The 144,179-nt window shown below is 39.4% G+C and overlaps 1 protein-coding gene and 1 long non-coding RNA gene across 4 annotated transcripts; both read left to right on the plus strand.

Annotated features, from left to right (window-relative positions):
• Positions 1–70,084: 70,084 nt before the first annotated feature.
• On the plus strand, positions 70,085–73,136 carry LOC124621994. The gene is made up of 3 exons (XR_006980592.1): positions 70,085–70,253; positions 70,336–70,614; positions 70,728–73,136. It is a non-coding gene; the product is annotated as an uncharacterized LOC124621994 (long non-coding RNA).
• Positions 73,137–74,427: 1,291 nt separating this feature from the next.
• LOC124621993 (protein C19orf12 homolog) lies at positions 74,428–108,316 on the plus strand. Of its 3 annotated transcripts, none has more exons than XM_047147536.1 (3): positions 74,428–74,545; positions 74,743–74,920; positions 107,867–108,316. In XM_047147536.1, exons 2-3 carry the CDS (start codon positions 74,761–74,763, stop codon positions 108,106–108,108), a joined length of 402 nt encoding a protein of 133 aa, XP_047003492.1. In that variant the 5' UTR covers positions 74,428–74,545; positions 74,743–74,760; the 3' UTR covers positions 108,109–108,316. The 3 variants fall into 3 exon arrangements, with proteins under 3 accessions (XP_047003492.1, XP_047003493.1, XP_047003494.1); XM_047147537.1 differs by lacking the exon at positions 74,428–74,545 and adding an exon at positions 74,575–74,643; XM_047147538.1 differs by lacking the exons at positions 74,428–74,545; positions 74,743–74,920 and adding an exon at positions 101,327–101,506.
• Positions 108,317–144,179: the final 35,863 nt, after the last annotated feature.

Raw genomic sequence — 144,179 nt, forward strand, 5'->3', positions numbered from 1 at the left:
CCGGGTGAAGGCCTCCAGCTGTGCTACCAAACTTTCAGTTTGCTGCATCTGCTGGAGCAGGACAAGCACTGGGTGCGTGAAGTCCACTTTTTCTGTTGAACTTGCCATGGAAAACAGAGCACCAAACCAATGCTTCCTGGAACAAGAATTGTGTATCACAGTCTTTTACCTCGTCGCCAGTGAAAAGTCTCCCAAGAATTAAGAACAGGAAGCACTGTCACTTAACACGTTTATTAACGCACAATTTGAAAGGACTTTGAATAAAATTGATGTGATGCTTGAATCGAAAAAGGAAACAAAATTCTTCTGAATGTTCAATAAAAGGTTAACTTTTTATTGATGTATCCAGATCCTAAGAACAAAATTTGTCGGTTCCTAGGAGGACACTCAAACAACATTTCTAACAAACACGAAACAGGCAACGTCATTATCCTGGCTTATAGTCCGGCTGGTTCCCTTGTTGGTGGATGCGTGACGTAATGCGATCGGCGCGCGCCGTTGGCTGATGCGCTCATCTACTGCTGGCTGGGTGTGGCCGTTAGTATCGCACCCTGACGGCCTGCCGCTCGACTTCTTGTTACGGTGCGAAGGTCGGCTGCTGGTAATGCGGAATCGCGAGAGTTTAAGGGGAGCCGGAGGTGCCTATGTTGCCCATGTTAAAATCACTAAGTTTGAGGAACATTTATGAATAAACTACCAAATAGAAAAATTTGAATTTTTTTTTTACATATAGAGTGGTTTAGTATTGCAGTTATGACAGAGGGATTTTGGCGTATCTTTTCTAGTTTCCTTCCAATTATTTTTTTTTATTAATGACCCAAATTTTTTTACAAATAATTGCTTTATAATTCAACTGAAATGAAACTACTGAACATATTGCCAAATGGCTGTGTCACAATGTAAGTTTGACCACTAGGAGTGCTGTATAAAAATTTCATCTCTCTAGCTTGAGTGGATTTTGAGAAAATGTTCCTTATATTCGAAAAATTCTAATTTACGGGAAATGGCTACCAAAGTTTCTCAATACATTCCTGCACTATAGGATGGATTATCAGGGTCATCTTCTTCATCCTCCAAAAGCTTCCTCTTCTGTCTTCTTTTCTGGCCTGTTGTTTCATCATACTTCATATGCCTTTCTCTTCTTTCTGCTCCTCTTATCCTTTCTCTGTCAATATTTCTTAGTGCTCATACAGTGTTCACCCCAGCTGTAAATCCTAATGCCTTCAGAACTTCACACTTCACACTGTTCCCTTGGTTGTAGGTTGCTATTGCATCATAAATGCCAAAGTGCAGTGTTTTTATGCTTACAAACACCCTTTTAGGAATCACTTTCCAAATCAAATTGTTTATGCTCTCATTAGGATTCTGCGTCTTTCCGTGTAGACATTTGTGTAACAATTCTGGCTGTGATAAGTCATGAAAAATTGGTTTTATTGCATTTATCACAGCTGCTGGCAAACCATGTTTGTGATCATAGTCCTTTTTTGCATTATATTTGCACCAGGAATCTTTTGGGCACAGGCTGTGTTGAGGGTATTCATTGGAAGAGGCAGTATGAAGGAACAGTGCCCACACTGCTTTTCGCATGTCACTAACATTACTAGTATTTTGCCTTATAGCATACACATAGTATCTCTGTAGACATTCAATCACCTCATCAGTAAGCCTGCCTCTCCCTCCTATTGTCTTTCTATCACTGAGCTTACTTGAAGCCAAAGTTTGTTTGAGCCTTCGAAGCCGTGCACCCATACGCTTTTGCACATGCCCAATGCATTCCAACTTTTCAACTACAAATTCATTTCCACATGGTTTCAGTTCCTCTATAGTCTTGAAACCTTTGGAGTCACCATCCCCAAGGTAGTATTTGTACCTAACGTTGTATCTGGGAACTGAACATTCAAAAATTTGTTTCCCTCCATACACTTCCATTGCTCCACTTGATCCACTAAAATTTGCCTCACAGGTTCCACTGTACTCTCCTTTGATTTTATTTTTGCACCTACAATGTTTTGATAATATTGCAACATCTATCACTTTTGCGCTATCACCACAAGTAGCAGTTACACCCCATTCAGGGATTTATGACCCCTCTTTTGCCAGGAACCATTTAATGCCACTACCAAATCCCTAGAACCACCGTTCATTTCTGCAGATTCCTCCACTGCTTCCTTCATGGTTTTCAAAGCCACATCTTCAACAGAGGATCCTACCAGTTCACAGGAGTACCCAAATTTGCTTGGAGGCGATGGCAAGTTCATAATACCACAAAACAGTTTACCAGCAGCAAACCCTTTTCCAATGGATCGGAGACCATACACAAGTCGAACATTCACATCAAACACTCTAGATCGTCCATTTTCACCAAAGAGACTGGCATGTGAATTGCAGAAAGTCACTTGATACTTGCAACATGCACAGATTATCTTCATCTCACAAGCTAAACCAAAGTGCTTTGTTATCTCTAGTCCCACTCCTACACTTGAACACATTTTGCACATAACACTTTCTTTCAGCACGGAAGATAATAATCCAATATTCAGTACTTCGTTAATATCATCACTGTCACTAACATTTTGACGAAATCTGTCACTTCCACCAGTCAGCTCCTTGCTAGAAGATGTCACAGGGCTATGGCCGGCCATGTGTTGCTTAGCAGAAGAACGCACTGTTTCAGTAATTGTAGTATCGTAACTTGGTATTAGTGTTAATTTTCTTTTCCCTACATTCTTCCTCTTCTTATATACACGGTTACTAAAACGTGGCATCGTAACCAGAACAACGCTTTACACAAGAAGTATAATACTACCAACAACAGACGCAACACTGAACTAATTCGAAACGGTAAACAGCAAAGAGACGATGTTCCGCGCTCTTAGCGCTTCATTTGTCACAGAAAACAATGTAGCCAACCCTTACACACTCGCTGTATGCGTAACATAAGGCGCTGTAAGCGTAATAGGCCGAGAAAATCCCAAGCAGTTCGCCAAGCAGTTCGCCAGAGGGTGTTAGATGCATTCAGTGGCCGCCCATTTCCTCTGCAGGCGTGGGGGAAAATGGTAATAACTCCACTTCTAGGGCGAGTAGAACAATAATTCAGAGTTTACATTAAAGAGGAAGATCCAATTAATTTTCGGTAGCAAAAAAAAAAAAAAAAAAAAAATCGTAATTTTTTGGATTTTACCACCTCCAGCTCCCCTTAAATGTTGACGTCCATTTACGGTAGACTGAAACCGCTTCAGGGAGGACGCGTCACAGAATTACTGACTCTCGACTGTTTCGAGTGACCGTTTTCGTTTAATCGTCAGCGCCGAAATTGAGTGAGTTGTGACAGCTGTCTGTTGTGCAACTTGGCACCTGAATGGTGCAAGTGAGATTGAAAGGGACTGTCCTTTCATCGAAAAAAATCGAATATAATAACAAAATCTACGAACAAGCGATAGTAATAGTTTATTAATGACCAAAGCAGGATTCATTGTGAAAGGGCCGGCCGAAGTGGCCGTGCGGTTAAAGGCGCTGCAGTCTGGAACCGCAAGACCGCTACGGTCACAGGTTCGAATCCTGCCTCGGGCATGGATGTTTGTGATGTCCTTAGGTTAGTTAGGTTCAACTAGTTCTAAGTTCTAGGGGACTAATGACCTCAGCAGTTGAGTCCCATAGTGCTCAGAGCCATTTGAACCATTGTGAAAGGACTTGTCAAAAGTGGTGTGCTAAATTCTTTACACTTCCGAGAACTGAAGAATAGGAAAAACATCAAAACATTTTGGAACATATACGCTCTACACTTATTAGCTCGAGAAAATATATACATTTAAACACATCAAATAATATCTAGAACACAGCAAAAGCGCCTTTTCGCTTTATCCTTCGTATTTTGTTTTCTTGTTAAACACCAAATAACATCGAAAATTATTTTTCTCGTCAAATAACTCTGAATTTTACACTCCTGAAATAATTTTCATTAGAACGGTTTATATATGTACGCTGTTATTAATAAACAGCATATGCTCTTTCTATGTAAAACGTAAGTACAGGGTGACAATTAGCAACCTATACGAAAAAAATTAGTTACAAACTATGGCGGGCAAAATTTTATTCAACATGTAAATGTCACTGCAGATATTCAGATTTAGGTTATTACATATTCGATATGCCTGCCGTCATTGGCGATGATGAGAATAGCGAAATTCTGCGTGACCCACTGTAGTGTCGGAACAAAAAATTTTTGTAAATTTGTGGTAAGATCTTAGGGGACCAAACTGCTTAGGGACCTAAGCTTACGCACTACTTAATCTAACTTACGCTACGGAGAACACACACACCCATACCTGAGGGAGGACTCGAACCTTCGACGGAGGGAGCCGCGCGGGCCGTGACAAGACGCGTGAGACAGCGCGGGTACCCAGCGCGGCTGTCGGAACACCAAAGCTTGAATGCCCGTTTTCAGCTCAGCAATAGGTTTGGGATTATTGCTACACACTTTGTCTTTAGTACAGCCCCACAAAAAGGAGTCGCATGTGTTCAGATCAGGAGAATATGTCTGCCAGTAAAGGCTCATGCGAGTGGCTTCTGGGTACCCCAGAGTTAGAATGCGGTCCACAAAGTGCTCCTCCAGTACATCAAACACTCTCCTGCTTCAGTGGGGCTCCATCTTACATGAACCGCATCTTGTCGAATTCAGGGTTACTTTAGATAATGAGGCTGACATCATCTTCCAAAACCTTCATATACCCTTCCGTAGTCACTGTGCCATCAAGAAATATTGCACTGAGTATTCCTTGATTGGACATTGCACACCACATAGTCACCCGTTGAGGGTGAAGGGACTTCTCGATAGCGAAATACGGATTCTCGGTCTCCCAAACGCGCCAGTTTTGTTTACTGGCACCGACGAATAGCGAAATTGGCCGACATCAACAAGGTGTGTGCTCATGCGCATACTAATTCCCATCATGTCCCGCTGACAGCTGTGCAGTTTGAACGTTCTAACGCCAACTGTTCAGAAGCTATGACAATTTTATCTCGTACAGTTCAATAATTGTCACCCTGTGCCTTTCTGCTCATAAATATATCGCCTGCATAGTAGGAGAACACTAGCAGGAAAAAATACCAGGAACTTGTGTAACTTTTAAGTGGAATCCAAAGACCAAGCAAACAACACAATAAAGATTAAGAGGACATTAAAGTGTAAAATCCATTTCTGTAATACGAGAGAGTTCAGTCAGAAAAGGCTAGTCGGGGGACAACCTTCGTGCAGCCCCAAAGTACCGTTATCCAAGATGGCGACCGTGACGTCAGCTGATGACGACATCCAAGATGGCGGCGGTGACATAAGCTGATGACGCAAGTATGTGACTTACTGAGACGTCAACTAATGACACGATTGACGTCGTTCAAGATGGCTGCTGCGATGTAAGCTGATGATGCAAATACCATTACTCAAGACGGCGGGAAAGTGCAACGCCCCCTGGCAGAAAGTTTGAATTTTAGAGGGAAGATAGGTCAATTGGGCTACCTCCACTAACCTAAGAAAATGGCAGGAAAGAAAGGACGGTTGGGCTATCTCTACTAACCTAAGAAAATGTCAGGAAAGGAAGGGCAGTTTGGCTGCCTCCACTAACCTAACCGCCCCTCCCCTCCTCCAGAAAATGGTGGGAAGTTCAAATTCCATCAGGACAATGCAACACACCATGGCCACCTCTACTAACCTAAGAAAATGGCGGGAAGATAGGTCACTTGGGCTACCTCCACTAACCTAAGTCATCCGACCGTCACCTCTTTCCAGGAACTGGAGGGGAATTGGACTCGGCCTGTGCTGCCATCTTGAATAATGGTAGTCATGTCATCAGATGACGTCATGGACGACAGCGCTCTCTGCTGGTGGTAGTGTGTACTAAGTCAGTTGGAGTCCAGACCTCCTGGGGAACACACTGGATGGTGGTGCTGTCTCTAATTGTTAAATAAAGACTGGTGCATGATTTCGACACCTGATGAATAGCAAGCATGTTTGCAGAGTCTTTTAGATGGATTATTATTTTGACAATTTACGAGTTGTTTGGCTCTCTGGATGTAAATGTATTGCATTATTTACGAGTGGTTTGCATGTCTGTAGGCTGTGCAATGCGTTATTTTGACAGTTTACAATTAGCAGGCGTGTGTGTAGAGCATTATACATGAGTTATTTAGGAGTAGTTTGCTGGTCTGTATGCTGTGTGGCATGTCAGAGCGTGTGTTCTGTATCACTGTGATGAATATACTCCATTCCCTAAATAAATTGTTCCCAAATGAATAAAGTACACTTTCATGCCTTGCACAAACTGGAAAATGCGTATGATGACTTGACAGTGATTCTCATCATAATTTTGTAAGTATTTGCTCGCTGCGTTTATTGCGAAATGCAGATCTGGTCAACTAATAGTCGCGAGAAATAAAAGAGAACCAATTGCTTCCCTGAATAGAAATGTCGCTGTGACATGCATTTTCATCCACTGAGTACCGTACAATCTTACATTGGGATCCGCCAGTACAGACACAGTATTCGAATTTTCCAAGTCAAATCGTTTCAACATTCGCGTCGCATACGTTGTTTGGTGCACAAACAACATTTTTTCTTCTCTCCTTCACTCAATGCAAGTTTTCGACTGGACAAGGCTTAGGACCCGGTGATCTCTCTAATTTCCTCTGAGAGAAGACATTTTATTCACAATGACGCCGGCCGGTGTGGCCGTGCGGTTCTAGTCGCTTCAATCTGGAACCACGTGACTGCTACGGTCGCAGGTTCGAATCCTGCCTCGGGCATGGATGTGTGTGATGTCCTTAGGTTAGTTAGGTTTACGTAGTTCTAAGTTCTAGGGGACTGATGACCTCAGAAGTTAAGTCCCATAGTGCTCAGAGCCATTTGAACCATTTTTTCACAATGACACGTCTGGCGACATCTGACGTCTGTTTTTAACGACACGGGCGCGCATTCCGACTGAGGGCGGACATGTTGTTTTCACCTTTACACATGCGCCTGCGCTCAACAGAGAGCACAATAGCTCCAGAGGGCGCGGATTTCGATAGAGGACGCTCCTGTGACGGAGGCCAATGCGTAAGCGTTTTCGCACCAGTTTTTTGTTATAAAGTTGACATCGGGAACTTGCAGTCTCCAGTAATGGACACTCACCTGAAGATGGCTGGACGATTGCCAGCCGAAATATCGTGGCAAGAAATCGATGTGATCCGGTTGCAATCCCGAAATCTCATCGAACCTTTACACTCCTCCTAGTAATGGTGACTTTATATGCGAATAATAAAAAAATGCTTACCTCACACTTAACAATGTTGAAGTTGTTAAGTTTCAGCAGGCTGAAAGCCTAAGGCTCAGTGTTCAGCAAATGACAGATCTCCTCTCACAACAAGCTGCACCGCTACCAGTTGCTGCACTCAAGTTTCGCCCGTTCAGCAGTACTGAAGGGCAATGATCGGAAAATCAGCCTTTTCGGAGACCACTTCACTGCGTACAACCATACAAGCATGGTGCGCAAAGAATATTTTGTTTCGACGGTCGGAGCCGACGTATACTGTCTGTGTTTTAAATTATGATCCAATTCTCATCCCGAGAGTAATAGTTACTACCGAACATTATAATAGTCAAGTGCACGTCGCAGCAGCAAAGGTTTAAATTTTTTCGACTCAAGAAGCAACCGGCACAAACTATCAAACACTGAACAGCCGAACTGAGAGGGCTAACAAGACATTGTAGATTCAAGACTTCTTATGGACCCAGTTGTAGTGATGTCATATTATACGATGCAACCGTGCAGAAAGTGACAGATGCGCGTATTCACTCTGCGATTCTCAAATACCTGGATCCTGATCTAAAACCAGTTGCGTCTGTTGTGGAATCTCAAACAGTTGTGGATGCAACTGGAGTAGATTTTGAGGATCCTTGTATTTCTGTTTTTCAAAGTGCACAAGACACTCAGTCAAAGGTTAATGCTAGTCTTAAAGTGAATGTAAATAGGACTCAGATAATCAGTAAACGTAGAGGTAAAAACATTCATTCTCGTGCTACACGACGTGTGCTAACGAATATTGTGAGGACGTCTTGTCCTCAGTGGTTTTCGAATCATGAGCGGAAAGTTTGTCCTTGTCGTGATGCAAAGTGTTTCCAGTGTGGAAAGCAAAGTCACATTCAAACACTGTGCTTACAAGGCAACACGGACTTGAGGAGCAGATGATGCCATGCCAGTGAACAATCGCAGCATATCTGTCAACAAGTGCGTTTTGTTATCAGTAATGCCATTAAAGCCAGTGCTGGCAAAGCCTTGCACTTCCTCACTGTGGAACTCTTCCGCTGCAGTCCATAGACAGGAAAACAAACTTTCTGTCCAATTAAGAATGGCTCAAAAGACCAATTAAATTGCAGTTAGTCACGAGTGCAAATGTTTCCCTTATTAATTAAGACACTTACGACAGGAATGGTAGCCAATAGATATGGCGGCCTACTTCTGTTTCATTTGCACACAGTAGATACGAAATTACAGTGCATGGCATGTGCAGTTTCCCAGCAATTTTTCGTCGAGTTACGAAATGTGTATGTTTTCATGTACTCATATTTAGAAACAGTGCAAACATATTTCATTTAGACTTGTCTGATTTGTTTAACCTGTGCATACAAAACAGTGTGCTATAAATCAGTGTTTCATTGCTTCTCACAAATGTTTCTGACTTGTATAGTAAGTACCAGGAACTTTTTGAACCAGGTTTAGAAAGGGCTAATTATTTTGAATCATACGTTACTGTTGAAGACAACGTGCAACGGCGACTTTTTCTCGTACATCCTGTCCCTCATGCAGTACAAGTGCAGGTTGCTCAGCAACTGCAAAGATGAAAAGATGATGGGATTATCAAAACAGTTTCTGCAAGTCAGTGGGTCTCAACCTTCGTAATTCTAAAAAAGCCATGTCTGTGTGCTGACTTTAAGGCAACAGTAAATCCACAGACCATCACGGATTATTTTCCACTCCCAGACCTGAAGAATTAACAGTTAGACTGAGACTCGGAAGATCTTTTCCAAGATTGACTTACGTGAGGCGTACTTACAGTTACTGCTGGACGAGCTGTCCAAGCAATACGAGGGTGGTTTGAAAAGTTCTCGGAACGGGACAGAAAAAAAGTACTTGCATCAATGGAACTTTTTTTATATGTCAATGTAGTCTCCTTGTAGATTAATGTACTTGGCCAACGATATTCCAGTGCCTTGATCCCATCTCGAAAATGAGTTTCCTCCAGGCCTAAAAAATAGTTGTCAACTCCAGCTATCAATTCTTCCTTCGATGTGAATCTTCGTCCACTAAGAAAAAATTTTCAGTTCTGGGGAGAGATGGAAGTCCGACGGAGCCATATCAGGTGAATAAGGCGGGTGTGGCAACAATTCATACCTTGGTTCGTGTAATTTTGCCATGGTGACGGCACGTGTGTGCGGGCGCACATTGTCTTGATGGATGACGACTTTCTTCCTTGTTAAACCTGGCCTTTTTTCGAGTATCTTTTGTTGCAGTTTGTCCAGGAAGTTAGCATTGTATTCTCCAGTAATTGTTTGCCCAGTGGGGAGGTAATCTACAAACAGAATCCCCTTTGCATCACAGAACTCTGATGCCATGACATTCCCCGCCAAAGGAATTGTCTTTGCTTTCTTTGGTGGCAGAGAATCACCGTGTTTCTATTGCTTTGACTGTTGTTTTGTCTCTGGGGTGTAGTACTGCACCCAAGTTTCATCTGTGGTCACAAACTGGCGCAAAAAATCTTCTTCGTTTCTCGTAAAATGGGCCAAACTTTGTTCTGATATGTCGATTCTTATGCGTTTTTGGTCCAGCGTCAATAGTCGTGGCACCGATCTTGCAGATAATTTTTTCATTTCTAATTGGTTAGTTAAAATGTGATATACCCTTACTGGTAATATCTAGCAAGCGTGAGCAATTTCATGCACTTTCGATCGGCGATCATCCATGGCCATTTTGTGCACTTTTGCAATGATTTCTGGAGTACTGACACATTGTGGCCGATCGTTGCGCAGATCATCATCTAAGCTCTCCTGACCAAATTGAAATGCATTTGTCCACCTGGAAACAGTTGAACATGAAGGAGCAGAGTCCCCCAGTGTATTCTAGAAATCAGTATTAATGTCCTTTGCTTTCATACCTTTCTTTACGAACTACCTTTCTCCATTTTTTCCATCTTCGCAAATCACTACGTGGGAACAACAACAGAGCCACGTCACTGCCACAGCTCTGTTCCAAGATCACTGACGTGGCACGTGTTTACAGGCAACAGTCCAATGGACATCACGTGAACAACTCGTTGCGCTAGCGCTGAACTCTCGTGGTGATTCCAAGAACTTTTCAAACCACCCTCGTAGATTATGATAAACACTCACCTAGGAGTATTCCAGTTTCAGAGACTACCTTTCGGAAGTCCTTCAGCTTTTGCTATTTTTCAATGGTTGCTGTAACAATTAACAGCAAAGGTCCCGATCTACCCATCTAATCTTCAGCATTCTTCTGTAGCGCCACATTTCGAAAGCTTCTATTCTCTTCTTGTCTAAACTATTTATCGTCCACTTTTCACTTCCATATATGGCTACACTCCATACAAATACTTTCAGAAACGGCTCCCTGACACTTAAATATATACTCTATGTTAACAACTTTCTCTTCTTCAAAAACGCTTTCCTTGCCATTGCCAGTCTACATTTTATATCCTCTCTACTTCGACCATCATCAGTTATTTTGCTCCCCAAATAACAAAACTCATTTACTACTTTAAGCGTCATATTTCCTAATCTAAATTCCCGCAGCATGACCCGATTTAATTCGACTACATTCCATTATCCTCTTCTTGCTTCTGTTGATGTTCATCTTATATCCTCCTTTCAAGACACTGTCCATTCCGTTCAGCTGCTTTTTCAGGTCATTTGCTGTCTCTGACAGAATTACAATGTCATAGGCGAACCTCAAAGTATATACTGGTGAATTTGATGAGTTACTGAACCTTGTTGGCTATTTACTTCTAATCTTAAATCGTAAGTGGTGAACAACTCACATATGGATATTGCATATAAGTGGCCTGTCAGTGTATTTATATAGGGGGTACTATAAATAATAGTGGAAACAGAGATGAGTGAAAGTATGTGAACAAAAACACTCCAGGCTTCATCGAAAATTTTACATTTCAAATATATTTGTACTAACTAGAGCAACATTTGACATTGAACTTAGTTGATGCTTTTTAACCACAGAGTTGGGTCTCCTCACAAATGACTTGTCTGTGAACCCATTTTACTGGAACGTTTTTGTTTACTTTCATCCATGTTAGTCTTCGATATTAATTATGATGTACCCTATGTTTAAGTCTCAACCATTCCCACATATGAGAAGTTTCCAAGATTGATTAAAAAGACTAGCAGTTCTTCTAAAAAACAATTTATCTGAATGGTGGTGATTAGTAAAGAGCTGTTATCAAACATTATTTCCCCAGATGTTAAATTTTCATTGCTGCTGTCTAATGTACTATTTACCACTACCAATTGATATTGCCTTTCATTTTGTTGCTAGCATATATTGTGATTCCCACAGCCTTATCTTCAGATCTGTAGAAATCGTGTCAGCCATGTATAATCCTATTGGTTGTAAACACTTATTTCATTTTATATTACGTCACATTTTGCCATAACCAAAATATGTGACACATGACTAAGTAGCTGTACTTCTATCTCTTACAATTTTTTAGCCATATATAGTATTTTAATGTAAAATAATTAATTTTAAAATGTTGGATGTTGTAATGTAAAATAATTATATGAAAAACGTTTACATTAACATTTAACAGTCGAAAATCAATGACGTAATGTACAATATTATGAAAAGGATAGTTGCTACTCGCCATATAGCGATGACGATGAGCTGCAGATAGGCACACAGTTAATATTTACATTTTTGTATTAAAGGTTTGCTACTTAGAGGTACCTAACACACTGTTCAGTCAGATTGTACCTCTTTCAAATGCTACTGTTAGCGCCTGTAGTGCTGCAGGTAAGGTTAATACTTTTAGTTCCTCCTTGAATACTGTTGCCAGTTTTAATAGCGTTTTAGACCCTGGTGTCAGTGATAGTTCTGTTGTTGGTGAATATTTTTCTGTGGGTAATTCAGTTACTCGTAATTTCACTCCTTCACGTCCCATATTACTTCAATCTGAGTTTCTGCAAGCAGTATAACTGCTCCATTTTTCTCTGTTTGCATATTAATTAGTTGCGATATTTATTCACACAAAACTGCGACCCCTAAATTATTTTTGTGTAGTCCATGCTGGTGAAATGATTTTTCACTGCCTCCTTGTTTTTATAATTGTGGCGCATTGGGGACTCCCGTAAATCTTTTCGAATGTTCTGTGCATGATATCCATGGTATCCTATAACTATAATATCAGTGAGTCACTTTTGGAACCGGCCAGCTCATACAAATATCTGGGTGTAACACTTTGTAGGGATATGAAATGGAATGATCACGTAGGTTCAGTCGTGGGTAAAGCCGGTGGTAGGCTTCGGTTTATTAGTAGAATACTGTGGGAAGTGCAATCAGTCTGCAGAAGAGATTGCGTAACAATCATTCATGCAACCCATCCTAGAATATTTCTCAAGTGTGTGGGACCCTTACCAGATAGGAGTAACAGCGAATATTGAACGTATACAGAGAAAATGGTTCAAATGGCTCTGAGCACTATGGAACTCAACTGCTGAGGTCATTAGTCCCCTAGAACTTAGAACTAGTTAAACCTAACTAACCTAAGGACATCACAAACATCCATGCCCGAGGCAGGATTCGAACCTACGACCGTAGCGGTCTTGCGGTTCCAGACTGCAGTGCCTTTAACCGCACGGCCACTTCGGCCGGCGTATACAGAGAAGGGGAGCACGAACGGTCACAGGTTTGTTTAATTCATGGGAGAGTGTTACAGAGACACTGCCAGTTCAGTTCCCTCTTGAAGATAGATGGAAACTATTTACATCTACGTCTACATAGGTACTCCGCAAGCCACCGTACGGTGCGTGACGGAGGGCACCCTGTACCAGTACTACTCATTACCTTCCTTGTTCCACTCGCAAATAGAGCGAGGGAGAAACGATTGTCTATATGCCTCCATACGAGCCCTAATTTCTCGTATCTTATCTTTGTGGTCCTTAAGCGCACTGTATGTTTGTGGCAGTATAATCGCTCGGCAGCCAGTTTCAAATGTCGGCTCTCCAAATTTTCTCAATAATGTTTCTTGAAAAGAGTGTCGCCTTCCCTCCAGGGATTCCCATTTGAGTTCCCAAAGCATCTACATAACACTTACACGTTGTTCAAATCTACCAGCAGCAAATCTAGCAGTCCGCCTCTGAATACCTACAACGTCTTCCTTCAATCCGACCTGGTACGAATCCCAATCACTCGAGCAGTACTCAAGAATTGGTCGCATCACCGTCGTACATGTGCTCTGCTTTACAGGCGAACCACTCTCTCCTGAAATTCTCCCAGAAAACCGAGGTCGACCATTCGCCTTCCTTATCAGAGCTTTCACAAGCTCGTTCCGTCTCATATCGCTTTGCAGTATTAGGCCCAGATATTTAAACGACTTGACTGTGTCCAGCAGGACACTAGTAATACTGTATCCGAACATTACAGGATTGTTCTTCATACTTTGCCGCATAAACTTAGATTTTTCCACATTTAGGGCTAGCTGCCATTCATCAAAACAACTGCAAATTTTGTCTCAGTCATCTTCTATCTTCATACAGTCACTCAACTTCGACACCTTACTGTAGACGACAGCATCATCAGCAAACAACCGCAGACTGCTGCCCAGCCCATCCACCAAATCTTTTATGCATATAAAGAACAACAACGCACTTCTGACGATACCCTTGTCTCTGAAGAACACTGCTCTGGTTGGTTGATTCAGGGGTGTGGCGGGAGAGGGGGGGGACCAAACTGTGGGGTTATCGGTCTCATCGGATTAGAGAATGTTGGGAAAGGAAGGTGACCGTGCTCTTTCAAAGGGACTGTCCCGGCACTTGCCTGAAGCGATTTAGGGAAATTACGGAAACCTAAATCAGGATGGCCGGACGTGAGTTTCAACTATTGCCCTCAACTTCGACACCTTACTGTAAACCACAGCATCATCAGCAAACAACCGCAGACTGCTGCCCAGCCCATCCATCAAATCTTTTATGCATATAGTTGTTTCGAGTCCAGTGTGCTAACCACTGCGCCATCTTGCTCAGTGATGAGCACTCGCCGTTGAGGACAACAGACTGTGTTCTGTTATTTAAGAAGTCTTCAAGCCACTCACAAATCTCTGTACTTATTCCACATGCTCATACTTCCGTTAACAGCATGCAATGGGGCACCGTATCAAATGCTTTCTGGAAATATATATGGAATCTGCCCGTTGCCCTTCATCCGTATTTCGCAGTATATCATGTGAGAAAAGGCAACGTGAGTTTCATATGGGCAATGCCTTCTAAAACCATGCTGATTCGTGGACATAAGCTTCTCAGTCTCGAGAAAGTTTATTATATTCGAACTGAGGATATATTCAAGGATTGTTTCGTCGTTATTACGAGACATAGCGAAAGAACAGAGCAAAGACAATTTGTGGAAAGAAATTAAATACCTTTGGCAAGATAGGAATAATGTTACCAATAGAAACAATTACACTGTACGCAACAACATTCTGTTTCGCAGCTCTCGCCCTGACAGCAACAACTGGTTACTCTGCATCCCTGAAGAACTGATTAACAAATTAATTTGGTATACTCATTTAAGCTACGCACATTATGGAGCCAGAAAATATTGTTATTTTGGCAACATGGAGAAAAGTATTCGACGAGTTTTAGCGTCATGTAAAATCTGCCAGAAAGCTAAATCAGACATGACTTCACATATTCCACCGTTATATTCTATTGTACCCATTAAATTAAGACGTGACTGCAGACATTTTTGGACCGATTCCCAGATCTAATAGAGGTTTTTGTTACATCTTTGTCGCTGTTGAATTCACTTAGGAATTTGTTACCTTCACTCCGCTACGCAAAGCTACAGCTAAATCTATTTCAAATGCATTTGTAAAATATTTTATACCTCATTTAGGTCATGTATTGAAAGTAATTTCCGACAATGGACCACAATTTCGATCTGTGACATGAACACATATGGTACAAGCTAGAAACATTTCTCCGATCTATATATCCAAGCAACACGCTTCTTCGAATCCTTCTGAACGACTGATGAAAGAAATTGGTAAACTATGCAGAATATACTGCCATAAAAGACATATTGATTGGGACACACACTTATTCTCATTCCAGGATGTAATTAAATCTATACCAAATGAATCTCCTATGTTCCCTCTTACTGTTATCTTGAAAAACGTTGAACCACCCAACAAAATTAAAGAATTGGTATCTGTTCCTACATTTCGTCGACTACGCCACTATGAAATAATGGACACTGCGCTCAACAATATCAAGCGTGCTGCACAGCGCCGCAGAAGACAGCAGAAACAAGTTTGTAAATGCCGTGAATTTCACATAGGACAGAAGATATTGGTATGCACACACTATTTATCCAACAGAGGAAAAAGAAGATGCAGTATATTTGAGCTACTATATGCTGGTCCATATAGAATTCGCAGCATGTCAGCATGGCTTCAGGCCTCAGTGCAGTACTGAAACAGCCACTTTTAGCCTCATAAATCGTATTTTAAATTCAGTGGATAATCACAAAAATGTTTCGGGGATTTTCCTGGATTTAATAAAAGCATTTGATCTAATAGACCATGAAATTCTCCTAAGAAAGTTAGAGTGGTATGGTGTAAGAGGCCTGCCACACGGGTGGCTGAAATCCTACCTAGAAAATCGCTCTCAGATAACAGAGGTAAAACACATGGGAAAAAACGAACTCCAAGCTTATCGATCGAAACCTTCCACATTAACCAACGGTGTACCACAAGGCTCAATTTTAGGTCCCTTTCTCTTCCTAATTTTCATAAACGACTTCCCCCTACACGTTCAACACTCCGAACCAGTGCTATTTGCAGATGACACAAGCATATTAATTGAAGGTGAAAATGAAATAGCTCTAAGTTTAAATGCTAAAGTCACAAGTGAAAATGTATCAGAGTGGTTTATGAGGAATAAATTACTGATAAACCCTCAAAAAACATTCGTCTTATACTTCCATACACAACAAAATAAAAACCCATTAAAACCAAACATGTCAATGGAAAACCAAAGAATTAACAGTGTCAGTGAACCAAAATTTCTTGGCATCTACTTACAAGACAATCTTAAATGGAATTCCCACATCACTTCATTAAATTCTAAACTATCCAAAATGACTTATGCGATGAGGATTATATGGAACAACACAAGTACTGAAACAGTTAGAGCAGTGTATTACACTTGCATACACTCCCTATTAAGATATGGCATCATATTCTGGGGAAATTCTCCTCATTGCATAACCACATTCCGGAAACAAAAAAAGATTGTGAGGGTAATGAAAAATGCCAACAGCCGAAAATCATGCAAACCATTCTTTATAGAACTGGGGATTCTACCCCTACCATGTATCTATATACTAGAAGTTGTAATGTTCCTAAAAAAAGCATGCTAAAAAATGGAAACGTATTTATTCAAAATAAATCTGTACATGAACACCATACAAGGGCAAATAGTGACATACACAGACATCATTGTTATACCACACTGTGCAAGAAAGGTGTATATCACTCAGGTTCACATTTGTTTAATAAGCTGCCAAGTAACCTAAAGGCCATAAACAAAATCCATAGCTTTAAAAAAATCTGTAACATCATATCTCTTGGAAAACTGTTTTTACTCAGTAACACAGTATCTTGAAAAATAAGTTGGTTGTAACAATATAAAAATGTTATGTAACAATATAGCAATATAAAAATGTAACAATTTATAAATGTAATGTATACACCAATGTAACAGTATATTAATGTAATATAATTTTGTCCAACATCTAAGGTATGGTATATGTACCACAAAGATTCAGGATGTAAATAAATAAATAAAATAAATAAAACGCATTCCTCACCCCAATGAAGTACATATTGAAGCTTTAAGAACCAGAAAATTCAAGGGCAACCACCACATTTCAAATATTAAACCCTTTATAGAATGAACATATTTTATGATTTATCACACTGTAATGCCATTTTCTCCAGATACACTTTTATTTATATTACCACTTACTGATGATGATCGTGTTTTTCTTGGCAAGTGTCCAGCAAGGTAAGGTTAGCAGGTCGCTTTTCTTGTTGTTATATGTCAGACCGTGCACATTTTCTAAATGACATAATTTTATTGGGAAAGTCCCAGTAAGTTGAACTTTGCAAGTCAGTCCACCTACTATAACCACAGACCTGAGACATTTTCCACTTTATAATGTATATATGACAGTTTTCCTACAGAAAGTAGAATATTCTCTTTACGCAATATGTAGTCTTTAAGATATAACAAACACCAGTTGACCTTGACATTTTGCCTTATGATATCCCACTATCTTGACTGTTCTACAGTTTTATGCTACTACATTATGATATTATGTATACGCTTTTGCAGTTGAAAATATTCTTGTATATATATTTGACCTAATACATTTTCTGGCATGCTATGCTGTATGCTTAGTTACATCATTAGAAACATGAGTTCCTTCAATGAATATATGATATAAACGCAAGATAATAATCCATATTCATCATTTTCAGTAAGCAATACCCTGTAAAAGAAATGAATTAAACACCTACAGTATTTACTGTAAAATGATGTGGATATTTTACTATCAGAGTGAAAGAAAGAAGATGCAATACTTTCTCACGAAAAATAAATAGTTCAGAGTTAACAAGCATTAACAGGAATATACTATACACGCTGTCTGATAGCAGTCTTGACTAATTATTTTTCTTTCAGAATATGACGTGATTGTGGCACGCTGTCAGACAAAACTACACATGTTAATTTTAGTAATGAATATGCTAGAAGTGAGAAACTCTAAATAAATGATGATGACTAGTTATATGAAAAATATGGTAATATTAATAATGAAGTTTTTCTTTGCAGATGATGATAATGATGAAGTTTGTGTATTTTTAATTAGTTAAGAGCTGCTATGTAGTTATTTAAGTATTTGTTGCAGTTCTTTTTGACATTATGTCATATGTCGCATAGTATAATGACTGAATGTTTTGAGAAAGACAGCTAGAGTACATACATATTAAGTACACATTTCATTGCCTATTAATTCGAAGTTTACTCTCTTTCAGACTAATATGAATACATTTCTTCTTTCAGCTCAGTAATCCACTTTGTATTTTTTCCAGGAGAAGCTTTTCATGATATTAAGATTATTTCTGAAATATGTCCTTATATTATATGCTACAGGCACTTAGTTATCAAACCTGTTCCAGTACTTGCATTTTACCCAGTTGTTTCTATGATTCATGAATGTGATCACATATACTCTTCCTTGTTTGCTAACCTTGCTGCAGCTGACTCATGATGAATGACAAACGACTTTCATTACTTTATTTCCAGCAGTACATAAAAGGCAAATATTTTCATTCTCTGGCAATTAAATATTAATCCCAATGCAATGCATTGCTAGTACACAAAAAATTATTACTAGTCCCAACTATTACCAGTACACAAATAAATAATGTTACCAGTCTAGTCCAGAATATAATGCAACATTCCATTCTGTCTGATGTATTGATTCCATTACCTGTATGTATTATTAGGCTAAGCATGTTGAGTACTAGGTCAAATGTCTTACATTTTAAATACATCTTATGTCACTGGCACAATATCATATGTACTCACTAGCAGCTTATTGCTACATGCAATAACTCCTGTTTTTGAAGAACGACTTCAATATCATTTGTAAAACATAATCAAACAACAGGCCACTGAGTGCCAACACTTATTTAATTAAGATGATATACCAATATGTACTTCTGAATGATGCTTTGTAATGGTCAATGAATGCTTTGTAATACATAATGAAACAGCAGGCCACTGAGTGCCAACGCTTATTTAATTAAGATGATATACCAATATGTACTTCTGCATAATGCTTTGTAATGCTCAATGAATGCTTTGTAATATGTAATGAAACAACAGGCCACTGAGTGCCAACAGTTATTCAACTAAGATGATATACTAATATGTACTTCTGAATGATGATTAGTATAAGATTCAATGTATCCTTCACCTACTGACCTAATTACCACCAATTACTAAGTCATCCCTTTATCCTGTCCATGCTCAAGGTCATGGAGCACTCTATTTGGTTTTTGCTCTAATTCTACGTTGATGTAAGAGTATGAATTCTGCAAGAATGTGGTGTTGACATATCAAGCTGTCCACCACCTTGAATGACAGAGATGTTATTATGGACCTACTGTTTGGTTTACCTAATGTACTACCTAAATGATAACATACAATATTAATACAACATTTCAGTGTCTTGGCTACACTGATAAATACTTCAGGGAAGAGAACTACAGATTGTCTCACTTGGTGTTGTACTTGTGTAAAAAGATATGGACTTTTAGTGCAGCTATGTGCAACCCACTGTGCTACAACCATGATGCTATCCTTCCCATTTCTTTCCTAGTTCTTGTAAAAATGCTAAAGACTTATACAGTGCGTGTGCACTTTATTTCATTTGTTACTGTGATTAGTTCTCCTAAACATGCTAAAGACTTATACGGTGTGTGTGCACTTAATTTCATTTGTTCATACGATCATTTCTCCTAAACATGCTAAAGCCTTTTACAGTGCATGTGAACTTTATTTCATTTCTCAATGTGTTCAGTTCTTGTAAAAATGCTAAAGATTGATACAGTGCGTATGCACTTTATTTCGTCTCTTAATGTGATCAGTTCATGTAAAGATGCTAAAGACTTTTACAGTGTGTGTGCACTTCATTTCACTTCTTAATATGTTTAATTCTTGTAAAAATGCTAAAGACTGTTACAGTGCAGGTTCACTTAATGACATTTCTTAATATGTTCTGTACTCATATTATTTATCAATAATGTCATATATACTCTGTGACAGTAGACTTAGTAAACTAAATATATTATATCTATTTGCAATAGAAAAATTTCTTGCTCATGGCAAGTCAAATTGACTCACCATCGCTGCCAAATTTTTACCCTCCTGTGGAGGGTTCTGTAAGGGCTTCATTACTATTCGCTAGTGCACATGAGCAGATGTAATTTCGATGGATAGCTCACACGCTGCCTGCAATATAGAATATCTATATTACAATAGAATCGCAGGTTAGAGCAGTGTTGGCAATAAGTTGACTTAAGTAGCTCGCAGAGAGCTGTCGAGTTTAGTAGGTTGGACAGAGCACTTGAGTTCTGGAGTTCGGAAAGGGTGGTGCAGCGGTTGACTTGTGTTGGGCTGATCGTGCAGAACAATGGCGGTACCTGAGCGATCTGGTATAAGTAAAAAAAATATTGTTCTTTGTTGTCATGCGCATATGTTAATTGCCACAACTGATTTAACCACAATTGTAATGTTAAAGTCCCATTTAATTCCTTGCAGAACTGTTTCAATAATAACTTTTGTTCTGAAGAAAACATTTGCCAGTCATGTATCTGAGTTTAGAGATTTTACGAATTCTTCCTGTGCATACTCATGTTGATTAAGCAAAAGAATATTAGTTGTTTCCCTACAAATGAAAATCTAGTGGCCAGCATTGCTCTGGGCCGTGCCAAAATTTTCTTATAGGAGCAGATACATAGATAGCATTATCCAGCGACATCATTATGAGGTAAGGATTTTTCAGTTTATTCAGAATGATTTCACAGGGCCATGACGCAGCGCTGCTGACGTTGGAACTTATTAACCTCTATATACAGGTAGCCTTTAATGGAATGTCACATAAAAACTTGAAAGTTTGTTATTGGAAAGAAATTTTCAATTGGGAACTTAAAGGAGATTTTTCTGTTGGTAGGTTACACTATATGTGAATAATACTATTATTTTTCTGTTGGGAGGTTACACTAAAATGTGAGTTTTATAATCATATTTTTCTGTTTGGAGGTTACACTGTGATGACAAGTGCATGGACAATCTGCTATACACTTTGATTTTTATTAGTATTCTTTGTATTGACTTAGATTTTTCATTTAATTCACCTTCGAACTTAAGGAACTAAAAAGTTATTGCCTGACTACTATGTTGTATCTCTTTAACAGACAGAGAATAGCTGTAGTTGGCGAAAATCTCTTCTTAAGAATGACTGTTCTACAAAATTAAGTGACTATTAATTTATCGTAATTGATATTTCTGTATACAGAGTTGCCAGCAGAACTCTGAATTGCACTGTTCATGCAACAGAAAGAAAATAATCAATATTTTTGTTAATTAGATTCTTTGTAATGACTATAATTTCGTAAAGTGTTGTCTTCCACAATAGTCATTAAAGAGAGGTTTAACAAAGGCATATTTTAGTCTCTCTGGAAGAAAGCCTTGAGTTACTGATGCATTACATATTTTGGACAATACTGGACTTTTTATATGGGAACAAATCTTTAGAAACATCATCAAAACCAGAAGAGCTTTTGTTCTTGAGAGAATGTATGACCCTCTTAATTTCAGAAGTAGAAGTTGGTGGTACATTCGTGTGATGTAATTTTATGAGAGTTACTTCTACAACATATTGCTGTGATTTTTCTCTTGAACTGTTGGTCCATATGCTTTCTATTATGTTTAAGAAATGATTATTAAATACATTTGCTACCTGTGACTTGTAATTTATAACACTTTGCTTCAATTCAATAGTAATGCTGTCCTCTTCTGTGGTTGGTTGTCCTGTTTCATGCTTCACTATATTCCATATTGCCTTAACTCTGTTACAAGAAGTACTGATTTCTGATATTATGTTCATGTTTCTTGATTTTTTAAATAAGCTTTCTTAGTAATTTTGTGTAGTGCACAACTGCTGCAGGGTCTCTACTTGTTCTTGCCAAAAGACACATCTCCCTTTTCCTTTCACAAGATACTTTAATCCCATTAGTGATCCGTGATTTTTTACATGGCTGTTTGATGTCCCTTCTGATTAGCTTATGCAAAAAGCTATTTTCAAATACTGATATGAATTTTTTCATGGAATAAATTAAATTTTATATTGGCATTTGGTTCTTTATAAGTTTCATCCCAGGTTGTTTCTTGTAAACTACGAGTACTCTTAAAAACATTTGCCATGTTGTCATGAATGATTCTAACTGACTTCCACTGTGGTGTATCCACACTGTAAGGCACTATGTCATTTATCCTGACTGACGGTGCATCATGATCAGAGAGAGCATTTGTTATTGGGTAAATAATTATTTTTTGGCTTTGTGCCTCCTCAAAAAAAACATTATCAATTAGGGACCTACTGTCTTTATCCACCCATGTTGGAAAGTCAACTACTGAGAGCAAATTATAGGGCCAAATAAAGTTTCCAGATCATTTTTCCTATCACAATCCTTTAGAGAATCTACATTGAAGTCACCTCTGACCATTAGTTGCTGATGCCTGACAGAGAGCACAGTAATGAATTCACGTTCCTCATAAATAATTCAAAATTACCCAGTGGGGATCTATATACTGTTGCAATTAATAGTGAAATGTTTTTCTGCATTAATTCACGAGCACACACTTTTATGTGCTGATCACTACAAAATCTACTTGTGTCAGTGCTTTTGAACTTGTGTCCTGTCTTAATATATGCAACAACTCCTCCTTTTCCCGTATTATTTCTGAATGAGTAAGCTGCTAAACTGTAATCTTTTATATGTAACTTATCTAACCCTGTGATTATTTGGTGCTCAGACAGGCACAGGATATCTATCTTTTCCTCTAAATTTTGCAAACAGACAAGAAGCTCTTCTACCTTATTACTCAATCTTCTAATATTTTGGTGGAATGAGCTAACCTACTTTTTCTGTGCATTCTTGTAGGACTCTTCTGTTATAGTGACTTCCTTCAAAACAGGGTGCCTGAAACTTCATTCTAACCCGAAAAAAAGGGGTCCCTATGACACCAATAACCACAGGGATCTTGCATTTTGCGATGGTGGTCCCCAATTCATTTCCTGCAAGAAGCTCAGCCAACATTTGTTTCCCTCTCCTATTCAGGTGCAGGTGTCTAGTATAACCCCATCCCCCAATTGTAACAGGCACTGCACTCAAGAGAATCCATCTCAGTCAGCAGTAACCTGCTCAACTCAGAATTAACATGGCTCACAGCAGCATTAACCCAGGGCTGGTCAAACTGAACTGCACGCAGTCAAATATTTGGCAAGCATAGTTAAGTTTGACAAAATGTTTGATCGTTTATGGGAGCATTAAGAAATTAATTTCCAGTAGATTCATGCCAAGCGTTCTCATTGGTTGATGGTAACTTCTTGACTGATGTTTGATTGCAGAATCGAGACTTGTCTTTGGAATGGAATGTACAATGTATTTTAGGTCGAGGAAATAACCACACGTGAAACCAGTAGAAAGAAACGGATTTCCAACCTCGGTTTTGGAGATTTACATGATCAACCAGAAGTGATATTGTGAAATCGATTTACGAAATTCGGTTTTGAGAGCCCCATGAAAACACCATTTATATGAGTTTCACCCCCATTCCTTCCTCTGACTATTGTAATGTAGCAGATGTCTTTCCTGGCACTACGTTTATATGCGAGACATCTTCAGAAAGACGAAAACGAAATTTCGGAAACCGTTTTTCGCTGTCGTGTTTGCATGTCAAGTTCTGAAAGTAGATTTGCTAGTCGAGTAAAATACAGTGCCTGAAAAACACAGTTTATTATTTAGTCAGCACAATCGCTGTTTCTCTTCAATTAGACAAGGTGTAAACAGCTTCAGTCTAATATTTCAGCTTATGCTTCACTGTACAAGAAGCTGCTCTGCCCATATTAGCCGAAATTTTTTAAAAAGAAGACGAAACCTGACAGCTCAAGCACATTGCAGAGTAGTTGCGTTTATGTGGGAGCGAAAACCGATTGCGGAATTGGAAAACCGGCAACTACAATCTGATTTTCAGAATCGTTTCTGAAGTCTTTACACCACCACCCAGAAGCGGTATTGGGAAATTGTTTTACGAAATGCGGGTTTGGGAGATCTGTTTAAATGGGGTGTAAAAAGATAAATATTCACCTTTCTTTTGAAGGTTGCCCAGGTTTTTATTCTCCTGTTCTTACTTACATTATATTTTAGTGTTGTTGGCTACCTCACGCTTTGTGTGATTGCGTATTTTTGGTTAAAAAATTGCATTATAAATGAACTGTTAATACACTCATTCTTATCAACAGAGGTCCCGTAACAACTCTTCAGCTGTGCTATGCACCTCACACTAAAGAGCATCAGACGTGGTTTTTAGTGTCACTAGATGTTTTGTTCAATGTGGTAGTCTAGAGCAACAGGGTTTTTAGTCATTTTGTACTGAAGTTGCTTATTCACTATCCACGGCTGCTTCATGTTCTTCAGAGTTTTGGCGTATTTTTCAACTGTATTTATAACATAATAAATCTCATTTATTACTATTTCTATGTCACTACATAATTACGTTATAACAGTACACACATAATGATCTGTCTGCACACATCATACTTGCACAGGCAGATCACAGCTTGTGGACAGGAGATTTGCACAGATATGAGATCTACATTTACAACTATTCTTGTAAACCAATGAAAAGTGCATTGCAGATGGTATCCTCCACTGTACCAGTTACTAGCGCTTTTTTCCCATTCTATTCATGTATGGAGCATGTGAAGATTGGTCGCTTAAATGCCTCTGTGCATGCAGTCTTCATGATCTGTATGAGAGCGATGCATAGGGAGTTATAATATATTCCTAGATTCATCTCTTTAAGTTGGTCCTAGAAACTTTCTAACTATGTCTTCAAGGGATAGTTTGTGTCTATCTTTGAGAATCTGCCATTTCAGTTCCTTCAAAACATTTGTGACACTCTCCCATGGGTTGAAATAACCTTTAACTATTTGTGTTGCTTTTCTTTGTATCCATTCAATATCATCTGTCCGTCCTACATGGTATAGGTCCTACACACTTCAGAAATATTGTAGGATGTGTAACATATGCGTTTTGTATGCAGTCTCCTTTGTAGATGTATGCAAACTTGGAATTTGGAGGTTTGTGCTTCAATATATTTAATCCCTAATGGAATATGATGTTCATAACAAGGGTGAATTACAGGAAAACTGTACATTTCATTAGCACAATATTAAAAATGTTCATATATACTACAAATCCATATCTAGAGTTCAAAATACGAGGGTGGTTTGAAAAGTTCTCAGAACGGAACAGAAAGAGTGTAGTCTCCTTGTAGATTAATGCACTTGGTTCACTGATGTTCCAGTGCCTTGATCCTATCTCGAAAATGAGTTTCCTCCAGGCTTGCAAAGTAGTTATCAACTCCAGCTATCAGTTCTTCATTTCAAGTGAATCTTCGTCCACCAAGAAAAATTTTCAGTTTTGGGAAGAAATGGAAGTGTGATGGAGCCATATCAGGTGAATAAGGTAGGTGTGGCAACAGTTCATAACTTAGTTTGTGTAATTTTGCCATGGCGACGGCACATGCATGCGGGCGCGTGTCAAGAGTCGCGGCAGCCGTCTCGCAGATAATTTTTTCATTTCTAATTCTTCAGTTAAAATGCGACATACCCTTTCAGATGACATCTGGCAAATGTGAGCAGTTTTATGCACTTTCAATTGGCGATCCTCCATGACCATTTTCCAGCTTCGCAATGATTTCTGGAGTAGTGACACATCTTGGCTGACCACTGTGTGGATCATCATCTCAGCTCTCCCGACCAAATTTAAATTCATTTATCCACTTGGCAGCAGTTGAATATGAAAGAGCGGAGTCCCCCAGTGTATTCTGGAAATCGGCATGAATGTCCTTTGCTTTCATACCTTTCTTTATGACGTGCTTAATCACAGCTCGAATCTCGATTTTTTTCCAGCTTCGCAAACCACTACACGGGAACAACAACAGAGCCACGTCACTGCGACAGCTCTCTTCCAAGAGCACTGACATGGCACGTGTTTACAGGCAACAGTCCATTGAAGATCACGAGAACAATCCGTTGCGCTAGTGCTGACCTCTCGTGGTGATTCCGAGAACTTTCCAAACCACCCTCGTAGATTACCTTGTGGTGCAAAAGTTAATAACATGTTGCTGGTATACTTCAGGCACAGAACTGAAAATTACCATATTTTTAGAATCAGAGTAAAAGACATCCCATTTGATATTCCAATAATTTATGAGTATATGGTATTCAAAACAGGTCTAAAAATGTAGACATATTATCTGTAACTTGTCACAATTGATATATTCCATAACTGAAATACTCTACTTATTTTCATAAAATCCCTTAGGATTATAACTTCATAATTTGTGAGGTACTGTTTCGCTTAGCGCTTGTTTGGACGTTGCTGCCGAAAATTCTAAAACTTTGTAACTATTTACTATTGCTTGTACCCACAATGTCGCTATCGGCCATTCATGTGTTGAAATTACTCCCTTCATACAAGAAATCTGTCATGTTACTTGAGCAGTTACGAGAGTCTACAGATATTTATGTTTCCATGTCTAGTCAGAAATAATTTCGTCAGTAGCTGTGCTATTCGCGAAATAAAATAATATGTGAAAAATGGCATCGCTTGAAGGGCCACTGACTTGGCTATTTAGACTTTTCTTCTGTCTCTGACACCTCACTAGCGTTTTTAATGCGCCTTTATTTGTATATACCGGGTGTACAGAAAGTAACTATGCAGTGCCATGTTGTGGTGTGCTAAGTAATGACTGATACGATTGTCAAATATTAATACAACATATTGAACCATAATTGACCAGGTATTTGTACTTGTTCACATGTCCGGTTTGATGAAGACCAACATTTTGCGTGACATCATTGTGACCCAGGTCATCATGCTAACAACTGAACAAAGAGTGTTTCTTGTGGATCATGTGTTCTGCAATGGAGACAAATTTACCCCAGCAGTAGAAGCTGCATTTGCAGATAAGTTCCCAGGAGTGAAGATGCCTAACCGCAATGCTATTGGAACCTCATCACCAGGTTTCGAAAGATTGGAAGCGTTCATAATGCTCCAAAATCAAGCAGGCCATCCACATCCACATTCGAAGAGAAGGTGGTGGAGGTGCAAGACATATGCTGCAAAATCTAAATAAATAAGTTAGACGACTAGCTCAGCAGGCCCATGTGTCTGTGGGTTCAGTTCACAAGATTCTCCAGAAGTCACTGTCCATGTATCTGTACAAAATGATCGTCCTGCATGAACTGAGAGACAGCGATCGCTCGGTGCGTGTGAACTTTTGCAATTGGTTTCTGTCCTTCCTGCAGGACAATGGAGAGGGGATTCTTGACACAAAGTTTTTCATGGATGAGGCATGGTTTCACCTCTCCGGTTACGTGAATAGCCAGAATAGTCCTATGTGGACTATGGAGAATTCACACCAATTTAAAGTGTCCCCACTGCATGATCAAAAGTTTGGTGTTTGGTTTGTCATGACTCGTAAACACGTCATTGGGCCAATCTTCTTTCAGGACACCATAAATGCAGAATAGTACTACACCTTCCTAGGTAAGCTGAATAAGGACGAAATTGAGAATGCCTGGTTCCAACAGATGTTGCAATTGCTCATACCACCCACAAGGTGATGAATTTTTTAAAGGACATCTTCAGTGACTGCATCATCTCTTGAGGGCTCTGGCCTCTATATTCACCTGACTTGGCTCTACCGGATTGCTTGCTATGGGGTAAGATGAAGGGAAAGGCCTATGAAAGCAATCTGCACACCATACAAGAACTCCAAGCTGCTCTAAAACGTCACATTCGGAACATCACTCCTGATAATGTGCACAACATCTTCAAGAACATGCAGAAACGTGTACAATTGTGTCTTCAAGTTCAAAGGGATTACTTCCATCATCTCTTATAACTTCCATGACTTAAATATGGCAAGTTCTGAGCTGCATAGTTACTTATTGAACACTCTGTTCTTCACGAGAGGTACTGTGGTTGTTCTCCTTTCAAAGATCTACTTTGGCTGAATCACCTGGCTGAGAACTGATAGAGGTACTCGAAGTACCCTCCACCACACACCGTCAGGTGGCTTGCAGAGTATGGATGTAGATGTAGATACACTACCTCACTGAGGATCTCTCGAAATGGTACACTTTATTGATATTAAATGTCGATAATGAGATATTGGCATTTAAGGGATTCAGTATGTATATGACACAGGTCAATGATACAACCTGCAAATCGCAATTGTGGTGGAGTGGGTAACGAGAAGAGTAGTGAGTGACAAATTGGAGTTATAAAGGTGGTAATTTACGCGTTCTGGCACCTGCAAAAATTTTATTTCTTATTCTGCATTTCTGAGAACTTCTGTAACTTGTCTTTGTCAACAATTTACAAATTAAACTTGAAATATGGAAATGCAAGTGAATATTCAAAATGCATTGATCATCCATTAAAAACAAACAACCACTCATAAACAGAACAAAAACATAAAAGAGACTGACATGTGAGAAAGGACTGAAAGGTGACAGTCTTGTAATTAACCGCTATGATGTATAGAAGAAAATTTACATGCTAGTTATTTTAGAAGACTTGTTACCCAAATAAGAATGTCGTCAAATTAATTACATATGCAGGCGAAATATATTTTGGAACTGGTGAAGGGATATTTCTGCTTCTGTTTTTTCCTAGTTGTTTCAATTACTTTCAAGAGCAAAGAAAGAAGTTTACCTTTCTGGCAGTTAATTGTAATTTTTCGCGCAAATTAGAGCACAATTCACATAACCAGCACATTTATTTAGCAGCAGGTGAGCTTCTCCTTAAGTCCATGTTGTAACACATGCCAGTAAGTTAATAACTAATATGTACTTCACAGGTTTCACTTTCAAAGAAAGAAAATGCAGCAACAGTTGTAATTTTTTGAAGTAATTAGAACAAAAACGTATATCACGTAAATCGTGCATAAACGCATGTACTGAAGAAAAATAGCAAAATCCATGTTTTTGTGGATAGTCATCATAAAGGAATCGTCGAAATTTTACATAATGCTCAGCAAATACTTGATGTAACTGGCATTGTCAAATCAGGAGCGCCTTTATCTGAAACTCTAAAAATTTGGAGATGCAGTCGACATCTACTGTAATGAGAGTTTATTTATTTATCATTGGTCCTGTAGATCCTACAATTTGTACAGCAAAGCACAGCATGATATAGGACAAGTCAATTTTAAAATTATGTTAAGACAGTGTATTATGAGAGATGATGGTAATGGTACATAACTCACATAGCAGAATGCATATAAGATATATAGACAAAATATAAAAAGATGATGTTTGATGAGAGATGGCAGTGGCGGTACATATTATACATAGCAGAATACATATAAGAGATACTGTCACAATATGAATAACATACAATAATTAAATTACCTCAGTAAATAGAAATACCTACAAGTGAATAAACAGCTTATAACAAGTAATTAAAATTTTGTGGTACATACTTCACATAGCACAATACATATATGAGATACAGACAGAATATAAATAAGATACAATAATTAAATTAATTTACTAATTAGAAATATTTACAAGTCAATAAACAGCTTATTACAAGTAATTAAAATTCTGTTTCAAGAAATTAATGTATGGAATAGAAACAGCGATTTGGTAGTAATTCCTTTAATTTAATTCTGATTATTTTTGGGTTTTTGCTTGTTTTTATGTCTGTTGGGAGGTGGTTCTATATTTTAATATCCATACACTTAACTGTATTCGCATATCGTTTTGTGTTGTGAGCTATAATTTGTAATTGGGTTTTGTTTCTGGTGTCATATATGTGGTGGTCTGGATTTCTGTGGAGGAATTCCAAGTGCTGTACTGTAAAACAAGCTAGTCCCATTACATAGAGGCATGACAGTGACAGGATTTTTAACTGTTGAAACAGTGGTTTACAGCGTTCACTTCTTTTTTTTACATTTCATGAAGGTTTTGAAATACAGACTTCGAGATAACCCAAAAAAAACTTTGTGTTCTGCCTTACGGCAGGTCTTGTCATGGGGGAAGGCTCGTCAAAGAGGTCCACCACATGAGCGTCTAGGGAAGTGATTCCAGTGTTGGTTTCCCGTTGCTTTCCACTGATGATGATGAAATTATAATGAAAACAACAAAGCATGCAGTCCCTGAGCAGAGAAAATCTCCGACCCAGCCGGGAATCGAATCCGGGGCCCTTGGCGTGACAGACCGCCGCGCCGACCACTGAGCTATCGGGACAAATAACCCATAAATTACGATTTTTGTTGTTCCTATTCCGTGGAGGCATGATGTAATAGAAAGATCGTGGGTTAATACTGAAATTCCGAACACTAACGGGAAACTTCCTGGCAGATTAAAACTGTGTGCCGGACCGAGACTCGAACTCGGGACCTTTGCCTTCCGCAGCCAAGTGCTCTGCCGTCTGATCCACCCACGCATGACATACGCCCCATCCTCACAGATTTACTTCTGCCAGTTTTTCTCCCCTACCTTCCAAATATACAACCACTCGCTCACAGAAAGATCCATACCTAAAAACTGGAAAATTGCTCAAGTCACACCAGTACCAAAAAGGGGAAGTAGGAGTAATCCGCCGAATTACAGGCCTATATCACTAACGTCGATTTGCAGTAGGGTTTTAGAACATATACTGTATTCGAACATTAAGAAGTACCTGGAAGAAAACGATTTATTGACATATAGTCAGCACGGATTCAGAAATTACCGTTCTTGTGAAACACAACTAGCTCTTTATACTCATGAAGTTAAAAGTGCTATAGACGGGGGATGTCAAACTGATTCCATGTTTTTAGATTTCCAGAAGGCTTTCGACACTGTTCCTCGCAAGCATCTTCTAACCAAACTGCGTGCCTACAGAGTATCGCCTCAGTTGTGCGACTGGATTCGTGACTTCCTGTCAGAAAGGTCACAGTTCGTAGTAATAGACGGAAAGTCATCGAGTAAAGCAGAAGTAATATCCGCCGTTCCCCAAGGAAGTGTGGCCCACTATTCTTCCTGATCTATATGAACGACATAGGAGACAATCTGTGTAGCCATTTTAGATTGTTTGCAGATGATGCTGTCATTTACCATCTTGTAAAGTCATCAGACGATCAAAACGACTTGTAAAATGATTTAGATAAGATATCTGTATGGTGCGAAAAGTGGCAATTGACCCTGAATAAAAAAAAGTGTGAAGTTATTCACATGAGAACTAAAAGAAATCAGCTAAATTTCAATTACGTGGTAAATCACACACATCTGAGGGCTGTAAATTCAACTAAATGCTTAGGGATTACAATTACAAATAACCTAAATTGGAACGATCACATAGATAATATTGTGGGTAGAGCAAATCAGAGACTGTGATTCATTGGCAGAGCACAGATCTACCAAAGAGACTGTTTGCAGTATGCTTGTCCGCCCTATTCTGGAGTATTGTTGTGCGGTGTGGGACCCACATCAGGTGGAACTCACAGTGACATCAGAAAAGTACAAAGAAGTGCAGCTCGTTTTGTATTATCGCGAAATGGGGGAGATAGTGTCACAGACATGATACTTGAATTGGAGTGGCAATCATTAAAACAAAGGCGTTTTTCATTGTGTCGGAGTCTTATGAAATTTCAGTCACCAGTTTTCTCCTCTGATTGCGAAAACATTCTGTTGGCACCCACCTACATAGGGAGAAATGATCATCACGATAAAATAAGAGGAATCAGGACTCGCACAGAAAAATTGTGCTCGTTTTTCCCGCGTGCCGTTCGAGAGAGGAACGGTAGAGAGACAGCATGATGGTGGTTCATTGAACCCTCTGCCAGGTACTTTATTGTGAATAGCAGAGTAATCACGTAGCTGTAGATGTAGACTTAACAGTCCTCCATCAATACCTGCAGTCAATAAAGAGTAAAATACAACTATTAGAAGGTGAGGTCCAATCTTTGAACTGCACAGTAGTTTTTATTACTGAGCACTGGTGCAGAGACACAGAAATCCAACATGTACTATTATCATTGTATGAAAAGACAAACTCTTACTGCAGAACTACTTCAAGGGGTGGAGGATCATGCATTTATGTCAGAAAAATGAATATTGATTCTCAGTTGAAGTGGTGTGAACACACAAACATACTTGCAAACAGAATGTCATCAGCATGTTCTGCCCTTAGAATCCTATCATCGGTGTGTAACATGTATTGTCCTTAAGTTACATATTATTCAAATGCACACTCAGTTCTTAGCTATGGCATTCTTTTCTGGGGAACAAATGCACAAATTATGAACACAATGTTCGAACTCCAGAAATGAGCCATAATAATAATAACCAAAAATAGTAGTTGAGTATATTGTAAAAAACTATTAGGAACACTTGGAATTTTAACTGCTCCATATGAATACCTTTATCAGTCAGCTGTACACATCAAAAATAACATTGGCAATTACTGCACAAACAGCTCTGTCCATGACCATGCAACAAGAGAGAGATTCAACTTACATTTACCAAGAAAAAATAAACATAAAACTGAAAACAGCATTTTCTGCCAAGGAATAAAACTGTACAATAAATTACCAAAAGAGATTAAAGAAAATGCAAAAATATTCTTATTTAAAAAGGTAGCTAAAGAGTACCTGTTATACAATACATTTTATACATTGAAGGATTACTTAGATAAAACAGATTAGGAGTTTGATAAAAATATTATACAAATAAATAATAACAGTAATAATAATGATTATAACACATCAAAACTCCACATGACACCTTCACTTTATGTTTTTTTCCTTCTATTTTTCCTTTCTAGAAATACTTACCCCCAAGCTATGCATAGCACAGTACTAACACCTCTTCCTCTTTCTGAGCTCAACATCTCACTCATTACGGATGGATGCTGACTCAGTTTTTCAGGACAGCAAATGGGAAGTTGCGGTACAGAAAGTGGTCCAGAGATCACCAGTGTGTGTGTGTGTGTGTGTGTGTGTGTGTGTGTGTGTGTGTGTGTGTGTGTAGTGAGTGAAGTGTTACAAAAGAGTGTGTGTATAGTGCGTGTAGTGACTGATAGTGAGATATGAGTGAACAGCGTGGCATTACATTATTTAATAAGTTAATTGAAGAAAAAGTATTGTATACCAGGAATAAATCTAACGATTGACTAGAAGTCTGTAAACATATGTGTATACGAATTAGCTTATTTTAAATTGATCTAAACTTGTAAATACTTTGACATGTGTTATATCTTTGTAAAAAGAGATCTACTGACGAATAAAACTACTATTACTACTGCATAAACAATGTCCATATATTATGATCCACTGAACATCATTTGACCAAAAGGATTGTAATGGTGCAGCTACATAAGTACAACCTAAAAGTACAATGGATAAAGACAGAGTAATAACGTATGTTAAAAATAATGCAGTGTTCAAGTCTCTATATGTAAAAAACCACTGTGTTGATCGACATTTTGAGGATTCTTGCATTGAACTCCTACTGCCTGTTTATGTCATTACTGGCATAATCCGTGTCACTCAAATGGCAGACTCTGCAAGAGAGGCGCTCTGCATCGCGGTGTAGCTTGCTGTCCAGGTTTCGAGAGGATGCGTTTCTGGATGTGGTATCGAAACAGAGGATGAGATGCGTAAAGCTGAAATGCTAAACACCTTTTTCCGAAGCTGTTTCACAGAGGAAGACCGCACTGAAGTTCCTTCTCTAAATCCTCGCACAAACGAAAAAAATGGCTGACACCGAAATAAGTGTCCAAGGAATAGAAAAGCAACTGAAATCACTCAACAGAGGAAAGTTCACTGGGCCTGATGGGATACCAATTCGATTCTACACAGAGTACGCGAAAGAACTTCCCCCCTTCTAACAGCCGTGTACCGCAAATCTCTAGAGGAATGGAAGGTTCCAAATGATTGGAAAAGAGCACAGGTAGTTCTAGTTTTCAAGAAGGGTCGTCGTGCAGATGCGCAAAGCTATAGGCCTATATCTCTGACATCGATCTGTTGTAGAATTTTAGAACATGTTTTTGCTCGCGTATCATGTCATTTCTGGAAACCCAGAATCTACTCTGTAGGATTCAACATGGATTCTGGAAACAGCGATCGTCTGAGACCCAACTCGCTTTATTTGTTCATGAGACCCAGAAAATATTACATACATTTTCCTTGACTTCTGGAAGGCATTTGATACAGTTCCGCGCTGTCGCTTAACAATCAAAGTAAGAGCCTACGGAATATCAGACAAGCTGTGTGGCTGGATTGAAGAGTTTTTAGCAAACATAATACAGCATGTTGTTCTCAATGGAGAGACGTCTACAGACGTTAAAGTAACCTCTGGCGTGCCACAGGGGAGTGTTATGGGACATTGCTTTTCACAATATGTATAAATGATCTAGTAGATAGTATCGGAAGTTCCATGCGGCTTTTCGCGGATGATGCTGTAGTATACACAGAAGCTACAACATTAGAAAATTGCAGCGAAATGCAGGAAGATCTACAGCGGATAGGCACTTGGTGCAGGGAGTGGCAACTGACCCTTAACATAGACAAATGTAATGTATTGCGAATACACAGAAAGAAGGATCCTTTATTGTGAGATTATATGATAGCGGAACAAACACTGGTAGCAGTTACTTCTGTAAAATATCTGGGAGTATGCGTACGGAACGATCTGAAGTGGAATGATCATATAAAATTAATTGTTGGTAAGGCGATCCCAGGTTGAGATTAATTGGGAGAGTCCTTAGAAAATGTAGTCCATCAACAAAGGAGGTGGCTTACAAAACACTCGTTCGATCTATACTTGAGTATTGCTCATCGGTGTGGGATTCATACCAGGTCGGGTTGACAGAGGAGATAGAGAAGATCCAAAGAAGAGAGACGCGTTTCGTCACAGGGTTATTTGGTAAGAGCGATAGCGCTACAGAGATGTTTAGAAAACTCAAGTGGCAGACTCTGCAAGAGAGGCGCTCTGCATCGCGGTGTAGCTTGCTGTCCAGGTTTCGAGAGGGTGCGTTTCTGGATGTGGTATCGAATATATTGCTTTCCCCTACTTATACCTCCCGAGGAGATCACGCGCACGGAGGCTTCCTAGCAGTCGTTCTTCCCGAGAACCATACGCGACTGGAACAGGAGAGGGAGTCAATGACAGTGACACGAAAAGTGCCCTCCGTCACATACCGTTGGGTGGCTTGCGGAGTATAAATGTAGATGTAGATGTAGACTTCATGCAGGGGGTTACCTTTATAGTCTTGGATGTTATTGAATTTAGCATATGTTAACATTCAAGAGTAAGTAAGAAACGCGTATTTTTTTGTTTTCCCCAAAAAAACTTCGTTTCCCGAGATACAAGCCTCCAAAGATGACACTGCAAATTACAGAAAAAATCTTTTAAATGCTGTGTATCTGTAACAGTTCCAGATAATTTGTTATAACTTTTTTATTTGAACGATAATTAATTTATGATTACAGTGGTATCCTCTGTTTGGACATATCTGTCAAAGTTCTTTCACTGTCACTTTTTGAATTTTTTAATTATTTACAGAAAAAGATTTTTTTTTCAAAAATCCCAATCCAGGAAAGTTAGATTTTTTTCTGTTGATTAGTACCATAAAGTACTATATCCTCTGTAAAGAAGAACTTCCACTTTTAAGTTGGTCATGTTTTATTTTAAAAACTCATTTTTTTTAACTTTCAAGGGAAATGTAAGTCTTCACTCAAGTTGTTTCTTACTAATTTCTTTGTTACAATGTTTATTTCTATTGTCTTTGTTGCAGTTATTTCTTATCGCTTTCTTTGTTGCAGTTATTTCTTTTCACTTTCATTGTTGCAGATATATCCTACACTTTGTTGTAGTTTCTTGTCAGATTTTATGTCATGGTGGTTCATTGGACGTTTCTGTATTGTAGTTGTTCAGTGCTAATTTGTTTACTGATGAGGCGTCTAAGAAATCTGAAACCACCAATGAGTTCTATGTTTTCCTGAGGAATTTGCCAGTTGATGCAACTGCAGTGTGTTTAGTGAAAATGACTGTTCGAAATGCCCTTAGACTGGGGTCACAGGTGAGTGAAGTGTGCTGACTATTTGCATATACATAAAGAGTGATATATTAATATATAAGACAAAAAAAGACTTTGTTCTGGTTGGGAAAAAGTGTTCTCGTTTGAAGACTGTTTCAAAGTGAAAATGTTTCCAGTGATGACTATTTATGTTCTACATGTTTTGACAGAATACCGGTAACAACAATGATAGTATCTGAACAAAGTGAATCCTCCCATGGTGCAGATGATGCAGATTTTGCATCAATAGAGGAAGAGTTAAATATCCTGAATCAGTCAACTTTAGAAGTAGGTGTTAGTCCTGTTAAGAAACTTTGGTCAGTGAAGTCGAGTCACAGGCTCTATGCATCAAGAACGTGCAGAGAAATTACTGAAGCTATGGATGAATAGACTACAGCAAAACTGACCACACTTGAAATAAGAAATTCTGTCTACAGAAGAAAATGGACTAAATCACTCTTACACCTCTTGCCAGAAAGTTTTCACAAATATCAATTCAGCTGATGAATATTGTGCATCATAGAGTGCAAAAGTGCAAGTTTTAACTATTATTGCAGAGGCATTTTTAAAAAAAAAAAAAACAATTTTGAACCACGTTCCACCAGTATCAAAGTATATGGGAGACAAACCAAGAAATGCGAGGTCTGTAAAATAATATTTGGAAGACCAGATCTCTATTATGGCCATCCTGTAAAGGCAGCTCAAGTACAAATAGTGCAGTAATTTTATCTGGAAGAGAAATGGGACTGTTCTCGCGAGAGTGTCAACAAAAAGATACTATAATTGTAACAGTTGAAGGTCAGAAAGTTGCGAAAGTGAACAGGTGCATGACTTGCATTATTAAAGAAACTTTTGCAATTTATAAGAGCAACTACACTCCTGGAAATTGAAATAAGAACACCGTGAATTCATTGTCCCAGGAAGGGGAAACTTTATTGACACATTCCTGGGGTCAGATACATCACATGATCACACTGACAGAACCACAGGCACATAGACACAGGCAACAGAGCATGCACAATGTCGGCACTAGTACAGTGTATATCCACCTTTCGCAGCAATGCAGGCTGCTATTCTCCCATGGAGACGATCGTAGAGATGCTGGATGTAGTCCTGTGGAACGGCTTGCCATGCCATTTCCACCTGGCGCCTCAGTTGGACCAGCATTCGTGCTGGACGTGCAGACCGCGTGAGACGACGCTTCATCCAGTCCCAAACATGCTCAATGGGGGACAGATCCGGAGATCTTGCTGGCCAGGGTAGTTGACTTACACCTTCTAGAGCACGTTGGGTGGCACGGGATACATGCGGACGTGCATTGTCCTGTTGGAACAGCACGTTCCCTTGCCGGTCTAGGAATGGTAGAACGATGGGTTCGATGACGGTTTGACTGTACCGTGCACTATTCAGTGTCCCCTCGACGATCACCAGTGGTGTACGGCCAGTGTAGGAGATCGCTCCCCACACCATGATGCCGGGTGTTGGCCCTGTGTGCCTCGGTCGTATGCAGTCCTGATTGTGGCGCTCACCTGCACGGCGCCAAACACCCATACGACCATCATTGGCACCAAGGCAGAAGCGACTCTCATCGCTGAAGACGACACGTCTCCATTCGTCCCTCCATTCACGCCTGTCGCGACACCACAGGAGGCGGGTTGCACGATGTTGGGGCGTGAGCGGAAGACGGCCTAACGGTGTGCGGGACCGTAGCCCAGCTTCATGGAGACGATTGCGAATGGTCCTCGCCGATACCCCAGGAGCAACAGTGTCCCTAATTTGCTGGGAAGTGGCGGTGCGGTCCCCTACGGCACTGCGTAGGATCCTACGGTCTTGGCGTGCATCTGTGCGTCGCTGCGGTCCGGTCCCAGGTCGACGGGCACGTGCACCTTCCGCCGACCACTGGCGACAACATCGATGTACTGTGGAGATATCACGCCCCACGTGTTGAGCAATTCGGCGGTACGTCCACCCGGCCTCCCGCATGCCCACTATACGCCCTCGCTCAAAGTCCGTCAACTGCACATACGGTTCACGTCCACGCTGTCGCGGCATGCTACCAGTGTTAAAGACTGCGATGGAGCTCCGTATGCCACGGCAAACTGGCTGACACTGACGGCGGCGGTGCACAAATGCTGCGCAGCTAGCGCCATTCGACGGCCAACACCGCGGTTCCTGGTGTGTCCGCTGTGCCGTGCGTGTGATCATTGCTTGTACAGCCCTCTCGCAGTGTCCGGAGCAAGTATGGTGGGTCTGACACACCGGTGTCAATGTGTTCTTTTTTCCATTTCCAGGAGTGTATATAACTTCACATATGGGAAGATCAAAATTTTATGCACTACGACCTAAGTGGGTAGTTCCTCACTGACCTAGAGATGTCTGTTTATTGTACTGCGCGAATTTTGAACTTTGTGTGGTAACTTTCAAGAACTTACTGGAGCACGTGACATATGACACCCTGGTTGGGCGTGTGAAGTCATTAGTAGCCTGTTATGTAAAGCAAGAGACTCATTTGTTTCAAGAATGTGGTGACTGCCCTGGAAAGGGAGGACTGTCTTTAAAGACACTTGGCCTGGAAGACATAGCAGATAACTCTGCAGAAATTGCATATGCGACATGGGAGGAAAATAAAGTGATTAAGAAAACTGTTGCCTTTTGCAGTTTCATTGATGAACTTGGTAAATGGTCAGTGAAAGCTGTAACACATCAGCATCTGAAGAAATTCCAACAACACATTGCAAAAGTGACAGGGTACGTACAGGCTGAAGAACTATGATTAGTACTTCACTGTAATTTTTCTGAGAAGTGGTCTGTAATTCTCCCTCCAGAAGTACAAGGGTGTCATTAGAGTAATGACCAGGTTTTAATTTCTACAGGTGCGACATATTTTCAGAACAAGACCACAACTGTTGCAGTTATAAGTGATGACACACGACATGACTCAGCACATGCTTTGCTAGCAATGCGCAAAAATTCTTCAACTGCAAACAGGGGCAGAGATGATCATTATATCTGATGGTGCTCCTAGTCATTTTAAAAATCGTTAGCAGCTGTTTGAATTGAGTAAGTCGCTTGTACCAACTGACTGAGTATATAGTGATACTGGTCATGGGAGGGGGCCTTGTGATGGTGTAGGAGGCCTGCTGAAGCATAATGCTACAAAATATAATCTTTCAGGACAAAATTATGCGATTCAGAATGCTGAGGATTTTACGAGAGTCGTGAAATCTTACACATCCACAGGCCTCATTCTTTTGTCCAAAGAGGAAATCGAAGAATTCCGTGAGCAGAAAAAAGAAGAATGGTCCAAACAAACTACTCCTGTGAAAGGAATTCAGAAGACACATTTTACCTAAAATGATGGGTGAAATCATATTGCATGCACTTTAAAGAGCAAGAAAGAAGAAATTTCCTTCATTCGACCAACACCTTAGAAATAGCAAGGTAATGTTCAGATTCACAACCTAAAAAGGGGTTGTTTGTGGCGTGTTTATACTGGTGGATTGCAAACATTATAAACACCAGCTATGAGTTAAACGAAATTGTAGTGAACTTTATGCTAACACATGGACCAGCTGCTGGATGTAGGTTTACAGCTGAAGGACACCAACAACACCATCAGTGTTCTCTTCCTGTTCACAATGTTTTGAAGACTGTAAGTGCTCCAGTGACTATTGGTTCAACAGGAAGGCATCACTGTTTATCAAACTAAGATACTGAAGCAGTGGAACACATTTTTAGTTCACTGACTGGCTAATTTCAGTACAAAACAGAGTGCACAGAAGTTGTATTAACTGAAATCTTTGAGTCTTCGGACTTTTCACATACATTTTGGAACCATTTAAAATGCTTGGAAAATGAGTCTTTTACTCATGTTTCAAAATGAAAATTATGGTATATACGGGTAGGTTTTGATTTTTATGAGCCTGTTATGTGATAAAGTGGTAATAAAACAGGTTTTATGTATGGCAAAAATTTCAGTTGTTTATAAAACCTGTTCATCCTAAAAGTGGAAGCTCACCTTTTCAGGGAATGTAGAACTATATGGTACTAGTCAACAGAAAAAAATGAAAATTTTATGAATTGGCATTTTATAAAAAAAAATTTCCATAAATTATGAAAAACGTTCAGAATGCTGTAGTAAAATAACTTTGACAGATAAGTCCAAATGGAGGATTACTTTGTAATCATAAAGCAATTATCTTACAAATAAAAAAAAACAAAATATCTAGATCTGTTCCACAGATATAGCATATTAAATTTTTTTCAAAATTCACATCTAGAAAAATGGCATGTGCAGTGTCATCTTAGAAGGGCTGTATCTCTAAACAGAATTTTTTTTGGAGGAAACAAAAAAATGCTTGTTCCTTGTTTAGCCTTCATTTTAACAAATGCTAAATTCAATAACATCCGAGACTATGAAGGTAAAATTTTCTCCTAGCCTGCCTAAATAGATATGGACTATGCCCACTGTTTACAGAGCACCCTCAGGGAAGCTAGGTATATTCCTCAATCAAACAGAATTGCTTTTAACCCGCCTGCTCAAAATAATAATTAATGCAAATTTCTTTACCTGTAATAATGATAGTACAGATTTTCAGAATATAATGAGCTCTTTTAATCTGAGGGCAGTTGTTAATTTTCTCACAAGGGTGACTAACAACTGCACATGTCTGAGTGACAATATTTTTGTAAGCAATAACAGAATTGATAATATATATGTAACACAAATCTTAAATGGCTTTTCTGACCATGATGGGCAGTTGTTAAAAATGCATGATGTAAGCCCAACAAAAAGAGTAGTTTTATCAATAGAGCTTTTAGACTGATCAGTTGTGAGAATCTGTAAATCTTCAGCAGACATTTTCAGCAGTTGGAATAGGACACAGTAGGTCAGGCTAAAGATATCAGTGACAAATTTAACATATTCTGGAATAAACTCATTATCATTTTTGAAGCAGTATTTCCAAGAGAATTTCAAAAAACACCAATCTGAGTGATTACAGGAGACAATGTCTCACACAGGGAATCAAAACATACTGTAAAACCAAGAAAATGCTTTATGTCTCACTCAGAAATTCTAACAAACCACAGGTTAGGGAGCACTACAAACTATACTGTAGCATCCTAAAAAGTGTCATTAAAAATGCACGAGCATGTTTACTAAATCTGAAATCAACAATTCAAACAATAAAATGAAAATTATTTGGAAGGTGCTCAAAAGGGTAACACGAAAAATTACAGAAGATACAGACAGTATTGAAGTGTGTCGTAATGGAAGCATGGTAGATGAAGGTGGCATAGTTGCCATATCTTCATCAACTATTTTTTGACAATAGCAGATCAAATTGGTTGTAAAGGTCTAGAGTTGAGGCCATGAGTCATCTACAAAAAGCAATGCAGAACAAAATCAGTCAGATGCATGTACCCTGTATTACAACCGAAGAGACTGAGAAGGTAATAAGCCAAATGAAAAATAAAAATTACACTGGTGTGGATAACATATCTATTAAAGTACAGAAGCACTGCTGCAAAATTTGTTCTTGAAGTTCTCTGTCACATATTTAATGAGTTCATCAATCAAGGTACTGTCCGTAATATACTCAAATATGCAATTGTCCAACCATTGCTCAAAAATGGTGATAAAGCTGTTGTTTCCAACTACTGGCCGATTTCATTATTGACAAGTCTCTCTAAAATTCTGGAGAAACTAATGTTCAAGAAAATTAAGGAAGTGTTATAGGCCCTCTATTCTTCCTGATCTATATTAACAACATAGGAGACAATCTGTGTAGCCATTTTAGATTGTTTGCTGATGATGCTGTCATTTATCGTCTTGTAAAGTCATCAGATGATCAAAACGACTTGCAAAATGATTTAGATAAGATATCTGTATGGTGCGAAAAGTGGCAATTGACCGTGAATAAAGAAAAGTGTGAAGTTATTCACATGAGTAGTAAAAGAAATCAGCTAAATTTCGATTACGCGATAAGTCATACAAATCTGAGGGCTGCAAATTCAACTAAATACTCAGGGATTACAATTACAAATAACCTAAATTGGAACGATCACATAGATAATATTGTGGGTAGAGCAAACCAACGACTGCGATTCATTGGCAGAAGAATTAGAAGTGCAACAGGTCTACCAAAGAGACTGTTTACACTACTCTTGTCTGCCCTATTCTGGAGTATTGCTGTGCGGTGTGGGATCCACATCAGGTGGAACTCACAGTGACATCAGAAAAGTACAAAGAAGTGCAGCTCGTTTTGTATTATCGCGAAATGGGGGAGATAGTGTCACAGACATGATACTTGAATTGGAGTGGCAATCATTAAAACAAAGGCCTTTTTCATTGTGTCGGAGTCTTATGAAATTTCATTCACCAGTTTTCTCCTCCGATTGCGAAAACATTCTGTTGGCACCCACCTACATAGGGAGAAATGATCATCACGATAAAATAAGAGAAATCAGGACCTGCACAGAAAAATTGTGCTCGTTTTTCCCGTGTGCCGTTCGAGAGTGGAACGGTAGAGAGACAGCATGCAGGTGGTTCATTGGACCCTCTCCCAGGCACTTTATTGTGAATAGCAGAGTAATCACATAGATGTAGATGGGTAAACTGTTCTTGTCATTAATTTGTGCAAAAGAGGGAGGGGTTATCTACATGGAATCGAATCCAAAGTGAGGCAAGTATATCTGTACTCACATTTATATTATGCTGAGAGGTGGTGCCAGAGTCTGTGTGTCAAGAGGTCAGTTCAGTAACAGTTACAATTCACTAACAGCTTTTTTATGAAACTACAGGGCGAATGAACTATGGACCTTGCCACTGGTGTGGAAGCTTGCGTGCCTCAGTGATACAGATAGTCGTACTGTAGGTGGGACCACAACAGAGGGGTATCTGTTGAGAGCCTAGGCAAACGTGTGGTTCCTATAGAGGGGCAGCAACCTTTTCAGTAGTTGCAGGGGCAACAGTCTGCATGATTGACCGATCTAGCCTTGTAACATGAAAACAGCTTTCCTGTGCTGGTACTGTGAACAGCTGTAATTTTTCCCAAGAGCATGCAGTTTTACTGTATGGTCAAATGATGATGGCGTCCTCTTGGGTAAAATATTCTGGGGGTAAAATAGTCCCCCATTCGGATCTCCAGACAGGGACTACTCATGAGTATATTGTTGTCAGGAGAAAGCAAACAGGCGTTCTATGGATCGGACCATGGAATGTCAGATCCCTAAATCAGGTAGGTAGGTTAGAAAATTTAAAAAGCGAAATGGATTGGTTAAAGTTAGGTATAGTGGGAATTAGTGAAGTTCAGTGACGGAGGAACAAGATTTCTGGTCAGGTGAATACAGGGTTGTACAGAAAAATCAAATAGGGGTAATGCAGGAGTTGGTTTAATAACGAAAAAAAAAATGGGAACGTGGATAAGCTGCTATGAAGAACATAGTGAACACATTATTGTAGCCAAGATACACATGAAACCCACTCCCAGCACAGTAGTACAAGCTTACGTGCCAACTAGCTCCACAGATGACGAAGAGACTGAAGAAATGTATGAGGAGATAAAAGAAATTATTCAGGTAGTGAAGGGAGACGAAAATTTAATAGTCATGGGTGACTGGAATTCGATAGTAGGAAAAGAAAGAGAAGGAAAAGTAGTAGGTGAATATGGACTGAGGGTAAGGAATGAAAGAGGAAGCCGCCTGGTAAAATTTTGCACAGAGCATAACTTATTCATAGCCAACACTTGGTTTAAGAATCATGAAAGAAGGTTGTATTTCTGAAAGAGGTCTGGAGACAATGGAAGGTTTCAGAGAGGTTATATAATAGTGAGACAGTGATTTAGGAACAAGGTTTTAAATTGTAAGACATTTCCAGGGTGAGATGCGGATCACAATTTATTGTACATTATAACTGAAGAAACTGCAAAAAGGTAGGGCAACATTGTAATTCTGTCAAAGACAGTAAAGGACCTGGAAGAGCAGCTCAACAGAATGGACATTGTATTGAAAGGAGGCTATAAGTTGAACATTAATAAAAGCAAAAGAAGGATAATGGAACGTGGTCAAATTGAATCAGGTGATGCTGAGGGAATTAGATTAGGAAATGAGACACTTAAAATAGTAAATAAGTTTTGCTATTCGGGAAGCAAAATAATTAATGACTATCAAAGTAGGGAGAATATAAAATGTAGACTGGCTATGGCAAGGAAATCATTTCTGAAGAAGATAAATTAGTTAACATCGAGTATAGACTTCAGTGTCAGGAAGTCTTTTCTGAAACTATTTGTATGGAGTGCAGCCATGTATGGAAGTGAAACATGGTCGACAACTAGTTTAGACAAGAAGAGAACAGAAGGGGTCAAAAAATGATGCTACAGATGAATGCTGAAGATTTATTTAATTATGTAGAGCCTGTATTATCACATTCATGATATTGGACTTTTCAAGATACAGAACAGTATAAAAATGACATATTTACGTCCTATACAAAATCTTATCATTGGTATCAATAACATCTTTATAATAAAAACAATATTTTGCTTACTTTGATTATAAAATTATATAAACACATACAGACAGAATAAAAGCTAGTGAAACCCATTTGTTGATTTTACTAAAACTATTAAAGACCAGTACTTCAGTTAACTAGGCATAGTAATATATATCACAAAAGCTAGGTGCATAATTAGATACATACATGGACGAAAGAAGTTTGGATTTATGGAGGAATGGTTAATAATTATAAATTTTTATGTAGAGAGTTATGATGCAGATCTACAGATTTGAGCAAAATTCCAGGTATTCATTAATGCTATAGAAGCTGTTGTTTGTTAGTAGTTTTTTAGTTCTTTCTTGAATGTATTAATGTTTGGTATTTTTTTGATGCTATCTGGCAATGCACTGTACAGAATTTTCGGTTTGTAAACAGCACTGTCCTGATATATTGATTTTCTGTGCACATCCCTATGACAGTCACTCCTGTTCCTTGTTTGATAATTGTGGATCTCACTATTCAAAGCTGAAACTTGATGGTTTATAATGAAGAAGATGCTTTCAAATATAAATATAGAAGGTAAGGTCATGATTTTTAAATCCTTAAAGATACCTCTACATGGTGCTCTGTAAGCAACATCACTTATTAATCTTACAGTTTTCTTTTGCAGCTTAAAAGACTACTTTGTAGAAGAGGTATTTCCCCAGAACACTGTACCATACTTCGGTAGACTATGCACGTATGCGTAATAAGCACATAACGCTGTTTCAGTATTGCAGCAATCTTTAAGCAGTCTTAATTTGTAACAGTACAGATTAGATGGGTAGATGATGTGACTAATGAGGATGTACTGAATAGAATTGGGGAGAAGAGAAATTTGTGGCACAACTTGACTAAAAGAAGGGATCGATTGGTAGGACATGTTCTGAGGCATCAAGGGATCACCAATTTAGTACTTGGAGGGAAGTGTGGAGATTAAATATCGTAGAGGAAGACCAAGAGATGAATACACTACGCAGATTCAGAAAGATGTAGGTTGCAGTAGTTACTAAGAGATGAAGAAGCTTACACAGGGTAGAGTAGCATGGAGAGCTGCATCCAACCTATCTCTGGACTGAAGACCAGAACGACATGATACAAGAAGTAAGCATTATCTCCACAAAGATATAAAAAATCTCAGTGTGGAACAGAAAATTGTACATTATTCAAGCATAAAATTATACAATAAACTTTCATTTCATGTTCAATCAGTCACCAGGGATTTGACTAAATTAAAAAAAGCTGACACTTTATCTTTTGAGTAGTTCTTTATATTTTTTACAGGAATTTTTTGACACTGTGTAACAATTAGTACAATGTGTTTAATTTTAAGCTTCCTATAAGAACTGACTATGTAACACTGGCATATCATCTGATGAAAGAATGCTTTTTATATGTATTAGAATGTAAGACTTATAATTTGTTTGTGTAATCATTATTACTACTGCAATATGTGCTGTTGTTTAAACACTTTAACATCATATATATGTTTATATATGATTTCAATATAATAGAGGGAAACATTCCACGCGGGAAAAATATATTTAAAAACAAAGATGATGTGACTTACCATACGAAAGCGCTGGCAGGTCGATAGAAACACAAACAGACACATACATACACACAAAATTCAAGCTTTCGCAACAAACTGTTGCCTCATCTTTCCTGTTGCCTCATCAGGAAAGATGAGGCAACAGTTTGTTGCGAAAGCTTGAATTTTGTGTGTATGTATGTGTCTGTTTGTGTTTCTATCGACCTGCCAACGCTTTCGTATGGTAAGTCACATCATCTTTGTTTTTAAATATATTTATATATGATTTAGTTTGTAAGCCTCACGATCATTTAGATACAGTTATGACATTAATAATCTGACATGTTCTACATCCTAGCGATACACTCGCATTAAGGATCTATGGAACCCAAAAATAAATAAATAAATAAATACACATTTCTCTCAACCAGCACACATTTGGGGAGCTTCTTAAGTACTGTTTGTACTACATGCAGTGGCCGCCCCCAGAAGTTGAGTGGTCAGTGCGACAGAATGACAATCCTAAGGGTCCGGATCCGATTCCTGGCTGGGTCGGAGATTTTCTCTGCTCAGGGGCTGGGTGTTGTGTTGTCCTAATCATCATCATTACATCCCCATCGACGCGTAAGTCGCCAAAGTGGCAAAAAATCGAAAGACTTGCACCCGGCCAATGGCCTACCCGACAGGAGGCTGTAGTAAAAACAATGTTCAAATTTGTGTGAAATTTTATGGTACTTAACTGCTAAGGTCATCAGTCCCTAAGCTTACACACTACTTAACCTAAATTATCCTAAGGACAAACACACACACCCATGCCCGAGAGAGAACTCGAACCTCCGCCGGGACCAGCCACACAGCCCATGACTGCAGGGCCCTAGACTGCTCGGCTAATCCCGGCGCGTCAGGCCCTAGTCACTACATGCTGTGATATAAAGTAGTATGAAGTGCGAAGATTGTCAAATTGAAAGAAGAAATGACAGCAATAGTTCTCAAATTTGCAGTTCGTGGACCAGCTGAGAATTTAAAAAAGGTTCTCCCATAAAGGCGCATTCACACTGGTCGTCCCGTCACATCACGTCATGGCACCATCAAGGTTTCTCTGGAGGAAAGTTTGGATGGCTGACGTCATCCATCCATTGCTGATAACGTGACCTACAAGCTCATTTCCTCACAATAGACGGCTACAGGCAGATCTCCATATTTCGTTCCAGTTTTTGTGCTCGACGTCAGTTGTTTGTTATTTGCTATAAATTGTTTCGTTTCGTTATTTCTTTTGTTAAAATTTATAATAAATCACGAGAGATTAATTGAAGCAGTGGGACAGCAGTGTGGATAGTACGACATGATCGTACTAAATTACTTGCCCTCTACTACATTTATAAAGTGGATTTTTATAAATACCGGTATAGTATTTACTATTTTACAACGAAATGGATTGCAACATAGCTACAAGTTGAAGTGAAAAGAAAGTACAAAGGGCGTTCAAAAAGTTTTACACAGTCGTCTCTAATTTCTTTTTTTTTTGCAGGAGGAGAATGAAATTTTTTGTGAACATACCTCGAACATTTAGCTATACATTGAGCATACTCAATGTAGCCTCCATCAGCTGTGGCGCTTCTGGCCCAACGTTCTTTCCACGTAAATGCACTTTGGTAAAATTCTGGGGATTGACTTTTACACCATCGCTTGACACAGGAAATAAGGTCTTTCTCACTATCAAATGTTTTACCGCGCAGGTGGGCCTTCACACGACCAAAGAGGTAAAAATCCGGCGGAGCCAAGTCCGGACTGTAGGGAGGATGAGGAACAATTTTCCAACCCATTTTCCTAATTTTTTCCCTGTGTCATAAGGGCACCAACGTGCACAGATTTTTCTGTGCCCTAATGACTGAACCAGTGATACCACACTACCCAATGACGAACGAGTCATTTCAGCAAGCTGTCGTGTCGTCACACATCTGTCATTTTGGATGATTTGACCAATGGTCTCCTTATTCGCATCACTCACTGCTGTCGAGGGTCTACAGCATTGTGGATTGTCCAGGAGCGAGAAATCACCTTCTTTAAACCTCTGCAACGACCGCTGGATACTGCTGCGATCCATTTGTGTCCTTACCATAAACAGGGAGCAACTTCCTGTGAATCGATGTCATCGCTGGTCTTGAAGAACTCCATCACCGACGGATGTCGCAACCTGACATCTACTACAGGGTCCATTATAGCTCACCTGCAAATAAAAGAAAATACTTTCACATTCTAACTTTTAGCTACATGTTCCAATTATGTTCACAAAAAATTTCATTCTCCTCCTGCAAAAAATAAAAAAATTAGAGACGACTGTAGAAAACTTTTTGAACGCCCTTTGTACTATAGGTAGAATCGGATTAATCAGTAGCTGGAACTTATTTGTATGTTGTCAGTCATTTTTAGTGTTACATAAAGAAATACACTGAAAACCTTCAGGTACTGCAAATTGTTTCTTTAAATATTTATTTGTGACAGGCTTATTTATTGTTAAGCAGCTCTCAGAATTGTATGTGAAACAGTTCTGCAAGCATCATTGGCCATTATTTATGTGGTTTCGCGGGCTAACCTCAGTACAAGTAAGGCACTTGAACTACTGAAAGCCAAATACAACATGTAAAGAAAACCCTACGTATTTCGACAGGAAAGGGATTGAAGGAGATAGGACTGATGCACAAAAATTTCCGCTTGACCAGCAACTAAAGCTGACCTTAAATCAAATTCTCACGGAGTGTGATGGCAGCTCAGAAGGCTGTGTTACTTTTAGTAAGCCTGGGTGCAAATGAAAAAAAAACTGATGCCTGCACTTTTCGAAATATGAAACACGGATTGCTCTTCCTCATGCTCCTTGTATAACGTGTGAAATTCCTCTTCTCTACCACGCAATGACATTTTTTTCGGACCAACGCACTTCCCTTATGTTGTTTCGCATGTCTGTCTCCCTTCTCCAATATCCAAGCTATACCTGCAAGCTGCAAACCATTTGAGTACAACACAGGTCAGCCGGCTGGAGTGGCTGACCTGTTCTAGGTGCTTCAGTCTGGAACCGCGCGACCGCTACGGTTGCAGGTTCGAATCCTGCCTCGGGCATGGATATGTGTGATGTCCTTAGGTTAGTTAGGTTTAAGTAGTTCTAAGTTCTAGGGGACTGATGAGCTCAGCTGTTAAGTCCCATAGTGCTCAGAGCCATTTGAAGCCAACACAGGTCGTTTTCGTATAAATGCAAAATCCGGCATCCCATGTATATACGTTACCACGTTGTGTATGTGCACTTTGCACATAAAAACAGTTGAAAATCATGGTGCGAAGATCGTAATTCCTGCGAAAAGAACAGTCGAGGACAGCAAAGCCTGTTGATATCAAGTGACTTGAATTGACTTGATGACTTATGACATGACTGACAGTGTGACTACACCTTGAGGTGGCGAGACGATGCCGTGACGTGACAGTGCCGTGACAGGTAGTGTGAATTGGCCTTGTAGCGACGTCGGGCGTCTGCCGAAACAGATGTCAGTTAATTTGCTGATTGGCCAGCGCATGTCAACAGGGTTCGAGCACTGACCGCCAGGAGCGCTGTGAGACGCTTTCTCCTTGCTGCAGCTCACGCTCCATGAAACTAGTAATTTGCTTTGAAATTCGGGCTCCATGAATTTAATTATTTGCTTTGACTTTTGAGTATTCTTGTTACTGTTACTGTTTACTGACTTAGTTACCAAAAACTGGTAATATTCGTGGCGCCAGAAATGTTTCGTAATGCTTTTCCTGTTGTTATATGAGCTAAAAATAACTTCTTGCCTAAATAAAGTGTTTGACAGAATTATACGTCGAGCATATCTTATTCTCGCTGCGAACAAGAACACGATAACGAGATCGCAAGTACAACACACCCAGCTTGCGACAGTGGTGACCCCGACGTGATCGCAGCCAGAGAGAGAGTAAATCAGCAGCACAAATGGCTAGTAGCGAGCTTCAAGAATCGGAAATTGGTGCAGGGACGGACCCACCAACCATATCAAGACTGGTGGCGCGGCTGCCGCCGTTTTGGCCCCACAACTCAGCGTCATGGTTTGCACAGGTGGAAGCGAGTTTCCTCTGCGCTGGAGTGACCGCCGACTCCACTAATTTTGCATTGGTTGTCAGTTAGCTCCACCACCGCTACGCAGTTGAGGTTCAAGATACTGTAGCATCACCTCCGAATACAGAAGCATACGCGAAATTAAAGACTGAATTAATTCGAAGAGTGTCCACTTTGCAGGAAGAATGAGAGCGGAAGGTTTTCACACAAGATGATGTCAGTGACAGAAAACCATCGCAGTACCTGTGTCATTTAAGAAGGAAGGTTAATATAGTCTGTCGGTAAACTAAAGAGCGAGCGCGCGAGTCCCCACTCTGCCTACCCCGCTACGTCACAGGCCGCTTCTACAGGCTGTTTCACAACGTAGTACAGTCCCTGCCGCGGCGCGCGCTTTAAATCTGTGGCGACGTCGTCTACAGATACGTCCCGGCTGCGTTTATTTTTAGACAAATGCGTTAAAAGTATAAGGAAAACAAAAGACGATAGCTTCTTCGAAACAAAACTTTTAAGGAGTAAATAATATTAACATAAGAACGGAAGTCAAGATTCCATTACAAACATAGAACCAAATGCCTATTCATATGAATGTATGTTCCTCTATTCGGAAGACGAACCGGATATAGTGCAATCAGTCTGTAGAATTTAAGGCTTTTTCTTACTTTGTGTTTCTACTAAAAGATAGAAGTTTTCTTTGAAGGGCTGCATTTAAACTTAACAATTCTTGCAACACGAAGAATGTTTAAAAAGTAACCAGAAATGTATAATTTCGTGTGTTGTATTAGCTCGATTTGCACTGCTTTTTTTGTCGCTGTTTTCGTAAACATGTCTGAAAAGTGTTTTCAGGTAAATCCCATTTCACGCAATGTCTTGTGTAAAACATCTTTCTGCAAGGAAACTGTATTTTTTGTTTCACGCCAGTAAGTAATTTCCGCAATGTGGGCACTATTTTTTGGTTTATGTAAAAGTCCTCCATCGTTTGTCGAATGACCAATTTTGTGCAACTGTCTATAACGATGGGTTTCCTCCCTAAATTACTAGTTTTCCTTCGCGGCGATTCAAGGAAACCATGCGCCTTGTTTTCAAGTTCCTTCCTTACGCGTCCTATTGTGGCGAGGCTGACATTTGCATATACTGCAGCCCTTTGATTGGGACTGGAAATATTAGCCAACAGTTTCTTTTGTGTCGCCTCCTTAACACACGCTGTAATAACGTTAGAGACGATCGAACGCTCGTTCTCTGCAAATATCTCCTCTTGTTCGTATTCTGCACATTTTCTTGTAATTCAGAGCGATTATACATCACTTCCGTATACTGAAGTATATCAGTGAGTACACAAAGTTAACTGACTGAGATTGGCAACTAAGATCCCACGAACAGAAACGACGTATATCACTGCACGCCGAACTACACCGCTGGACAGGTAATGGGCAACTGATTTTGGGTTGCCCTGTAGGCCAGTGGCAGGGTTCTTCCGGGAAAGGCCACTTCCCCCACCAAAAGCGCTGCTCGCTCTTGAGTTTACAGACAGACTATACGCGCATGGTACCTAATACATTACTACCCATGTTGTGGAGCAGCCGTCTGCCGGCACAGGTGAAGGCCGTTATAGCATCACAAACGGACATGTCGTTAGATGCCGTTGCTGACCTGGCGGATCGAATTCAACGACACCATTGTACCGACCTCCTGCCCTGAAATTACGACGGCGTGTAATAGCACCCCGGTGGTAACGCGGGCTGATTACGACAGTCTCGTAAGCAAGGTCGACACGCCGGGTAAGCAGATGGGCGATCTACTGTCCGACAGGTACACTAGAGGACGATTCCACAGAACATCTAGAAGTCGTTCCTCGGCGATCTCCGCCGCGGCCGAAGGTTTAACCCGGGCAGACATGTGTCGGTACCACAGGAAATTCGGAAATCAGGCGCACAAGTGTGCTTCAATGTGTACCTTTCTCAGTTATAAGCGACAGGCAGAAGTAATCGCTCTGAACAGTCGGCCGCCGTCCATGCTTCGCTTTATGACAGATCGCAAGACAGGGCGCAAGTTTTTGGTGGACACGGATTCCGACATATGTATTTTGCCATGGACCCAGTTACACAAGTATCAGCCAGCCACCTCGTTTTGCCCTTCCGCAGCTAATAATTCAACCATTGCAACGTATGGAATGCAGCACATCGAGTTGGACCTGGGACTACGTCGCGTCTCGAAGTGGAATTTCACCGTGGCGGACGTAACCGAGCCTATAATCGGAGCCGATTTCTTAGTACATTATCGACTGCTGCCAGACGTCGCCAGCGCCCGCCTAACAGACAACGTCACGGGACTATCTGTCGATGGATTCCGTCCGACCTAGCGCGGCGTATACGATGACAAACTGATCCAGTCGAAGCGTGATGAGTATACCGCACTTCTAGAACAATTCCTGGCTATCACAAGGCCTCCTGGGGCTCCACAAAAGGTATGTCACAATACTGCACATTATACTACCACTACTGCAGGCCCTCCACTTTCGTGTAGACACAGGCGTCTTGCTCCTGGCCGATATGCGGTTGCCAATGTGGAATTTAATATAATGTTGAAGGAAGGCCTCATTCGCCTGTCTAGTGGTCCTCGGTCGTCATCCCTCCATTTAATGCCAAAGAAGAACGGTGCACGGCGTCCTTGTGGCGGTTAGCAAGCCTCGAATGCTAGGACAATACCGCATCGGTACCCTGTTCCTGTCTTGAAAGATTATAATTACGCACTATGTGGAGAAACGGTGTTTAGCATATTAGATTGCGTAAAGGCATATACACAGATTCCTGTTGCCGTAAGACACATTCCGGAAACGGCCATTGTAACGCCATTTGGTCTGTTTGAAAGCCTGTTTATGACATTCTGCTCGGATATGGCAAAGATTTATAGTTTCCGTTTTGCAAGGCTTGCAGTGTTGTTTTGCATATCTTGATGATATACTCGTCTTTTCAGCGACCCCAGAAGAACACAAACAGGACCTGCTTGAGGTGTTTAAACGCCTTGACGAATACGGAGTAGTGTTGAACACCTCAAAGTGTGTTTCTGGCCAGACAGAGGTTACCTTTTTAGGCCACCAGATTTCATCAGAGGGGTCACTGCCATTACTAGAGAAAGTAGAGGCTCTATTGAATATTCCACTGCCAGAAACTGCTGAAGAACTGCGACGATTCTTGGGAGTCCTTAATTTCTACCGCCGTCACCTAACTTATGCAGCAGAACTCCAAGAGCCTCTTACTGCAGCTTTACCTGGTCCTACGTTAAAGGCCAAACGCTGGTATTGTGGACAGAGTCGATGAAAAAAGTATAGCAGACGCAGCCCTTCTTGGACATTTGGCTTTGGAAGCACCTCTCGCACAGGTGGCCAGGTGACAATCAGTGCTGCATTGCAATAACATATAGGTGAAGCCTGGCAACCTTTCGCATTCTTTTCACGAAAGTTATCTCTTGCGCAGCAACAATGGAGGGCATACGAGCGCAAATTGTTGGCGGTTTATGAGTCCATTAAATATTTCCTTACACGGGTGGAAGCTAGAGTTTTTGTCATTTTTACAGACCATAAACCCCTCACCTATGCCTTTCAACAAAATAATGACAAGTGTTCTCCGAAACAATGCAATGGACTGAAGTTCATCGCACAATTCACTACCGATGTACGGCATGTATCGTAAATCGACAATGTCGTTGCAGAATGTCTATCCCAAGTGAGCAGTATCACAAAGACTGTAGATTTCGCACGCCTAGTCCAAGCATAGGAGTCTGACCTGGAACTTCGAGATTGTTGACAAGATGCAACGTCTGGCCTTGAACTTCAGCCAATCGACGTTCCAGCTACAAACGCAAGGCTATATTATGACATTTCAACTGGGAAAACTCGTCCGTTCGTTCTTACGGCGTTACGCAAGCAAGCCTTCGAAAGTCTACATAATTTATGTCACCCCGGCGTGAAGGCAACAGTCAGACTAATAGCCAACCGTTTCCTGTTGCCAGGAATAAAAAAATACTGTCACACACGGGCTCGCGCATGCGTACAGTGCCAGCACATCAAGGTTTCTCACCATGTCTCTGCGCTGGTGCGCAAATTTCCAGACACAATGGCACGTTTTGCCCGTATTCATATTGATGCAGTAGGTCCGCCGCCCCCTTCAGAAGGAGAATTTTATCTACTGACAGTGAAATTGCTACGGCAAACAGACTTCAAAAAAATATGTAAAGCATTCCTCACCGCACATTTCTTATCTGTTGATTTCTTGCAGCGAGAAGACTTTACTAAACATGGTTTGCATTTGCATGCAAGTGGTAAGTCACTGCTTGGACATAAAATTGTACAATTTCTAGACAAAAAAAAAAAAGAATGAAGAGACCATTGCTATAGTGGGCAATTCAACATCAGCAGCAGTACCTAGTCCAGTAACAGCACAAACAGCAGAAGCTCAACCAGCTTCATCTACAGCACCGCCAACTGTGTCAGCAATGAGTAATCCATGAACCACAATGACAGTCTTAACATCAACAGCAGAATCAGTAACCACTTCATCAGAAACAACAATAGCAGCAGCAATACTTTCTGGGCTACCAGTTAGTCCAGTAACAGCAGATGCCCAACAAACAACACTATCAGCTTCATCTGTAGCATCAGGAATGAGTATTCCAGGAACTACTACAACAGTCTTAGCAACAACACCAGTAGCCTAACCAACACCACAACCAGCTTCGGTAACCACTTCATCAGAACCAACAGCAGCAATAATTTCTGGGCTACCAATTAGAAGAAGTGTGAGGCAGCCAAATCACCTCAAGGATTTTTTAGTGTCAAAGAGCCACAAGAAAGCAGTGTTAAGATAAGTAATAATTTATTTAACTATGTGTCTAATAATCAGTTTTCAGTCCTATATCAGAATGTACACGGTTTAAGTAATACGTTGGGTGAACTTGAAGTTTTGTTAAGTGACAGTTTTAGCCAAGTATCTGTTGTATGTGTCAGTGAACACTGGTTACAAAACTCTCAAATATGTGCAGCAGCCCTTCCCAAATCTAAAATTATAAGCAGTTTTTGCAGAAAAAATTACAGATGTGGAGGTGTTTGTATTTATGTTAGAGACAATCTTAATTCTAAAGAACTAAAGTTAAACAAAGTAAAGTGTATAGAAAAAGAATTTGAATACTGGGTCTGTGAACTGACTGACTTTGGTTTGGTAATTGTCTGTATATATATATATATATATATATATATATATATATATATATATATATATATATAGGTCACCTTCTGGAAATATTCCTTTATTTTTTAAAAAAAATTTGAGGATCTAATGAATGAATTGAGAGTTAGGTCAAAATCAAGAATTGTACTGTGAGATTTCAACGTCAATTTTAGAAGTAATAGTAATGCACACAAGGATCAATTGCTAAATCTCCTCATCTCATATAATTTAGAAGCTACAGTAACTGATATCGCTATGTATGGAGATGGGTGTGAGACAACAATTGATCAGGTGTTTATTAACAAAGAGACCTGTAGTTATGAGGTTGAAGTAACAGATACTGGTTTCTCTGACCACATGGCAATCAAGCTCTTATTAAAAAAATATGGTTAGGAAAAAACATGGCAGTGAAAACTATATAGAAACCAGATATATTAATGAAAGTAGCCTTTGGAATTTCCATAGTATGTTGCATAGTGTTGAATGGGACAGAGACCCAAACAAAACTGTAGACTCTAAATATGAGTCATTTTTCTCTGATTGTTATTACTGTCTTGATGTCGCTTTCCCCCTCAAAAAAGTAAAAATCTCTTTCATATTTAATTCATGGTTAACTGCAGGAATTATGAAATCTGCAGGTACTCTTAGAGATCTGGGTTGGCATTCAAAGCGTGATACAGCTTTAAAACTATATCTTAGATGCTACAGAAAAGTCTACAGAAAACATATTCATGCAGCAAAAAAAAAAAAAAAAAAAACTGAACAGTGATTTCATTATCAGAAAAGTCAGCAATAAAACCAAATCAGTTTAGAAGGTCATACACCATAACATTGGTAAATCCAAAGTGACAAACTATAATCTTATCATAAAAAAGGGAGGAAAGGTTGTTGAAGACCCTCAATGTGCAGCCAATATGTTCAATGACTACTACATTAACAGTGCTCAAAATCCTATCAAGACCCTGGAGAACTCAAAAGGTAGTAAGTCAAAAGTTCCAGCAAATGTGAAGACAATGTTTTTGTGCCCAGTTACGCATTCAGAAGTAAGAAATGCAATTAATTAACTGAAAAATAAAATGTCCTTTTTTGAATGTGATGGTATTCCTGATATGGTCATAAAATATAATGCAAACAAAATAATAATGTAACTAGTTGGTATTATTAATACATCATTTAAAACTGGTGAATTCCCTCCTGCACTTAAAAAATCGATAGTAAAGCCACTTTATAAAAAAGACTGTCCACATACCATACAAATTTATAGACCATTGTCACAACTTTCAGGTTTTGCTAAAGTAATTGAGAGGATTATGTATGAGAGACTGTTGAGTTTCCTAAACAAATGAAAAATTCTAACCAACACACAGAATGGATTCAGGAAAAGCAAGTCCACAGAAACAGCTGTATATTACTGCTTGGAACAGGCTTTAACTGCAATGGATAATGAGGACTTAAACTGTGGAATATTTTTAGATCTATCCAAGGCATTTGACCTCATCAACCATGATATTTTGCTACAGAAACTGTATTGCTATGGAGTATGCGGAAAATCATACAGCTGGTTTCAATCGTATCTGTGCAACAGATATCAAAGTGTTGACTTAATACATAATGGCAGAAAATATTACTCAACATATCGAAAAGTCAACAGTGGTGTACCCCAGGGTTCTGTTCTAGGCCCTTTGCTCTTCTTAGTTTTTATTTATCATTTTCCTAACCATCTAACAAGAACAGAATCAGTACTTTTCGCAGATGATACGAGCCTTTTTATTAGGGGAGTTAGTGAAACTGACCTACAGTAAAAAATAGCTTCAACAATGAATGAGGCAGCTGAATGGTTCAAGGACAATTACTTAATTATAAATGACAAAAAAACCACTTGGATGAACTTTAGGCACATAAGGAACAAAGTAAAAAATAACATAAGAGTAGAGATTGGGAAATGTCTGATAGAACAACCTTCTTTTACAAAATTTTTAGGTGTATGGCTGGACAATAACTTGAGATGGGAAAAACATGTTGAACTATTGAATGAAAAACTTAGTAAATACTGTTATATATTGAGAAAACTTAAAGAAAACTGTAATTTTGAAACAGTTCTATGTGCCTACTACTCTTACATTTGTAGTACTCTAAGATATGGTATTATATTTTGGGGAATACAGGTTTTGCAAAAAGTTGCTTTAAGCTTCAAAAGAGAGCTATTCGTATTCTGAAGGGTGTTGCCTACAGAGATCCATGTAGAGGACTCTTTAAGGAGTTGAAAATTTTGACCCTCCCTAGCTTATTCATCTATGAATCAGTATGTTTCCTAAAGTCAAATCAAGAATTCTCTTCTCTAAACAATGAAGTACACGACTATCAGACCAGAAACAGGCACGATTTCCATAGAAACATACATTCAAAATCCCTCTACCAAAATAGTGTGATGTATCTACCCAAAATAATGTTCAATGCCTTACCAAAAGAAATAAAAAGCATACAAAACTTTCATATATTTAAAAAAGAACTAAAGAAGCTACTATTAGGTCAGAGTTTCTATAATGTTGATGAATTTCTTTGCTATCTAAACAGACAGTGCTTATCTTTTGATTTTTCTGCATAATCCTTCTTTTTTTCAACTTGCATGTAAGTAAATAGAAGACAAAATATGTGAAGGTGAATTAAGAAAAATATTAAAGTGTAATTAAGAAAATGTTATTCCCTTTAATGGATTTTTCTTTGTATAAACCTTGTAATTTTTTTCTCATATTTCATGTAAAAAGAAGACAAAATATGTAAAGTGTAACTAACAAAATGTTATTTCCCTTAATTGTTAAAAATATAAATCATGCTCTCTCTCTCTGTCTCTCTCTCTCTCTCTCTCTCTTGCTTTCTATATGACAGTTCCTATATCATGTATATTATAAAATGGATGATAATAAATTGAATTGAATTGAATTGATAGTAATAGACTGATTCACGCGCTAGCCAGAAGCCATTCTGGTGGATAACATTCCTACTGAGACGCTATCCAATGCATTTGTGTCACACTGGATCGCCCATTTTGGTTGTCCACTTCATATAACCACGGACAGAGGACGGCAATTCGAATCAGACCTATTTGCGCAACTAAGTAAATTTTGCGGCACATTGCATCACACGACGACAAGTTACCATCCTGTCGGTAGTGGCATGATTGAATGCTGGTACCGATCGCTTAAAGCAGCCTTAATGCACCATGGATCACAATGGACCTCTGTCTTACCATTGCTTTTGCTTGGCCTATGTAACATGTATAAATCGGATCTAGAAGCCTCACCAGCAGAACTGGTGTATGGAGAAGTCCTACGGCTTCCCGATGAGTTCACGGACCCGCTCCAGCGACGCCACTTCTGGCATCATCCAACGAGGGCACTCCTCTTTCCCAAAGAGGGCTGGTGTAGCGACGTAGGGCTTCTTCCGAGATGGCCGCCGAATGAGATCACCAGTATTTTCTTCATCCGCTAAAACAACTTATTTAAGAGGAAATAGTGTTAAATTTCAATTTTCTTTGTTTCATATACTTGCTGTAGTGTTCGTAATTGTCACACAACTGCATATTAGCAAGAACGAGCTTGTTCTTGAAAAAACGTCGAGTTATCTGAAGTGTCAACAATCGAGACATAACCCGAAATTCTGCGTGACATAAGCACAAAAAAATATATTCAGGTTTTCTTGATAGAGAAAAATACATTTAAAAAAGACAGCTTCTAGTTTCATCAGTGACTAATCTCGCAATAAAAGTGTAATTATACGTTTGTAAATCGTATTAACTAACACATTTCGTATTGTTTACTAGTTAGATAGACACAATCTAGGCCTAAATTTTCCGAGTTATAGACGTTTAAAAACCTGACTAAACACGCTTGATAACGTAAATTCTCTAAAAACAAAGTGAGTGCTAATTCATTCTTCTGTCATTGTATATCTAAATCAGTACAAGAACAACAACAACCACACATAAGACTTTAGTGTCGTTTTTTGTTTACACACAGGCAGTCTCGGGTCCTCGACAAATTTAAAACGTTCTTTAAACTTAATTATTCTTTCGAAGATGACCGCGACTGAGAAATGTGGGAGCTGTTATAGGGTAGTGAGTAGAGGGATTTGTTGCCAATCTCTTAGGAAATATTTTCAGTGGGGGTGGGGGGGATGTAATGGTGTTTGGAGAACAGAAGAGGCTCTCTCCTGGAACTGCAGAGTATGCGACAGGAACATTTTGATTGGGAAACAGGAAAGGAAAATCTGTGCTCTTCAGACACAGTTGGAGGAAGCAAAGAAGGAACTCATAAGGATCAAGGGAGATAGGGAGGAGGAGGGTGGTTGGGAACTGGCAACTGGTAGGAGAATGTTACTGAAAAGATGGGGTTGTCAGGTTCTGTAGATGCTGCTATGGAATACCTCAGACCAGACATTTCAAGTAACTTCCATAATATGAATTTGACCTTCACTACCCCAGCAGAAATAATGTCCATCATAAAATCTTTAAAATCAAAAACATGTAGTGGGTATGATGAAATATCAACAAAGTTAATTAAGAATGTGATTTTGAGCTAAGTAACACATTACGCTATCATTGTAATCAGTCGTTTATCAGTGGAATATTTCCTGAATGGTTGAAATATGCTGAATATAAGCCACTGTTTAAGAAAGGAGATAAAGAAATAGCATTAAATTTCCGCCAATTTCAATGATGCCAGCATTCTCAAAAATTTTAGAAAAAGTAATGTACAATCGGCTTTATAACCATCTTATCTCAAATAACATACTGTCAAAGTCGCAGTTCGGATTTCTAAAGGGTTCTGATATTGAGAAGGCTACCTACACTTACAGTTAAAATGTGCTTAATTCATAAAACAAAAAATTACAGGCAAATGATATATTTTGTGATCTATCAAAGGCATTTGACTGTGTAAATCAAAATATCCTTTTACCTAAATTAGAATATTATAGTGTAACAGGAAATGCTGCAAAATGGTTCAAATCTTGTATCTCTGACAGGGAACAAAGAGTATTATTAGGAAAGAGACATGCATTAAGCTATCAGGCATCATCCAACTGGGAACTAATTACATGTGGGGTCTCACAAGGATCCATTTTAGGGCCCTTACTTTTTCTAGTGTATATCAATGACCTTTCATCAGTAACATTACCAGATGCCAAATGCATTTTGTTTGCCGATGATACAAACATTGCAATAAAAATCCAATCAAGTGTAGTCTTAGAAAGATCGACTAATAAAATATTTGAGGACAGTAATCACTGGTTCCTAGCCAATTCTTTGTCACTAAACTTTGAAAAAACACACTACATGCAGTTCAGAACTTGTAAGGGATATCCCATGAGTATATGCCTAACATATGATGACAAGCAGATAGAAGAAGTGGACAATGTTAAATTCTTGGGATTACAGCTTGTAATTAATTCAACTGGGAGGAGCACACCACAGAACTGCTGAAGCATCTTAACAAATCTCTATTTGCAATGCGAATTGTGTCAGACATAGGGCATATAAAAATGAAAAAGCTGGCATACTATGCTTACTTTCATTCCATAATGTAATATGGGATTATTTTTTGGAGTAATTCATCAAGCCAAGGTAAAGTTTTCTGGTCACAAAAACGTGCAGTAAGAGTTATATATGGTGTGAACTCAAGAACATCCTGCAGATGCCTGTTTATGGAGCTAGGGATACTAACTGCTTCTTCCCAATATGTTTATTCCTTAACGAAATTTGTCATTAAAAATAGATCACTTTTTCAAACCAACAGTTCAATTCATGGAATCAATACTAGAAATAAGAACAATCTTCACAAGGATTTAAAGTCACTTACTCTTGTACAAAAAGGTGTTTATTATTCAGGAACACACATTTTCAATAACTTGCCAGCAGCCATAAAAAGCTTAACAACCAATGACATTCAGTTAAAGAGAAGCTTAAAGGATTTATTGGTGGCCAACTCCTATTCCACTGATGAGTTTCTCAGTACAGCCAACTGATTTGTGTATAAGTACGATATAACTTCTGCATAATTTCAGTGCAGTAATGTGTTCATTGTAAATAAGTGTGTGTGTGTGTAAGTACAATCTAACTTCTGCACTGTTTGAGTGCAGTAATGTGTTCATTGTAAATAAGTATTATGGTAGTTCTATTACAGGTTTATTACCTTTTAAATAAAAGAAACTTTTTTTATTTTAAATCCAGTGCATTAATGTTTGTAAAATGATTCTTTCATATAGTGCTCATTTCAAAAAATGGCGATCATTCCACTTGGGACCTGTGGAAGGTACATTAGCCTAATCTAATCTAATCTAGGAAGAAAGAGAACGCGATGTGACAGTTTTATCATCAACACCAAAAGCAGGTTTCTACCATTGCCAGAGTTAAGTGGAGAAATCCTCACGTAGAATGAGGTTCAGGAAATGTGCAGCACACTTCAACAAAGGCCAAGAAGCCTAGGAATGTACAAAGAGTTAGGAAGAACAAAGTGCTGCTTCTAGGTAGTAACCATAGGCGAGGTGTAGGCCCTCAGTTACAGGAAAGTTCAAGGACGGCATAGCAGAACACCAGTATCTTCCAGTCAAATGCAGGACTAAGTCATGTGATCAGGACTTAGGGTCTTTATTTAAGAAATTTACAAAAGAGGACCATGTAGTGATGGTGGGTGGGGTGGGAAACAGTTTGGACGGGGATGGGGCATATGACATAGGTGGTGGCCTGGACAAGATAGCTTCCTGACTCATGGCACCAATGTACACTTTGTTGAGCTGTTTCGGCGTCATCATCGACCACACCTTGATGGAGCTGTGAGGCGAATCAATATGGGGCTAGGAATGGCTCTGAGGACAGCCAACTTTGCTCGTGTTTCTCTGTTGGCTGTCAGGACTATCAACATATAGGGTTTCACTAGACGTGGCCTACACCTAAACAGGACTGGGAAGGGAAGATTGGTACAGCTGATTCATGAAAGTATAGGGGGTGGATCTCAGGCCACGCATGTTCTAATACATCTTATCATAGGTAGAAAAAGTAGGTATTTTTAGGATAAATCCAGACATCAGGTATTCCTGCCTAAAGAGTATCTCCAGCAGTTTAAAAAAAACTGAAACAATCACTCACAAGACAGATTTTAACACTTCTGATATCACATATACCAGGTGTCACAAAGACAAACCTTTGGAAAGAGTAACATGGGGTATTTCACAGACTTAACAGTCCTCCATCAAAACATGCAATCAATAAAAAATAAAATGCAACTATTAGAGGGTGGGCTCCAGTCTTTAAACTGCACGGTAGTCTGTGTGACTGAGCGCTTGTGTGGAGACGCAGAAACCCAGCATGTAGTATTGTCACTGTATGAAAGGGCAAACTCTTACTGCATGGGAGGAGGATCACGCATTTATATCAGAAAAGGAACGCAGGTGAAATCAAGACATGACCTCACTTTGAAATATCAGCTATTGAATTAACAGGGCTTGATATCAGCAAGAAATTAAACATTTTGTGTGTGTATAGATCTCCCAATGGTGGTGTGGCCACTTTTTTCAGAAATTTACAGAAGTTCTAGACAAAGTCTCAAGTAAAAAGGTCAACATAATTCTGTGTGTGGACATTAACATCAACATTAATATCATAAACGAATCTTGCAGCACCCTCATAAATATCCATCAGAGTTTTGGCATATCCCTATTGGTCAATAGTGCAAAAATGGTTACTACAATGACTGCATCAGTAATTGTACATGTGGCCACAAATATGGACAGGGAAAAATGTGATGGAGCTATAAAAGATCTTGGACTATCAGACCATCTCTGTCAAATAACAATGGTAAAATCAGGCATTGAATCATTCCCTAAATTACAAGCCTACAAACGAAATCTATCAGAAATCAAAATAAAAGTTTTTCAAAAGAACTAGCAAAACAAAGCTGGGATGAAGTGTGTAAGAAAATTAATTTGATTACAGTATTCTCCACATTATTTAATTTGAAAAGGCATTTCCAAAAGTATGCATGTCTGTATAAACATCTCACAAAAACATTTGGATAACAGCAAGTATTAAGAAGTCCTCCCAAACACTTAAATAGCTCAGTTCGATGAAAAAGAGTTGCAATGATCCAGAATTCTTAAATTTCTATCATAGAAACAAAAAGATCTACAAGAAGATGCTGATTGCTGCAAAAAAGTCATTTAATGACAAAATAATATATAATGCAGAGAATAAAACCAAAGCAGTCTGGGATGTTATAAAAAGAAAACAGGGAGAGGCAAACAAATGCAGAATAACCTGCTAAGGGAGGGGGATAAGGTAATAAATGATTCATAACACGTAGCAAACTATGAAAACGAGCATATGTCAAGTATTGCAGAGAAGTTAAAGTAAAAATTCTCAAAAACAAGTATAACACCTGCAAATAATGAAGTCAACAAAATTGTTCAAAAACTAAAAAATAAAAAGTCAGTAGGCTTACATGAAGCACCAATGTGTGTACTGAAACAATGCATAGAGATATACAAAGCCCTTAACAAATATAGTAAATCAGTCCTTCACATCAGGGACATTTCCAGAGCAGTTAAAACCAGCTATAGTTGTACCTTTGCTTTAAAACCAGCTAGAGTTACACCTTTGCTTAAGAAAGGTAATGCAGAAGACATAGAAACTTACTGGCCCATTTCCGTGCTGTCACCATTCTCAAAAACAATAGAAGCAATTATGAATGGCAGATTAATGAATTACATGAATAAATACAATCTATTAAGTGAATCACAGTTTGGTTTCTAAAGTGGTACGGAATCAGCCGTAATAGAATTCACAAACGTTGTACTTGATGCTCTTGATAACGATGAGTGTGTCACAGGCATATTTTTGGATCTTTCTAATGCCTTTGAAACAGTCGACCACAAGATTCTATTAAATAAATTAAAAGCTTTAGGAATAAGAGGGTTACCTAATGACTAGTTTCGATCATACCTAGCAGATAGGGTACAAAGAGTAGGGAACACAGACTTCAAGTAGATCATTTAGTAAAACACTTATCAGAAACAAAATACATTAATGTATGGGTTCCACAACGTAGCGAATTAGGACCAATACTATTCCCAATATGCATCAATGACTTTTCCAGTAGTGTTACTCATGGTGAAAAGATTCTCTTTGCTGATGACAGCAATATCATAGTCACTGAGAAAACAAGAGAACTCCTTGCAGAGAAAGCAAACGAAGCTCTCAAGGAACTTTACAACTGGCCAGTAAGCAATAAAGTGACACTGAACATAAAGAAAACTAATACCATGAATTTCAGTTCAAAGAGGAAAAATGACAATGTTAACTTAAATGTAGATGGCACCTCTATAGGCTGTGTAACAAATGCAAAATTTCTCGGAATGAATACTAATTCTCAGTTGAAGTGGTGTGAACACACAAATGTACTGGCAAACAGAATGTCATCAGCTTGTTATGCCTTAGAATCCTATCATCAGCGTGTAACATGCAGTGTCTTTTAGTTACATACTGTTCATATGTACACTCAGTTCTTAGCTACTGCATTCTTTTCTGGGGAACAAATGCACAAAATATGAACACAATTTTCAAACTCCAGAAAAGAGCCATAAAAATAATAACCAAAAATTGTAGTTGAGGATATTGTAAAAATCTGTTCAGAACAATTGGGATTTTAACTGCTCCATCTGAATAACTTTATCAGTCAGCTATACACATCAAAAATAACATTGGTAGTTGCTGCACAAACAGCTCTGTCCCTGACCATGGAACAGGTGCTAAACTCAACTTACATTTACCAAGAAAAAATAAACATGAAACTCCAAACAGCATTTTCTACCAAGGAATAAATCTGTACAATAAATTACCAAAAGTAATTAAAGAAATAGCAAAAATACACTTATTTAATAAGGCAGCTAAAAAGTACCTGTTAGGCAATACATTTTATACATTGAAGGATTACTTAGATAAAACAGAGTAGTGGTTTGCTAAACAAAAATGTTATACAAATAAATAATAATAATGATGATTATAAAACAGCCAACATTCCACATAACACCTCCACACTATGCTTTTTCCTTTTCTATAAATACTTAGTCCCAAGCTATGCATGGCACAATATTAACACCTCTTCCTCTTTCTGAGCTCAACATCTCAGTCATTATAGAAGAATGCTGAGTCAGTTGTTCAGGATAGCAAGTGGGTTGTTGCAGCACAGAAAATGGGCTAGAGATCACCAGTGTGTTGTTTGTGTCTGCAGTATTATGAAACAATGTGTGTTAGGGTGGACTGATAGTGAGATATGAGTAAACAGTGTGGCATTACATTATTTAATAAGGTATTGGTAAAAGAAGTATTATATATATCTGGAGTAAATCTATTAAATGTCCCTAACTATAAGTCTGTAACTGTGTGTGTATACGAATTAACTTATTTTAAATTGATCTCAAGTTGTAAATATTTTGACATGTCCTATATCTGTGTAAAAAAAGATCTATGGATGAATAAAGCTGCTACTGTTGCTACTACCACCACTACTAGATGTCAGTTAATCAACTGCTCGGCCAGCGCATCTCAACAGGGTTCGAGCACTGACCGCTAGGAGTGCTGAGAGACGCTTTCTCCTTGCTGCAGCGCGCTCCATGAACTTAACACCCATGTAATTTGCTTTGATAACAGAGACTTGGACGCCTTCGAGAAAGCCAAAGCATATCTTCGAAAGGTGTGCGGCACTGATCTCTATACCACAGTCTAACATAACAGTTGCGACACTCACTGTAGTAAAAGTTGTTACCGTTTGACATATGTAGCGACACTAGCGCTCCAAGCAGCGAGTAAGGTGAACGTCAGACGCGTCGTAATAATTACGTTTGTTTTGCATCCATATCCTACGTAATTTACTAAATATTTGACTTATTTTCTTGCCTCTGGGGGTTTGTGTAGTATCAGAAGGCATATATGTTTCAAAAAAATGATTCTAAAATAAACGCAAATATGGACAAAAACCGTGAATCGAGTGGCAAGTAACACTTGTGACGTTGGATAATACTGCAGCTAACCACGTTGATGTCAAAAGTATATAAACACACAGATTCACACGTAATGAACACAGATATGTATCTCTACATGCAAAAGCGATCGACAGCTCATTTATCGTTCTGTAGGCCTACTGTGTTTTTCATTGTCGTCGCCACAAGTACGATCTTCATGTTTATATTATTCTAAGCGGGACAAGTAACTGCCAAATAGTGGGAGAAATATGTTGAAAACATTATAATGAGCTGATTACATTACATTTCACGCAGAACCAACTATTTGAATAATTTTCAAACAATCTGTCAGGAAACAAAGTGGTAACAAAGTAATTGTCATCACACGAAAGAAACAAGGAAAATTAAGTGACTAACAACAGAAGTGAATGAAATACATACCAAACATTACGCTTTTGTAAGATACGAATAACTGCATTTAACCTAACCTCTTCATCGTCAAAGCAGGTGTGTTGACGATTCACATGAATCTGGCACTGATACATGGAGAGTTGAACTGGTTGCTTCTGTCATAGGACTGTTTTACAGCTTTAGAAAGATTGTCGAATATTTGTGGCAGTTTCCTCTTCATCGTCAGATGAGGTGGCTTATTTGCGATGTCAAACAGTGTGGGTACAGGTCTAGTGCAGCAGGGGATACAACCCGTCGGCTTTGGACAATGACGTCACAAGTCGCCAGATAGCAGTTTACCATTTTCACTTTTGCTGTTATGGTTCAGTTTCGTTTTTTTACTGATTGCTTAATAAAGTGGAACTGTTTATTCTATCTCGTGAGATTTTTTTTTTAAAAGCCAAAAAACACTTATCAGCCACTGAAGGGAGCTACAACACTAAGAAGAATCGCTTCTCGATTGGCCTCTTGTGACGTCAATCTCCAAAGCCGACGGGTTGTATCCCCTGCTACACTAGTCCCGTGGGTACTGCATTCCACACGAGTTTATTGTTGTCTGCGTTCATGACCTTTTTTTGTACGAAATGTAGGGAACAGAATCTAGTATTATTATACAGGTAAACTGGAGCTTTTTTCATAAGGTCTTCCAGTCTGCTATTAACTAGCTATTTTCCGCTCCTAAGGCCGGTATTACACTATCAAATTTCTTTGTCCAATATTTGATCAAAGATGTGATCCAATATTCCGTCCAATATATTGGACAAAGATCTTTGACGTAGCGCTAGAAGGGGTATTACACTGTCATCAAATTTTTCGTCAAAGTTCAAGATGGCTGACAACAACTTGTTATTAACCGCAGTAGTTCTACGTACTCCAACTGCATTGTGTGCACATGCGGAAAAGAAGTGGGGGGAAAAAATGGAACCATACACACGAGGTTGACAGTCTTAAAAGTCCTGGGATTACAACTTGATAATAAATTCAGTTGGGAGGAGCACACCACAGAACTGCAGAAACGCCTTAACAAATCTGTATTTGCAATTCGAGTGTTAGCAGACATAGGCAACATAAAAATGAAAAAGCTTGCATACTTTCATTCCATAATGTCATATGGGATAATATTTTGGGGTAAATCTTGAAGTCAAACAAAAGTTTTCAAGGTCCAAAAGCGTGTAATACGTATTATTTGTGGAGTAAATTCACGGACCTCCTGCAGAAACCTCTTCAAAGAACTGGGTACTTCAGATTCTTGCATTGGTACTGGGGGAAAATACGAAAGAAAATGAAACTGTTGGCGGGCCAGAAGTACAGTGAGACTGTCGTTTGGACGTACGAGATTTGCAGGTTAGCTTTTTTTGTTTTGTATTTCATGCCTAGATACTTCCGTAGAGATATTGTTGCATGTGGATCATTATATGTAATGATTATTACAATACATGCAACGATATGTTTGTACAGTTATCTAGGCATGAGAAACAAACAAAAAAAAACTATAACTCTCGTAGGCCCAAATGACAGAGTCTCACTATACTTCCGGCTCGCAGGTTAACTACTGCCTCTCAGTATATTTACTTCTTAATAAAATTTGTCGTAAATAATATATCTCTTTTTCCAACAAACAACTCAGTTCATACATACAATACCAGGAACAAAAATGATCTGCACAAGGACTTAAAAACACTTACTTTAGTTCAAAAAGGGGTCCACTACTCAGGAACACTCATCTTCAATAATTTGCCAGGAAACATAAAAAATTTAGTTAGAAATAAAGATCAGTTTAAAAGGAGCCTGAAAGACTTACTACTGGCCAACTCCTTCTACTCCATTGGCGAAATTTTTAATAGAAACAAATGATGTATTGTATTTATTCATACCATTAGTATTTTTATTTCAGCTTAAAAAAAATCGACATATTCCACATCCACGAGGATCTCCTCAGCACGGATCTATGGAACGAAAAACTAATCTAATCTGGGTGAAGCCGTGGGTTTTACGACGACACGATAAAAGCATTCAACAAAACTTGTTACGTGAGCTTACAGTGGAAGACGTCAAGTCGTACATCAATTACTTAAGAATGGATGAGCATACATTTCTGTATGTGCTCAATGAAGTGTATCCTCATATCACAAAGCACAATTTTCACTTAAGAACTGCTATATCTTCAGAAGACAGGCTCACTATAACACTCCGATTCCTTGCTACAGGAGAGGGTTATGTTAGGTTAGGTTAGGTCTCCAATCTTCTTAATGTATTTTTGTATTCAGGGTGCCTCACGTTGTAAAGCGCCTCATAAGCTTCAGACATCTCTATTAATTCTGTAGTTGTTGGCACACACCAATTGTATTTACCGGCAATGGTTATAAAAACACTACAGACGACAGAACGCTGCAGCGATGCTAGCGCTCCGCGTGGTAACATTTCGCATTGCAGTGAACAGAAGACAAGCGATTTCTTTGATCAAATATACGGCCTCGGCCTAGATTTGATCAAATATTGGACGACATTTGTCAAAGATCCCTATTACACTATCAAAAATCTTTGACAAAGATATTGGACAAAGATATTGGACAAAGAAATTTGATAGTGTAATACCGGCCTAAAACGAAACATTAATACACAAGTGGTTTGCAAGTGAATCCTGACGATACAGTTTAGTAACATGATGGTATATATCTCTCATGATCCATAGAAAACCTAAAAAAGACAGCTGTAGTGTATTCTTCCTTTTGTTGCTGCAATTTATTGCACTACAATCGCTACCACTTGTAAAAACCTTTGTAGAAATAAAAATAAACAACCACTATTCGCTTTTTTACGATCGCGCCGAACTCACAGTTTAAGTTACTGGCCGCTTGGGGCGCTGCTGGCGCGGTAGGCAACAAAAAAAATCGAGGCTAAGTGTCGCGACTGTTACGTTAGACTTACTTACTGGACGTACATCTTCTGTCTTTGACCATAGCTTTTATCCGTGTCGTCTTAGGACTGTTTACGTTGTCGGCCATCTTTTAGTTAGGTAGAAAGTTTCTCTTGCTGTTAACGAAGTGTGTGTTGTGAGTGAAAAATTGTTATTTTTTGTTCCACATATAACTGTACGAACTTGTGGAGCAAAGAAAGTGATTTAACTTTCCACAGGTAATAATTTAATGTCAATAAATGACAACAATCTCGTAAATATCTTGGTCGTTGCCTTGCATGTGTCTTCTGTTTTGGACAGGTTTCCTCTAGAAAAAGACGATTTGCTGAAACAGTAGGTAATTGCCACTAAACGCAAAGGTTTCACTCCTACAAGGGCTAGTTTCTTGTGTGGAGATAACGTTTTGTAAGAAGATTATTTAGTAAGGCCTGGTACTTCGAATGGCAACTCAAACCTGATGCAGTGCCATCACAGTTTGCGTTTCCAACGCATTTAATGCCCAAGGAAAAGCAACCAAGGCGACAGATTAGAATAACAACTGAACAGTCTACTATACAAACTCACGATTATATTGAACAGGTTAGTCACTTCACACAAACATTGTTTTTGTTTTGAAACAAACATGTTTTTTCGAAAGTACTTGCCAAACATTGTTTCATGCCTGTACTACTTGTATTCTACTCCTGTTTCAGCTTTCTCTGAGTTGCAAACATCTAAGGAATGTGGATCTCAAACACAAATAGAAATGATTGACAAGGCTACTGCCATATGCAATTTTTTATCAGATGTGGACGCACTGAGAAGAAAAATCAAGAGCCTGGAGGAAATAATTAGGAGAAGAGAAAAGAAAAACTGTTCAATGAAAGACATCATAAGTGCTCTGAAAGAGAAGGTTCATCTAACAGTGAAGCTGCATGAATTCCTGAATCAACGAACAGGGACTCAGGGGGAATTAGTGTGCAATTTATTGAATAATTCAGTGTCATCCAAGGGAAACAGGTACAAAACAGACATTAAAATGTTTGCAATGACGGTGTATTTTTACTCTCCTAATGTGTATGAATGTTTAGACATTAATGCCTCTGCCTCACAAATCTGATTCCTTGTTGGGTAGGGACCGTTAATTGTGATCCTGGCCTTTTAAGTGATGTGTTCGGGTACTTTGAGTTTAACCATCAAGTGAGAACTGAATTTAAAGGTTTTAGCCTCATAATAGACAGTGTGGCAATTAGAAAACAGGTAGTATTGGACCAGGAAACTAAGAGGTATACAGGTTTTGCAGATTTTGGAGGAGAAGTTGAAAAATCAAAAGAAGTGAAAGAAACTTCAGAGGCATTAATTTTTATGCTTGTGTCCATAAAAGGTAAATTAAAGTGTCCCATATTTTTAGTGAATGGATTTGATATTAGTGTGCAGGCAAAGGTAATAAACTCTGTTCTGGAGAGGCTATGCAGTTCAGGCATCAGGATTTGGGCAGTCACTTGTGATGGCACAAGGAGAAATATAAGTACTCTTCATTTATTGGAATGCAGTATTTATTTTCATCAAAATTTTTTTCTTCTAAGTTCCTTTACCCAGTTTCAAACCACAATGTTCACTGCATTTTGGATATGTGTCTTTAGTGGCAGTACTTAAAGGAACTAAATGAGTTGCAAATTGAGGAAGGCATGACATTTGCTAACAAGTTACCAGGACAACATATTAATTACATTAATAAAAACGTGAATGTCTGGTTAGCAGTTAAAACACTTTCAGTTCTAGTGTTGCAGATGCTATAGATATTTTGAGAAGAGCTGGCAATCCAAGTTTTCCCAAGATCATATTGAACTCTTCTTCTCATGTGTGAGGATCCAGAGGGGGTTGGATGAATAACCCAAATTCATATCAGTTGAAGTGTGCTATGCATAAGTTGCTTTTAGGCAGTAATGTTAGCACTGTTGGGGGAAACTGTACAAATTTTAACATGTGTTTAATGGTACCTGTGGGACTGAGTGATTTCTGATCACAAAAGCGTCCTCTTATAGATGATGATGATGATTCTTTTATGTTTGTAGATGAAGTAGAAAAATGGTGCTCATCTATTGAAGAGGGTACTCCGTTTTCTACATACAAGTAGAACATTTTGTACTACACTGCAGGATATGTTGCCCTCACAATTTCAAAACAAGTTACATGTAAGAAGTGCCTCTACATTCTTAGGCCACCTGTCGTTTGTAATGCCGTAATGTAAGCACTTCTCAGTACTGCAGAAAAGAGCTCATTCACGAAATTTGTAAGCCAAGGTAAGCTTATTGAAACAAGTAGTCCTTGTATACTCTGTGGTGGAGCGCTCAGAAAAATTGTTTCAAATGTTTGTTGTCAATGGTGACATGAGGCAAAAGCACTTAATTACTAAGATTGTCATGTGTGTCCTTAAGATTTATGAACTATTCATTCCCTCAACTTGACCATGACTTCCATAATGGATGCGGAGTTGAAGATTTGCATGAGACACGGCTTGCGCGTAAGATAGCATCTAGGTACATTTACGAGTGGCTGAAAGCAAATGGGAAAAGGTTTTCAGTTGAGAAGATAGGTCACAATACATCTAGTGTAAGACAAAAACTCAGCAAGATTATTTTATTCAGTAATGTTTAATGTTGTGCCTGTAACATTGCAGTAGTGGTTAAAAATGTATGGAAATGAAAAAACTAAATTTCATATTTTGTGTTTCAGTGTGTTTTTGTGTTCTCGTTTCAATATACTTGCTCATGCTTAATGTTTACAGTATTAATCATTTTACAAACGATAAAAAAGTACATAGACATATGAAAGTGTTACTTGAGACATTACAATCAGGGTAGCTTTTAACTAATCATGCTATCTTTGTACCAACTGCTATTTTTGTTTCGAATGGCTGGTGTCACACCTGTTTGTATTATTTTGTATAAAAGTCACGTTTTTATTACCTCTGTGATTCATTCAAATGTTTTTCCACCTCCCTAAAAGCTCTTAGGCTTGTGATTTTTCTTTAATTGCTTTGACTGTGAAGTAAGCTTCTGACAGTGATTTAAGTTGAACACTGCCAGACTGATACAAACATCTTGATATTTCGAAATAAATCTGGAAACTGAATCAACACTGTTTTTACTTCTTATTAACACCTAATTTCCTTTTGTTGTGATGTAAATTTCTTCAGAACATTAGATATGGGAAAAAATATTATGTTTTTTAAGACCAAAGTTACCCAAAATGACAGTAATTTTGTACCAGTAGTAAAATTGAAATTTTACTCCAAGAGAGCGTCTCTAGTACATATTTCCTAATTGCCAAGACCAGCTTAGCAGCACGTTTTAAATTTTAGTATCTGTTGTAAGGTACATTGTGCAGTGCTTTCAAAAAGACGGAAAAAAATGGTGCAAAGTTAACCCAAATTGACTGAACTGTTTATATATATACGTAAGTTCTCAGTTAAATATGCACTTTAAACCAACTGATTTCATCGCAAATTCCATCTTGGTACATGTGAATTAGTTCAGTAAACGAAGAGAACAATTTTCGTGTCAGTCTCACGCGTAATTTTGGTTGTTTCATTTGGTGCCTGACAATAATTAGCATATTGTTGAGGATATCCAGAATTCACGTTTAAATAAACCCCATTACGTTTTTTCCAACGCCGAAGACGATGTCGCCAGTGGTAAGTGCATTACATATGTGTGAAAAACTGTTCCTTACGCCTCGGAAAAGTATTTCTTCGCTTTTAGGTACTCTATATTTACGATATTACAGTAGACTTGTGTTCATGAGCGTAAAACGAAATTGGTAGTTCGTTGCTTTAAAAAAAAATAAAATAAAAAAAAATAAAGTTGTTATATTAACTAAAGTATGTTGTTAAATTAACCTAATTATGTCATGTATTGGAAAATTCGACTCGTTCCACATCATTACGAAATATCGTATTCATGATCCATGGAACTAGTATTAATCTAATCTAATCTAATCTGTTAACACAGTGGCTTTATTATCGTCAAGAGTGTGGATACTGTCGAACGAAAACAAGTGCCCACTTTGTAACTGAAATATCACGTCCAGTTTCTTGACTAACTGCAGACAACGGCACGCCGTGACAGCCGTAGTTCGCCATCCAGTTAGTATTGAGGTCACTGGTGTGCAGCCACAATACCTGTAGTGACGTATATACAAATAAAGGCACTTGCGTTTTTAAGGCTAGACGAGGATACAAAACATAAAAAATATTTCCGTTGGTAAAAAATAAGATTAATCAGTGTAGGTATTTCCTGAGTTTATGTCACATACATGGCAATTTTTCATATGCTAAACCGCTGAATAGCTGTGTAATCATGTGATTGGCTGCTACAGCCTACAGCATAATATAATCTCTGCACCGGGGAAAAACTGGAAGTTTGCGCAGTGGAGTTAAGGACTGATTTTGAAGTCAAGACAAGACTAGCGCGATATCGTATAGAGTACTGCCATTGTTGCCTTCATTTTTTTTAAAAATATTTACGAGGTAGGCTGATGTATATTCTGTTTTGAAGTCAAGACTAGCGCGATATCGTATAGAGTACTGCCATTGTTGCCTTAATTTTTTTTAAAAATATTTACGAGGTAGGCTGATGTATGTTCTGTTTAAAAAAAATGATGCGCAGTAAATTTTGTGAGAGTTGCAATGAATTTCTTTAACGAAATATTAATTCTTGTTCATAGTCTGCCATATTTAAGAAAATGCCACTCAGTACTCGAGAAATAATGGATGCCCTTGCCATTGTGGCAGAACACGAAAACGTGAAAGTTGCAGTCAGGAAATCGGTTACGGGAGGTGTTATTGCTTGTTTAACAACTATTTGTGGAGGCCTCCTGGGTGGACGTGTCGGCATGGCGATTGGTGAGTGGTGGACATACTTATTTTTGGCGCATTATTTTTTTTTATTTGTTTGCCCATATAAATCTTTTTCAGTACATATATTGTACACAGGATATTGGACAGAAAACCTTTTTAGCTATTGGTTTTTCAAATGTTAAACATACATTTTTTAAATTTCTACGACAAATTGGATCTGTACAGTTAATAAATACAAATTTTTGAAAAATATATATATTATTTCTACAATTTAAGATAGAAATTACATTTTGTCTTGCATAAGATACTGTGAGATTGAATAGTAGCAGTTTTTCATAAGGTAGGATGTCACAGACTTTTTAAAGCTTTGTAGTTCAGGAAGAGATTTTATATGTCTTGGTAATCTGCTGTAAGGTTTTCTTCCTGCATAATATACACCTTTTTGGCATAATGTGGTATTACAATGATTAGCATGTATGGCACTGTCTGACTGGGTACTGTAATCATGGACACTTTTGTTTTCAGGAAAAAGGTTTTCTTTTCTCAGTATGCTTTTTTTGACATGCATGACTACTTCCAGTATACTAATGCAGGGAAGGGGTAGGATCTTTAGATCTTTAAAGAAACGTTTGCATGATTTTCTGCTGCTCACTTATTTCATTATTCTTATAATTGCCTTTTGCTTCCTGGAAACTATTATGGTCTGATGTACATTTCCCCAGAAAATGATACCGTACTTCAGTATTGAATGTACACGAGCAAAGTATACAGCCCTAACTGTTTCTGCACTAGTACTGTTGCAGAGAATTCTTATCGCATAGCTCACTTTTGCTAGTTTTGAATTTAGGGCTGTGATATGAGTGCTCCATGTAAGATTTTCCTGGATATGAATCCCAAGAAATTTAGTTTCATTGACAGCACTAATGTTTGGTTATCTATACATATCACAGGTTGTGCCGGATTTTTATTTTGATCAGTGTAGAAATTCATGAATACCATTTTTTGGGGATTAATTATTAGCCTGTTTCTGGTAAACCATTCAGACACTCCTTTTGTAATATCTTTTGCAGATGCAGTAAAATTTTCTTCTTTATTCCTTTCCATCAATAGACTAGTGTCATCTGCAAACAGTACAGATTCAGAATCCCTAACGTGTGATGGGAAATCACTAACGAAGACCAAAAAGAAAAGAAAAAAAAAAAAGAAAGGTACCTAAAATGGAGCCCTGTGGAACACCATGACTTAGTACACATGGTTCTGAAAGGTGTACCTGGAGTTCATTTCCTTCCATGTACTTAATTTCAGTTACCTGAGAACGATATTCCAAATATGATTTAATCCAATGATTTGGCACACCTCTTACACCATACCATTGAAGTTTCCTCAGGAGTATAAAATGATCAATCACATCAAAAGCTTTTGTTAGGTCCAAGAATAAACCTGAGATATTTCTGTGGTTGTCCACTGCATTTAAGATTTTGTTCTGTTTGAGTTATTGATCCATTTTCATCTACAGCTGCACAATGTGCTAGAGATATTTGGATTTTTTTTGTTAATATTAACAGTTTTACATGTAATATACCTTTGTATGTAATAACACACATTAATATATCAATTAATGATGAATACTTAAATAAATGTTGTTACACTATGTACAGAGAGATAAAATACAAATTTTCTTCTGAATGAGACTACATCGGGTAAACACACAAAAATTTAGTTTTGTAGGTATTCATTTATTGTGTAAAAGCAGCAACCAAGTACAACTTTAGTTTAGATTTGAAGTGACCAATGTTTTGTATGTGTTTAGTGGTATCTGGTAAGGCATTGTATAGCTTGATACTAGGATGGATAAGGCTGTTTTGAAATAACTTTGTGTTGGCACTTTGAACATGTACATCCAGTTTGTGTCTTGTATCATAGCTGTGCATTGTGTGATTTTGAGTGATGAGTGGTCTTTTTGTATGTAAGTTTTGCTTTAAATACATTATATTTTCAAGTATATATATATGCAAGGAAGTGGCAGGATCATCCTTTTTTGAAAAAATGGTCTACATGATTTGTGATTATCTACCCCTTCCATTATTCTTATAATTATTTTTTTAATTTTGAATGTTTTGATGGCATCTCCAGAATTTTCCCAGAACATAATCCCATACCGGAGGTGAGAGTTTACAACTGCATAATATATACACTGAAGGGTTTGTAGCTGGTACAGTTTTTTAATGTACACAGCACAAAACAAGAAGTACTTAATTTTTTGTTCATTTGTTCAATGTGTGCTTTCCATTTCAAGTTGTCTTGTAGATGAAGTCCAAGAAATTTGGTACAGGCTGTTTTGGCAATTGTCTGCCCATATAGGTCTAGATTGGGTGATATCAGATTTTTTGTTTGTGCTGTGTGTATATCCATAGCTACAGTTTTTTCAGTGTTTATTATTAAGTCATTGTCATCAAAGTAACATTTTAGCCTGTCAGCGGCTTCTTTTATGTTTTTTACAAGAGTTTCTTCTGAGTTTCCTGTAATTAGAACACTCGTATCATCAGCAAATTGAAATATTTTACTGTTGTCATTGCTTATGTTTAGGTCATTTACATAGAGTAAGAACAGAACAGGACCCATTACGGATCCTTGTGGCACTCCATATTTAACAGTCAATAGCTTGGAATTATATTTCCTAATGACATTGTCCCTTTCTTGATCTATTTCCACATATTGTTCCCTGTTCTTAAGATAAGAGCTGAGCCAACTGTTAGCTGTTCCCCTAATGCCAAGATTGTCTAGCTTGTATAGCAATTTGTCATGATTTATGGTGCCAAATGCCTTTGACAAATCTAAAAATATGCCCATGGTAAGTTTTTTGCTGTCTAATGCTAACAGTGCCTCTAATAGAAAGGAGTGAACTGCAGATTCGGTTGAGCAGTTTGCTCTAAATCCGTGTTGAGATTCTGACCGAATGCCATTTACCTCTTATTGAAAAACCTTTCTAATATTTTTGAGAAAGCAGACAGGAGTGCCAGTGGTCTGTAGTTGGAAATATCATCTTTGTTTCCTTTCTTGTATAATGGCTTTAGTTTTGCTGTTTTCAATCATGAAGGAAAAGTTCCTGTAGCAAAAGATAGATCACATAGGTGGGTTAAGGGCTCAGTAATCAAGTCTCCACACTTCTTTATAATGAAATCAGGTATATCATGTACGCCTGCAGAGTGTTTCATTTTGAGACTTTTTATTGTAACCTGTACTTCTTATACATTTGTTGGGTACAGAAACATTGATCTGCTTGAGACTTTTTTCCCTGTTTCTGTATGCTGTTTTCTATTAGAAGTCTGTTGTAGTAGTTTCTCTGTTACATTTATAAAATAGTTATTAAACATATTAGCTACTTCCTGTGGGTTTCAGATTGAAAGTGGCAGTTTCAATTGATCTCTGTGTTCTGAAGCCATGTTGACATCCAGAAATAATATTATTCTTGTCAAAGAATGTAATTAGTTTTGAAAGGAACACTTTTTCAATAATTTTCAAACCCTGACAATAGAAACACTGGCCTGTAGTTACCCATACAGTGATGATCACCTTTTTTATATAGGGGTATTACTTTTGCCATTTTCAGCTGCTGAGGGAAGACACCACACGATAAGGATGAATTGCATATGTCGAATAAAGGTGAAAGTATTTGTCTTGCTGTTATTTTTATAATATAATCTGGACTATCATCAATACCAGTTGAATACTTACTCTTCAGTGAATTAATGGTATTTAGGAGCTCTGTTGGGCTTACTGGACTGAGGAACATGGATATATTATTTATTTCACTTGATGAAAGTTCTTTCCATTATTTCACAAGGGTGTGCATATAAAACCAAATAGAAAACTGTCACTTAAGTTATGGCCAAAACTATTCATATTTATCTGACATGTTCCACACCCATGAGAATCAATACATTTTTTGGTCTATGGCACAAAACTGAATGTAAATAAGGTTAATATTACGGTAACCTTATTTAAATTTAGTTTTGTGCCATAGACCAAAAAATGTATTGATTCTCATGGGTGTGGAACATGTCAGATAAATATGAAAATTTTCATATTCTTTACTTGCAGCACACATGAAGCTTCCAAATTTATTCTGAGTTATGTTTCAGTACACATTTGATTAGTACATCAGATGGAAGAACAAGTCGAATTTAAGCTTAGGAGCATTTTATGCAAATTGTGTGTTTAGTGGTTCAATAATTATTTCACTGAATACAAGCAATGGTCCATCATAAGTGACATACAGGTAAGGTGGTGATGTTATTTTTATATGCCTCATAGCATACTGAAAAAAAATTAACCGTTTGTCATTTTTTTGTCCTGCATCTACATCTACACTCTGCAAACCACTGTGAGGTGCACAACAGAGAGTACATCCCAATGTACCAGTTATTAGGCTCTCTTCCCATTCCATTCATGTATGGAGCGCAGGGAGAATGATTGTTTGAGTGCCTCTGTGCATGCAGTAATTAATCTAATCTTAGCCTCATAATCCACATGTGAGTGATCAGTCGAGGGCCAGTTCCTGAAACTTTGTTAATAGACTTTTTCTGTATAGTTTATGTATATCTTCAAGAGTCTACTATTTTAGTTCCTTTAGTATATCTGTGACTCTCCTACATATTAATCAAACATGCGACCATTCATGCTGCCCTACTCTGTACATGTTCAATATCCCCTGTTAGTCCTATCTCGTATGCGTCCCTCACGCTTGAGCAATATTGTAGAACGAGTTACACAAGTGATTTGTAAAGAATCTCCTTTGTAGACCAGTATTTTACCGATAAACCAGAGCCTGCCACCTGCTTTACCCACAGCTGAACCTGTGTGATCAATCCATTTTATATCCCTACAAAGTATTTCACCCAAGTATTTGTATGAGGTGGCTGATTCCAACAATGACTCATTGACATTTTAGTCATAGGATGCAATGGTTTTTTGTTTTTTGTTTTGTTTTGTGAAGAGCAAAATTTTACATTTCTGAATGTTTAGAGCAAGTGAACAATCTCTGCCCACATTTAAATCTTATCAAGATCTGACTGAATATTTGTGCAGGTTCTTTTATATAGTGCTTCATTATAGAGAACTGCATCATCTGCAAAAAGCCTGACTTTACTATTAATATTGTGTTCTAGGTCAGTAACATACAACATTAACAGCAAGGGTCCCAACAGTTAATATACAACATGAACAACATTGGTCCCAATACACTTCCCTTGGGCACAACCTCTATATCTGATGATGACTCTCCACCCAAGAAAACATTCTCTGTCCTTCCTACTAAAAAGTGCTCAGTCCAGTCACAAATTTCACTTGGTACCCAATATGATCATATGTTTGACAATAAGCATAAATGTGGTACTGAGTCAATCATTTTTCAGAAGTTGAGGAATATTGCGTCTACCTGATTGCCTTGATCCAAAGCCTTCAGTATGTCATGTGAGAAAAATGAGAGTTGGGTTGCTCAAGACTGATGTTTTGAAATCGATGCTGGTCGACATTCTGTTAGAGATACCTGATTATGTTTGAGCTCAGAATATGCTCTAAGATTCTACAACAAATGGTGTCAGAGGATACTAGATGGTAGTTTTGTGGATCACTCTACCACCCTCCTTGTAGATGGGTGTGGCCTGTACTTTTTTTCCCAAGAACTGGTCATGGTTTTTGTTTGAGGGATCCAAGATAGATTTTAGTTAGAAGAGGGGCTGTTTCAATAGTCTGTATACAATCTGACAGGGATTCCATCGGGGCCTGGAACTGTGTTCAGTTGTAATGATTTCAGCTGTTTCTCAACACCACTGCCACTAATACTTATTTCATTTGTGTTTTCAGTAGTAGAAAGATTAAATTGGGGCAATTTTACTGGGTGTTTCTTTGTAAAGGAACATTTGAACACAAGAGTTAAGCATTTCAGCTTTTGCTTTGCTAGCCACTATTTCAGTTTATGTCTCATTTGCTAGGGACTGGACACCAACTTTGGTGCCTCAATCAGCTTTTACGTACGACCAAAATTTCTTTGGGCTCTGTAAAAGGTCGCTAGATGATAATCTGCTACAGTAATCATTGAGGGCATCATGCATTGCTCTCTTGGCAGCCAAATGCATTTCATTCAGCATCTCTATTTATAGCTGTAGCCCTGCACATGTTATGCAGAGTTTCAGTGCTGCTTCTCCCCCCCCCCCCCCCCCACGCCCCCTCCCATGTCAAAGTATATATATGTGATTACATAACAATCATATATACATAGACTGCAAAAAATAAATAAAATTAGGAAAACCAAGGAATTGACAGTCTACATTTAGGTAGCATTTCTCCAGATTTATTTTATATTATTTAGTTTTTATTGTGTGGCATGTATTAAGAGTTTAGAATCCCAAGATGAGCTACATGTATACAAAGATTATGAAACTACTATTTATCAGCATTTCAACACTGCTCTCCAGAATAATAAAACATAAATGACAACAGCTGATCATGAATATCAATGTCATTTATGTAGTTTATCACACCACACGTTACTGTTGGACTGATGGACCCTTGTGGGCATTTGTAGGGCATTGGAGCAAGGTTATTTGTGGTTGCGTTCAAACTTGCTGTCCTTGATACGAATGCCCATGACGTGATGACTTACCCGTGTCAGCAACATTTCTTATCTGTTAAGGGACCTCCACACACACCATTCCTAGTTGTAACTAACCAGAAAATTTTCATATAACTCCAGTTTTGATGCTTAGATTACCGCTATGGAAGTCATGCCTTATCTGAAGGTACTTCCAAAGGGAAAGAAAGAAAAAGGCTGCTCATTCTAACTGATATCAACGCAAAATGCCCCCTATGGAACTCAGATAGAACTGACGACAAAGGGCAACTAGTACTTGACGTGGTAAATGAATGCAACCTGTTCGTACTGAATAGGGAGGGTCAGCCACCTACCTACCTCGGAGACGCTGGTGGTGTAAGTAACATACACCTTTCTCTAGGGAATGCAAAATCTCTTCCACTAGTCAATACATGGAGGGTCAAACAATGGAAAATCCAGGATGGAATGTAACAATACAAGAGAAAGAAAGTTGCTACTCACCATATAGCGGAGATGCTGAGCCGTGATAGGCACAATAAAAAGATTCACACCATCATAGCTTTCGGCCATTAAGGCCTTTGTCCGAGGATGTCGAGTGAATTTTAGTCTTGATGGTGGCACAGGGAATACTGGAAGTGGTTGGTTCACTCTAGCCATCGTCCGATGTGAGAATGCCTCTCTACCTGGATTGGAATCATTCGCCAACCGAGATGTCATCGCTTACAAGACCTGGCATTGTGGAATAGATGCTAAGTCTCAATCTAGACCTAGTTATGTGTATAGCAATATGCCTTTTACATTGTATACCCGCTCATGTCGTAAAGTTAGTAATGATGAAAAAATACATGTATGGATGAAAGGACTTTGTGTACTTGCTGAAAATGTAACTCATAACTGGTGATGTAACCCTGTACTATAATTATTAATAAAGTGATCTGTAGTGTCAGCCATTAAGAGCGTGTGCATGTGTGTATATGTGTGTACTGCTGACAAAGGCCTTAATGGCCGGAAGCTATGATGGTGTGAATCTTTTTATTGTGCCTATCGCGGCTCAGCATCTCCGCTATACGGTGAGTAGCAACTTTCTTTCTCTTGTATTGTTACAATACATGGAGGGGTATTAGATAGAGCCACACACAGTGACCACAACGCAGTGGTCGAAGCCACAGACAGATATATCAATGCACATAACATGGACCACGAACAGCTGCACTTACTCATAGGAAGAGTCGATTGGCAGAGAGTTCAAGATATTGTTGAGGCACCATCATTACACACCGTTCAGGGCAGTATAGATTACAAAACACATGTACTGACAGATTTCCTACAAAGAGCACAGGAAGCAGCTATACTACTAGCAAAAACTGGTTGGGGACAGAAACAACCGTGGTCAACAGAACTGGCAAGACTAAGGAAGGATTCATGGGACAAAAGAAAGTACTACCGACAAGCAAAGACAGCTCCTGAAAGACAGCTAAGACTTGATCTGTATCGCGACACTAAACGGAAATACCAAAACCAACTAAAGACAACAAGGCAAGTCTGCTGGACCAACTTTGTAAAAACCCAGCTACAGAACAACATCTGGGGAAAACCATTCAAGATAGAAACAGGACGAATTAAGACACTGACAGTTCTGTCAACACTAAAATAAGCTGACGGCGCAATGACCAGAGGATGGAGAAGCACAGCAGAATATCTTCTGAACAGGCTCCTCCCAGATGACGACCCCACACAAGATGAGCGAGACCATGCTGACCTAGGAGAGAGCGTGAGGCAACCATGCATCAGTGACAGTGTAACCATGCCATTCTTACAAGAAGAAGTCACAACAGCAATCAGCAGGCTTAAAAACTGAAAAGCACCTGACCCAGACAAAATACTTTCAGAAACATTAAAACAAACAGTAACACAAATAATACCTTTTCTTACTAACATGTTCTACAAGGCACTACTAACAGGCAGAATTCCAAACCTCTGGAAAACTGATAATGTAGTAATAATCAGGAAATCACAAGACAAAGAGCCAACAGATCCCAGAATGTATCGACCAAGCTGTCTCTTAAACACTCTCGGCAAGGTACAGGAAAGGCTCTTGTGTGACCGTTTACAACCACACAGGCGCCTCCTCAGCCTAACGCCCCATCAGTTTGACGTCAGGGAAGGTAGATCAATAGAAAACGCTGTCAACCAAGTGCTGACAGTAACAAATAGCATTAGCAACAAATACGTGGTCACCATACTAATTGACATAGCCAGGGCTTTTGACAACTTGTGGTGGCACTCCCTCTTCGCCAGGTTAAGAGAAATGAGGCTATCAGCTTCCCTCTACAATAGCCTCCTCAACTACAGTAGAGGCAGAGTGGTGGAGTGGAGGGCTGGTACACAGAAGGTTGTCAAGAGAATAACAAAGGGATGTCCAATATTCTGGGATATCGCAATCGAGCCCTTGCTGAACACCTTGGACAGTGACGACAGGGTGAGAGGTGTGGTGGCTTACGCACACGACCTGCTCGTAGTGGTGTCAGCCAACTCCAGAGCAGCACTAAAGACAAAAGGTACGCCCACCTGCTTCAGAAAATTAACAGTTGATCCAAAGAAAATTAATTAAAAATAGCTCCCAACAAAACTGCATATTTACTGCTCAGAGGGACACTACAGATGAATCCAATTCTAAAATTAGACAAAACAAGTATACAGAGGAGGCAAGCCACATGTTACCTCAGACTGCATCTTTGACAAAAAACAGACTTTCAACCATCATATAAAATTGACGATTGACAAAGCCTCCAAAATTATGCTCAAACTAACAAAACTAAACACAACTCAGTACAAATTACCTATTAAGGCGATAAGGGCCTACCACATTCTGATATTTGAATCCATTGCATGCTTCGCCACAAGTGAGTGGGCTCACAGACTGAATATACAGATTAACAAGACAGTTGCAAGACAAGGTAAATGTAGTGTTCTCCTGAGGATGATAGGAGCGTTCAACACCAGGTCACTAGAGGCACTGCGTTGTGATGGGGACCTGCCCTATAGACATAACTTTACTGGCTTAAGAGAGACCGGCTCAATAAAGTCACCAAAATTATGGAAACCGACATCATGAAGAAAACGCAAATGAAACAATGACGGATTCAAACATGGCAGAGAGAGTGGGGTGCATCTGGCAAGGGTCACTGAGTGCACTCTTTCTTTCTTGATGCACATGAAAGACTACAACTGAAACATGTCGACCCAAGTCAGGGGATGGTCCTTTTCCTGACAGGCCACAGGCCATATCCGGTACATGTAAACTGTATAGGGCTGACTAACGATGAAGTATGCATACGCGGAGAAACTGGGACACCAGAACATGTCACATTGCTATGCAACATGCTAGCACAAGTGAGACCTATACAGAAAGACAATGGTATCAGCAGAATAATATGTAATCCCGATGACTGGAACACAATAAATAGCGTAGCCGATATTGTATCGAACACACTGCATGAAGAATACAAGAGCCAGAATCCATATGGAAGGAGGTGTAGACAAGCACAAACGACACAACAAACTGCATGGGAGGGGACATGCAAGTACACAGATTCCGAAACCGAGGAAGGAACACAGTGAACATGACTCAGAAGGGATCAACATGTAAGGGACCAAAACCACCAATGCATGACACTGCATGCCACAACACAGTCACGAACAGCACAACAATCGTAAAACAAATAAACACTGGCACCACATACTAAGACTGTAGTAATAAGGTAATGTCATTTGGGAGGAGAAGGCTCGAAGAACTTGTATTCCGAGTCTCCTCCTCCTCCTCCACAATGACATAGTGTATTGTGTTTAAAGTATACTGCAGGCAAGCAGTAATGTATTGCTCATCTTACTGTGTGCAGACAAAAGTATATTCTCTTCTCTGTTCAAAGCTACAATCAATGAATTTTATACATCAGTAATGTATTAAGTTATTTAAGGAATAATGCAGTCAAGTAGCAATATATTCTGTTTCTACTAACAAATTGCAAACATAAGTGTATTTCTCATGTAAAGCTAAAATTCATGTATGAAGTGCTCAATCAGTATTTAATCTGTATAATCTGTGTACACACATATTAGCACAAACCATTTCAGATGAGAATAGCACAAGGTTGTACCGAGACCTTCTCATCAGAAATACGGTAGGTAGAAATAGTCCATTATCAAACAACATGCTACTTAGACTATATTACATATCCAGATACAGCATATCACTTCCCTCTACATACTGCAAATTATTTTCACCACACTCATTGTATTACATTTCTTTTTTTTATTTTTATTTTACATTTGCATTATATAAATTATATTCTGATCAACTAGGCACTTACAAATTATATGGAATCATTGTAACAGTTGTTGTTAAGCATTCAATTTGCTGTAACCTCAGAGAAATCTTTATATATTATGTTCTTTATGTTATTTTTTTTAAACATTAACAACTGCATACCAATAAGATTGTTACAATGAGAAGTCTTTGCTGTTAGATTCAGATGCATCTGACCCACCTTACATTACAAGGTGGTGGGTTACTCAGTACTGTTAATGAAATAAATAAAAAGTAAATGGTACTTCCAAAGGCTTTGATGTCTGGAAGAAACTTGTTTTCAATTTCAGCCTAAGCTGTAACGGATGGCCAAATAGGGGGTGATTCAGTGTTTTCAACCTTCAGTTGTTCTTGATGAGCAGTGTCTTCCCAGAGAATTCTTGGAGGTGTGATGCTGACAAGACTATAAATCTTCTTGACAGGCATTTATCATTCTGTAGCTATGGACATTCATTGTGTTGGGAGTTCCACAATAATGGGTTCTCTTCAAACTGATTGTCACTGAACTTAGATAAAACGCAATTCATGTACTGCACAAGACCTGACCACATCGTTAACAAAAATGTGTGAAGGTAAATCAATAAATGAAATAAGATACTCCAAAATCTTGTATGTTTATATTTATAATAAATGTGCATTGTGATGACTTGGTGGTTTTGCTATTTGGTAAATTATTGACATTCAGCAATTTGTATTATCTTAAACTAGATATCGCATGGTACAGATCATCTTAAACGTCTGAGCATTGCAATGTATACATTACAGATATTATCAGATTTTTGAGATGAAAATGTAAAAAAACTGACTCACTTTTCCTATTTGCATTCATTAATTTTTTGTCACTCATTTGTATAGAAGAAAGGGTCTGCTGCATAGAAATTAGTAATAAGGGTACTATGTTTTGCCCAGTCTAGAAACTTCTGTAGACAGCTGTTTAAACGCTTGAGCATACTGACAAGACTCGGTCAGTGTATTTACTTCATCGTGAAACTTGTCTTCAACATCAGTCTCATTTCAGAAACAACTGTAAATTCATAAATGCAGTTCTAGAAGGAGAAATGACAAACTTTCACTAAGCCTTAATGTAGTGAAGGGGGTGAGAGAGAGAAATAAATTTAACTAAACTGCTGTTTAGAAGATCATAATTTGAAACTGGGATAGCATCATAAATATACTGACACATTAAGTGAATGACGTATGATCTAGACTTCTTATAACCATAAAAATGTTACTCATTTCAGTCATTGATGGTTCTTTCTTTTTGGTGAGCCTCACAGACCGTGTTAATTGAAATAACTCTAACATTATTTTCCCTGTGTCCCAATGACTATTTTTACAGGTAACTGACTTTCATCACAAGAGCAATCCATTACTAATTAATTAGTGAAGGAATGGAAGTAAATGTAGAATAAGCTTGAAACACTCTTGACATTCTAGTACTCAGTCTTAGTATATTTAGAAATTGGCAAGTTCTGAAAACTGGATTCACAAGCTTGCACATGAGTTTATTTTTAATTTGCTTTGTAGCCACATCCGAAGACTTTATAGTCTCATCAACTAACAATATCAATATGTTGTCAAGAGTTGAAACAGTAGAGGCTGCTTGACAGCTCTGCAGTACAGCAAATATAGTCAGTGTTTTTTTTTATGATTGGTGCCCTTTTAGGCTAGTTCAAGAATGCAAATACCATGGTCAGTTATGTCACATGGTATTGGCAGATCTAGGATAGAGTTATATCTTGGTTTGAAACATCACTCTGCTTGATGTACATTTATGTTGAGGTAGACTAGGATTTGCTGTAGGTTCACTTTTTTAAAAGAAACACAGCACTTAAAGCTTAACTCTTTAAACTACTTTAGAAAAAACACTTGGTTGTATAGTGGGTGATAGTGGTTTACAGTATCAATATTTACCTTTTTTTGGTCAGAGGACTTCCTTGAGGCCTAGCTGTTTTTTTTTAAAGGTACTTGAGAAAGTTGCAATTGATGAGCTGTCACTATTGTTCTGTGGTAGTTCCATGACATACAACCAGGAATACCATCCAGTTCTTACTAATATTTGTTTTTACTTTGTTGCTAAAATACTTGTTAAATTTCAGTATGTGCAAAATATTTTTTGATAATGATTACAGGCAAAAGAGCTTTCATCGTACTTTTTGAGTTTGAAATATAGTGTGGAATGTGCTGAAAGTGATGATTTTTAAGACTTCTGCGTCCGAGCAATAAGTAGACTCGGTTATGACCAGTCAAAATTTAACGTAGGGAGAGCACAAATGAAAGGCTTCGGAAAAATGTGTTGCAATACTTTTCCTCCATATCAGGGGATCGGAAAAAAAGAAAACATAAGTGATCACTCGCATCTCAAAACAAGTATGAGGCTGATTCAGCTATTTTTTGTCATGTAATCTATAAGGTAGCAACCAGAAATGCTTCCTCAACTTATCATGAATTTTGGTTCAGCCATTTTTGAGATGATTAGTGAAACATTGAGGCATGATTAATTGGAACAATAAATCACTCTAGATTTTTTAATTTCAATTATATTGAAGAAACAGCATCAAAATTAAGAATGAGAAAAACTGAAATGTGTACAGCTGCAAATGTTAAGTTCCTTAACATCGGTTATCTTGCAAATGTATACTAATCATGTCCTTTAATAGAAGGTATTGTTAGAATATATAAAATGTTATTCATTGGCTTTATTGAGATGCCAGTTTCTTCTACTCCAGTTTCTTCCTTTCAGTGTAGACCTTGGTTGGACCTGGTTAATGATTTTGGTCCTGATTTCCTCTTTCACTCCTGGTGCTATCTTCACCTTCCATTAATGATTATATGGTCCCCATTATTGGGTTTCACCTACCATCTTTTCCAAATTTTACAGAAGTGGGTATCATGCTGGAAAGGTTGCCCACTGCAGTGTATGCTCCACCTCTATGCCCTTCTACCCTCTCACTCTTCCTCCCTGTTGTCATAGTATACCCAAAACTCAGTACGGTAGCCATCATGTAGCGGAGGAGGGGGGTCATGAAATACCTGCACGATGATAACCCCATGACCATGCACAGAGCACACTGTTGATGCCTGTGCTGCACTCCACATGTATGCCATGGGGTATGTGCCTATCGTGACTGGATCACAGGGACTCCCAGCAATGGATTACTGGCCAGGGAGCCGTTGCTGTGGCTGGATGGCACCCATGAGGGGAGCCCCCATGCAGAATGGGTGACACCATGGTTGATAGTTCACACATGAAAAGTCTCTTTTGTTGAACACATTGAAGGCAAATATGGGGGAGTAGCAGCCATGTCTGAGGTGAAGACCAGTTCCCTACTGATTAAAACATCATCTCCTGCAAAGACACAGGCACTGCTCTCCTGTGAAAAGTTGGATGACATTCCCATGACTGTCACTCCCCACGAGAGTCTCAGTGTGGTCCAGGGCATCATCTTTCCCTGCAATCTGACGATGAGCTGCAGGCCAGCTTAGACTGACGGGGTGTACTCTTCATCTGTCATGTCCATAGTAGGTGACCAACAGAAAACAGGGCTTTCGATATCGATATGGTGCCTGAGAAGGTCAAGGTGATAGTCTATTGGTGTGTGTTCCTCCTCCAATGAGATGCTTCAGGTGTGTGAAGTTTGGACATTTGTCTTCTCGTTGCACTGCTACCCCTGTCTTCAGGGATTGTGGATGTCTGTTGCATGCAGACATGCCTTGTGCCCCTCCCCCAATCTGTGTAAACTGTGGTGAGCTCCACCTTTCCTGCTCCATTTTTAAGTGTGAGAAGAGAATTTAGGAGTATAAGACCCTGGACAAGCTCAAATATCAAGAGGTGAGAAAAAGTATGAGCCTCTTAATCCCTTACAAATGACACAATCTTACACTACAGCAGCAATGTCATCACCTTCTGTGTTGATGGTGCTTTCCTCTGTTGTGCCTCTTACAGGGTGTCCTCAGAGCTGCCCACTAATACCTGCCCCCCCCCCCCCTCCCCAAGGTGTTAGTGGACCCTTCTGATGCTTCCACTGCACCCATTTCAGGAGAATTGGCTTCTCATCTGCCAGGGACACTGATCCCCATACCCCAGTTAGAGGTGCTTCATCCTTCTCTGGCTTCTCTAGCTTGGAAGAGGGCCCTAGGGACTCTCACTTCCATGGTTCCTACTTGTACACAGCCAGACACCAGCGAGTGGCTGAAGGAACCACAGGGTGCAGGCCATCTGACTTGTCGTTCTTCCTCTGTCCATGAAACCAGTTCAGGGAAACCTTCCCAGTCCTCTTCTTCTAAGGAGAAGAAGGACAAGGAGGACAAAAGGAAGTCCTCTAAGACGAAGGAAAGTCCAGTGGCACCCACACCACCAGACTCTGCATATACTCCTTCTGTGCCCAAGATGGAGATCCTGATGGCCCCGAGCGATCACTTTGTACCCCCACAGTATTCAGACAGTGTGATCCTACAGTGGAACTGTAACAGATTTTTCCACCACCTGACTGAACTGTGGCAGCTTTTAAGCACTTACTTTGCATTCTGTATTGCCATCTAGGAAATGATGTTTCAAGGAACTCGGACCCCTACCCTTTGTGGCTACTGAAGTTATTTTAAGAATCATACTGACTATGAGAGGGCGATCAGATGGAATTTGCACTTATGTGTTGGAATCATACATACCTTGTGCCTCTTGATACACCTTAGGAGGCTGTGACTGTTCGGTTAAGGGCACATCAGGGATTTACCACCAGTAATGTTTATTGTTCTCCCAATAATGTCATGTCCCAGGATGTACTTTCTGTGTTAATCCTTCAGCTCCCCAAACCTTTCCTAGTCTTGGGCAACTTCAATACCTATAACCCTTTGTAGGGTGGAACAGTGATCACTGGTTGTGGTAAAGAAATCAAAACTTCACTGACACAGCTCGATCTTTCCCTCTTGAACTCTAGTGCCTCCATACACTTCCTTGTGGCACACACAATGTATTCAGTCACTGATATTTCCTTTTGCATTTCTGGTCATCTGATCTGTCCACCGGAGAATCCATGATGACCGGTGTGGTACTGACCACTTCCCGATCTTTCTGTCGCTCCGTCAGGGGTGCTCCCCTGGATGCCCACTCAGATTGGTTCTCCGTAATGTTGAGTAGGATGGGTTCACCTCTACTGTTGTCCTTAGCTCCTTATTGCATGGCAGTAGCGATGCAGCTGTTCAGCATACAATAGCAGTCAACCAAGCCATCCCCTCTTCCCCGGGATCCTTCTGTTGGAAGACAGTATCCTGAGGACCGCAGAGGTCGCTGTGGCCGTAGTAGCAGCCTTTCCAACACCATAAGCAGGATCCTTTGCTGTAGCACCTCATTGCCTTTAAATGGCTCCATGCCTGCACCAGCTACCTAGTAAAATGACAAAAGCAAAAATCCTGGGAGCAGTAAGTTTCCACCATACAAGTATGGGCAAAGGTCAGACTACTCTATGGCTTCCAGTCCCCTGCAGGTGAACCAAGTATTTCCGAGGATGGTGCTGTTTATACTGATCCAGATGCTGTCGCCGAACGTTTTACTGAATATTATGCTTGCTTGTCTGTGTCTGAGAACTACCACCCTGCCTTCTGGCTCATAAAACAGCAGGTGGAGTGAATGCACTTAACTTCTGCTACCTGCCACCTGTAGCCATGTAATGCTCTGAAATGGGAACTCCATTGCCCTGATATGGCCCCAGGACCACACCGTGTCCACAACCAGATGCTGAATCATCTCTCAGTGGACTGTTAGTGTTATATTCTTTAATCAGATCTGAAATGAGAGTGAGTTCCCATCTCAACAGCGAGAAAACACAATAGTTCCAGTACTGAAACCGGGTAAGAACCTCCTAGAGATGGACAGTTGTCATCCATTTAACCTTACTGATGTTCTCTGTAAGTTGATTGACTGCATGGTGAGCAAGTGGCTGGATTGGATCCTTGAATCTCAGAGTCTTTTAGCTACGTCTCAGGGCAGTTTTCTCAAGGGCTTATCCACTGTTTATAATTTGGTTCACCTCCAGTCCACCATCCAGACAGCCTTTGCACATCATCAGCACCTCATTGCTGTCTTTTTTGACCTATAGAAGGCTTATGACACGACATGGTGTCACCCCCCCCCCCCCCCCCGACACCCTCCATATCCCTCCTTATATGCTGACAAATTTTACTTTTATTATTGCCCCTCTAGTATAGGTAGTATAGGTGTTGCTGAGCATCGCCTATAGGGCACCATCTGAAAGGCACCGTCATGGGCTCTCACCAATAGCTTTCGGTTTTCAGCCATCAAGACTCATGTCATGCACTTCTGTTGCCATCATACTGCCCACCCGCTCCCAACTTGTGACAGCAGCCTTCCACACTAGCCATGTGAACAGCATACAAGTCAAGATTGAAGTCCCTCCATTACCTATCATGTGCTAACAATAGCTGCCGAATCACACTAGACATGTTCGTAGCTTCTCAGCGCATCCCAGCTATTGTATCCTTTTCCCTTGAAGGGAGTTCCCTCTCCCGCAACAGCAATCCAGAACTGGGTTTACAATTGCTGCACACCTCCAGTGTCTCTGTTCTGAACTGCAACTTCCTCCACTGGTCAGGGAGACATTGTATCAGCCTGCATGGCTTGTACCCTGACCTCAGATTTGTCGCCAAGTCTCCTTTGGTCCAAAAGATTCCACTGACGCCCCTCAATTTTTCGCCATCAGCTCTTGGCTCTCCTTGGGATGCAGTCGTGTTTGGAAGGGGTATCACCGTTGGCTCGACAATTGATGGACAAACGGCCTTTGCATACGCACATGCATGGTGCAACAAACTCCACTCCCTGTCAAATGGCTGCAGTGCCTTCCCTACTGAATTGATGGCCATTAAACCATCCCTTAGCCATGTTCATTCTTGCATTTGCAGGTGTATCCCAGAATTGATCGCCATTAAATCATCCCTTAGCCATGTTAGTTCTTGCACTGGCAAGTGTATCCTAATCTGTTGTAGCTTTCCAGGCTATAGACCAGTGCTACTCTCCTCACCCACTGTTTATGGCTATCCAAGATCTTGTCTCTGGCCTCCTGGATGGCCAGTTGTTTTCATTTGGATCCCTGGTCAAGTTGGGATTGCAGGAAATGAACGAGCTGACCAATTGGCCAAGCTGGCCACCAGGATGCTGATTCTGGAAATGGGGGCCCCAGAAGCAGGCCTGTGGTCATTTATATGCCATAGATTGCTGGAAGCCTAGAACTGAGAATAGTTTGCTATGATCTCCCCAAACAAACTGAGGACAATTAAGGAGACCAGTACTATGTGGCAGTCTTCCCTGCATGCTTCTCACCAGGGAATCCATCATCCTCTGTCACCTCTGCACTGGCCACACTTGGCTGACCCGTGGCCACATTATCTGACTTAAGGATCCCTCTCATTACTGATGCAGAGACCAGCTGATGGTGGCCCACATACTCATGGATTGCCCTAATCTAGTTGTTTTGAGGTAGCATCTTAATCTTCCTGACACACTATCTCTGTGCTAGCAGACGATGCCAAGCAGCTGACTTGATGTTATGTTTTGCCAGTGAAGATGGTTTCTATTCATCAATGTAAGGTAAGTTTTTGACCTCATTTCCCAGCTGAGAGATTGGCGGAGCACAACTCTCCTGCCCCCCCAACCCCCCACCCTCTCCCCAGTTCTTTGCAGCCCTCGCTTGGTGTCCCAGCCTGGCATCTACCCTTTCCTCCTTTTTATCCTCTTTATTCTTTTCAGTTTTTGATTTTAATGCCTTATCTTGGATGATTTTTTAAAGACTTGTCTGCGCAATATTTTTCTGGGCTTTTATCTCTGTCTCTTTTTTTTTTAAAAAAGATGATACTCTTGCTTTCCAGGATTTGTTTTTCGCCTCCTTCCTTTAACAACCACTCCTGTTTTTCCATTTAACGGAAGGGACTGATGACCTTGCAGTTTAGTCCTTTTCACTCCAAATCATCCAACCAACAAAGGATAACACCTCCTCTCCCTCAATCTCTTCACTGTAAACATCTCTCATAGGTCTCAAGAAAATGTCAGTTTTTTGTATAAAACCTCAGCAACACGATTTTTTGCAGCAAGGATGGCCTTTGTAGCCATTTACTTCCCAAAGCTTTTGAATGTGCTCACCTCTGCATATCTTTTGCGGGTAATTTGTACCACATTGGTCACAACTGATTTTCCAAGATCATCACTGACATTGGTAATGTCATAATTGAACACATTACATGAAGGGACATTAGCAAGATTATCTTTCAGATTTATTCCTATGTATCATGCCTTGCAGTATTTGTATTGTGCTATATTGTAGTCAGACACACCCCATTAAATACTTGAGTTTATACCTAAAAAATTTTCACATTGTGGATAATGATATGGACTACGGAGATAACCAAAAAGAAGTGTAAAACACTAAGTTCAAAGAACAATAGATATAAACAGTTTTTGTTATGTTATCACACCACACGGAATGGTGATAGATTTGTTCAGTGACATGAGTTCCACTTTAAGTACATTCAAGTTAGTGCCAACATGAAGAAATCAAACACCCATCTTCATAATAGATGGAAATTACCCAATAGAGAGCCATGTAGTGATAAATCTCACTCCATAGTATCAATCTCATCCCATCCCATGGTATACATCAATATTCTACAAGGATATGGAATATTTGGTCAGTTCTTGGCTTCAGGAGGTAAAATGCCAGGTACTAGTAACAGACACATATTTAAAAGTTGGGGAAAAACTGTTTTGGAACTAATTAGTGTCTTCCATAGAGACAAAAGTGGGGTTGTTTGGGGAAGGTTGGATAGGAGAAGCATGCCATTTAGGCTTGAGGGTGAAGGGGAATCCTCTTGTAAGGATGATGGGAGATTTTTGTCTCCCCGTATTCTCACAAGAAGTGGGTCTAGGTAACTGTTAGGTCGAAGTGACAAGTCCCCCTCCTTTATAACATTTCCCTACTCCATAAGGAAGGAGCTAACAATTCTGAATGCTTACATAAACCCAATTTTTTAAGAGGTGTCTTTTGTAAATAGTTGGAATTTCGCTTCCTGCAGGTAAGCACTGGCTCACCATTCTGCCTTCTTGTAAGTGTTAGCTTAAATAAATGCTCATTTGATACAATTATATTTTCTTACCTAGTTCATAAGTTCTGGTATGTTTTAATTGTCTTTAATGAAGGAGTGCAAACTTGTTTTTTGCCTTGCCACTGTATTGTAAAATGCCATGTGTCACATATGTTTTTAACAATCTTAATCCTGTCCTTTGACTTTGGAAATGGAATATCAAAATAAAATAATGAAAAGTCCAGGCTGGAATACCAACAATATTATGAAAAGCATAATTACCACTGAACATAAAGAGGACATGTTGAGTTGCAGACAGGCACAACGAAATGATTGTTAGGAAATGCACATACATTCCAACAAGCAAGCTCACTTACACACATACACACACACACACACACACACACACACACACACACACACATACACAAAACCGCTATCTCAGTTGTTCCTGCCAGAATGCAACTGTGTCATACATAAGCAGCAATCAGGATTGGAGCAGGGGAGGGGAAGGGGTAGGGGAGTATGAGTGTGTGTGTGTGTGTGTGGGGGGGGGGGGGGGGGGGGAGACGAATGAGTGCTGCCTCGCAGTATGTGAAGGGACTGATAGTGACAGGACATGGCTGCCAGGCATGTTGTTGAGTGACTGGAGTAGAGAGGCAGGGCAAATGGGAAATGGGAAAGGAAAGGAGCAGAGAAAGGGAAAATACCACCCCCACCCTTCCCACAGCCTCCCGATGCTTTGCCTGGTAGCTTTTTCATGCCACCGTCAGACCCTGCACGCTCCACCAGCAAATGATCACTTCTCTCCCATCACCTGTATCCTGATATCTCTCCTCCTTTTCCACCCCACTCTGTATTGCTGCTTCTGTTACACGCAGTTGCATTCTGGCCAGAATGACAAGACATTTTCATAATATTGTGAAGATCAATATAACATAGATAAACATGCCATCGAATATGATATTTATTGCAGTTTCACTGAAGACTGTTTTCCATGTTTCCCATGATAGCATAAAATATGAGGTCCATTCAAAAAATTCCAGAACTTTGTCCACAAAATTTTGCTGTGCATACCTTTCACTTATTGTGTGTGGTCTCCTTTGAAATACTCTCATCCACAATTGACACACTGCTCCCAATGCCATTTCCACTTCCAGAAGCAGTCTTGGTACGCCTCTTTCTGGATCACGCAAAGCACCATCTGCAAATTTTCTTTTATCTCATCTGTCATTGTAATATTTCATCCTTTCAACATTGGAAATTAAAAAAAGTCCGCAGAGCCCAAGTTTGGAGAGTACGGGGTTTGTGGGAGCAGTTATTTCTTTTTTTGTGCAGTAGTCAATCACCAATGGGGATGAATGTGCAGGTCTGTTATCATGGTGAAAGAGCTGTGAATTGTCTCACCACATTTCACAATGTTTCATTCTCACATTTTCTCGCAAGCATTGCAACATGTCCCAATAGTACCATAGATTAATAGTTTGTCAGTTTGGCACAAATTTATGTAAACTAATCCTTCATAGTCAAAGGAAACTATCAGCATAAATTTGATCTTTTACCTGACCTGATGAGCTTTTTTTGGTGTTGGAGACCCTTTCCCAACCCAGTGTGAAGTTTGAACTTTGGTCTCAACATCATAACCATAGACATTCAGCTCGTCACCAGTTATGATTCTCTGAAGGAACAACTCATTCTTGCAGTCCAAAAGCAAAGCTCTTCACAGATTATGAGGCAAAGGTCTTTCTGGTCTTAACTTACGAGCAGTGCATCAAACTTGGTGGCAACATCATTTCATGACATGATCCAACTAAACACTGAAGCACTGAGCAATAACTAACATACATTCAACAATGAAACTTACGGGAGTTGCACATTAAACACAGGCATGTGGAGAGTTGCCAACCACATTTCACTCCAACACGCCATTGGTGTGAAATTACGAATGTTCCGGGAGTTTTTGAACATAACTTGTAGCCTCATTTCATCACTGCAATCTATCTGTTCATTAGTTTTCAAACAATGGAAAATCCAGGATGGAATGTAACATGTTCATTAGTTTTACACTATGGTCTCAATTTCTTTCACTCTTGAGCTTTGTTGACAGTGTCTGACCATTTTTGTCACTGTAGCCAATGTTTATCTTACAGCTAAGGTCACATGCTCTTACAAAGACGTTGTTAGCTGCTCGTTTTGCTTTCAGCAGACATACCAGCTGAAGAGCTGACTGTTGGTATAAATCCAAATGTATTGACTCTATTCAACAAATCTGTTTTATAGTTGGTCTCTCATAAGAAGTTAACATTTAAATTACAGAGTTACCTTCAATCATTTTTCATTCACATATAATATTATTATATGTCTTTTCCCTGTCTTATCTGTTTTTAAAATTTGGTAAGCAAGCATGTAAGAATACTTTTTGAACAACTGATAAAAGGTAAATGCCCCATCTGTCATATCACTATAATCTTTTTGTCTAGTGAGCAAACCAAAGGAATTTTCCAGTCTGCGGGTACAACTATGGTCAGTCATGAGCATCTCAGTAGGTACACTACTCTTCAACACATTTAACAACAATGTACCAGTAAATATAAATATTTAAAATAACATAAAAGTTTATGTTCTCAAGCTAGGTAGTTACTCTTACAGGAAAGTAACAGAAGTCTTACAGAGTTCGTAATAGAATATTTACAGTTTTAATTTCTATCATGTTCACTGGTTGCTGTTAACATAAAACAAAGGTGGTCCAAAAGTTACCTTTGAACTTCAACACAGGGTTGTGTGTGCATTTCAATAAAGATTTTTTCTGATCTCAATATGTCCCTGCTTTCCTTAATGTTGGTTTTATTTGTTTTCAGAAATAAATTGTTTCATGTTGGAATACTATTTCATTCGTTATTCCCATAGAGAATTTTCATTTGGCTATGCATTTAAATCCATTTGTGTAACCAATAAACAAGTTTGAATGAGATGAAGAGAATCTTCAGAATGAAATGGGTACAATAAAAATGTTGTTATTGTTGTGGTCTCCAGTCCAGAGACTGGTTTCATGCAGGTCTCCATGCTACTCTATCCTGTGCAAGCTTCATCATCTCCCAGTACCTACTGCAACCTACATCCTTCTGAATCTGCTTAGTGTATTCATCTCTTGGTCTTCCTCTACGTTTTTTACCTTCCAAGCTGCCCTCCAATACTAAAATGGTGATCCCTTGATGCCTCAGAACATGTCCTACCAACCGACCTCTTCTTCTAGTCAGGATGTGCCACAAACTCCTCTTCCACCAACTCTATTCAATACCTCCTCATTAGTTATGTGATCTACCCATCTAATCTTCAGCATTGTTCTGTAGCACCACATTTCGAAAGCTTCTATTCTCTTCTTGTCCAATCTATTTATCATCCATGTTTCACTTCCATACATGGCTACACTCCATACAAATACTTTCAGAAATGACTTCCTGACACTTAAATCTATATTCGATGTTAACAGATTTCTCTTCTTCAGAAACTCTTTCCTTGCCATTGCCAGTCTACATTTTATATCCTCTCTACTTCGACCACCATTAGTTTATTTTGCTCCCCAAATAGCAAAACTCCTTTACTACTTTAAGTGTCTCATTTCCTAATCTAATTCCCTCAGCATCACCCGACCTAATTGGACTATATTCCATTATCCTCGTTTTGCTTTTATTGATGTTCATCTTATATCCTCCTTTCAAGACACTGTCCATTCTGTTCAACTGCTCTTCCAAGTCCTTTGCTGTCTCTGACAGAATTACAATGTCATCGGCGAACCTCAAAGTTTTTATTTCTTCTCCATGGATTTTAATACCTACTGCTAATTTTTCCTTTGTTTCCTTTATGCTTATTCAATATACAGATTGAATAACATCGAGGAGAGGCTACAACCTGTATCACTCCCTTCCCAACCACTGCTTCCCTTTTATGTCTCTCGACTCTTATAACTGCCATCTTGTTTGCCTTTCCTTAATCTATCTTCTAAGATAAGTCGTAGGGTCCCGATTGTCTCACATGTTCCAACATTTCTACGGAATCCAAACTGATCTTCTCCGAGGTCAACTTCTACCAGTTTTTCCATTCGTCTGTAAAGAATTTGTGTTAGTATTTTGCAGCTGTGACTTATTAAACTGATAGTTCAGTAATTTTCATATCTGTCGACACCTGCTTTCTTTGGAATTGGAATTATTATATTCTTCTTGAAGTCTGAGGGTATTTCACCTGTCTCATACGTCTTGCTCTCCAGATGGTAGAGTTTTGTCAGGACTGGCTCTCCCAAGGCTGTCAGTAGTTCTAACTCCCGGGGCCTTGTTTCGACTCAGGTCTTTCAGTGCTCTGTCAAACTCTTCATGCAGTATTGTATCTCCCATTTAGTCTTCATCTACGTCCTCTTCCATTTCCATAATAAGGTCCTCAAGTACATCGCTCTTTGTATAGTCCCTCTGTATACTCCTTCCACCTTTCTGCTTTCCCTTCTTTGCTTATAACTGGGTTTCCATCTGAGCTCTTGATATTCATACAAGTGGTTCTCTTTTCTCCAAACGTCTCTGTAATTTTCCTGTAGGCAGTATCTATCTTACCCCTAGTGAGATAAGCCTCTACATCCTTACATTTGTCCTCTAGCCATCCCTGCTTAGCCATTTTGCACTGCCTGTCGATCTCATTTTTAAGACGTTTGTATTCCTTTGTGCCTGATTCATTTACTGCATTTCTATATTTTCTCCTTTCATCAATTAAATTCAATATTTCTTGTGTTACCCAAGGATTTCTACTAGCCGTCGTCTTTTTACCTACTTGATCCTCTGCTGCCTTCACTACTTCATCCCTCAAACCTTCTCCTTCTCCTGTATTTCTTTCCCCCATTCCTGTCAATTTTTCCCTTATGCTCTCCCTGAAACTCTGTACAACCTCTGGTTCTTTCAGTTTATCAAGGTCCCATCTCCTTAAATTCCCACCTTTTTGCCGTTTCTTCAGGTTTAATCTACAGTTCATAACCAATAGATTCTGGCCACAGTCCACATCTGCCCCTGGAAATGTCTTACAGTTTAAAATCTGGCTCCTAAATCTCTGTCTTACCATTATATAATGTTTGATACCTTCTAGTATCTCCAGGCTTCTTCCATGTATACAACCTTCTTTCATGATTCTTGAACCAAGTGTTACCTATGATTAAGTTATGCTCTGTGCAAAATTCTACCAGGCGGCTTCCTCTTTCATTTCTTCCCCCCCCCCAGTCCATATTCGCCTACTATGTTTCCTTCTCTCCCTTTTCCTATTATCGAATTCCAGTCCCCCATGACTATTAAATTTTTGTCTCCCTTCACTATCTGAATAATTCCTTTTGTCTCATCTTATATTTCTTCAATCTCTGTAGCATCTGTGTAGCTAGTTGGCATATAAACTTGTACTGCTGTGGTAGGAGTGGCCTTGTGTCTATCTTGGCTACAATAACGCATTCACTATGCTGTTTGAAGTAAATTACCCGCACTCCAATTTTTTTTTTATTCATTGCTAAACCTACTCCTGCATTACCCCTATTTGATTTTGTATTTAGAACGCTGTATTCACCTGACCAAAAGTCTTGTTCCTCCTGCCACCGAACTTCACTAATTCCCACTATATCTAACTTTAACCTATCCATTTCCCTTTTTAAATTTTCTAACCTACCTGCCCGATTAAGGGATCTGACATTCCACACTCTGATCCGTAGAACGCCAGTTTTCTTTCTCCTGATAACGACGTCCTCCTGAGTAGTTCCCGCCCGGAGATCCGGATGGGGGACTATTTTACCTCCGGAATATTTTACCCAAGAGGACACCATCATCATTTAATCATACAGTAAAGCTGCACGCCCTCGGGAAAAATTACGGCTGTAGTTTCCCCTTGCTTTCAGCTGTTCGCAGTACCAGCACAGCAAGGCCGTTTTGGTTAGTGTTACAAGGCCAGATCTGTCAATCATCCAGACTGTTGCCCCTGCAACTACTGAAAAGGCTGCTGCCCCTCTTCATGAACCACTTGTTTGTCTGGCCTCTTAGCAGATACCCCTCCGTTGTGGTTGCACCTACGGTACGGCTATCTGTATCGCTGAGGCACGCAAGCCTCCCCACCAACGGCAAGGTCCATGGTTCATGGGGGGGATAAAACTGTTAACTGCAACTAATGGCTAACAGCCCACACTTGGCAGCATAGGTGAATCACTAAAAATATTGTGAAGAAAGCACCAAAAAACACAGCATACCCCCTCCTCCCCAAAAAAAAGCCTCCACCAACTGTATGAAGTAAGAATTTTTGTTTAAACAAGTAATAAATTATAGCAAGTTAGGTAAGATATACTTTTTGTTTTCTAGGGATATTGCGATGATATCCTCAAGGATATGATCGTGGCATAATGGACAAGAGTACGCAATACAGACTGTGATGAACAAAAACATTGTAATTAACTGGTTTATAGCGTGTTGGTTCATCTTTGGAAAGCAGTATAGCAGCAATTCTATGTGGCATGGATTTGACAGCTCCTCATCAGATTTCTGGAGGCATATAGTACCAGGTATCTACGCGTAGATTATGCAATTTCCATAAATTATGGGTTGGTAATTAGTGAGTACAAACTGGCATGCACCGGCATCCCATGTTCACATCAGGCAAGTGATCAAGACATCAATGTGAGCTCGCTATCATAGTCCTCAAAACACTGTAGCAAGGTTCTGTCCTTTTGACATACACAGTGATCTTTCTGGAAGACAATGCCATTGAAGATGAGGAAGATATCAAACATGAGCTTCACAATAATGATCATGTAGTTCACAACTGCCTTGGTGCCTTCTAGTACTATTGCAGGTTTCATGGAAGCCTAGGTGAATGTCTCCCATAACAGAATTCTGCTCTCACTGGTCTGTGCCTGTGGCATGGTCCTGTATCAAGCAGCTGTCCAACTGAATGATGATGTACCTGGACTGATTTAACAACAAGTGGCATTCATCTGACATTTGTCCATTGATCCACATGGACTCTGATCCCACACCCACTGTAATTGTAACTGATGTTTTTACACATAGGTTGTGTGCTGTGGAGCCCCATGTTCAACAGTGTATGCTCAACTGTGTGCTATTAAATGTATGTGCCTCACATGAGAACATATGTTATGTGATCTGTCACAGATATTTGTCTACCCTGCTTTACAGAGTTGGAAAGCATTCTACCTTTGCGTACTATGCTGTGATGTGAACCTTGTTGCCTACTGGTACCTTCCAGGGTTCTCATGGTAGTGGCAAGCAACCAACCAACCAGCTTCACTCTTTCCAAGATGCTCCTTCGCAGGCTACAGCCATAACAATCTGCCTATTTTTTTTAAGTGAGTTATGTCAATGGATTTTCCCCATTTTCATTCTGTATGATCGCTAGAAAGATTACAAATTAGTTTCTGTCCCGCTTATCTACTACTCTCACTGTGGCACTTGCCCGCTCCGCTACCAGGTGGCATTCAACCTCACAGTGGGCAGTGGTCGTAGTGTTTAGGTTCGTAGATAGAGTAGGATGTGCTTAGTGGGGGAACTGGGCAAAAATTGCATGTGAGTCTTCCTCAGTAACGTGAACCCCTAGCCTAGTCCTTTCACATCCTTATCCCATCATTATCACACACATGCAGCTAAATGGTTAAATGATGATGGCATCTTCTTGGGTAAAATATTCCCGAGGTAAAATAATCCCCCATTTGGATCTCTGGGTGGGGACTACTCAGGAGGACATTGTTATCAGGAGAAAGAAAATTGGCGTACTACGGATCGGAGCGTGGAATGTCAGATCCCATAATGGGGTAGATAGGTTAGAAAATTTGAAAGGGGAAATGGATAGGTTAAAGTTAGATATAGTGGGAATTAGTGAAGTTCAGTGGCAAGAGGAACAAGACTTTTGGTCAGGTGAATACAGCATTATAAATACAAAATCAAATAGGGGTAATGCTGGAGTAGGTTTAGTAATGAATTAAAGAAATAGGAGTGCGGGTAATTTACTTCGAACAGCATAGTGAATGAATAGTGTAGCATAGTGTAGCCAAGATAGACACAAGGCCACTCCTACCACAGCAGTACAAGTTTATATGCCAACTAGCTACACATATGCTACAGAGATTGAAGAAATGAAAGAAGGTTGTATACATGGAAGAAGCCTGGAGATACTAGAAGGTATCAAACATTATATAATGGTAAGACAGAGATTTAGGAGCCAGATTTTAAATTGTAAGACATTTTCAGGGGCAGATGTGGACTGTGACCAGAATCTATTGGTTATGAACTGTAGATTAAACCCGAAAAAACTGCAGAAAGGTGGGAATTTAAGGACATGGGACCTGGATAAACTGAAAGAACCAGAGGTTGTAGAGAGTTTTAGAGAGACCTTTAGGGAATGATTGACAAGAACAGGGGAAGGAAATACAATAGAAGAAGAAAGGGTAGCTTTGAGAAATGAAATAGTGAAGGCAGCAGAAGATCAATTAGGTAAAAAGATAAGGGCTGGTAGAAGTCCTTGGGTAACAGAAAAGATATTGAATTTAATTGATGAAAGGAGAAAATATAAAAATGCAGTAAATGAATCAGGCAAAAAGGAATACAAAGTCTCAAAAATGAGATCGACGGGAAGTGCAAAATGGCTAAGCAGGACAAATGTAAGGATGTAGAAGCATGTCTCACTAGAGGTAAGACAAATACTGCCTACAAGAAAATTTAAGAGACCTTTGGAGAAACAAGAACCACTTGTATGAATATAAAGAGCTCAGTTATAAAACCAGTTCTAAGCAAAGAAGGAAAAGTAGAAAGGTGGAAGGAGTACATAAATACTGCCTACAAGAAAATTTAAGAGACCTTTGGAGAAACAAGAACCACTTGTATGAATATAAAGAGCTCAGTTATAAAACCAGTTCTCAGCAAAGAAGGAAAAGTAGAAAGGTGGAAGGAGTATATAGAGGTTCTATGTAAGGGCGATGTACTTGAGGGCAATATTATGGAAATTGAAGAGGACATAGACGAAGATGAAATGGGAGATATGATATGACAGAGCACTGAAAGACCTAAGTTGAAACAAGGCCCCGGGAGTAGACAATATTCCATTAGAACTAGTGGTAGCTTTGAGAGAGCCAGCCACGACAAAACTCTAGCATCTGGTGAGCAAGATGTATGAGATAGGTGAAATACCCTCAGACTTCAAGAAGAATATAATAATTCCAAGCCCAAAAAAGGCAGGCATTGACAGGTATGAAAGTTACTGAACTATCAGTTTAATAAGTCATGGCTGCAAAATACTAACATGAATTGTTTACAGGAAATCTGGTAGAAGCCAACCTTGGGGAACATCAGTTTGGGTTCTGTAGAAATGTTGGAACACATGAGGCAATACTTGATCCTATGACATATCTTTGAAGGTAGATTAAAGATAGGCAAACCTATGTTTCTAGCGTTTGTAGACTTGGAGAAAGCTTTTGACAGTGTTGACTGGAATACTCTCTTTCAAATTCTGAAGGTGGCAGGGGTCAGATACAGGGAGCAAAAGGCTATTTACAATCTTTACAGAAACCAGATAGCAGTTATAAAGAGTCGAGGGGCGTGAAAGGGAAGCAGTGGTTGGGAGTGGTGGGGATTGAGACATGGTTGCAACCTATCCCTGACGTTATTCAATCTGTATTTTGAGCAAGAAGTAAATTAAAAAAAAGAAAAATTTGGAGTAGGAATTAAAATCCACTGAGAAGAAATAAAAAGTTTGTGGTTTGCCGACAACATTGCAATTCTGTCAGATACAGCAAAGGACCTGGAAGAGCAGTTGAATGGAATGGGCAGTGTCTTGAAAGGAGGATATAAGAGAAACATAAAAAAAGCAAAATGAGGATAATGGAATGTAATAGAATTAAATTAGGTGATACTGAGGGAATTAGATTAGGAAATGACACACTTAAAGTAGTAGATGAGTTTTGCTGTTTGTGGAGCAAAATAACTGATGACAGTTGATGTGGAGAGGATCTTAAATGTAGATTGGCAATGGCAAGGATAGCATTTCTGAAGAAGAGAAATTCGTTAACATTTGAGTATAGATTTCAGGGTCAGGAAGTCCCTAATGAAAGTATTTGTATGGAGTGTAGCCCTGTATGGAAGTGAAACATGGATGATAAGTAGTTTAGACAAGAAGAGAATAGAAGCGTTTGAAATGTGGTGCTACAGAAGAATGCTGAAGATTGGATCGGTAAATCATGTAACTAATGAAGAGGTACTGAATAGAATTGGGGAGAAGAGGAATTTGTGGCACAACTTGACCAGAAGAAGGGATCAGTTGGTAGAGCATGTTCTGAGGCATTAATCATCACCAATTTAGTATTTTAGGGCAGTGTGGAGGATAAAAATCGTAGAGGGGACCAAGAGATGAATACAGTAAGCAGATTCAGAAGGATGTAGGTTGCAGTAGTTACTAGGAGATGAAGAAGCTTGCCCAGGATAGAGTAGCATTGGGAGCTGCATCAAACTAATCTCTGGACTGAAGACCACCAGAACAACAACGTCAGAGGCAGGTCTACCTCCATTGTCAAAATACACTGCTGAGCACTACATGTTAGCGTTCAGTGCCTGCTTAACAACACATGCCATCTGGATCCATCCCAGCACCATCTTTTCTGAACCAGGCAGATGGGTTTTAGCCTTGAAATACTCTTATTCTGTAATTCTCCCAGTGACAATTTTCTTACAACCCACTGCACCAACACCCTCTAGCCAACAATCTCTCTTCTGTCCTGTCATCCCCTCTCAGTCCACACCTCATGTCATTGTGCACTGTATGAACTCACCAGCTTCCAGCTCTCTTGTGTTGCTAATTTGTCCCATGCACCTGCTGCCTCTCCCACCTATCCCACGCTCTTGCTGACACCCTCTGAGCCAGTGGCTTCCCCTCCCCAACTCTTCCTCACACTTTGCACAAAGTTTACATACTCTAGCTTGTTGAAGAATTCATTTATAGCTAACAAATTATGTGTTCATTTTTGTGTTTCAACAGCCCAACATTTCTTCTACCTATACTCCTTGTGTGATTTAACATTATGGTGAACTAACAAACATACATCTGATAAATGAATTATATGAGTAACATTCAACATTATGTGAGAATACACCTTCCCGGAGTTATAGAAATGACTGATCAAGAATGTCACAAAATCTGTTTCAGTAATTTCAACAGAGGTGTAACTTAAGGCATGTATCAAGAGTATGGCGTGCTATGGTGTGTTAAAATGTAGTTGTGATCAGTTTCTATTTTGTTTAGTCAATGGAATGCTAATTCTGAGGTCTGACTTCAGTAAAAAACCTCAGGCTGGGCACAAGGTTATCAGAGCTCTGGCATGCCAAATGGATTACTAAATTTTAACATCCATGGTTGCAGTTGAAAGACTTCAGGTGTATTGTGGATAGCATTTCTCTTAGCCACACAAAATCCACATGTCACATGTGTAATAGATACTTGTTTGAAGGAGCCCATGAAGGATATCGATAATTTGCATTGCTACGGTGTATACATTGTTTGCTGATTCCTCAGTTGCATTTTATATAAAAAAAACTTTCAAATAGTGTTCTACTACTGCTTGTTGGCTGTTACTTTGTCAGCAAAACTTCAATAACTTTAAAATACAGTTTTGAACACCCTGCTTGTATTGCACAATAAGTTGAGAGACAAGCCAGACCTGTATCACTCCTCTTGCCAAATTAAAGGCTGTTGTACTGGTACACTAGCCAGTCTCTGTCTGGCTTCTAGCAGTTCTACACACTTGCCTAGGCAAACAGTGAGCTGATTCTCCATCACCATTTCAGAAACACAATACGTAAAAACTAAAACACAAAAGCACATTTAACTGTCTTTACATATTCACAGACAGTGGCGTATACAACTCTTGTCTCTTGCAGTAACTGAAGCTCATAGTGACAAGAGTGGCATCCAGTTCCAGAATTTAAAAAAGAAGAAAAAAAAAAAAAAAGATCCATGATAGTGCATGGGTAGTTTCCCACCATTGGTGAAGCATGCACTCTATGGTTAGCCAGCTGGGATGATATAACCTTACAGATAAGTGTGTGTGTGCTATACCTCTGTTAGGTACAATGACTCAGTGCCTCTACTAAACTGAGACAGTCATAGGTCATGAGAGTGTCCTGGTCTGCTGTACCTGAGGCCAAGATTGGCCGTCAGTCTATCATATATCAACAGCAACAACCAAATAAATTGTTGCATGTATCTGCCATATTGTCCCCAGTCTGCCTCCAAATGTCATGGCGTGTAAAAAACAAAATGTTGGTTGCATTATATTCGGTTATGGACATTCTCTAGATGAGTACCATAACCTTTCAATAAATAGGTTTATTCTATTAAGTTAGTTTGTTTTATTATACAACAGAAACACACAGGATAGCACAAAAATGTAGCTGCTGGCTAACGACGGGCTTAGATTGCAACATCACTGTAGGTAAATAAGTTGTACATTTGGTGAAATTATGGCTCATTCCAGTATTTTTCTCATTGTTACAACCAAAAGGCATGCTTTGTTATGCAATAGTAATGTGCACTTTGGAATTTTTCTATAATGTCAGAAGATATTTATATAGTTACTGTTCTCCTTTTAGTTGTCGATGAACTGATTTGAAAAATTAGAAGTTCAGTTTTCTAGCTCCTCTGTGACTAAAACTTTGTTACATTTTGAACATGATTTATATGCTATGCTGTGTGAATACTTGAAAGGACAGTCTGTTGATTTCAGGTTGCTGTAACAGATTCAGTCATCTTGATAGCACAGTGTTATTTAAACTGTTTTCTTGATAAAAACACGTGCTGCAGTTTTTAAACATTGCTTTATGTTGTGGAAGGATGTAATTAAACTGTATATTTTTATTTTCAGGTAGCACATTTGGTGGAATCACAGCCTATTTTATGAGTAACAACTTCAAGCCTCTCCCACAAATATTAATGGAAGACCTTAGTGTTCACCAGAAGGAAGAATTGGTTAGATCTGTTCGGGCTGTTATTAATGACATTAGAGTAGAAGATGCAGTTATGCTTGCGACATTGATTGTCAGTAACAGAACTCTGTCAAAAACTGTTCTACAGTTGGTAGTAAATTTTCTGAGAACTCAGATGTAGAAGTAACTGGCCCAAGCTATGTTCAGTAGTATCATTTTTCTGTTTAAAATCAAACAATATTATTGTCATACAATGTAGGCTATCATAGCCAGTGTTGTCTTCAGTTAAAACTTCTGGGCTGAGAGGTCGTGGTCATTGTATAAAATTTCCACCGAATGTTACGTCTCCATATGCGGGAGACATCTTCTGAGGTCGTACGGCTACTGCCACTGAGGCTGCAGGTACTCTCGCATTTATAGAATGCATAGAGGGCACCACCATTTGTCACGTCGGCATCACGTGACGAATGGTGGTGCCCTCTATGTGCTCTATAAATGCGAGAGTACCTGCAGCCTCAGTGGCAGTAGCCGCACGACCTCAGAAGATGTCTCCCGCAGATGGAGACGAAACGTTAGGTGGAAATTTTATACATTGACCATGGCCTCCCAGTCTGGACGTTTTAACTGAAGAATGTTATTGTCATTTTTGTGTGTAAATAATTTATATTTTTTATTTAAAACTGTCACTAAATGAGGTTTTTATCTAGCCATATCACCTATGGGAATTTACATTTTGAGAATACAGTGATTGTCTACTTTACTTCAATAAAATAGTGGTGTCAGCATTTTTACAAAAGTCACAACCCAGTAATTTGATCGTGTTCATGTATCTTTTAGGAATTATTATGTGTTGCATAGCTTTACCATATATAGAAATGTATTACTTTCACAGAATTTAATTTCAGTGTTACACATATCAGAATGTGATATGGACTGTAATAAGTATGACAAATGAGGTTACTATAAAATTTATTTTCAGCTAGGAAAATGAGCTAGTGTGTGATAGTTTGTCTTTATATTTGATATAATATGTCATCTAGTGCTGCAATATAAGATTAATATTGCCAGTACCATGGAAATATATTAATGAAATTCAGAAATTAATTTGTCAGTCTCTAAAAACTCTGCTGCACACTAACTTTAGAGAATTTTATTCTGTGAACCCTCTTCGTTAATTTGTATTGAAAGTTTCTTATCCAAATGGTAAGCAAAACATTATTTTGCTATTTACAGTAAGTGTTCAACGTGATCCTTCATTACATTGTTGTTAATTATTCCACATCGACAACAGAGGGGACTTATCAAAATATTCAAAAAGCCCAGTCCAAACAGCGAAAGACAGAGACCTGAAATCCACAGAGGGTGTTGATTGTAAGTTGTAGGCATCATTTAAGAAGCAATTTTTCAAAAGTCCACCCCTAAGGGGGTGAAATAAGAGGATCAAATGTTTTTTGAAAATATGTTGCTATTGAGGCAATTTCGAAGCCAGGCCTATGAAAATTGGTATTTGGTTTCTCAGTCAAAAATAAAGAAATAATCATTTCAGCATTTTTGAAAATTTAGCCCTTTGGGTGTGAAACAGAGGGTGAAACTTTTTTGTAAACTACTGAAGTATTTGTAAAGCTACATCTATGAAAACTGGCATTTGTCTTCTCAGTTACAAATAGAAGAACATGTATTTCAGAGTTTTTGGAAATTTAGCTGTATAAGGGAGTGAAATGGGATGAAAAGTTTTGTGAAATTATTTCATTATGAAAACATTGTTTCTAAAGGTGACTATGTTGCTTCTTGCAGTTTGAATAAGTTGAGAGACTTTCTCCATATAGCATCAGGGAAATGCAGTAGATTCATATTTTCCAAAACTTTAAAATATGAGATTCATGACAAAATAAAAAATTTCCATATTTTTATTAAATTTGATGCTACTCTCTCTGTGTTCCTTTTACTCTTTAAAATTTGTATGAAATTCTGTATGATTGCTAACAAAGAATCAAATCTAGAAGACTATCTAGCTTGACACAGTTTCTTCCGAGCCATCAAAACATATCTGTCAGTTGCAACAGTTTCATTTATTTGTTGCCATCAAACTGCAGAAGCGCTAAAGAAAATATAAATGCATTGTATCTTCTCATAAAACTGGAACCATTCAGTGGTAAATTTAAATTATGTATTGACCACTGTATAAACTCAACATTTGGGAACCATTCAGTGATTCTTGATTGAATACCTGAGTGTTTGCTACTCGTAGACACACCACCATCATATCCTTGACAAGTGCAGCTATCTGGTTGTATGTTCACCTTATTTAAATCAGTTATTTCTGTTTAAGACATCACAGAATTCTGGAAACAATTCTTTTATTTCAAATTCATATATATATATATATATATATATATATATATATATATATAATAGAGGGAAACATTCCACGTGGGAAAAATATATCTAAAAAGAAAGATGATGAAACTTACCAAACAAAAGCGCTGGCAGGTCGATAGACACACAAACAAACACAAACATACACACAAAATTCTAGCTTTCGCAACCAATGGTTGCCTCGTCAGGAAAGAGGGAAGGAGAAGGAAAGACAAAAGGATATGGGTTTTAAGGGAGAGGGTAAGGAGTCATTCCAATCCCGGGAGCGGAAAGACTTACCTTAGGGGGAAAAAAGGACAGGTATACACTCGCACACACACACATATCCATCCACACATACACAGACACAAGCAGACATATTTTATTATATATATATATATATAAGAAACAAAGATGAGGTGACTTACCGAACAAAAGCGCTGGCAGGTCGATAGACACACAAACAAACACAAACATACACACAGACATATATATAAATATGTCTGCTTGTGTCTGTATGTGTGGATGGATATGTGCGTGTGTGCGAGTGTATACCTGTCCTTTTTTCCCCCTAAGGTAAGTCTTTCCGCTCCCGGGATTGGAATGACTCCTTACCCTCTCCCTTAAAACCCACTTCCTTTCGTCTTCCCCTCTCCTTCCCTCTTTCCTGATGAGGCAACAGTCTGTTGCGAAAGCTTGAATTTTGTGTGTATGTTTGTGTTTGTTTGTGTGTCTATCGACCTGCCAGCGCTTTTGTTCGGTAAGTCACCTCATCTTTGTTTTTATATATAATTTTTCCCACGTGGAATGTTTCCTTCCATTATATTGATATCATATATATATATATATATATATATATATATATATATATATATATATATATATATATATATATATATATATATATCTAAAAACAAAGATGATGTGACTTACCAAATGAAAGTGCTGGCAGGTCGACAGACACACAAACAAACAGGTCTGTCGACCTGCCAGCACTTTCATTTGGTAAGTCACATCATCGTTGTTTTTAGATATATATTTCCTACGTGGAATGTTTCCCTCTATTATATATATATATATATATATATATATATATATATATATATATATATATATATAGAGGTAAACATTCCACGTGGGAAAAATTATATATAAAAACAAAGATGAGGTGACTTACTGAACGAAAGCGCTGGCAGGTCGACAGACACACAACAAACACAAACATACACACAAAATTCAAGCTTTCGCAACAAACTGTTGCCTCATCAGGAAAGAGGGAAGGAGAGGGAAAGACGGAAGGAAGTGGGTTTTAAGGGTGAGGGTAAGGAGTCATTCCAATCCCGGGAGCGGAAAGACTTACCTTAGGGGGAAAAAAGGACAGGTATACACTAGCACACACACACATATCCATCCACACATACAGACACAAGCAGACATATTTAAAGACAAAGAGTTTGGGTAGAGATGTCAGTCGAGGCAGAAGTGTAGAGGCAAAGACGTTGTTGAAAGACAGGTGAGGTATGAGTGGCGGCAACTTGAAAATAGCGGAGATTGAGGCCTGGAGGATAACGAGAAGAGAGGATATACTGAAGGGCAAGTTCCCATCTCCGGAGTTCGGATAGGTTGGTGTTGGTGGGAAGTATCCAGATAACCCGGACGGTGTAACACTGTGCCAAGATGTGCTGGCTGTGCACCAAGGCATGTTTAGCCACAGGGTGATCCTCATTAGCAACAAACACTGTCTGCCTGTGTCCATTCATGCGAATGGACAGTTTGTTGCTGGTCATTCCCACATAGAATGCATCACAGTGTAGGCAGGTCAGTTGGTAAATCACATGGGTGCTTTCACACGTGGCTCTGCCTTTGATCGTGTACACCTTCCGGGTTACAGGACTGGAGTAGGTGGTGGTGGGAGGGTGCATGGGACAGGTTTTGCATCGGGGGCGGTTACAAGGATAGGAGCCAGAGGGTAGGGAAGGTGGTTTGGGGATTTCATAGGGATGAACTAACAGGTTACGAAGGTTAGGTGGACGGCGGAAAGACACTCTTGGCGGAGTGGGGAGGATTTCATGAAGGATGGATCTCATTTCAGGGCAGGATTTGAGGAAGTCGTATCCCTGCTGGAGAGCCACATTCAGAGTCTGGTCCAGTCCCGGAAAGTATCCTGTCACAAGCGGGGCACTTTTGTGGTTCTTCTGTGGGGGATTCTGGGTTTGAGGGGATGAGGAAGTGGCTCTGGTTATTTGCTTCTGTAGCAGGTCGGGAGGGCAGTTGCGGGATGCGAAAGCTGTTGTCAGGTTGTTGGTGTAATGATTCAGGGATTCCGGACTGGAGCAGATTCGTTTGCCACGAAGACCTAGTCTGTAGGGAAGGGACCGTTTGATGTGGAATGGGTGGCAGCTGTCATAATGGAGGTACTGTTGCTTGTTGGTGGGTTTGATGTGGACGGACGTGTGAAGCTGGCCATTGGACAGGTGGAGGTCAACGTCAAGGAAAGTGGCATGGGATTTGGAGTAGGACCAGGTGAATATGATGGAACCAAAGGAGTTGAGGTTGGAGAGGAAATTATAGAGTTCTTCTTCACTGTGAGTCCAGATAATGAAGATGTCATCAATAAATCTGTACCAAACTTTGGGTTGGCAGGCCTGGGTAACCAAGAAGGCTTCCTCTAAGCGGCCCATGAATAGGTTGGCATACGAGGGGGCCATCCTGGTACCCATGGCTGTTCCCTTTAATTGTTGGTATGTCTGGCCTTCAAAAGTGAAGAAGTTGTGGGTCAGGATGAAGCTGGCTAAGGTAATGAGGAAAGAGGTTTTAGGTAGGGTGGCAGGTGATGTCCAAGACTGTGGTACTAGACAGAAAATGGAACTCTGTGTTTAAGAAATGTGCACCTCCGCCTTTAAAAACTCTCCCTTCAACAACGGCAATTTTTTTCTTTTGTAAATTTTATGCCTGTTGAAGCTTTCGAAACTTTTGCAGAGACAGAGAAATTTAATGGTGATGTGTGGGAGGGTAAGGTTACAAGTGTGTGTGTCAGCTGGGATCTGTTGATTGACAAGGAAGTTTTGTCTGTTGCAGGAGAAGAAAGACAATTATTTGTGTATTTGAAGTTTATATACAAATGAATACAAATGAACTTACAATCACTTGAAGAAAGAAGACTCAGAGCTCCCCAAAAAAGTCGTATCAACAGTGACAAGATACTACCAACAATGATGGACCCGATGAATTGAAAGAGGGCTTTACAATGACGAGGGACACGAATAATATATATATATATATATATATATATATATATATATATATATATATATATATATATATATATATATATATATATATATACCAAAAATAATTAATTTCACAAATATATATAGTTACAAACTATTTGTGAAATTAATTATTTTTTTGGTGGACTCGTGTGATTGCTAAGAAAATGAATTGAGGCGAGGGTAGAGGTGATGAAGTGAAAGCAGTAGGACCCAGCCTAGACATGTTTGAACCAAGTGAAAGTGTAGTCAGCAAAGAAACAATTAAAATTGACATTATGCAGTTGATTTTGGCAAAACTGAGTGCAGTTAATGATCAGTTAACTTTGAAAATTCGGATTCAGCACCCTATAAAACAAATAAGGTGATTTGAAAAGAAAGAATGGGCTTTGGTTGTTTATTACTGACAAACTATGAAAGATAGAAACACATTGCACATGTCACTGGATTGAGGAAGGCTCAAAGCTTTCTCAGCAGGTCACTGTTGAATTGACAGGTTTAACAATTCAATTTCTCAGTTCTTGAAGAGTAGGTGCCATAGGTGAGACAAAGACTATGTCTTTTATGTACCCCCACAGAAACAAATCGTCTGGTGGCCTGTGAGACCAAAAACAATGAACAAGTTCTTGTTGTCTACCTCTTCCAGTCCAACATTGTGTGATGGTGATCTTGAAATAACGCTGCACTTCAAGGTGAAAGTGATGCAAGCGCCATAATGCAGAAAAATGAAATCATTGGAATCTCCGTGAACTTGAGGAAAGAACCAGTTTTGCAGCATGTCCAGAGTCCAGGTACGACATTCCTCTGCAAAAAAGGAAGGTGCATAAACTTTGTGAACAGAAATGGCACAAAACACATTCACTTTTAATGAATTTCTTTCATGTTCGATGGCGATTCCATGATTTTGTGACCACTAAATACTTGTATTATGGCAGTTTGCTTTACCGAATAGATGAAACATCGATTCATCCAAAAAGATGAGTCATTTGGGAAAAGTTTCCCCTGCCATATCCTGAAGAACTGAAATTGCCGGGATGCAATTACTACAGTAATTGCAACTCGTAAGGTTTCGTATGCAAGTGTAGTTTCAGAATACACCACAAAGTTATGTAGGAAGTTGAAGTTCCTGGCCTGCCCATCGTGTGGACTTCTAAGGGCTCCATGTGACTGCATTTTTGGTATGCTCAACATTTTCATCAGGATTTTTTATGCCAGTCATAAATCTGCTTGTGCAGAGGCGGCTTCTTGTTGGATCTTCAGTGGACCACACGTTCCATTTGAAAAATTGATTGACTTCGCACAAATTCCAACACATCAAATGATGTCCCTTGTAGTGTAGTCGCCATGTTGCTACATTCAAAAAACAGTGCAGCTGCGTCAAAACTTTGAACTTTCCTCCATCCAGTGACATGCGCAATGTGCTTCTATCTTTTGTAATTTGCCTGTAATAAACAGCTGAAATCTGATCTTTCTTTTGAATCACTCGGTATCAGTATAGAAATCTTGTCAAAAAGACTGCTACAAGAATCACCATTTGTCTGGACTATGTGCACACCAGCACATGTGTTACTGTGACTGAGGACCATAGTTGTAGATGTAGTAAGAACACCATAGGGTACATCTTTACAGCCAGAGACAGTGATGAGCAATACAGGCAGTGCACTTGGACGGCACATTCGAGGCACCTGGCCACTCCCAGAAAGCCTGACCCCTGGCGCGGTGTGGGGTGTGCCCTGGCCTGCAGTTTGCAGCCATGCCATCCGATGCTCCTCTGACCAATACTTGGGAGAGCATGCAGCCACACTGTGCTGTTTACGCAGCTGGTAATCCTTCCAAGAACTGCCGCCCCCACAACAGCATGCAGGGAAACAGTCCCAAGCAGCCACTACCACATGGCATGTGCCTGAACCTTACCGGCACACAGCGCCTCTGCTCGATCCTTACTTTATGATGCTAAAACGGAATCATATTCGAGAGTCATTTCAGAGGTTCTGCATACTGTAAGATAGAATTGAAGAAAATAATATCTTGTATAAAATATCTTTACAGGCCTTCAATATAGCCTCCATTCTTGTTTGTGACAGCTTCCCAACATTTTGGCAACTTCTGTGTTCTGGAAAGGACACCTTCATCGTTGGGCTGTCTGGTTAATTGAGTCACCTTTATGGGAGCTACATCAACTGCATCAAAATGTTTTTCATGGAGTCATTTCTTCAATTTGGAAAACAAAGTCTGGTGCATCCCTATTAGAAATGTATGAGCCGGCTGTTGTGGCCGAGTGGTTCTAGATGCTTCAGTTAGGAACCACACTGCTGCTATGGTCGCAGATTGTTACAGACATCTGCTGGGGCACTCTGTCTGTAGTGATAACTCCATTCTTGCATATGCAGAGATCATCACCAATTTCACCTTTGACTGTTGCTGGCAGAATTTTTCCATTTGTGCAGAGTCAGAACTTTTCCATTGTGATGAGTGAAACTTCAGCTCTGGCTTAAAATCTCGTTCAGAGGTTTCCATGAAGTGGAACAATCTGTTTCAGAAACTGTTTTCCTTCTGTTTGATAACACTGAAGCAATTCTTCTCCTATTCTTTTGCGACCTTCTTTTCACTCTTCACTCATATCGTGCAACTTTTCTGTTTTAATTTTTCATTCATAATTCTGTAAAATGAAGTGACAGACATTCCAGCCTCATACGCAATTTCCTCACAAGTTTTTCGTCGATCCGTTCTCAAAATATTAACAGTAACCTGAGAGGTTTAGTCTGTTGAAGCTGATGGCCTTCCACTTCTTGAATTGTCTTCATTGCTTACACGATCTTCACAGAAATGAGCAGACCACTGTGATACTGTGCTACAATCCACTACACTGTTCCCACATCTCTCTCAAAGCATTGTAAATTTCTGTCGGGTTCTTTCCATATAGGAATCCGATTTTGATGTAGGAACGCTCCTCACTATGTGACTTGGTTTCAGCTTCCATATTAAAATGAAATTGCTCATGACACAGCCATGCACACAAGCAAACACGTGCCTAAAGTCTCACTCACAACTGACGTGAATTTAACTTTATCATGTCACATGCACAGTGTGTAGTACTTTTGAAATGATTTTCTTATATTATTTGTCAAAACACTTACCCTTTTTCTCATCACATACTAATCATACAAGGATGAATGAGATATCGTCAGAAGGTTTTTTAAGTAGCTTTTGACGCTGCATATTGATTTTGCACTAAAACTTACTATTTGTGGAAAATTTTAACATAAAAGAGGTTTTTAATTATCACAGGTAAAAGAGCGCCATGGATGCCCATCTGCATTCCAATATTTTACAAAGCTGATGTATTAAAGATGTATAAGAAACTTCCTTTTCATATTATCTCATTACAAATACCATTTTATTTGTTTTAAATTACTTATTAACTGGATAGCTTGTATATAGCATTGTCACCGTGACCACTGCAGTAATTAATAATCACTGCCCATCTTACAATATGACTTTTCTAAATGAATATACTTTCTGAAGTGACAAACTTATTTTTCATTGTGTCCTCAGAGTCTTTCATGGTGGCAAGCTTCAATAAGATCTTCTCCGTTTACAAAATGTGTCAGTTCGAATAAAATACTCTTGCTTTCAGTAGCTGTCCCCATCATTGGGAGTTAACTCCTGATGACACTGGCAGAAACAGCTATCGAAGACTTGAGTGTTTTATTCAAAGTGACATGGACTGTAACTGAGAAGATTTTATTGATATTTGTCACTGTAGTCTTGAACTATGATTCACATATTGCTACTATCGCCTGATGGGCTTATTGTAACTGATGATGTTTTCCAAGTTAAAGTTACAAGTTATGTGGCCCAATTGCCAGTCCCTGATCTCTGCATATCATACAATCCAGGACAAACATTCCAAATACAGACCACATTTTTACACATGGAAATGTATATACAAAGATGTACCCATGAATTCATGACAATTACTTCATATCATTTGTTTCATTTTTAAAGATGTTTTCTCTTCATTCTGATGATAACACTTATTCCAATGACTACACTTATTACAAATACTGTCATATTTACAACTATAAAAGTGGGAAAGTTTCACATGGTTACCCTAGTAGCCAATGCCAACAAAGCTTTATTGAACTACTCAATACACCCGCCCAGATACCAACTAATTAATAGTTCTCTCCGCAACTGGAAATAAGCAAGCATGTAGGAATATGATTTTTTCTGGAAATGTTACCTTCTCAATGCAAAACAGGATTCCACAAAGTTTTTACAATTAACAATAATGGCCATACAAAATTAAAATTATCTGAAAAATTCAGATTAATGTGAGACACTTTTCACGTATACTTTAGTCACTCTAAATTCAGAAACTTTACAGACACCAAAAGCTGGGAGAGCTGCTTCAAATAATAATTAAGTCAGACTCAGTTCAATTCAAAGTTTCTTAATATTGACGAAATTAAATACCCTTTGTATGAAATGAAAACCAAACAGACTTACATCTTCCTCCATACACATTACACAAATTAAAAACATGCTATGTATCCAGTTATGAAAAGTAGAAAATTATTTCATTATCTGTGCACTTTCAATTGTTGGCATTTTTCACCCCCAATCCACTCGCTTATTCTTTTTCTTCTTCTTGTGATAGCTCTGTCCACTCTCGATTACCTATATCTCCTGTCTAATCGACCTCATCTATCACCTGGCGCTGCTCTCCAGTGGCGAAAGCGGCAGACATCCAAATGTTCTCTCTTCAAGGATTTGATTCCATAGATGTTCCGTGGCAAAAATGTAATGGAATAAACCATTATGTATCCACCATATATCAGAGGCTGAAGAAACTGGTCAAAGCTAAATTAGTAAGTGGCCAGATCTAGAGAAACAGTGTGAAGCAGAAAATAAATTATATCAGGATTCCAACCTGTTTTTTGTTTTTGGTGGTGTTCAGAACCAAAGCCAAATGATACAATTAAATCAAAAGTTGATTTTCTATGTGCAACAAAGGTGTGCATGACTTTCTGTAAAAAGAAATCAAAAATAACATTCTAAACAAAGGTGTCTATATTGCAGTTCATGTCTTCATTGGTGTCCTTTTATTTTATTTAGGACCATCTCCACTATTTTCCAGCTGACCAAGAGAGAGCCTTCGTCATGCCACATTAACATAGAATCTACGATATTGCACTTACATTCTATGGAAATGAAATTATTGTAGAGTGTCTGTTCTAGTTCTAGAGAACTGTGGTATTGCAAGTCAAAGTATGAGGAGCTTATAAGAGTCTGTGGGGGGAGCTGTAGATATTATATGTGAATATTCAGTTCCCTAGATGCCATCGTAGATACTTCGATATTAGATTGGTGCTGTATAGAGCTCTATAGCATCAGTAATGGAAGCTAAATAGCATTAAAAATGTTCTTAAGAGAGGCCCAGCAAAGCCATCCCAGAAAATGGCCTCACAAGTAGCGAGATCTTACTCTCAAGGTATTATATATATAAAGACACACACACACACACACACACAATGGAACACACATGGGTGATGGATCCGAACTGCTTGTCAGCTGCTAAAAAGCGCAAAGTTTCTCACCAATGATGGGAAGCAATGCACTTTACGTCCTCTTCTCTGGGTTGCATATAGCCTCACGAAGTGGATAGCTGACCAGTTTCAAATAGGCACTTTGGCACACATGACATAAGGCATGTCCCATTCTTCATCTGAGGCCGATGGAAGGGCCAATACATACCAATCTGCCTTCTATATGTAGGGGGATCTGTACTATGCATCATTCTGAAAAATATATATATCTCCATCACCCATGTGTGTTCCATTGTGTAGTGTGTGGAGGTTATGCTGTGAAGCGGTTTATGTGTAGTGATGGCTGTTGGGTCCAAAGACTATTATATTTACAAATGATTACAGACAAAGAAAAGTTGTATGGAATGTCGCTTTCAAAGATTTTTCAATAAAAATTTGAGATGTGATACACTGAGTGTCAAGTATTGTATAAAAAGTCTCTGATCATGTTACCATAAAGAGCAAGATGATGTAAGTTTCGAAAAAGGAAAACAGAGAAGAATAAACCAGAAATGTATTATAAGTTATATGAAAGCTGTGGATGAATATTCATGCAATGGTGATTTAATAGCACAACAATTGAGGAGCCTGATATCTGAACAAAACAAATGATGGGGTATATGTAGCTCGTCAACACACTACTGGAAATAGAAATGAAAGACATTGATAATGAAAAAATACAAAATTGGAAAACACAACCTCCATCCTAGAGGATTCTGGCAGCTATGAAATTCCCAAATTTGTCGAGACCGAGGATATTAATTTACATATAAGCTTTCATGATAGTAGTGATGTAAACATCTCTTTTATAAAATAGAATACAAATGACACATTGAAAGTTAATTTATATATAAAAACAAAGATGAGGTGACTTACCGAACAAAAGCTCTGGCAGGTCGATAGACACACAAACAAACACAAACATACACACAAAATTCAAGCTTTCGCAACAAACTGTTGCCTCATCAGGAAAGAGGGAAGGAGAGGGGAAGACGAAAGGAAGTGGGTTTTAAAGGAGAGGGTAAGGAGTCATCCCAATCCCAGGAGCGGAAAGACTTACCTTAGGGGGAAAAAAGGACAGGTATACACTCGCACACACGCACATATCCATCCACACATACAGACACAAGCAGACATATCTTTAAATATGTCTGCTTGTGTCTGTATGTGTGGATGGATATGTGCGTGTGTGCGAGTGTATACCTGTCCTTTTTTCCCCCTAAGGTAAGTCTTTCCGCTCCTGGGATTGGGATGACTCCTTACCCTCTCCTTTAAAACCCACTTCCTTTCGTCTTCCCCTCTCCTTCCCTCTTTCCTGATGAGGCAACAGTTTGTTGCGAAAGCTTGAATTTTGTGTGTATGTTTGTGTTTGTTTGTGTGTCTATCGACCTGCCAGCGCTTTTGTTCGGTAAGTCACCTCATCTTTGTTTTTATATATAATTTTTCCCACGTGGAATGTTTCCTTCCATTATATTGAAAGTTAATTTATCTTCACGTAATGACTAAGAAGCCCCTCTTAAGTATATCTCAGTTTCAGGAATAATCACTGAAATGCTTTGTTCTGAAATGCAAAATAAATACCCTAGTTCAAACTGGTATTGTACTCACAAACAAAGTTGACACTCGGAATGGTGGCTGATGGGAGCTTTTGCAAAGGCATTTCCTGTTTACAGCCACTCCCATCATCCAGCACTCCGAATGTTAACTTTGGTTGCGCATTTAATATATAAGTCGCCAATTACTTGCAATTCAAGTCGTAAAGCTGCAGTTTTACAAGCAGAAAATCTAAAAATCTCACTTTGACCTCCCTCTGAAATTTGCAAACGATACATGTTCTCATTCCTCTGTTACTTAGATACTTCATTACAGATAGTCGCTTTTGTGTTTTATTTTTCTGTCGCTGTTTCTTTTGCAATAAATGTAGCACAAGCTCCCAAGCAAAGAAGAGGATCCAAGGAAGACTACTTGCACAAAGAGGTGATGTGTGGACATGTGTACATGCTTTATTCCACAAATTTTTGTGCAAGCACTTTTATTTCCATGCTTGTGCAATAGCACATGAGGAAAGAGGCAGTGTGTGGACTTATTTTGAGTGAGTTCTTCCCAATAGATAAGTCATCGCTGCCAGTCCTGCACCAAGTTATTAGTCGGTTTCAATGTGTCTTACGATGTACGCAAGTATTGCTCTACGAGCAGACCGGTAGACCCGGTCATACTGGGGACCAACTTGGTCAGTGATTTGGTACAGCCATGTTCCAGTCCAAACTGATGCACGTAGTTACCAGGCAGTTCGAGCCAGGGAAGTGATCATGGAAAATGCTTCCTCAAACAGTGGCTAGCTGTTAACACCATTAAATTTGTTGATGATGAGAAGGAGAAAGAAATGACAGTGCAGATGGAAAGGTGCACCAAAATCTTAAAATTGAGTAAGTCACGGCTTGCAAATTGCGGGAGGATGGATATGATGCTGAAATGGGTGTAATGTTAGAACGTATCCCAAAAAAGAAGCATCAAAATGCACTGCACATAAAAATATTCCTCAATGATATGAATAAATATGAATGAATCTACCAGAGAGAGGTCATGCATCATGATGTCCTTTCACTGTTAAAATTTCCAGATTGTATGTTTATAGAAGAGTCAACCAACATATTGTTCTGTCCCATATAGAGTGCTTCAGGAGGAGTGGTAAGTGTTCGAGGAGGTGGTAGTATAGACTAATTGAAATAAAACATCCATATAACCAGTATCGTATTGGAGGGGTAACGCAGGTGGACGCCGTCCCCCCACTTTTTTTCCGAGGGGTACACCATCTCCTTACTGTTTTACATGGAGAACATTTTCTTATCACACTAATTCCCTTTCATCATCTCTGTAAATTAAATTAAAGTCAATTGTGAGTTATGACTCATAGAACATATTAGCTGTGAAGTCAAATGAGCGTTGATAAATGGCCCAGACAAACAACACAATAAAAAAGAACAATGAACATCAGGCACCCAGGGTCGAGCATCCGCGCAAAGCTAAGAAGTACGTTTGGCACATCACTGCTGGTGTAGACATCAAACCGAGCCGCTATGCACAACAATGAAAAGTTCTCTGCAGTGTCGGAACATCAAAGGAAATGCGTGCTCTGTTTGGACGGCATTTTCGCTTTCCACTGTTATTGACACACGTGCGCACTTACACTGTAGCACCTACAAAGACCCTGCTCCATTCTTGGCAGTTCTGTGCCGTCATGAGCAGTGCTGCGCAGCGTTGCACATCCGATGTCGACTCGCCTTTAGATGCTCACATCGAGTGACATAATAATAGTGTCCCTTCTTCGGCACACAGATGTTGTATTCTTTAACCTCCGTGCACATCGCCTCTTGAACATGTAACTATTCACGCGCTTGATTCTCACTTAATCCCAGGTTATCTATTGGCTCACTTTATGGCGTGGGACTTTGATACTGATTGATTTGATTCTAAAGCACGATGTAATAATTTATGGGCATTAGAAAATGAAAACCAATTAGTGGCAGTGTAAATGCAACCATGCGAGTGCTAACGTGGCTCCAAATTCTGCGAGCACCTGAAGGTTAATAATAATATAATAATAATAATAATAATAATACTAAAAAGCCTGACTCCTATCTGAAACCTAATCTCTAAGACAAGGTATAAGTAAAATGAAAACCTTTCCTGCTTCCTTATACTGATATTTCCATCTTCAATGATCCAACTACAATATTGAACATCGCTCTTGACTTAACACTTTGCTATGATATTATTACACTAGACCTATTTATTATTTCGAGTCACTGTTGTGCCATTTGTTTGTGCATTTACAGTCTGATTGTTAACTAATTGTTAGCCACTGTATGGCCAGCAGGGGTCTTGTTCATTTTTATTTTCAGTTATGTTATAGGCATTGTAGTGAACAGCTCTGTTGACTCCTCCAATTCTATGTGTTACTTTGCCATTTTAAAGCTTGGCATAACACAGTATAGAAGATTATTTCAGTCTATCTAGTTTCTGGGTTTCAACTACAGAAGATGGTCCATGTGCTTAAAAAATCGTGAAGCTGATAATGGCCAGTCTACTCCATACACGGATAATAGCACCAGAACAGTTATTGATGAAGATAAAAACCAGTCATGTAAAGTAATTCCTTGTTATTATTTGGGTTCCCAAAACATATCTAGTTATCCTGTTTGTTGGAATGACAGCACATGGAGAGAATTTAATATGAAATATAGCAATTAGTGTGTAGGGTTTGGGTCCCCAAAACATATCTAGTTATCCTGTTTGTTGGAACGACAGCGCATGGAGAGAATTTAAGAGGAAATATAGCAGTTAGTATGTAGGGAAGGCAAGTTGGAATGCTCAGTGATTAAAGATGTGCAGAATATTGGATGTTAGTAAATCGCAGGGAGTGCACATTTCTAATGGACGGAGTAGTATTTCGGTGGGTCCAGTTTATGGAAGTAAACAAGCTCAGATGATGTCATTGAGAAAAAAATGGTAAACATAGGAATTATGAAGCCATTTAACTGGATGCAGATAACGAAAAGAAGGATAAGACAATATTCTAGAAAATCTTGTAGCTGAACAGCAGAAATATGTTTTTGAAAGTACAAGGGAAGTATTTCGCACAGCATATTTTGTAGCAAAAAAGTAACAAACCATATCTAGACTTCCGGAAGCTGGAGGATTTGCAAATTCAAACTGGTCTCCACATGGACAAAACACTGCGTAATAAACTCAGTTATGCCAACATCAAAGACTGCATTAAGGACACTATGAGGACAAAGCTCTGTTCATTCATAATGTCAAAGAATTTCAAGGTTTCTCTACTCATTGATGGGTCTACATCTGTTGCTTCACAATCAGTTTTAAGAGTGTATTTAAGATTGGAAATCAGTCCTGGTTGTGTAAATAATTTCTTTTTGGATGTTATTGAACTTAAAAGAACACTTTCAGACACAATAGAAGCGGAACTTCTAAAATGTCTCTCGTATCAAGCTTTTTCATCAAGTTATTTGAATGACAATTTGATAGGAGCATGCAGTGATGGAGCTAGTGTAGTGATAGGTAAGAATTCAGATGTTTTTTGAATGACTTAAGAACAAGTACAGCAAACTGTTCAAATGGCATTGTTTGTGCCACAAGCTGTATGTGTTTTATCATCAATCTCCAAAGAATCAGCTGTTGTACAAGAGTTAGGTGCAGAACTTAAGAAGACATCTAAAGTATTCTCAGTGCATTGGTTGGCCTCAAGCTTTAGAGCAGTGCAAGCAGTGTGGAAGTCCTACCAGGCTTGAATGATCATTTCAATAGATGTTTGTGGGAGTTTGGGTCCTTATCGTTATAAATAACAACCCGTTGATCCACTTGTTAAAACAATGAGCACATTTATTGTCACACTTCAGATATATGTCTTTACACATCGAAAGTATTACATAGAGCATAATGGCCGCCTCAGCCCAAAGAGTTTTTGCGCGGAAGAGATGTTATGGCACGTCAGTGTTGCCACAGAGCCCCCTCACCCCCCCCCCCAACACTGCAGTGAAGAGCACGAGGCTCTGGCTGTTGTGGGGGGGGGGGGAGGGTGCAGGTGTCGCGCTCTCTTCATCCGGAGGGGGAACTGGGCGGGGCCAGAGTTCGAGCCCTTTTGGATGGAAAAATGTAATCACGGTGCCACACCAGTGGGAGTATGCGCCGACCTGTTTGTGAGGTGACAGAGGGGGTGGGGGGAATAGACGGAGACATGGGGTACAACACGTACAGTGTCCCCCTGGCATCAATGAAAGATTGAATGAGGGAAGGATCTAAGGAATTGGGGATCGGTGAGGAGTGGAGAACGGAAAGTTGGAAGGTGTCACTGTCGGCGAAGCGGGAGGGAGCATGGATGACTAAGAGAGAATCATTTGTGGTAGTTATACAGATGTCAGATGGTGAGAAGTGTGAGACGTCGATGGAGACGGTAGTGGGTTGTTGAATGTCAGGTTAGAAGTGTGTGATGGGCATAGCAGGAGAGGGTGGGGTTAAGGGCATGGACACCGGACTCTGCCCAGTGAGGGTTCCCGGCATTGGGGAAGTGGGCGTGGCCGGCGTGTCATCCCTTGAGGAGGCGGTGGTGTGGAGGTCGTCGTACATAGTGGTCGGTGGCATCGGGTCACTGGAGGTGGTGTCGTCTGCAGTGACCCACGCCGGCTTGAGTCAAGACACTGACACTGTCGAGGATTTGCCTTTGATACAGATATCGAATGTATTTGACAATCGCCTAAGTACCCTGTAAGGGCCCGTGTATGGGGGTTGCAGGGTGGCGCGCACTGTATCGTCCCTAAGCATCACAGCTTCACAAGTGGCTAACCGCTGGTGCACGAATGTTTTACGTGGAGCGTGTGCTTTCAGAGCAGGTGCTCTCTGCACTCGTATCGTCTGTCATATGTTCTTGATTAGCACGAGGTATATGATGGTATCTTGGAGCGGTGAAGGCTCGACAAACTCGGCTGGTAGGGCCAACGGCTCGCCCTAAAGCAGTTGGCCACCGAGCACTGCAGGTCATCTTTATACACAGAACGAAGGCCTAGCAGTACCCACGGGAGGGCGTGTAACCACCGTTCCTTGTGGCACATTAGCGCTGTCTTTAATGTGCTGTGCCATCGTTCCACTAAGCCGTTTGATTGGGGGTGGTAGGCTGTCGTGCGAATGCGGCCGACGCCGAAGAGCTCACACATTTTTTTGAAGAGGACAGCCTCGTATTGACGGCCTTGGTCTGTAGTAATGGTTTCGGGGCAGCCAAAACGTGCGACCCATGTGGAGAGGACAGCATTGGCGACTGTTTCGGCCGAAATATCGGCTAGAGGGGTTGCCTCGACCCATCTAGTTGTTCTGTCGATAAAAGTAAGCAAGTATCGGTAACCATCCACCTGGGGAAGGGGGCCGACAATGTCGATGTGGATGTGGTGGAGTCTGCCAGAAGGGGAGTGGAAGACGCCTGAGGGGGGCGTAAAGTGGCGTCCGACTTTGGACCGCTGGCATGAAATACAAGTGCGACACCAGTCGCGACAGTCTTTGCGAAGTGAAAGCCATACGAAACGCTCGGCGGAGATGCGTGTAGTTGCGCGAATGCTCGAGTGGGCGAGACTGTGCAGTGCGTCAAACACCGAGCGACGCAAAGAGGAGGGGACGAGGGTGCTTGGCATGCCAGTGGAGGTGTCAGACCATAGCTCCAAGCGTGTGCCAGGGATCGTCTTGCACGCCAGGCGCAGCGAGTGATTATTGTCAGATAAAAGGCTCGCCAAGGAGTCATCATTTGTTCCGCTCGAGCAAGAGCGTCGAAGTCGATTGAGGAAGATATGCCCGAGATCCGGGAGAAATAATCAGCGGCTATGTTGTCGGATCCTCGAACCTATTGTACATTAGTTGTGTATTGTGAAATGAGATCCTAGGAGGTGGGTCAGCTGGAGGGTTTGTGAGTGCTTGGGCGAGAGGTTTGTGGTCTGTAAAGATCGTGAGGGGGCGTCCCTCGACGTCTTCGCGGAAATATCTAATGGCTTCGTAGACAGCTAAGATCTCTTTGTCGAAAGCCGACCATTTGCACTGAGAGGAAGAAAGGTTTTTTTAAAAGAACTTAAGAGGTTGCACCACCTCTCCTCTGTGTTGCTGAAGTACTGCGCCGATAGATATTTCGCTAGCGTCTGTGGTGAGCGTAAGTGTTGCATCTGGATGTGGATGGGCAAGCGTGATGGCTTCCGCGAGTGCGGTTTTGAGTTTTTTGAAAGACGCACGCATGACCTCTGTCCACGGCACGCCCCTGTCGCCTGACGTTTGTGGCCCGTGCAGTGCGTCTGTGATGGGGACCTGTATTTCAGCGGCTCTTGGAATGTGGCGGCGGAAAAAATTGATCATTCCTAAGAACCGACGGAGCTCATGGTATGTTTCTGGTATCGGCAGCTGTTTTATAATGTCTATTTTCTCTTGTGTGGACCGGATACCATCGGCTGAAACTGTGTGTCCCAGAAAAGCAACAGAATCCTGTCTCAGTTTGCATTTGTCTTTGTTGACGATCACACCGTGGGATTGTAATATGTCAAACAGACCCAGATGTGAAGCTCGTGTTCCTCCCAAGAGGAAGAAAAGATCAAAATGTCGTCCAGGTACGTGTAGCAGAAAGGTAGGAGTCGTAAAACTGTATTTAAGAACCTCTGCCAGGTTTGGGCGACGTTTTTCGATACGTAAGGTATGTAAACATATTCGAAGAGGCCGAAGGGTGTGGTGATGGCCGTTTTAGGGATATATTGTTCGTACATTGATATTTGGTGATATGCTTTCTCACAGTCTACCACACTGAAAATTTTAGCGCCTGTCAACTGAGAAGCGAAGTCCTGAACGTTCGGTACTGGATAATTGTCCATGATTGTGCAGTCACTGAGACGTCTATAGTCGCCACAGAGTCTGTAGGAACCATCCTTCTTCGGTGTGAGATGAATCGGTGACGACCAGTCACTGGAGGATGGGCGTACAATGCCTGCTTTTAATATGTCTGAGATTATTGTTTTCGCCGCTTTGAGTTTGTGTGGATTCAGGCGTCGTGGTCGGTGTCTGACCGGAGGGCCCTCAGTCGTATTGAGTTTGTGACATGCGCCACTCGTGATTGATAACATGCTACGCGCGCAGTGTGTGTTGTTAGCGTTCGAACACTCGTGCAATGAGTCAATGATTTGAGCGCACACCGGTTTGTACGAAGAGCGAATACCTCAAAGTGAGGCGAGTTCGGATTTTGTGCTCTGTAATGTCTGTTCAGTACGCTCGATAAGGAAGGTGAGTTTGGCCTGCGTTTGCTTGAGTCCACTGCCTTCTTGTCGTTGTAGTAGCACGTCGCAACTTTTACTAGTTAACTTGGCAGCAAGAAGGGCACATTTGGTCTGCGATAGTGAAATGTCAATGTTTGTTGACTGAATGGGTGATACAGATGCAGTGGCCATGAGGGCAATAGTGTTTTGCGAAGGTTGGTGGACTACTGTACTTTGCGGAATGTCTAGTGAAAATCTGTGGTGTCGCTGAAAGTCAATGCCGAAGACCGGACAAGTCACCTGTGCCACATGAAAAGTCCACGAAAACTTCAAGTCTTTTGACAGTTTGAGCGTTAAAGGCACTGTACCTAACACTTTGATATGAGAGTCATTAGCTGCGCAGAACAGTCTGGGCGAGGAAGTTAACACGGCAGGTGCGAGAGCTGGGGGTATTACACTCGTATCAGCACCACTGTCAACAAGGAATTTAGTTCCTGAGACGAGGCCAAGAGTGAATAGACAACCGTCGGCACTTACCGTGTTAGATACTGTTGCTGCTGTAAGGTGTCTTTTTTCCTGTGCGCAAGATGCTGCGCCTATGGCGCCTCACGAGCTGCGTTTCCTGCCGCGCAAGGGCTGCAACATTTCCTAGCCGCGTCGCCGAAGTTGCTGTCGAACCAACACAGTGGCCAGGCTACGTTAGGCGGGGGTGACGTAAAGCTCTTGGTGTCAGCTGTGTCCATTGTGGAGCACTGCAGTGCGGTGTCAGTTGTCATGGCGGAGGTCGTGAAGGCTGTATCTGGTTCCTCCTGATGGCGGGCAGATGTCACCACTGTCGTAGCGTGAGTGCTGAGGAAGTGAGCTCGCCCGAATCCTGGAGGGGAAAGGGGGGGGGGGGGGGTGGCGTGCTGTTGACATCGCTAACCCCACTCTTCATGCTGTGCGCTCGCCCATTAATAATCCTGAAAGCTCTATCTGTGACCGAAAGCTTCTCGTCCTAGGTGCTGTTGGTGAGTGGCAGGAACTGTAGTTGTAATGCTTCTGGGATTTTGATGAACCACATCTACCATAACGCTGTATCGGGTAGCAAATCCACAGGTGCGAGGGCGCGGAGTTGTCGCCGTAGTCCCGATGGGGTTAGGTCGTGCAGGTGTTCCTCATGAATGATATGATGAATAGTCTCGTCCGGAGCTCGAGAAAGTCTTTCACAAGTGAGTCTTTCCGCGTTAGTATATTTCGGTGAAGTCGCTAATCAAATCCAAATGGTCATGCAAATGTCCCACCAAACACATGAAGTGTGATTCTTCTAAGTCAATGCCTGTGGCGGCGAATATAGAGTCGACTAACGTGAACCATGTGTTGGGCTGCGTTTTTGCAAAAGTTGGCAGTTTAAGTAACTTAGTTGGTTTGGAATCCATGACCACTGGGTGTGTAAGAGCCACAGGTGTGGGAGCAGTCAATATGGCGTCTGCCAGGGGGGGGGGGGGGGGGGTAGGCCCGGGGGCCAGTAAACTGTTACACCCCTTGGATCGGTTGTTATTGCTGTCTGATGTCTAGCAAATATGGGTGAGGTACTAGGAGAGGTCACATTCACTATATACTGTTCAGTTCGATCAGAAAATTGAGGCTGTGTGTAGCCAGGCGTGGAACCGATTTGTGGCCCAGATGATGTAGCAGCCGTGTACTACACTGCTCCGAAAGTTGGTGCAAAGTTCTGAGGGGGGTTGCGCACCCCTGAGCGTGCGACGTTAGCGGTGGAATGTCCGGATCTCTTTTCACACTTTGTCCTGTATGTTCGAAAGAACCATCTTGAGGCAAGATAACGGGTGGTTCGTACGCGTTGTCTGTGAGTGTTGTGGTACTGCAATCCACTCGCAGGTCAGAGGGCCTCGAAATGTTCGCTGTATAGAGTCCATGCATAGTGCAGGTGGGTGGCATGGTCAGATTCTGACAGTAGAAATCGTACAGTGGTACACCTCGTTGCGTAGGCCACATGACGATACATGCAGTTCACTCGTACATACACAATTGTTATTGTTATTGAACTCAGGTAGAACACGGGAAGAGCGTCACAAACTGTCAATGGGGTCACCAGTGTGGGAGTTTGGATCCTTATCGTTATAAATAACAACCCATTGATCCACTTATTAAAACAATGAGCACATTTATTGTCACACTTCAGGGTATGTGTGTATGGTAACACTGGAGCTGAAAACCAGTTCAACAACTTTCTTGAATTATTCATGTGAGCAGTTAACATTGGCCTGTCACTAAAGAACAAATGTGTTAAAATGAGCAGGGTATCGACAATCAATAAAAATAAGTGGTACACACAGGAACTACGAAAACTTAAAGATCAATACAACAATTTCTACTACCTAGCAAAGAATTCATCTTGTCTGCATGCCAAAGTAAGATATAAAGAAGGCAAATATCAGTACAGAATGGGTATTAAGAAAGCTAAATTAGAATATATTTGCAAATTGGTTGCACAAGCCATTAATAAACCAAAAGAAATATGGAAAATCATTAATGAGAATCTAGCATCGGGTAGCAAAGAATTTGTATCTAGATCCAAAATTAGTCCTGATAGTTTCAATAATTATTTTGTAAACAGTGCAGATAGTGTAGTTACTAAGGTACCTGATAGCAAACATGAACCTAGCTACTATTTGGATGTTGCCTATAAAAATCAAAATGCTATGGAAAATGTGTTTTATTTTGAACACATTTGTATAGAAGATGTACACTCTGTCATTCTTTCTCTTAGCAAAAGTGATTCTCTGGATATTTACAATATCAGCTCTAAAATATTGAAACTTAGTAGTCATAATATAGCAGAGGTTCTCTATCACATCATAAACTACTGCTTTGATGAAAGTTGTTTCCCTGAAAAATTAAAAGTAGCTTAAGTAATCCCAGTCCACAAAAATGGTGACAATAATTTGCTTAGCAATTATAGGCCAGTTTCTCTTGTACCACTTTTTTCCAAGGTCATTGAGAAACTAATGAGTACTCAAATAATTAATTTTCCAGATTCTCATCAATTACTTTCAAATAGCCAGTTTCCGTTTAGGAAAAATCTGTCAACATGTGATGCTGTTATGAGCTACATATGTAACTGTCTTGAAGCAAAAGAAGAAAAATTTATTGTAAGTACAAAGTTTTTTGATTTATCAAAAGCGTTTGACACTGTGTGCCACAACACTCTGCTGCTGAAATTAAAAACTGTAGGTTTCTCAGTCTCTGCTGTTAAAATTATTGAGTCATACTCATCTAATAGATCTCAAACTGTTTACTTCAATAATCAATATTCTAGTTTCTTACCCATTAACCATGGTGTTCCTCAAGGGTGAATTTTGGGCCCTCTCTTGTTCATGTTATATATGAATCACCAACCTAGCAATGTAATAGATGATACTAAAAACTGTTACTTGTATGCAGATGATATCAGTTTAAGTGTTACAGTGCCTACGAACAATAACATAAGTAACTCTACCTCACTCAAGGTAGGTATACTTTCTGACTGGTGCAACATAAATAAAATACAGGAATTAAACATTTCTTATAACAATAGAATCACCTTAGAGACAGTTCCTGTAAAGTTTCTTGGCACTGTTTTGCAAAATAATTTAGGCTGGCAGGCACATGTGAATTATTTAACACCAAAAATTTCTAAAGGAATATTTATGCTCAGAAAATTACAAGCAACAGTAGATGAGAAAATTTTGCTTTCTGTCTATTATAGTTATATTTTCTCTCATTTGACGTATGGGACAATCTTGTGGGGAAATAATTGCTACTCAAAATGCTTATTTACAGCCCAGATAAAAGCTGTCAGACTGATATGTAATGTACCACCTAGAACTCACTGTAGAGAAGTATTTATTAATCTTAGTATTATGACCTTGCCATGTATATACATATTTTGATGTCTCTTGTACATTAAAAAGAATTTGTGTAGTTTTGATCTGAATTCTGATGTACATAGTTATAACACACGATACTGTAATGATGTAAAAAAGACTACTCTTCATACACCAAAACTCTAAACAGCTTCAAACACACATCTATAAAGCTTTTTAATAAGCTACCAGAGTCAGTTAAGACTGTGGAGCTGAAAAATTTAACATATTTGTAAGAACTTTACTAATTCAAAATTCTTTTTATACAATGGAAGATTTCTGTGAGCATAATTTCTAACATAGATTAATTATTTGTGTATTTATTGTCATTGTTGTTTGTACATTTATTGACGTTGCTTATACAAGCGTTACATCCCTGTAAATGTTTTGTTTTTGGGCAATAAAAATCAATCAATCAATATACGTCATTACAATCGAAAGTATCACATAGATAGAACATAATGGCCGCCTTGCCCTAAAGAATTTTTGCGCGCTAGAGATGTTATTGTATGTCAGTGTTGCCACATGTTCAAATGACATGACTACAAAATCATTTGTAAGGGAAGAGTTCAAGAGATTGCAGTAAACACTATCAAGCGCTGAGTTCATGAGCAGCATTGCACTGTTTTCTGATGTTCTCGAAGAGATTAGTATCCTCTCACAGTACCTCCAAATGAGCAGTGCTAGTATTTCCTCATCATATAGGGCAATACGTGATTAATAACAGCCATTGAACAACTGAAGGAAATGCCAGGTGCTTGCATGAAGGAAGCAGATAAAGCTATTTTGAAGGGTGCTTCAAAGACGTCTCATTCGATCCCAGACGAGAATCAAGCAGAAAGACTACCCAAATTAATGAGAAACAGTTCTGTCAGAGCCTTATCGACAAGTTGAGGCAAAGGCTAATTTCGATTGACAGTGAATAATAATAATAATAATAATTGCTTTATTCAACATTGAATGGTACACTGCACATGTACAAAGAAACAGTAATGATTAAAGTTGTTTGTACAATGCACAAGACAAATTCTTCTGAATACATCATTAATTTACAACAAAATTACAATAAGATGTTTACTGATTTCTATTAACACAATTTCACAAAGCATTTGTTGTCCTTCATATAAGTATGATACTCTTCTAATGTGTAGAAAGGGTATTTTACTAAAAATTTCTTACGCTGATGCTTCAGTTTAATTGTAGGAAGAGCCATGACTGCACTAGGCAGTGCATTAGCTAATTTTATACCTGCATGCTGAGGCCCCTTTTCGTAAAGTGCTGGTCTGTGGCTGCCATTGTAAAATCTTTCTTTATTTATAGTATTGTACTGGTGGAAATCTGAATAAGTGTTTGGGTGCAGTATTTTCACAAGCAGTATGGCTTTTAGTATTTATCTACTTATAACAGCTAACACCCCTGTTTTTGGAAACAAGTTGCGATAAGATTCCCTATATTTTGCTCCACAGATTATTCTCACACCCTTTTTTTTGAAGAATGAGTAGCTTATCTAGATTAGCTTTGGTTGTTGCCCTCCAAATTTCAATACTGTAGTTCAAGTGAGAGGAGAAAAGAGCATGGTATGCAGTCTTTAGGACTACAGTGTCTTTACAGAACCTGCTAATAGTACTGATTGCAAATATATTTTTTGACAACTTAGTTGATAGGGAGTCAAATGTGTGTCCCATTTCAGGTTGCTTTCGATTGTTACGACAAGGAATTTTACACTAGACTCTTTCTTTACCAATTCGTTGCCAATGTATAATTTAATTTCATTATTCAAACTACTTTTATTAAACTCCATCAAACATGTTTTACTGGTGCTTACATTTAAGTGGCTTTCATTAAAACACTGAACAATTTCTTTTGTCACATTATTACACTCGGCTTCTAGTTCATTACATGATTCCTTTTTACACGCAATGGACGTGTCGTCGACATACAGAACAGTTTTGGAATTTATAATACAGTATTTAATATCATTTACATAGATCAAGAACAGAAGGGGGCCCAACACTGAGCCCTGGGTCACGCCATATTTTATGCAAGTGATCCCTGATTTGTAGACACCACTTTCCATTTTAAGCAGAACAAACTGTTTTCTATTGTCCATATAACACTTTATTAGGTCATAAGCAGCGCCTCTAATGCCCATGTTCCAAAGCTTATCTAATAGGATGTCAACATTCACACAATCAAAGGCTTTTTCCAGATCTAGGTATACACCTGCCACATGTTCCTTGCTTTCGATACCCCCTAACACCTCTTCAATTAGATGAGCAGCTGTAGTGTTAGTTGATTTACCTTTTAGGAATCCATTTTGATTTTCAAACATCAGGTTGTGTTTGTTAAAGTTTATAATCCTGTTGTATATAACTGTCTCAACTATTTTGGAAAAGACAACAAGGACTGAGACTGGTCTGTAGTTTTCTATTTTGTTGTTGTCACCTTTTTTAAAAATGGGTGTTACCTGTGCTATTTTTAGTCTGCCTGGAAAAGTGCCTGATTCTATTATATTGTTGACTGCTACAGACAGAGGTACAGAGACATTTTGGCTACAGGCTTTTAAAACATTAATATTTAGGCCATCATGCCCAGCTGAATTGGAGGGTTTTAGAGAGCTAATGAGGTCCATTATTTCTGCACAGTTTGTGGGGGCTAGATGTATACTATGGTCACATGTATTACCTTTAAAACTGTAGTGCATGTTTTTATATTTGTCATTTATGGCTTCCCGTACGGAAGAAAAATATTCATTAAAAATATTTACAATTTTCAGTTGGTCTTTTATGAGCATGTCATTGTTGTTAATAGTAAAGTCCATACAGGATTTGTCATTGCAGGCTTTAAAACTGTTTATGACTGCCCAGATGCCAGCAGTTACATTGTGTGAGTTTTGAAGCTTGTTTGCAACGTAGTTGCTCCCGGTCTGTGTGAGTAAGTCCTTATAGTGTGCTTGATATATTTTGAAGGCTTCCTTTAGCTCAGAAATCTCTCTATTATTCAGCATTCCACTGTGGAGTAGTTTTAAGTTTTCCCTAGCTTCAGTGACATTACTATTTACCCAAATATTTTTGTTTATATTTTTTGTTTGTTTCATTTTTGTGATTACAACTGGGCATGTGGTATCAAAGCAGTAATAGAAGTCAGCAGCAAAGCTATCACATGAAAAGCTATTATTTTCAAACCATTTTATATGTGCTAGCATGTAGTTTAGTCTATTTATGTTGTCATTATACATTATTCTTTTAGTTACAAACTGTTGCTTTGTGGTGACAGTGGGGCCTCATGGAGCTCCAATTTAAGCTGTATTGCATGGAGATCTGAGATGGCTAGTTTTAAAACAGATGCACTGTGGGATAGGTGGGTCATGTTGGTTATTATGTTGTCAAGACATGATTTACTATTGCCAATTTCTCTAGTGGGTTCCCGAATGAGTAGGGTCAGGTTAAATTCATCACACAGGTGATGTAACTTTTTGGTGCTGACATCATTTGTTAATAAATCTATATTTATTTCCCCTGTAACTATAATATTTACAAGACCATTTGGCCCAGAAAATTTTGTGTTTATATATACAAGCAAGTCGGAAAGATTTACAAAAAAGATATCTGTATTTGCTGCAGATGTCCTGTAAACACTGTAACTGTTATGTTATCTCTACCCCATGTTAGGTTTATTGCAGCAAATTCTGAGACTCCTTCCAAGCAGAAGGCACTCACATCAGTAACATTAAAATTACTCTCATTAACAGTCTTGTCTTTTCTACTGAAGGCTGTGCAGAATTTCATACACAGTGGTAGACTAATGCTAATCAGAGCTTCATAGTACCAATGTTCAGTTACAACTAATATATCGGGTTTGTCAATCCGTGAAATTACATCTAGATCATTATGCTTATTTCTAATACTACCAAGATTCTGGTGTATGATTTTAAGGCTGAGTTTTACCTGCTGGACCATAGAGGATAATTTTGGACTAGCAATGAGGACAGCAGGCTTTACAAGTTCCCCTGGCTTGCCAGTGGTGGCTGGTTTTGTGGCAGATTTTGTTGAGGTAGGTTGTACCACTCTATGGCAGTGGACTTCTTTCATCACATTGTGAACAATGTCACCTGACTTCCTCAATAATTTTGCTACTAACAACCTTTTTGCCTCTTTTGTTCATGAAAGAGATCGATATTTTAGACAGTAAAAAATGGTCCTATGACATTTTGAGCCATGGCTTGATGGGGAAGAAAATCTAAGAAAAATGTGTAACCGTTTTCTTCTTTCTTATCCAAATGTAAGAGAAGGTTTCAGAGATTGTATAGATAACAGAGGAGAGAACATTGCTGAAAACCTGAAATAGCACATCAGACTGTGAAAGGAGCTTCAGCACAATGAACTTAGTTACGACAACAATTCGAAATTCCCTCTCTCTTTGCCATCTCCCATCCTTAATGTCTATTTCAATTGTGGGGCCTCCGCAACATCTCTAGAACTTCGAGGATTACATCAAATTATAAATCAAAACCCACAGCCATGACAAGGACAACCAATGTAAAAAGGCTAATCTACATGTGCAGCCATCTGACCGGTACTCCAACATATGGGATCTTGAAACTTCCTGGCAGATTAAAACTATGTGCCGGACCCAGACTTGAGCTTGGGACCTTTGCCTTTTGTGGGCAAGTGCTCTACCATCTGCTGTGAGGACGGGGCGTGAGTCGTGCTTGGCTAGCTCAGATGGTAGAGCACTTGCCTGCAAAAGGCAAAGGTTCCGAGTTCGAGTCTCGGTCCAGCACACAGTTTTAATCTGCCAGGATATTTCATATCAGCACACACTCCACTGCAGAGTGAAAATTTCATGTGGGATCTTCTTTAGGTGAGTCCACCCACTATATTTGTTTGGTGACTTGAGTGATGGGTACATGGGCCAAGGATCAGGAAGAGCTGCTCAAAAACAATGGTTTTGAGATAAGGAATATTCTCGTTAGTATTAAGGCAAGCCGTCAGAACTAAAATCCAGACAGTGACTTACAAGTACTCGCACTCTGTCATTGACGGAGTCTTTCGTAAAAAAAAAATTGAGCTCATACATAACATGATACTGTAACTATATCTCAGGTGTTACCAAAATTAACTTCACATTTTCTAAACAAATTTCTCACAAGCCATTTCTACAAGTTCCAACATAACGCAAATTCATAACGGTTTCACACACAGCACAGATGTATGGACCATACTCATTTCATGACAAGACGTGCTGTGTTGTCCGAACAATACAGGCACAAAAATATGAGCTAGTGCCAGTGCCATAGAGACTCGCCACTTGCGCGATTTCTACCAGCGCCACGGGCAGCGCTGTGAGTGAAGATATCGACTTCGCCTCGCCCAATTGCTGGCTGAGTACAATCCACCAATGACCAGCCGAGAGCGGACAAAAGCCTATTTGGAAGACAGAAGAGCAGCTCTCGCCCACTTGGTTATAGATCATCGCCCAGGGCTGACTTAGACAGGGAACGTTTTTTAGTGAACTCTTAGAAGTGAACAGACAGTTGTTGTACATTGGATTTGCTATGTACTGTGAAGTTTACCTACGATTGTTTGCACTTAGCCATTGATGGCCTTTTTTGTGTTCTTTTTCAAGCAGTGTTGCAGACTTCAGTATTAAACTATTCACAAAGGTAAGTGAATCTTTTAACTCATTTGCGTAACTTTGTTACTAATTTGTTGGAGTGTTCAAAATGGCTCTGAGCACTATGGAACTTTACTTCTGAGGTTATCAGTCTCCTAGAACTTAGAACTGCTTAAACCTAACTAACCTAAGGACATCACACACATCCATGTCCGAGGCAGAATTCGAACCTGCGACCGTAGCGGTCACACGGTTCCAGACTGTAGCGCCTAGAACTGCTTGGCCACTCCCTCCAGCTGTTGGAGTGTTATAGAACCTTCGTTCACCTATCCTGTTACCTGACATGTTGGCATAGCTGTGTAATAGTGGCAAGCAGAAATTGTCTTAGCGGTGTACTGCACCAGGAGCCATTTCAAGAACCCACAAACTCGGCCTACCATAACTACAGTGGCAACTCGGCCTCCACAGCAGTAGTGACGAGGTCTTAACGAAATTGTCGACAAAGCGTTTACAAAATTGTCGTCGAGTTGGCGGCTTCCTAAGTCAGAACCAGTGGCGACAACGGTTGACGTGTCTTTTGCTTCGAAATTATAGTGTTCTAATTTGCCTTGTTTCTCCGAACATAACATGCAAATTTGTGACGTTTTTTATTCTGGGTGCGGGAGCACGTCGTGTACATCACACCTTATGCTTTTGTGTCAGTGTTATTGTCGAACTAATTACGATGTCAACCCTACCCACTGCCCAACCACAATTTATAGTTCATTGTCCCATGACACAACTGTCACCTTTGCCTGCACCGACTCCGGCTTCAAATCCACAGAGTCGCCAATTGTATCTGTTCCTACCAAATCATTGCCTAATGTGGATGTACATTCACCACAGGATATTAATACGTTCCTTCAGTTTCAGATGCAGTCGCTTCAGAAGCTGACTGATATCATGACAGAATTCGTCACACATCAAGTGGCAGCTTAAACTGTAAGCAGCGCATTGGCAAGCGTGGCTGCAGCTTCCGTGCTGCAGTTCCTGCCACCTTACCGTGCCTTCGACGAAAATGCAGAAGACTGGACGTAGTATATTTGCACAATTCACGGCCCACCTAGAAGCACACCAAATATCAAGAGTAGTATGGAAGTGGCGGCGTCAGGACACTTTTGATATTAAATTGATATGCAAATCAATTAAATTTATCAATTAATCACCCCTGCCCTGACCACGCCCACCCTCACTCCTAGAAGAAATCACATGTATTCTCAACCTGCAAAAACTTGAACCCTGATTCTTGTGTATGGAAAGCCCAAGTGCTCTCTAGATTTGGGAGAGGAAGTTTAGGTTAGTGTACTTTATTTATTTTGGTCAGGAAACTGACTCAAAGATCGAACCTAATTACGTAATTAATCGTAAGAATCAGGCCTAATTACACAACTATATGCATAGCGCTACACAAGGACAGCATAAAAGTGCAATACAACTCAAAAATTGGCGCCACCATACAACTGGTGTTATCCTGCTGGGAAAAGATTTCGCAATACCACTCGAAACTAGTGACAGACACACTCAAACTCTACCTTTCACCTCAAGCTGGCATGTGGGGAATAATCATATTTTACTCTCTGATGTGTTATATGTGTGGTAATTTATGTTTTCTCTTTGATCTTCGTTATGTAACATCGCTGAATAAATAGTCTCTAAAAATGTGCATTCGTGGCAGTATTGTGTATTGCGTATTTGATTAAAAGGTCAACTTTATAATCTCACAGAGGACTAATTAGAGTCAATATCTAATAGGTTATGGGCCCAGGAGAGATTAGTGAACTTTCCATACCATAGAAATAAACAGATAAATCAAGGTTACATAATTTTCGCTTGTGTTCAACGAGTTGCTATTGTATTTTCTTTTTGCAGAGAAACTTTCAAGATTTATTTGTTTAACTATCTGAACGTATTCCAGATGGTTTTGGGTGGACAATCACTGTTTAATTTTGAAAATTTGACTGGTATGACAAACTACAACGACTGGAAATTCACGATGGAAATGTACCTGAAACATGAGGGACTATTGGACTCAATTGCTGGCACTGACGAAGATGAAAAGAATGTACAGATAGCATTATCAAAATTATGTTTATCTGTAAATTCATCTGTGTATCCAAAACTTCGTGGAGCAATGCCTGCTAAAGAAGCATGGCAAAATTTACAATCTGCAAAATTTACAATCTGCATTTGAAGATAAGAGTTTATCAGTTTATATTGGGCTGTTACAATTGGCTTCTGAGAAAAATATGGAGGCGTATTTGTCGAAAATTATGTCACTTGCTCAACAAATTCGAAGCATTGGTAAGAAAATGGACGATGATTTCGTAGCTGCAATTATGCTAAGTGGACTTCCAGCAGATTTCCAACCCTTGATTATGGCAACTGAAAATTCGGGTGTCAAGATTACTAGTGATTTAGTAAGTCAGCGATTAATTCAAGAATCGACGAAACGTCAGTTTGCATCCACAAATGAGACCACAGATTCGGCGCTGGTAGTTAGTAACCAGGACAGTAAACACCAGAAGACAAATATCTAACGTGATGTGTGAAATATCAAGCCTTTTAAGTGTTATAAATGTCAGAAACCTGGTCACAAGGCGAATGAGTGTAGAACAAAGAAGAAACCAAATAAATTTTCAAATTCTGCGAATGCAGTGAGTACTCAAAACGAAACTTTGTTAATGGCTCTAACTGCATCTTGTGAAGACATCGTATATTTGCGACACATATATATTTATCTTGTTTTTTTTTCCTTCTGTTCATATATCTTTGATGTTGTAGCGCATTTTTCGTTTATCCTGTAATATAGAGATAAAAGTTGTTTTCTAGATGTAATATGTAACTGGAAATTATTTCTTTTTTGTAAGTAGATAAATATGTTTAGAGTTTATTGATTGTGGAAAGCTTTAAGTTTTTTTTGTTTATCGTTTACTGTAATAAGTTTGGTAGAAAATAGTTTGTATAGATATATATGTAATTTACGTTGATGTTGTATAAACTGTTGGCGAGAGTATTGAGAGGGAGAGCAATATCGATAGTCGATCCAACAAAGCGGCCAGCGGGGGTGTGTTGTTGTGTAGCTAGTAGAGACGGACAAACTGAAACACGTAACTGTTTCGAAACAAATGAAACAGTACAATGTAATGTTTCGATACGCTGTTTCGAAACAGTGAAACAGTTTGTGTTTTGTAATCTAATAAACCTAGACATTTTATCATCTTGAATGTCTACTGTATAGGTATGTCCATATAAACACAAATGAGGTGCGAGAGCGCTAATCATATCGCAGAAAGTATGAAACTATCACTTAGGCGTCTTGGCAGTTTCGTATTTCATGCAGCAAATGCGCTGCCTTCGTGTCGTGTGACTTTCATACTTTTCAATTGGCTGAGGACAGCCATAGCTGAAGACAGAAGAACCACCACGAACGGAACTGGAGGTGGGAGCGAACTGCAGAAACAACGGATATGGTACTGGGATTCCCACATTCCACTAGTATGGGAATGTACCCATCCTGCTAATTCCCATGCACACAAAGGGAATCATTGTGGATAATAGGCACAGTGACTATAGACTCACAAATAATGCCAAATAATTCGAATAAATAACAAAATATAACAGAAAAATTTTTGTCTTTCAAGGTGTTTCGAACCGTAACTATAAATTCACCATGCTTCCCAGCCCTTCCCGTTCACCATTACACTATCAGTGATATGTCAAACAGATTGCTTGCAATTATACCTACATTAAATTTATGTATATGTATAATAACTGTCACTCTACGCCTTTTTTTTATTCAAAATGTTCTAGGCTTACTTGCGTTTCTTAATATGATTACTGTACTAGAACAGAGAAACGTGTGTTATAAAAAAAAGTAATTTAACTGAATGATTTTCACATATTTATTATTTTGAATGTGAATAGTATGCGTTGTTTTATTGTTTGGTTAATGTTTATAAAGCAAATGTTACGCCATTTCGGAATAGGACAGTCATCTAGAAACGAAGCTTTATTTTCGGATATCTTAAGCTTCATGCTATTGCTTGTCAAAACGATTTCGACACTCTTGAAAGTGTTTCACGAAGTGGTATGTTGTGTTTCAGTACCTGTGCCGAGCCCGAATCTCGTCCGACACAGAGCGGAATGAAACATCACTGTTTCGATACAATCAGTCCGTTCCAAGCACAGGTGGACTGAAACAGCTTTATTTTGAAACAACGATATAGTTTCTGTGTCTTGGCTCGAGATCGAATCTGGTCCGGATATCCGAGACAGGGGCGGAATGAAACACCACTGTTTCGAAACAGTGAACCACAGCCGTTCCGAAACACTGAAACAGTTCCACGTATCGATACACTGTATCGAAACATAGAAACAGTGGCCAAGTCTAGTAGCTAGAGAGGCGAACAGATGTTTTACTGTGGGGGTCGTAACTTTTACGAGCTGGTGGAGATTGAGTTTAGCGGCAAGCGTTGTACGTTTTTAATGACTGTTTTATACCAGGACGTGATACGATGATAGTGAGTGTAGAAACTGGGCGAAGTAAATACTGAGGCTGTGCCGTGAGATGAAGTAACTATGACAATGCAATCGAGAATGGACGGTATTGTAGTTCTGTGTCTGTGAATTGAACTGCGCTTGTATTTTGACTGTGTTTTCGTACACTCAAGTACTGTGAACTTACGTATTTATTCGCGTTACGATGAACTACCGGACGCCTATAATCAGTAACAGTTGTTCTGAACTTACGCAAACTGTCCATTGTGTGTGAGTACATTCCCGCCCAGGACGCTTTTTCGCGATCGTGGCACTCATAATACGAACTGACTTTTTACAGAATTCGCGGTAGGCAAGTTTTATAAACTGTGTGTGGCATATGTAAACTTAAATTGTGTGCGCCAGAAACATTAAAACTGTGCATATGCGGACGTCTGCAACAACAAAGACATCGACCAGCCTGTGGCCTGTAAAACGCCACTGCAATCAGATTTGCAGCTTAATGAATACCATCGACCGCCCGATTACGAGGAAAAAATCATCAGCTGCAATCACACGACCGTGGGAGCAGATGTCAACGTTTCACCAAGGCAGCCAGCTGCCGTCGATATCGCGACCATCGTCACAACACACAAGATAAGATTTAAAAGCAGCGCTCTCCTCTCAAAGACTCAAAATTATTGCATACAATTTTAATTTGCAATTTCTTTTCCTTTTGGCTGACATTCACATAACATTTGCCTTCTTTAGAATAAAAGTGTTCTCCACGAAGTGGTGTGTTCTATGTAGACATTGTTGACTTTCATTAGCAGCAGCCATTTCACTTTTAATTATTTCCATTTTTTTTACATTTTAAATCCGCTGCCGCTGCATGTGTATTTTTTTTTATAACTTTTGGAGGGTATGGATAGCTGTCAAACCATACGGGTTGTGATTACTTTGAATGAGAGTCGTGTAAAATTGTGGGTTCATCACTCAACTTTGGTATTCCTTTGTTTATTAATGTTAGAAGCAAATTTTTTTTTCAATGTCATTAAATCTTATTTAATATGGTTACTCTATGCTAAACTGGGATAAATGCACGGTCAGATATTGTGTTGGGAAGTAAAATTTGGAGAAACGTCTATTTAGATACGACTTGATTTTGACTGCATTAGTTAACACGGTACTTTTCGGGTATTTTGGCGATACTTAGTGACGGTAGAATCGCAGTCGTCACAATCTTTGCGTCATAGTGGTGGCTGGTATGTGGATTCCGGGTGTTCACTACACATGACGAATCAAAGAGACTCGTTTAACACTTTCCAATCGACCAGAGCTGCTAAAGTGACAGTAGCAGATAACAGCAATATTCAGGCTATTGGAGAAGGCGATGTTCATCTTCGAGTTACTTGTGACTACAAGAATAAACAAATAACTGCTAATGATGTTGCGTATGTTCCAAGCCTTGCTTACAACGTACTGTCGGTTAGTCAGATGACAAGACGTGGATTGTGTGTATTGTTTGACAATGTGCAGTGCGGTGTATACAATAAAAGTGATGTAATTGTTTCTGGAACACCATTAGCAACTGCAACTCAAATGAATGGCATGTATCGATTAGTTGAAGAGCATCATTACGCAAATGTTGTAGAAATTGACAGTTATAATTGTGGCATCAAAGATTGGGACATTTGAATCGTATAAGCATGCATTTATTAAAAGAAAAAATGGCTGATGGACTGAACGGGACGAACGTCAATTTAGATCCGTGTATTTTCTGCATAAAAGGTAAACAGTCTCGACAACCTTTTCTTAAAACATCAGGTAAAAGAGCAAAATATCTAATTGACATTGTGCATTCTTATGTTTGTGGACCAATGAGCATGGCTTCGTGGAGAGGATCACGATATCTTCTCACTTTTACTGATGATCTGTCAAGAAAATCTTTTAATCTTTTGGTTATATGTTAAAATCAACAACAGAAGTCTGTGACACATTCATCGAATTCAAAGCATGAGTAGAAAATGAAACTGGTCGAAAAATCAAAATACTTCAAACAGACAATGGAAAAGAGTTCGTTAATCGGCGCATGAAGTTATTTTTAAAGACGAATGGAATTAAACATGAAACAACAACTCCTTACACACCAGAACAGAATGGTGTTTCAGAACGCTTAAGTCGGACCATCATTGAAAAAGCAAGATCAGTTTAA

This window comes from Schistocerca americana, chromosome 7, assembly GCF_021461395.2.
Source record: "Schistocerca americana isolate TAMUIC-IGC-003095 chromosome 7, iqSchAmer2.1, whole genome shotgun sequence".
NCBI lineage: Eukaryota > Metazoa > Arthropoda > Insecta > Orthoptera > Acrididae > Schistocerca > Schistocerca americana.

Excerpts from the sequence above, each read along its gene's own strand:
- LOC124621993 (XM_047147536.1), top strand. The coding sequence starts at position 74,761 with ATGCCACTCAGTACTCGAGAAATAATGGATGCCCTTGCCATTGTGGCA. Across the intron at positions 74,921-107,866 it reads ACGTGTCGGCATGGCGATTG|GTAGCACATTTGGTGGAATC; the intron begins GTGAGTGGTGGA and ends TTTTATTTTCAG.